The sequence below is a fragment of the Haliotis asinina genome, chromosome 7 (assembly GCF_037392515.1).
Source record: "Haliotis asinina isolate JCU_RB_2024 chromosome 7, JCU_Hal_asi_v2, whole genome shotgun sequence".
Taxonomy (NCBI): domain Eukaryota; kingdom Metazoa; phylum Mollusca; class Gastropoda; order Lepetellida; family Haliotidae; genus Haliotis; species Haliotis asinina.
The window spans coordinates 42,198,884-42,343,062 of NC_090286.1; the positions used below are offsets into that span (position 1 = coordinate 42,198,884).

Sequence of the window (144,179 nt, forward strand, 5' to 3'; positions counted from 1 at the left end):
TTTCTCGTTCGTGACTCAGTCTCCATCACGATCACGAGACGCATAACATCTCCAGTGTCGCTGCCCATGTAGATGTATCGATGCTTATTAAGTGCATGCACTAAGTCACGCATATACTCCGATACACACCACATCTAGACAAAACACTCAGTTTGCCTTGCTATTTAGCTATCTCCTGGACTAACTCGTATTGTTACCAAACGGGTTGGAGTGGTTGAGGTGTCAGGAGGGTGGCGTGAAACAACAAAACAAAACAAGCAGCCATGGTGTCAATCACTGGCATGTCTGGTCCAGACACGATTGTGTAGAGACTGATGTAACATGGCTGAAACATTGCTGAGTGTGGCGTTAAATTATAAAACAATCAACCAGTCATATGGTGTTCATCACTGGCTTGTCTGGTCCAGTCACGATTGTGCAGAGACTGGTGTCACATGGCTGAAACATTAATTGCTGAGTGTGGCGTTAAAGAATAAAACAACCAACCAGTCATATGGTGTCAATCACTGGCTTGTCTGGTCAAGACACCATTGCATGGAGACAGGTGTCACATGACTTGGATATTGCGGAGTGTGGCATTAAAGAATAAAACAACCAACCAGTCATGGTGTCAGTCACTGGGTTGTCTGGTCAAGACACAATCGTGCAGAGACTGGTGTGTTAAACAATAAAACAACCAACCACGATGACACGTAAACACCAGTGTCCTGCACCATAAATATACACACACCTTTCAGTACTGTATATATATTTTCGTGTCAAGGAACGGAAAGCGAGGGGAGACCGAAATATATTGTAATAGTTTCGTGACTTAATTAATTGTGCACGCTCTGCGTGGTGAAAACTAAATCTATTAGCTGAGTCCCCAAATAATTTCTTTTAAAAAGATGCACAGACGTCTGAAAGTGAAGTTAATGAGGACAGTATTAATTGGGCACATTTGCGGATTGTCTAACAATAAATATGAGAATTTACCCGTAGCTAGTACGACCACACATTCTCCTTGCCATATTTCATTACCAAAGATGGCGTTTGAATTCAAATTTTGAAAACACACTGGTTTGTTTCAGTCACAGCAGTTACATACTGCACTTCGCCACTCGTTCCATCGTTGCTCCCTCATTCTCGGAGCATACAGGCCAGCCACGACTTTTCTCGGGGATTCCAAAACGTATCAGCAGTCTGATTGGTTGAGAGCGTCCCGGATATGACGCATCTTTCCAGAATGTTCCAGAAACAACGGGAAACCCCTTCAGCTTGTATTTATACCAGCGAACCGCCATCGTTACAAGTTCGGATCGAAGCGAGTTGGTTGACGGAGGTGTGTCAGTTACCAACAGATTTCTGTGTAACTTCTGTTTGATCGGACACCAGTGTTAACTCTCAAGATGGGTAAAGACTATTACAAAATACTTAACGTCGCCAAAGGAGCGAGCGATGAAGACATCAAAAAGGGTTATCGTAAAATGGCCCTGAAATATCACCCGGACAAGAATAAGTCTCCCGGAGCTGAAGAAAAATTCAAGGAGATCGCCGAGGCATATGAAGTGCTTAGTGACCCCAAGAAGAAGGAAATATATGACAAATATGGCGAAGAAGGGCTGAAGGGTGGTATGAACAGCGGCGGTGCAAACCCAGGCCAGGGAGGCACCTACCACTATTCTTTCCATGGCAACCCACACGAAACTTTCCGAATGTTTTTCGGAGATGAAAATCCATTTGGGAGTTTCTTCAGTTCGGGTTTTGGGGGAAGCAGTATGAGAACGTCCGGCTTTGGTCATCATTTTGGTCCTGGGGGACCAGACGACATGGACGTTGACGACGACCCGTTTGGTCAACAGTTTTCATCATTTGGAGGGCCCGGTGGACATTATCAACAGTTCAGTTCAGGCGGCATGCCAAGACAGCGGAAACAGGACGCTGCCATCGTCAAAGATCTACAGGTGTCACTTGAAGATATATACAAGGGAGGAACTAAACGTATGAAAATCACACGGAAAGTTCTCAACCCAGACGGACAGAGCACAAGATTGGAGGAAAAAATCCTCACTGTGGATATTAAACCTGGCTGGAAAGCAGGAACCAAAATTACCTTCCCGAAAGAGGGGGACCAGAAACCTAATAATATACCAGCCGACATTGTATTTGTGTTGAAAGACAAACCCCACCCTCAGTTTGTTAGGGAAGGAAGTGACATAAGATACAAAGCCAAAGTGTTGCTAAGGGATGCACTTTGTGGTACTACAATTCATGTACCAACTGTTGATGGCAGGAAAATACCTTTGAACATTTCTGATGTTATAAAACCAGGTAGTATTAAAAGAATTCAGGGAGAAGGACTACCTTACCCAAAACAAGCAGGGAAAAGGGGAGACCTCATCATAGAGTTCTCGGTGGCCTTCCCAGATAAACTATCACAAGTTGCTAAGGACAATTTGAAGCAGATGCTACCCCGTACCTAAGTGTGAAGTCAGTGCATTCAGACGGTTGACAGGTGTTTGTTGCAGAATGCCCCCATTCTTACCGAGAGAAGAGCGTACATTGGCGCTTTTGTGGGTTGTACTGTGTAGTCTGCTATTTTTATCTCACAAGTCTGACAGGTGACTCATCTGCACCAGATAAGCATCATGATCTCTTCAGTGGAGGAAATTGCTGCCTAACAGGTCTAACAGTGCTTCATCTCCTCATCAAATGAAACAGAGTTAGTCACTGTAACATTTTGTTGATGCATGATTTCTTGAGGGAAAATCTGGACAGATTGTGTTTGTTTCTTTTATGAGAAGTTGCAGGAAAATTAAGTGGAAATGTTTTTTGTTTCATCATCAATCTCACCTGCTATCATGGTTATTTCTAAGATTCTTTCAGTTTATCTGTATGAATGTCACGTTTTTAACATTCTTACAGGGAATTTAGGCTGATACTAGGGCCCATTGGCAGCCTGACCTTTTGTTCTTTCATGGAAGCATACTGTAAAAATTATGATTTGGATATTTTTATCATGATGAGTGTTTATGATTGTCAGAAAATTGTTTCACAATATTGTTTTCAAAAGGTTACACAAGTTTATTACAGTAGAAGCTGTCTAAACCGGCACTCATTGGGACTAAAGAATTAATCTGGATTAGACAACGTACCAGATTGTAGAGCTAATGATTCATGTAAAGCCAGGGACAGGACTGAGATTTTACACCAGTGCTGACAACTTGCCGAATTGGACGGTTTGGACAGCTTCCACTATAATACAATTTTGTCATTATCCTGGCCTTATGTTAAGTAGAAAACCTTTTATGGGCCCACTCAGTGTTGTTAACAATACATAAACTGTTACTTTAAGTTCTGGGAGTTTATCACTAGATTTTTGTATGTGCTTGAACATGTTAAAATGTAAATAATATGAAGTCTGCATAATGTGTATGAGACTTTACTGTATTTTGTTGTATTTATTACCATGGTTGGGTAAAACTTCATCATGTTCCTTGAACATATCAACCTGTAAATATCCATGTACATTTATTGTATGCAGTATGTACCATATATCTGTACAGGTATGTTAGCTTGTGTACAAATTGTTCATAATTGGATTTCTCTTGGCATATTGTCAAAGAGAAAAAATAAACATCATTAAATCGTTATTTTTTGTTTGTTATGGTTTGTTTATATTTACTTGACTTTTCGTGTTATGTTCCCAATATAGAGTACTTTCGACAGTAAGATGTCTTTTGTTTCATGAAATTCAATGTGGCACATGATTAGCAAAATAGCAGACTGTAAACATGTGTAAATTGTAATCATCATGTCCGCACCCAACATAACAGTAAATGACATGATGTAAACTGTCAACCAGGGCCTCCTTTCACAAAGTACTATGGCGAGTGTAACTATAAGTCCTTAAGGTAACCTTAGTGCAATGCTAAAGAATACTCATTAAGGTTAACCCCAGTAAAAGTTGCTTAGTGAAAGGAGCCCCATGTCACTTAGCCCTAAACAGCAGAGGTGGTTTTGTGAACACAGTGGAAGTGGTTGTAAATAGTTCAGACTGAATCAATATGATCAAGACCAATATTGGACATATTCATTGCTGACCAGTGAAGAATGGTTTCCAGTTACTATAGTTTCCATGCCACAGCATCAAAGACATCGATGGTGTTGATGCTAACACTGTGTACAACACATTTTTCATACACAATGCATTTTTCGGACCTGTGAATTGTCGTAAGAGCTGACTGATAGGATCGGGCTTGCTGATACATATCATTGGTTCCCATTTGTGCAGATGGTGGCTGGTGATGTTGGTGAATCAGACCGCCACCATATAGCTACCTTACTGATGAGTGCAGCATGAAACTAAACTAACTCATGCACATGGGCTGATCAGCTGTAAATACCATTGTTCACAACCATCTACTCAGTAGCTCTCCGTGGAGTAGCCCAATGGTGAAAGCGTTATCCTGTTATGTAGAAGTCCTGGGTTCAATTCCCCACATGAGCACAATGTGTGAAACCCGTTGCCATGATAACAATGGAATACTGCTATAAGCAGCGTAAACTAAGTCACTTGTGACCAGAAATTTGTGTTACACAATACTGTAGTCTATTATAAGTGAATATTTAACAGAAAAGGAGCCAAGACACTCTTTGTTACAATATGGTATATTAAAGCTGATCACATAGAACTGATGAGACTGTATTAAATATATTTGTTTAGATTTGTATGACAGACTACGCTTTCCCCATATTGCAGTGACTATCTGTGTGCTGATACCTGTCTGTATTCATTTTGCTTCACTGAGCTGTGGATTGCTTAATGTTATTTAATGTCGTACACAGCAGTATTCCACTACATGTATATGCAGTCTCAGGGATCACTGTGGGTAAGGATTTGGAAATTTTTACCCACTGAAAGCAAAATATCCCATTAACATTCTAACATGGGTAGAAAATCCCATTACTTATGCATACTTACTTTATGTAATAATATAGAAATATCTGAAAAAACGATTGTTCAGATAATGAAGAAATTTCCCTCATTGACCATTTGCTCCTCTGTGATCCCTGCAGTATGTAAATAATCGTATCTTGACCAGATAGTGCGAAGTGGGGTATATAGTATTAGGCTCCGTCCGCCCATCCGTGTGTAAGAATTGGAATATGTTAAGAACCACGACCTAGGTTCATCACAGTATGAGAATGGTGCAGTCAAGTTTGGTGACCTTCACCTTCATTTCAAGGTCATAAGGGGACTTTAACATTTTACCCTTGTCAGTGAGATATCTCCAGAACCGGTTCTTTGCATTTTCTTCATATTCAACACCAAGGGAAGACACAAGGTGCAGTTGATATTGATGATCTTCTCATAACTTTCAAGGTCACTGCAACATGTTGAACACTTTGGCATGTTCGCCTACACAGTTAGCTTGTCAGCAAGATACCTCAAGAACTGGTGACATAACTTTATTCATATTTGATTCCAAGCTTCATCTAGGGAGGGCGCAAGGTCCATTTGATTTGGGTGACCTTCGTGCAATATTTTTCATGGTCACGATAACATCTTAAATTACGACCTTCACTTCCATTACTTTTTAAGTTTGTTCGGATAATTTGTGGTGGGGGATTATGTCACCTTAATGACAATGTTTGTCTTCTCTTACAACAAGTAAGAGTAACTGAAGACAAGGTCTAACCCGAATCTTCACGGGTCACTGTTCCATAGTGTTTTCCTCACTGAAGTTAGATTGAGAACACACTGAATGCTTTCCCAGCCATAATGTATATTCCAAGATGTGGACTGCATTTCTAAGAATCTCAAACATGATTCACTTTTGAAAACATTTGTATGGTTCTCACATTTATATTTTTGGAAGAGAGGTTTTGGTCACTGTTATACATCATAGATGCTGAAAATTATTTTCCAGGCAGGTTTTCATTTGTAAATGTAAGTGTGTTGTTCCATGAAATATACAAAAAACAAACACAAAGGTGATTTCATATGGGGTTTTTTAATGTGTGAGATTATATATTAATAATCAACAGAAGACAATGACTTAATAAATTGTACAAATTTGGCAGGGACAAGTGATGAGATGCAGGATTTGTGAAAGGGAATCCACTAGGAAAATACTAGTCATGATGGACTAGCTCCTAGCTCTGTATAATTCACCCAAATTTATACACGAGTCACAGCTGATGCAGTGCATACTTCCGATCAAAGGTTTAGACCCTCTTGTGTAAATACAGCCACTTACTTCAGGCAAATGTTCTTGCAATGAATTTTGCAACATATTCAATACTGTACTGCAAAACAAATTCCTAACATTGTAAAGATTACTGGAATTCAATAAATGAGAATAATCAGTTCATATTGGCAAATTTTTAACTAGACTTTACACCAAAACACAGCTGTTCACATACATATCTGCACATGCTTTTGGGCAATGTGATGCACGACCCTCGTGCAGTTCATCAGCATAAGGTTTGCAGTTGGTTCCCCCAAGTAAGCGGAGAAATCAATCTTTGGTGTGACCATATATACATAACATATAGTGAGTGTTTTAAGAGTCTAAACTTTTGATGGGCAGTATAGTTTCATATTAGTCTACCTTGAATCAAAATTTAATTTGGATTTTAATTTCATGTTACGCCACACTCAGCAATATGCCAGCTATATGGTGGTGGTTTGTAAAAAGGTGCAGACAATCTGATGATCAACAACATGAGCATCAATCCACGCAATTGGGACACTATCACATATGTCCAACAAGTCAGCGAACCTGACCACCCAGTCCTGTTAATCACCTCTTATGACAAGCATGGGTTACTGAAGACCATTTCTAGCCCTGATCTTCACAGCAGAACTGACACAAACAGGCTAAGTAGGTGGGATCCTGCTGCACCAGCTCTGGCTGGCACAGGCTGTTGCTGTTTACATTGGACAGGTGAAAACAGTTCAGCCACATCAGTCAATCAAGTCACATGGGCCTCAAGGACATTTCATTTTTAAGGAGATGCTGTGGACAATGGTTGATGCAATGCATGTTACACAGTCTTATAACTGTGTCTTAATGGATGAGCATGAAATAAGGAAGATTTACTAAACATCCTCTATGATTTGATTGTTGATTGTTCAGCCACATCAGTCAATCAAGTCACATGGGCCTCAAGGACATTTCGTTTTCAAGGAGATGCTGTGGACAATGGTTGATGCAATGCATGTTACACAGAGTCATGTAACTGTCTTAATGGACAGGCATGACACAAGGATGATTTACTAAACATTTTCTATGATTTGACTGTTGATTAACACCACACTCAACAACGTTACAGGTATATGACAGTGGTCTGTAAATATTCTAGTCGAGACCAGACAATCCAATGATCAACAGCATAAGCATTGTTCTATGCAGTTAGGATATGGTGACATTTGTCAACCATGTCAGTAAGTGTGACCACCTGATCCCGAAAGTTGCCTCTTACAACAAGCAAGGGTTGCTGAAGACCAATTCTAACTTTCATATTCATGAGATGCATCCTCTCTGAATGTGAGAACTGAAGTGAAATAGGGTTTTAATGTTGCTTTTAATATTGTTGCACTTAAACAGCTGTGTGAGTGTGAGTGTGTGTGTGCATGTGCATGTGTGTGCATGCGCGCATGTGTCCATGTTTTGTGTGTTTTGCAAGCTCACTGAGATACTACACTACTGTTCAACATGGAAACCTCACTCAGACACAGTATACCAACACCAAGCAACCAATCATTGTTTTATCCCATTAATTACATGCACAGCATTAAGCATTATCATACAAATTTTTTTTTCAATGATGTAGTCAGGCAGATGGTCAATCCACTCGGTCATTGTTGTCAGCACTAGTTGGGTAGCCTGTTCCATACATCTCTAGGCTGTAAACGTTCCTAATGATAAACCCAAGTAAATCATACACATTTGATCACTTGATGTTAGACTTGCACATACATGTGTTTATATCTTGATCATCTTGTACATTGCTTCTATGGAAGAGTACAAATGGTTGTTGGAGACATTTCTTAAGTTCCTCAAAACAGCTCCATCAAAACTAGCAGTCCTGCCTTTACCAGTGTCCCCATCCACAAAGCCTTCGTAATGTTACGACCTGTCATAACTCTGTGGTTAATCATAGGGTTGTGAACGGTGTAATGCTATGAGCGTGTTGTGCATCAGGGCCCCATTCCTCAAAGCGATCGTACCACTAAAACATAAGTCTGTGCTGAAGTATGGGAGTTACCATCAACTTAGCGCTACGATCACTTTGAGGAATAGGGCCCTGGACCCAGAAAAGGATCAGCTAAATGTAAATACATTACAGTTAAGTACATGTACAGCACTTGGTAGTGAGTCAATCCATTGCACCATCACAGCTTACAGTACATTCCACAACAGATCCAGCAGTAATGAAATGAGTTCACTTGAAACTCCAGCATCACTGAACATACAGGATATTACATATCCCATGCTACTGTTTTCAAGTCAGTTGATTCAAAATGCCATTCAAGCTTACATTCCATTCCACAACAGGTCCAGTAGTAATGAAATGAGTCTGCTAGAGACTCCATTGTCCCAGCTCTGTATGCAACAGAGCATACTGTATGTTACATATCCTGTGCCACAGTATTTAAGTCTGTCAATCCACTGCACCATCAGGCCTTATGATACATTCCACAACAGACATAACACTAACGTTATGAGTCAATCAATGACAAAAGCTTCCCAGCTCTGTATGCAACAGAGCATACGGTATATGATATATCCTGTGCCACTGCATTTAAGTCAGTCAATCCATTCCACCATCAGGGCTTACGGTACATTCCATAACAAATCCAACAGTACTGAAGTAAGTTTATCATTGACACATTTGCACACTCAGCTCCATGGAAGGCCCTGGACCACTGTCACCAGGACAGGATCAGGATTATTCCATCCGTGACACCATCTGAACTTACAGTACATTCTACAGCACATCTGAGCATACAGCTCAGTAACTGGGCCCACATTGGCGCTGAGCATGAAGCTCAAGGAGTGGAAGATGGTGGAAGGACAGCTGAATATTAGACCGTCTTGCGCTGAGCTTCATGGGAGTAATGGTGGAAAGCGAAGGTGATTGCGGAGTTCCATGCTGCTTTGAGGGCCATGTCTGGCAACCCCTTCTTATCAGCACAGTGGTTCCACTGAGACAGGTCTGAGTTACAGTCCGTGTCTGGGGCAGGGGGCTTCACCTGGATGTTGTTGACACACCGGCGACACTTGAACCTGGAACACAGAGTCAACATAAACATTTGTTTGTGGTTCAACAGCATCAGCAATGTACCAGTTATATGGCAGAGATCTAGGAAATATAAATGAGTCTTTACTACACAAACCAGTGTATGGCGTAACACCAATTCAAACCAAGAATCCCTTTATTGTTCCTGCAAGCTACAATTCATTCAATGACAACGTTTTAAACAGATGTGCAATAAGATTCTCAGTACTTGTTAATTTGCATTAGTTATCTAATTGTATACAACCTTCTTATGGGCTACAGTGTTGGTGTCAAGCATGAGCTACAGGGGAAATGCTTCTGTTAGATGGATATGGATTCCCGTTGCATGTCTCATAACTCCCATACTTTCACATTGGTTTCCGATAGTCATAGCCCTAATAGACACTGTAACTCCCAAACTTTCAAATTATCTTCCGATAGTCATAGCACTTACAGGACCGTAACTCGCAAACTTTCACATTGGCTTCCGATAGTCATAGCCCTAATAGACACTGTAACTCCCAAACTTTCACATTGGCTTCCAATAGTCATAGCACTTACAGGACCGTAACTCCCATACTTTTACATTAGCTTCCGATAGTCTTAGTGCTTACAGGACCGTAACTCCCAAACTTCCACATTGGCTTCTGATAGTCATAGTGCTTACAGGACCGTAACTCGCAAACTTTCACATTGGCTTCCGATAGTCTTAGTGCTTACAGGACCGTAACTCCCAAACTTCCACATTGGCTTCTGATAGTCATAGCACTTACAGGACCGTAACTCCCATACTTTCACATTAGCTTCCGATAGTCTTAGTGCTTACAGGACCGTAACTCCCAAACTTCCACATTGGCTTCTGATAGTCATAGTGCTTACAGGACCGTAACTCCCAAACTTTCACATTGGCTTCCGATAGTCATAGCCCTAACAGACACCATAACTCCCAAACTTCCACATTGGCTTCCGATAGTCATAGTGCTTACAGGACTGTAACTCCCAAACTTCCACATTGGCTTCTGATAGTCATAGTGCTTACAGGACTGTAACTCCCATACTTTCACATTGGCTTCCGATAGTCATAGCCCTAATAGACACTGTAACTTCCATACTTTCACATTGGCTTCTGATAGTCATAGCCCTAATAGACACTGTAACTCCCAAACTTCCACATTGGCTTCCGATAGTCATAGCGCTTATGGGACTGTAACTTTCATACTTTAACACTGGCATAAGATAGTCAAAGCAGTAAAGTGATTGTATGAACTGACAGAACAGTCAGCGGGCCAAGACTGCTTTGTGGAACAGATGGGTAAACTTACTTATCATGAGTATCACTGATGGTAGTCTCGTTGAGCTTGAAGAGATCTTTGAGCTCATCCACACTGAAGTGTCTCTCAACGTCCTCCTCATTGTCCACAACACAGCTGCTAAGGGCTTTCTTGTGAGCCTGGCGCTGGAAGATCTTCTCCTCTATCGTACCAGTCTAAATTACACAGCCACAATCACTCACCCTACTCTTAATGTAACATATACACAGTCTGTAACAAATATTAATGACATAAATCTACATCCTCAAACCACTCACACATCGTACCCTTTCCCCACAGTGACAAAAGCTTAAGTTCTTCTTTCCAAAACTCACAGAATTGCTTCCTGCAGATTCTTGAGCCTGATCACTGACTATTATTAGCAGACCTTAGCAGGCTGAACAGAATTATGCCCGACTTCAATTAGAAGCTGAAGCTGAATTACTGTATAGCTGTTACTTAGTGAGTGAGTGAGTGAGTGAGTGAGTGAGTGAGTGAGTGATTGAGTGAGTTGAGTTTTACGCTGCACTCAGCAATGTTCCAGCTATATGGCGGTGGTCTGTAAATAATCGAGTCATAACCAGACAATCCAGTAGTCAACAGCATGAGCATCGATTGTGCAATTGGGAATCGATGATGTGTTAACCAAGTCAGCAAGCCTGACCACCCAATCCTGTTTGTTGCATCACATGGCAACCATGACTTGTTGAAAGCCTATTCTACTCCAGACCTTCATGGGTAAACAACAAAATAAACATTTATGCTCATGTGAAGATGCTGAGTCATTGCAAATGAATAATGTACCTGCAAAAAAGTCAGGCATTTTGTAAATTTCACCTTGGGAATTTTTACAGATATTTCCTGTAGTGGGTGAAAATCGACCGGAGAGTCAGTCTGGATAGAAAACTGCAGTGACAAATGCACTTGTTGCCCACTTGTGTTACTCTAGTTGTCACCATTTCCATCTAACAAAGACCATAATCAGTAAAACATTAAAAATATTGCTCCAGATTCAACATTACAACTGCCTAAGAAAAATATTCTACCATGAAACTGAGATGAACTTACTGCGATAAATCTGTATATAAAACACTGCTTCTTCTGTCCATCACGCCAGCATCTAGCCATAGCTTGATCATCATTGGCTGGATTCCAGTCAGGGTCAAACATCACCAGCCGATTGGCTCCTATCAGGTTCAGGCCACACCCACCTGCCTTGCTACTGAGCATGAAGATGAACTCTGGACTCTGGAATAAGGAATTATATACAATGGTAAAAAGTAGGTGATATTTTGTTCTGTGGGTGAGTGAGTGAGTTTAGTTTTAGGTTGCACTCAGGAATATTCCAGCTATATGGCGGCGGTCTGGAAATAATTAGATGACAACCAGATAATCAAAGGATCAACAACATGAACAATCTTCACAACTGTAATATGATGACATGACTCAAGCAAGTCAGCGAGCCTGACCACCTGATACCACTAATTAATTGCCTCTTACGACAAGCATTGCTTACTGAAGACCAATAACCTGGGTCTACAGACAGCAGGAAATGATTTGTTGAGTAACTAAACAATGAAACAGCAATATCACCTTTAAGATAAGAGTTTGAATCTGATAACCCAGTGATTGATATTAGAAGCATCAATCCTTGGCATGATATACAGTCAACCAAATTCCTATTACTTATCCTAATGTCACAAATAAATAAAATATATATACAGAAGCCTAAAAAATGAGATGAACAATTTATCCAAAATTATTGTAAGTTGATAAAAATACATTCAAAGAGTGTTCTCAAAATCTAACATAAATAATAAATATATGTTTACATTAATTTTTAGATTAACTCTTTTGCTGTGTGTCAATTGATCATCACTGCAAACTGACTCAATCTGATTCCATTTAAGTAACAATGATCTAATACAGTAGGAACATACAGTAGGATCATTGAATCTTTCCACTATTTTGGCTCTTTTCTTGATGGTCATTGATCCATCCAGTCTGACATGCTGGTAGCTGAAACAAAGGGGAGACAACTCTTTCACAACCAGAAAACCAGCACACAAGAAACATATCTCAAAACCAAGATGTTATGTTTGGTGTTCAGCAAAATTCTAGTTCTAAGACTATGGTCTGCAAATAATCATGGTCTTTATTCTCGAAACGTTCGTAGCCCTAATAATTCTTAACTTTGATCGTAGTCATAGTGTTGATAATGGGCTACAAATGATTCGAGAATAGCTAGCCAAGTCAGGACCAGGCAATTCAGTGACTGACATCATGAACATCGATCCATATGCAACTGGGATATGATGTTTCAACCAACTCTGTGTCAGCTGACATATGCATCAGTGAATATATAGTACTGTTCAATCTTGACATATGGTTTGAAGTGACATATAGTGACTGCCTCTATTTGTCATTTGGAATGCCTCATGAGAACCTTTTCAGAGGTTTAATGATTGGATAACACATACTGACCTTGCTAAGGGCCCTCATACTGACAGGATGAAAGGTGGTACTGACATGCCCAATACTGACATGCCCTTAAATCTTTGTGTTGTGGTAGAACGCACTAAGATAAGATTCTGTTGTGATTGGGTACAGTTAAACAATCATACTGATTCTTGGCCTATAGAAATATTGTGCATTTCCTTTGTGATGGTACATTGTGTGACATGAGGCTAATATTCCTCTTAATTATTCACTAAAGAGTTAAATTGTTTGTACACTGCATTCTAAAGACATTGTTTTAACAATATTCAAAGTCAAACATGTACTATAGGTTTGGCCTCCAGTAAGCGTCTGACAAACAGGATGAATGAATGAAATCAACACAGAAGCACATGGCACCTATTCTGTGTTTGTGTGAATAACACAACCCTAGTCACTCCCCATGCTGCCAGAGTGAGTGAGTGAGTTTAATTTTACGCCGCACTCAGCAATATTCCAGCTATATGGCGGCGGTCTGTAAATAATTGAGTCTGGACCAGACAATCCAGTGATCAACAACATGAGCATCGATCAGCACAATTGGGAACCGATGGCATGTGTCAACCAAGTCAGCGAGCCTGATCACCCGATCCCATTAGTTGCCTCTTATGACAAGCATAGTTGCCTTTCATGGCAAGCATGGGTTGCTGAAGGCCTATTTTACCCCGGCACCTTCACTGATTCTGTGCTGCCAAATCTTCAAAAAAGTGAATGTCTTTGTTTCTAAGCCAGCCCTGTACTCACTTCCTCTGCCTGCAGAGTGTCTCAAACAGATCAAGTGTCTGGGTGTAGTTGGACACCAGGACCACTTTGTCGTTGCTTGTTGACTTTACCACAGCCAACAGGGTGTCCAAGACCACAAACTTTCCTACAAAGGGAGACAACTGTATATCAACACAGGGAATGTTGCACAACATATTTCCCATTTACATTTACATATATAATAAAATATATCTGAAAAATAATGTAGAATGCAAATAACATTGTGTGACAGTGAGTGATTTGGGTTTGAACAGTGCTTTGTGCATATGCAAGTGCATACTTACTATGCAACAATTATCTAATATATAACTTAGAGGTTGCATTTGCCTCGCAGAGTTGCCACCCTTAGGCATATTAGTAATCTGCTAATAGGAGTTTGAATCCCAGATTCAGCTTGATTATGTTACAGGGTTCGTCAGCACAATTTCCCTAAAGTGATAAACAGAACGTTCTTCACCACTTTAGGTATACTTGCCACAAAATGCTGACATGCAGTAATGAGTCAAAATCACTCCACAATCTGGTTTCAGTTGATCACAATACCACATGCTATTAAAACCAACTACGCAGACTTAAGCAGCTATTTTCATTCATAAATCCCTCAACACAAAAAATACTGAAGTCAATTGTTAGAAATAAGTAAGGCAACAACTGTAATTTCACCGATTGCCTACACAATAATTTACACAAGAAGAAGAAACCAGAAGCGTTTATTGCAAATAAGGAACCCAAGTAAAGTCCATCCAAATATCCATCAAGTAAGTAAGGAAACAGCGGTTAAAAAATGGGGATTTCACACTTGCAATAAAAGGATTTCTTGGTCAGTCAGTCTATCAAATGTCATGAAATCCCTTGCAACTAATATATTTCCTCATATCAGAGACTGATTCCATATACAGTCAGACGATCATTCCCACTTGTGTCAACAATCATATATGGGCTAATTGGACTAATTGATATTCATAAAAAAAATGAAACATCAAGTTGAACTTTCGAAAGTACATTTCCTGTTACTTTTGTTAAATGATGACATGAACAACTCATGCAGTTTCTTGACTCCTAAAACTGCAATGCAAACAACAGGAATTATCCTTGATCGTATAATTAATTTGTGTCTGTTTGATTTGCATGTTATGATTGTTCTCTTTGTTACAATTACAAATTGACTACTGACAGATTATCAATCTACATATTGTGAGTGATAACCAGCGCAACCTCCAGTGTCCACTTACCTGACAGTTCTGGCCTGATCTTCTTAAGGTCATGACCTTGAGGGAAATAGTCTAGGCCTCCTTCAAAGCCGTCTTCTCCCTGCACACACTTCTCATACACCAAGTCAGGGTCTGTGGTTTGAATGATATCATCGTCGTTACTGTGACTGATTAATTCAAGCTGGATACAACAGCAGGTACAAGTTTACAACAAAATTTACGCCAAGTAGGAGGATCTTTCACAAATTGGCTTGAAACAAATGCTATTGTACACGTAAATCATGATCTTTCGTGTCGTAAATGCCACTAATGGAACATCCAGTTTCCAGTATAAAATGTGACAGTGTGGAACCATCCATCACATAATCTACACACTTTAGCCCTTTTGCCACAAACCATGGAAGCCATGTTGTCGTTCAAAGAATGTTCACTGACGACAGAAAAAGAAACGGAAAAGATTTGCTACTGTTTGATATGATTTCCTGCATCCTGACATGAACGACTTACGATTGCAGAGTTTTTTCAGCTGGGTGATTGCTGAGAGACTGCTGACAGCCACTTTGCCGTTTGACGTGAGATCACACTCTGACGCCTTGGAGGACACAAACTGCTTGTACAGGGCAGACTGCAGGGGTGTGAGTTTACAGCAGACGACCAGCTCAACTGTATGGATGGAATTAAACACATGCTGAATGGCAAGTCTCAGCTGTCTTTAGGACATACTCATCTCCAAGCTGTACAGGTCCATGTAAAAATACAGTGTTAGACAAATTACTAACAACTGATGTTTACAATGTCTAGAAATATTATGTACAAAACTAAACCTTGGATTTGTAGATGCTGATCTACACATTATTCATTTCGAATGAACCATCTTCTGATATCATAAAATTCTTTCTGGTCTAGTTGGTCAGTTGGTTTGTTGTTTAATGCCGCACACAGCAATGTTCCAGCTATATGTAGGCGGTCTGTAAATAATTGAGTCAATCCAGTGATCAACATCATGAGCATCATTCTTAGCAACTGGTGTACAATGACATGTCTCAACCAAGTCAATGAGTCTGACCATCATACCGTTAGTCACCTTTCACAACAAGCAAGCATTCCTGAAGACCAGTTCCAAGACCTGCATCTTCATGTTGTAAGTTAATGTTAATTACGACACTTACAGTTATCTTAGAGCTAAGGGCGCTTTGAAAATCTTGCCCCAGAGGAATGGTGCTGACAAACCTATGAACACTACTCGGGCAAACTAGGATTCTAAGTCATAGATTTGCAGCGTGACACAGCTCCTGGTGCATGTGGAGAGTCTGCACCTTAGACAATAGGGCCACATTCTGAATTCTAACTCGCATCTAAGTAGTGTGATGGATGAACTCACTTTTAACTGGCAGGTACTTTGTGAGTAGAGCTTGTGTTCTCCTGATAATGCATCTATTCACCACGGCAGCAAGCTGAAACAGAGAAACTTAACACTGACCAACAACTCCAGACATTTTGAAATTTCAGTCCTGTATAAAGTTTCTTTGTCCCTGAATTTGGATGTATTTAAATATTTGAACAATGCATTCACTAACATTTCAATATTTATATGTTGTCTTGTTGTTTAATGCCACAGGCTGCAGTGTTTCAATCAGATGATGGGAGCTTCTGTTGTCTTGTTGTTTACTGCCACAGGCAGCAGTGTTTCAATCAGATGATGGGAGCTTCTGTTGTCTTGTTGTTTAATGCCACAGGCAGCAGTGTTTCAATCAGATGATGGGAGCTTCTGTTGTCTTGTTGTTTAATGCCACAGGCAGCAGTGTTTCAAACAGATGATGGGAGCTTCTGTTGTCTTGTTGTTTAATGCCACAGGCAGCAGTGTTTCAAACAGATGATGGGAGCTTCTGTTGTCTTGTTGTTTAATGCCACAGGCAGCAGTGTTTCAAACAGATGATGGGAGCTTCTGTTGTCTTGTTTAATGCCACAGGCAGCAGTGTTTCAATCAGATGATGGGAGCTTCTGTTGTCTTGTTGTTTAATGCCACAGGCAGCAGTGTTTCAAACAGATGATGGGAGCTTCTGTTGTCTTGTTGTTTAATGCCACAGGCAGCAGTGTTTCAATCAGATGATGGGAGCTTCTGTTGTCTTGTTGTTTACTGCCACAGGCAGCAGTGTTTCAATCAGATGATGGGAGCTTCTGTTGTCTTGTTGTTTAATGCCACAGGCAGCAGCGTTTCAAACAGATGATGGGAGCTTCTGTTGTCTGGACCAGGCAGTTTCAAATACAGGATAATACACAAACAACCAAGTGACTGAGCTCCACACTCGATCCACGTAGCTTTTGACCGTAGAGTGCTGTGGGTGAATTCTAACCAGGAATCCCCTAATGGTTCCAATGTTGATGTGATATTGGTGACAACATGCCTCCTGCATCTTGTCCTGCCCCTTCTTGCACTTGGAGGTCCAATCTACTAACTCAAGACCATCATGGGCTTCTGAGGATCAATTATAACAAGGAATATGCTTTCAATGTTTAAGTGCTACAGGTGACACCGTACCTCCTGCAACTTCTCCTGCCCCTTCTTGTGCTCCTCATCTGTGGAATCAGCATCTCTCCCACGTAGGATAGGGTTCTCGAAGCGACGCCTGAACTCAGAGGCTGTGCCTGCAACACAGGATATTCTCCTTGAGAGAGACTCACAGCAGACCAGTGAAAAACTGAATCTAACACTCTGATCATGCTGCAGTGTGCCAGGACTGACTTTCATGATATTCAGAGCGATGAGGTGTAGGTTAATGTTGCAGCTCATGGGGCTGAGAAGCCAAAGTTATTGTGAGTGAGTGAGAATGGCTTCCCTTATTTTTGGCAACAGTCCAGCTATGTCATGACGAGTGGCACCTGAAATGGGCTTCACACATTGTACCCATATGGGGAATCGAACCCAGGTCTTCAGCGTGATAAGCGAACACTTTAACCACTTGGATACCCCACCACCCCCTGCATTGAAAACTGGAGATCAAAGTCAATGTTGAGAAAGTATTCTTACCTAGAATGCCAGTATTGACAAAGTGGATGAGACTGAAGTACTCAAGAAGGTCGTTCTGTATGGGGGTGCCGGACAGAAGGACTCGTCGCTTTGCGTTCAGCTGACTCAGAGCCTGGTACGTCTGGTTCTCAGAGTTCTTCAGTCGGTGACCCTGTACATAAATACAAACACAAGTCTGATTCACAGCCTCTTACAGAACAGTCAGCTGTATGCAACAAGGTATCACTTTGAAGAACAGGCAGCTGTATGTAAAACAAGGTATCACTTTGAAGAACAGGCAGCTGTATGTAACAAGGTATCACTTTGAAGAACAGGCAGCTGTACGTAAGAAGGTATCACTTTGAAGAACAGGCAGCTGTATGTAACAAGGTATCACTTTGAAGAACAGGCAGCTGTACGTAAGAAGGTATCACTTTGAAGAACAGGCAGCTGTACGTAAGAAGGTATCACTTTGAAGAAGAGGAACACTTTCTATGGATAGGCACCTTTTTCATAGCAGTGGTTGCAATAAAGAAAAGAAGCATCCACTGCAATGATGAAGCATCCACTGCAATGAGGAAGCATCCACTGCAATGAGGAAGCATCCACTGCAATGATGAAGTTGTTCATCCATAAAAGAGTGCTCTCCTTCATCATACCAGCATCTAAATGCCACTTAAGGAAGGTATCACTGTTTCATTTGTTCACCTAAATAGTGAGTGACGGTATTAGTTCGGTTTGACACAGCTTTGAAAGGTTCTTTGGCTGCTGTTTAATGCAGCAGTCAGAATATACCAGCCATAGGGCAAGGGTCTGTAAATATGAAATCTGCACATGACAACCCAGTTATCAACAAAATGTGCTTTAGAAGTATTAGTCAGATCACAGCACGTCTTGTAAAGATAGAAGTGATGCAGCTCTCAAAAGTTATGTTTTGGAGACCCATAATCAAGTATATGGAGCTCATGAAGCATAATCTGGGCAATCCATGATGCAAGCAAACAATCATATTGATGCCACTTTGAACACAAAACTGCAGAGCCTTAGATAACTGGGCTGCGTGTCTCATGCAACGAATGAGGTGTTGAAATCTGTATGTGAGCTCACCTCATCACATATGACCAGCCCCACTGATCCTTTGTGCAGTACATGGGCGTGGAGACGGAAGGTTTCATAGGAGATGATAAGGATAGGGAACATCACTCTGCGTCCTGTCTGTGTCATGTAGTGACCTAAAACAGTGGAGTGTAATAAGGTGAAACAGTGGATTGTGGTGACCTAAAACAGCGGCTTGTAGTGAGTTGAAACAGTGGATTGTGGTGAGGTGAAACAGTGGATTGTAGGGAGTTAAAACTCTGGATTGTAGTGAGGTGAAACAGTGGAATGTAGTGGGGTGAAATAGTGGATTGCTGTGAGGCGAAACAGAGGATTGTAGTGAGGTGAAACAGTGGATTGTAGTGAGGTAAAACAGTGGATTGTAGCGAGGTGAAATAGTGGATTGTACTGCGGTAAAACAGTGGATTGTATTGAAGTGAAACCGTGGAATGTAGTGAAGTGAAACAGAGGATTGTAGTAAGGTGAAACAGTGGATTGCAGTGAGGTGAAACAGTGGAATGCACTGAGGTGAAACAGTGGATTGTAGTGAGGTGAAACAGTGGAATGTAGTGAAGTGAAACAATAGATTGCTGTGAAGTGAAACAATAGATTGCTGTGAGAGGAAACAGGGGATTGTAGTGAAGTGAAATAGTGGATAGATGTGAGGTGAAACAGTGGAATGCAGTGACGTAAAACAGTAGACTGTAGTGAGGTAAAACAGAGGATTGTAGTGAGGTAAAACAGTGGATTGCATTGAAGTAACACAGTGGAATGTAGTGAGGTAAAACTGGATTGTAGTGAGGTGAGACAGTGGAATGTAGTGTGTTGAAACTGGATTGTAGTGAGGTGAAACAGTGGATTGAAGTGAGGTGAAATGGGACTGAAGTGAGGTCAAACAGAGTAATGTGGTGATACATTATCAAATCAAAAACTGGTTTGAGGTTTAAAGTGATACATTGTGCAAGGTGTGTATACTCTTACTCAGGTTTTTGTCTATTTCACTTTTCGTGCCACTGTCAATAGCGAGAGCTTTCACACGTCCACCCAGCCACTTGTTGATTTCATTGTACCAATTCTGAAACATGACACACATAGTACAGACGTCTATTTATGCTCAGTAAATTACTGACTTCATACTGTCTTTGTCTCACCGGCAGCAAACTAGTCACATACAACCATGGTGGCAGTCTTACCTTCACTAAACTACTGGGACAAACAACCATGGCCTTTTCAATCAAAGGGCAGCAGTCTGGACTTTGTTTCTGTCAACATAAGTTACACAGATGTATATTATTAATGTTCAGACACTTGTATCTACACAAAATCATTGTCCACAAAAAAATATGGTCTCAGTGGGGTTAAATTTGCAGTCAGGTACAACCTAGCTGTAAAATCTGAAAAGTGTGAATACTGCTCGGCACTGGGCACTATTCAAATTATATTCCAAAGAACAATAAAACGTAATGACTGGAAAATAAGATTTTAACACTACTATTCATATCCATGTTACACAGTGTCCATTTTCACAATGACCCACCTTACTTGTCTACCCTATTGACAATTGAGAATTTTCATGAAGAAAATCTATAAAATAGGACTATCCTGAACTAGACACTGATTGTTCCTATCTGTTATGAAAGAAGGAATGTTCCATCTTTGACATCTGCAGGTACTTACCAGTGATGTCCACATCAGTGTGATGCACTGCAGTGTCTTCCCCAGACCCTGGAGCAGACAGCAACAATGTACATGGGAACAACAACCAAATGTGAACAAAAAAAGACACAACAGACAGACCAACAGTTGCACTGCAGTGTCTTCCCCAGACCCTGGAGCAGACAGCAACAATGTACATGGGAACAACAACCAAATGTGAACAAAAAAAGACACAACAGACAGACCAACAGTTGCACTGCAGTGTCTTCCCCAGACCCTGGAGCAGACAGCAACAATGTACATGGGAACAACAACCAAATGTGAACAAAAAAAGACACAACAGACAGACCAACAGTTGCACTGCAGTGTCTTCCCCAGACCCTGGAGCAGACAGCAACAATGTACATGGGAACAACAACCAAATGTGAACAAAAAAAGACACAACAGACAGACCAACAGTTGCACTGCAGTGTCTTCCCCAGACCCTGGAGCAGACAGCAACAATGTACATGGGAACAACAACCAAATGTGAACAAAAAAAGACACAACAGACAGACCAACAGTTGCACTGCAGTGTCTTTCCCTAAGCTCTAGAGCAGATGGCAATTACATACATGAGAATAACAACCAAAGCGGGAATGAATGACACAGACACAAATAGATACTGTCTTTCCCAGGCTCTAGAGCAGACGGCAACACTATACATGGGTATAACAACCAACTGGATATAAATAAAGACACAAACACAGACAAACACAGACAGACAGACAGACAGACAGACAGACAGACAGACAGACAGACAGACATATAGATGTACAGCAGTGTCCTTCCCTGGCCTTATAGCAAATGGAAACAATATACATGGGAACAAGTGTTTGCAACTAATATGGAATAAGAATGGAATATTTATAACAAAATTACTTTTTATTTTACGGTCAAATACATGATGCCTGAAATGACTGGTGTCTCCATAATTACCCAATGCAGACTGCCAATGTAACTGAAAACACTGGGTGCAATGTTTCAGGAGATATCGTTTTTACATGTTTGAAAAGTGATTAAAGTGTCATGGTGACTGTGAAGATAAGGCAAAGGTCACCAAAATCCACTAGTGTCTGCATAATTCCCCAATGCAGTCTGGTACCAAATTTGAAGGCATTAGGTATAACAGACCATGAGATATCATGTTAACAAGACTTTGAGAAGTGGTCAAACAATCATTGTGACCTTGAAAATATGGTCAAGGTCACCAACATCGACAGGTGTCTACTTAATCACCCAATGTAGGCTGTCACCAAAGTTGAAGACATTAGATAAGACAGTTCATGAGATATTGCATCAGCAAGAGTTCGAAAAGTGGTTCATGTGTTGCAGTGACCTTGGAAATATGGTCAAGGTCACCAAAATTGCCTGGTGTCTGGGTAATCACCCAATGTGGGATGTCACCAAATATGAAGACACTGGGTACAACAGTTCATGAGATATTGCCTTAACAAGAGTTTGAGAAGAAGAATTGGGATGTGCGGCAAGGGAAGATAACCAAATGGGAATAAACAAAGACACACAGACAGACAGACCAACAGATGCAATACAGTGTCTTAGCCAGGCACTAGAGCACACAACAATAACATAAACTACAGCAGGCGGCAAACAATATACACGAGAATATCAACCACAGGGTATTAAATACAGACACACAGATATAGATACATAGACACACAATCAGATAGTTACTTCTCAAAAGACACTTAGGACATACAAGCAGGTTTCCAGTTGTAGGTGATTACTGAATTTGAGAATATTTATGTTAGAAGCTTTATTTCACAAAATTAGTTTAGTGCAGACAAGACATATTTGATGAGTCAAAAAACTCCTTTGGCTGGTGCACTGAGCAGTATTTGACCAAACACCATGATGCCAACCCTCATCACAAAGATGAAACTGGCTCATCGAAATATTCAACAAATCAAACTCTGCATGGACAAACAGCTATGAGTATGACAGATGCTCCAGGTAAATAGATTATTCCACAATAATGGGCCCTGTGTCCCTGTACTATTATGATATTGATGCCAATACAATACAATATAATACAATACAATACAATACAATACCAATGTGCCTGGCAAACAATATGAATCTTCCAGAATTGTGACTGTACCATTTCATCGGCCATGATGCAGCCATAACTCCCTTCAATCTGACAGCCTGTGATGCAGTCATACATGAACTTGACTCCCTGCGAAGGAAACAGAAGAAGGTAAAACCACAAGCCATTTTTCTGCTCTATAATCTTTTCCAATATCCATTCCATTTGTAAAAACAAAAAACAAATAGATTCAAATATTCAAAAAGAAGTACTTATTCATGAAAAATTCATGACAAAATATATATGTTTGAACTCCGAGGTCATTTTACTTTTTAGTGTACAACCTGTGCAATGCACTTATTACCTCCCTTTGATGAGGCCTCAGCACCTTGGACAGCAGAGGGTCCACTACCACATGTACTGGCTGCTTTTCCCTGGGGGGTACATGAGCATCATATTACTTTCATGTTAACTAACAACACTCATAAATGTCCACAACAAATGCAGCAAAAAGAATACATCAGTGTGAAAATTTAAGTAGAAAAGTTAATGAATAACCATTCGACTCCAATGTATAAAGCATTTGGCAAGAAACACAATAGTACATCCCTGAACCTTAAAACATTTCAAAAATTCTAATTTATCAGCAATTCCCTCCTATACTATTAACATAAAGAAGAATCAAAATACAAATGTAGCCTGACATCAAGAACAGTCAGACAAAACTCAGAGTGCCTAGCTGGGCACACTACCGCTAAACATTTATAGCTTATACAAGAATTAAATATCAGTGGCATGTGTTTCTGCACAATATATTAATAAATAATGTTAATTCATTTAACTAGATTGATTTGCCCAAATTTAACCACAATAGAGTTTAACCCATGAACATCCAGGAAAATTGCTTTATGCAGTGTTAAACAAACAAACAAATCAAATCCTTGTTTCACTGACTGACTGACGAAATGATTAACTCAAGTCCTTCAGCATTTGGAGCAAGGACACTTACCACCTAGCGTGGCAGTTCAGAATGAGGCAACTACAATACATCGGAGTTAGTATACCGTGACAGAGTTGGATAGTAAGTCTGTAAGCTGGAGCAGCCTTAGTGTGGTACCGTGTTCCACGAAGTGGTTGAGCGCCATGATGAGACTTACGACTGACTTAACACTACGTTTGCTTTGAGAAATGAACTGCATCCTTGCTGTACTGGTTTGAACATCTGCCCTTCTGTCTGCCTCGATCTCCAGGCACATCATACAAAAAGGTGTTAAAAAATGGTACTTGCTGGTCCTTGTCTGGCACTCAGCATTAATGGGTGCAACAAGGACGGGTCCACTTGGAGTGAGTATATTGTGTCTGAGTGGGTATTCATGCTGAACTGCGGCATGGCATCTCAGTGAGCTAGGACTATAAAACCAGCTTAAGTCTGGGCTAGTACAAGCAGCCATGCATACACATGAACATTGTTATTTGAGCGAAATATTCTTAAGTGCGACGCTAAACACCTTTTCACCTCACCTAACCTTTGTGAAAATGGGTCTACTGTAAGGAGCATTACTATCATGTCACTTTGACAGTGCAATAACCTTGAACATAACGGTTCACCCTATTTGAATTCTGGAGCTTTTACAATAATGTTCACACTTCATGATACAAACATGTCTTGCAAACCGGCACATATGGCATGACATCCAAGACGTGCATGTCAACCGACTATGCCAGCCTCACAATAACAAGACAATGACTAATCAAACAAAACAAAACCCATGCAGTAGAGCTGTGATGAAATATCGTAGTATAGATAACTATGATATTTTATCAGATGATAAATATATTGATACTCTTTTTTTATCGTGATACATATCCTTGATCTTAAAATTGTTCATTTTCCATTAGAAATTGATGGTTATATCAAAATACACCTTTTTAAAGAAAATAACTAAAGATAGCATATCATGATGTGAATAGTATCGTATTGCATCGTTCCGAGATATCGCGATACACATCATATCGTGAATTTTCTGTATCGTCACACCCCTACCATACAGTGTACTTACAAGTCAGCCTTGAGCTGGTCATGGGCAGACAACTCTGGTGGTGTATACAGAATGAGAGCTCCCTCTTCATAAGGGTCGTGCAGAGGTTGCCTTGTGCCCTGTCTCCGCACGCCAAGGGCTCGGAATGATGAAGCTCCTGTGAGGAAGAAGGAATCTACAATAAGGAATCACCTGATCATTCATTTTATGTCATATCATATGAATACAAACAATGTACTCATATATTTCAAAATGTTGAAAGGTAAATAGTCCATTTACCATGTTATTAATTGTTATCCAACTGGGCAACTTGTCATTTGGAAAGTTGTATGTTTGAGTTTTGAGTCACCCACTCCTAGGATACTGATCACACAATCCAACCGGGTACCCTGATAAATTAAAGAAAATTTAAAGGCTTATGACTTACCTTGATAATTTGGGATTGGGATTTTAAAAGGCTTGGAAAGAAGATTCTTGATGAGAGCTTCCTGAAACATAAAGAATGCGAATGTGTTAGTTGATCTGCTGCATTCTTCACCAGTCAGCGAGTGGCTTAATTCAGTATTGATATATTTTGACTCACAGTTATATCCCTGTCTTGATTAACAATCCAATAATTCTTTCTGAAAGTGTAAGGATATTTTTATTAACTTAATGCTAAATATGAACAAGGCATAACCAGTAAATTAAACAAAAGTCATCGAGAGATAACAAATCCCCATTTCCCACAAATCTGATGAGTGAGATGATCAAGAGATGTATGTCCTACTTCATGAGTATACGTATCCATTCGTACAAAAACAGTTTATTGAGCTATTGACAAATTGGAATTGGGATACAGAATTTTGTTTTTGCATGTAAAATTTTATTGTTCTAAGATGACCAAGTGGTTGTCATCATGTTTAAACATTCGCTGAAAGGGCTCTTTCCATGGAAACAGGAAAACATACATTCTAGAAATTCCTAAATAACAAAATGCAGTAGATGTCAACCTGTTCTTTGAGTGTGCAAAGTTTTGTGGATGAGTTCCTATTTGTCAAAGAGATACGGTCTGAACAAGAATTAAAATACATAAAGATGGACAGACAAGTTAATAAAAATTTCTCCGAGAATTTTCATAATTTTCATTATTGATCTTTATCACAATAATCTTCATAAATGTAAACAGTTGTTGTTTACTGTGGATATATGAAAAAAGAACTATGACATAGTTTAATCGATACTTAAAATCAATAATGATACATCAGTTTTGTATTCACGCATGTGTTGTAATAGTAATCCAGTTTTATAGTCACAGCCCAAAGATTGCGTTAGGAGTACCAACTTCTGTGGTCAGGGATCAAACCTCCAATATTCCCACTCCAGGCAAACACTATCCACCTGACTTAACTCCTCAAGGGAAATAGCAGCAAAACACTTCTGGTGTTCTTTAGCAAGGGGGTATGCACATGAAACAGTGAGAACAAGAAGGGTTGGTCTAAGTTAAAGCTCACCACATACCGCAATGCATTCATTTCACTGTTCCAATTAATGTGCTTACCCCCTTGCAATACAAACCAAAAATAGCAACTTGAATTTATGATCATTCGTTAAATAACTTTTATCTAAGGTGAATAGAATTCTGAGATTTCCATGTTCATTTGGCATGGTCAAACTTATGAGGATTTGCAATCTTAATTCTACTTCATTCAACTTACTTTTTTGTTTACAGTGAAATTGATCGGTTCAGTTTCACTGCATACAGACTATAATAATCACCTCTTGTGACAAGGAACAAGGACTGGGAGGTCTATTCTAAGCTGGTTTTCAGATGACGATATTAAGTTAGCATTTGCGACCAAGCCACAAATATAACTCACACACAACAATAGTTCTACTTGGTTGCAGAACTGAAATAAATCAATGAAATGATCAGTATCTAGATCAATCGTTAGTCCCATAATATTGACAAAAGTAATGAGATCTTTCATGCCTTGCAAATTCATTTTAACACTTGTAAGCTATGATGCATTTTTCCCAAATGAAATTTCTGTGTTTTGGTCATTATCTGTATTGTCCTCAAATCTGCAAAAAAATGTTGTTTATCTCACTTCTTTGCCTATTCTTATGAAAAATCGCTGTTTTACTGTCCAGAGTTACTCGATGGATGATGCACTGTAACAACAGCATCAGCAAGATTCTTCCTGCCGTTTTACCCAGACTGACTATAAAACAAACGGTAGATAGAAAGGGGGTTACTTATATAGATCTCAAGGAAAAGGCATGTGAGGTAGCCCAGTGGTTAAAGGGTTCGCTTGTCATTCCAAAGCCCTGGGTTTGATTCCTCACAGGAGTGCATTGTGTGATACCCATTGCTGGGGTCCTTTCTGGAATATTGCTAAAAGTGGAGTAAAATCAAACTCATTTACTCACTCACTCACTTACTCACTCAAGGAAAACAAATTTGATACTACTCCAGTTTACCTTGTCATATTTTGAACTTTCCTCGATACACAGAACTGATTTTCATTTTAAGTTGAGAACAGTTTCAAACAGAATGTTTCTATCACTGAGTTGTGTTGAATGGCGCTTTGAATCAGTATTCCCATTATATCAACACTCTCTGCTTAATGTAATAGGAAAGTCTAAGTAAAATCAATAAGCATGGGCATGGAGTTGCCACTCACTATCATAGGTTCCTGGTGTGTCCAAGGGACGTAACTGCACAGCCAACTATGATGATGAAACCAGTGGGCTGATTATACGAGATGTTGTTCATACTTATAACAGAAAGTATCTGAGATGGCTAATGTATCCTTTTATTTGTTTGAATGGATGCTTCGGTATTGAGGATAGCGAGTGAGTATGAGAGGCCGTGCATACTTATAACGGAAAGTATGTCATATGGCAAACGCATTCTTCACTGTTTGAATGGATACTTTGATATTGAGTGAGTGAGTGAGTAATTGAGTGAGTGAATGAGTGAGTAATTGAGTGAGTGAGTGAGTGAGTATTTGAGTGAGTGAGTGAGTAATTGAGTGAGTGAGTGAGTGAGTGAGTGAGTCTAGTTTTATGCTGATGTTCAGAATATTCCAGCAATATGCTGACAGGGCACATTCACACACACTGTATCCATGTGGGGAATCAAACCCATATGACAAGTGAATTTTTTAACTCCAAGGCTACCCTCCTGCTCTAATTTTGAGTGTTGAAATAAAAAATGTCACCCCAGTGTCTCCAGATATTATGAGTTGATAAAGTTAGAATTTTATGCTTATCAACGAGTGGGGTTATATTTGATATGAGATGACACAAAGGCAAGATTCTATTTGTCCTAAAAAATCATTAGTTTTCAATGAAAAATGTACAGTCATGCACCTCTCTGTCAAACATGATAACTCGGCTGATAACTCAGTATCTTGGCTGTCTCAATATAAGATCTTGGACCCAGCTTCATCCTTCATAATTTTTCACTATTCAAGCTCATAAACTTGATATGAATGTCTCGATATTTCAGATATCTCGATATAAATATTTGGTCCAAACAAGCAAAATGAAAACACCAAAAGTGGACTTCACACATTTTACCCATGTTGGGATTCAAACCTGTGTCTTTGACGAGATGAGCAAAGGCTTTACCCACTAGACTAATCCACTGGCCCCTATAAGTATAAGAATAGTTGATGCACCTGTTTGTTGTTTAAAATATTTTGTATTTTTTGTAGTAGGAAAAACAGGTAGGTGGGGAAATGTTCATTTGTGACGCTAATGGCCTGTGTTCGATTCCCCACATGGGTACAATGCATGAAACCCATGTCTGATGCCGAACACCATAATATTGCTGGAATATTGCTGGAATATTGCTAAGAGCAGCATTAACACCTCACTCACTCAATCAAATATCTGTATAGAAAGCATAAACACCTATTAGTATCATGATAAATATATAATATGATCCAGTTGTTCTACATACGAAGTAAACACAGAACAAGATGCATCCAACAGCCACAGTATAAGTTTTAAGATCTCCCCACCCCCACCCCCCATAACTTCACCTCTCCTTCCCCCTTCCCACTGTGCATCTGTAATTCGACTAACACTGTCCAACAAGTAATGGTGCTTGTCTTGGCATCCAAACGTAATGACTCACAGAAAATTTGATTCCTTTCGGTTTGACGTCAATGGCTTCTTCTATGTCCTTGACAATATCAGAAAAAGATGTATTGATTGAAATATATATCTCACCTAATTTTCATTCACAGTGGGAAAAAACTAGGTCTGTAAAAGAGATTTGACGCACAACCAAATCACTATTTTGAACCAGAAAATGAATGTCTTGTACGTATGATAACTAATGCCACAGGAAAAGTAGTTCATCTAGATAGGTCAAAAAAAGATATTTTAAAAATGATGCTTTTAACACAGCTATTCAAACACTCTTTGCATAAATACTGAAAACAAAAATCGAAAACTAAAATCTAAAGGTCAGAACAAAATGTGATTCAATGAGAATGAAACTGTGACAAACAAATAAAACATATAATAATTGACTGCATGAGGATGATAATCCAACCTTAAAATCTGTAACATTGTTTCATCCCCTTAATCCCAAGCACCAGGAAGAGTAACATAAAGTACTATTGTTTCATCCCCTTAATCCCCTGCACCAGACAGGGTAACAAGAAGTACCTTTGTTTCATTATCTTAATCCCAAGCACCAATCTGGGTAACAAGAAGTATCTTTGTTTCATCCCCTTAATCCCAAGCACCAGGCTGGGTAACAAGAAGTACCTTTGTTTTATCCCTTAATCCCAAGCACCAGGCTGGGTAACAAGAAGTACCTTTGTTTCATCCCTTAATCCTGAGCACCAGGCTGGGTAACATAAAGTACCAGTGTTTTATCTCCTTAATCCTGAGCACCAGGAAGGGTAGAAACAATTTACATGCTATTTTCGGGCTGAACACTCACAGTGAATATTAGACACTTAGATTTCAAGCCATTTTCAAAATTCTACTGTGAAGGGTGATGTTGTACAATGTCATAAACGATATTTATAATGAAACTCGAGTCTAAACATAATAGTGTTTTTCCAAAATAGCTACTCTTTGAAAAAAACATTATCTAGCTTCATGTAATAATGTCAAGTTTTGACTGGTCCACGTGACTCTGATAAAATACCATGTACATCCATCACGATCCGCGAGGGGAGTATAAAAGTCGTATACTCCCGCTGCGAAAGTCATATCACCCCGCTACGCCTCGGTGACGATGCAAGGTGAGAAGCATCGACAAGCCTTTAGTGACGTACGGTGCATTGAGGTCAAACGATCAGCTGGTGTAAACATGGCAGCAAGTTGATTCGATATGTGTTGTTTGTTTTGATTCAGCGAAAACATTCAGCCAGATAAATGCGTTATCACATCGTGTCTCGGGAAATACGGGGTTTTATCAGATAAAAGCCTGTACTTCCCCGAGACATGATGTGATAACTTATAATGTATACATATGACAAGCAGACAAGAAAAGTCTAGTCATTTGTTGACAGAATGCTTACCTTACAAAGAGATGCATGAACATCATGAAATTTTAAATATATTTTATGGAAAATAACTGACTGCATGATATTAGGCAACTTGCAAAATACATTTCTAATTAACTACAACTGCCAAACTGTTGATTACTAACATAGTTGTGACAATATTACTGGTTCTTTGACTGTCATTTATTATTGGCACTTTTAGTACGTTCCTTATTTACTATTGTCCTTTGGTACTATTGTATTCCTATGTTGCTATGCCACTATTGTCACTGTAACAGTACTATCAACTGACACAGCTACCTTGTATGATATATTGTTTCACTCCTATGCATCAGTAATATGAAATCATTCAAGCCATAATATTTTGTTTTGAGAAGAAAAAAAAATTCATTATGATGACATATGAAACTGAATACAACGTTCAATAGAGCTGCATAGTAAGTATAACTGTAACAGCTGTCAGCTGCAGTAGATTCAGCATGGGGTGCATCACGTTTAGTGGAAATCCATTATCACTTGTTGATGCAGGAGCATTAAGTGTACCCTGCATAAAGCCACTGTAAAGGCCTTAGAAAGCTTTAGCCAGTCCTGGATTGTAGCAATAAACTGTATTTAAAGGATTTTGTGTTGTGTCCACTTAACAGGAAATAGAGTTTGAGTGGCCTTACTTTTACCCCCTCTTTTAGAAATACTCCAGCAATATCAAGTCAGGAAACACCAAAAATGGGCTCCACATACTGCAATCCGGGTCTTCAGCATGACCAGCATGCCTTGCCCACTAGGCTGCCCCAATGCCCACTAAGACCCATGAAGGTCCCGGGGTAGAATAGGCCTTCGGCAACCCATGCTTGCCATAAAAGGCGACTGTGCTTGTCGTAAGAGGCGACTAATGGGATCGGGTGGTCATGCTTGCTGACTTGGTTGACACATGTTATCAGTTACCAGTTGTGCAGATCGATGCTCATGTTGTTGACCCCTGGATTGTTTGGTCCAGATTTGATTATTTACAGACCACAGCCATATAGCTGGAATATTGCTGAATGCGGCGAAAACCTAAACTCACTCACTGCCCACTAAAGATATGAAATAGAAGTCAATGTGACAAACATGTTTGACCTTAAATAAGGCACTGATAGACCAAGACCACTTGGGGCGATTCTTAGACTGCCACTTGCAACCAGTGCATCCTAGCTTAATAAGGGATGCAACTCTGCAAAAACCCACTGTCCAGTTGAGAAACATCATTCTTACCACAGACTGCAGACATTTTTCATATTGTCATTACAGTATTTGCTCAGACTGTATTTGTTCTGAATATTGGTTATCATAATCACTATTACTTTAGCACAGCTATTTTCCAGCCATTTTCAGGACCAGAAAAAAGAAAGAGAATATACTTTATGAGCAAAGTCTAGTTCTGGTTCACCATGTCAGCCAGCGTGACCATCTGTGTCATTGAGTCACCTTGTACAGCTGGCATAGGTTGACGAGTACCTTTGTAACCCAGAAGTGAAACAATGCTGGCAGGCGCAGTAATAGTTAAAGGAAAAGTGACAGAACACAGATTGAATGGTCAATACAACTGCAAAAACATGCTGTGAATAGCTGCAAAATTGCTGACAGTGAACAATTTTCACTCACTCACTCACTCACTTCCACTCACTCAGTACCTGCTTCATGCAGTTTAACTGACATGAGCAGGGCTCCAGATAAGGGCTGTATTGGCATATGTACGGACAAAAAATCTGCATGATATGGTATGAAAAACTCAGAAAACACAGCAGATACGTACCACATGTACGACGCATGGTCTTAGAATCATTTACAGATGTATTTATCTGAAAAAGTATTGCTTTTTCGTTTATCGACCTGTCTATACAAGAGTAGCAATGCTGTGGTGCATATGTGAAACAAAACACAAGATTACTTACATGAGTTTCAGTACAAAGCCAACTTTAATTTGGTTCAGGAATCACCTTAAGACCTACCTGTTCATTAGAATCGGATTGTAAACATGTGATAGTTATGATGTCGGTTAGCACTTTCAGCACAACTTGGTTTGGAATTAAGCATAACAGAAGAGTCCATATTACTATTATTATTATAATAATGTGTGACACATACAAAACATACCTTTAATAAATGCCACCATCAGCCAGTTGATACTTGTATATACCATAAATCATAAAACATGAAATCAGAAACCATGTAAACTATCACATGTATGGTCTCTGAAGAAATCAATGTGAAAAATGCAAAAGTATTTTTATCTTGACATTTTGGAGAATGTCAGGTTTTATCAAGCTCACAATTAACAGTGTCACTAACACTGGATTTAGACAGTGCTTCTCACCAAGAGCAGTCAGTTTGTTCAGCTGATGAAACAGCCATGATGATCCCCAGATATTTAGTATGTCCCTTAGTTTATTTTTTATCACAGGACTCTGTAATGCATGGTCTATAAATAATCAAGTCTGGACCAGACAATCCAGTGATCCGCAGCATGATTGATCTATACAATGGTGATACAATGACATGTCTCAACCATGTCAGTGTCTGACCATCTTATCCCGATAGTCGCCTCCTATGACAGGCATGGTTTGCTGAAGACCAATTGTAACCTCAGATCTTCATGGGGTCATCAGATGTACATGACATCATGTTTGTTTTTAAAACCTTCTCAAATATTGTATTTACAAGCAAAACCCTTTTCACCATCATAGTGAAAAGGTCTCACACCTTGGTTTATACATGACACTACTCACCTCAGTTCTAAGGATTAATTTATGTAACTAGGAATCGAAGCAGTGATTGGTGTTTCATCTGAATATGCCTTATTTGGAATTTCATGATTATGATTTCAATGAAAGTAAAAAGTATACTGGACTGTCATTTTAGAAGATGCTGTCTGATGAACGTAAAGAATTTTCTGGATTTCGAATTGTCTTGTCATAGCATTGTGATGTCATGAGCACAGTCAATGGCTATTAGTTTTAACTATTGAAGGGGCAGGTACATGCCCTGAAACGTCGTATCAAAGAATAAAAAGAAGATGAAATCCAGAAAATTCTTCATGTACAGTTGTTATAGTTCAAAGAATGGCTACCTGCAATAATTTAATGAGAAACTTTAAGGTCAGTTGTTGACACCAGAATAAATCTGATGATGCACAAATATCATGATTTGCAATACAAGTCAACATTAGCTGAAGATAAGATACATTAGATATAAGAAATTACATATTTGACATATTTTGACAGTCAGTTCTGAGTATCATGAAAACACCATCTAGACTAACAGCTAGTCTGTGAAATGAACACATTTTACTGAAAAAATGTCAATAGTGAAAAAAAAATAATATAATGAAATAGAGCCCTGAGACTTTCTTCTGAGAAGAAGCTATGGAAATCTAGACTTGCCACATTTTCTAGACTTGCATGGGCTTTCTTGGATATTCATACTTCAGGTTCTGTACGACAGACTAAATACCATCTAAAAATTGATGAAACGTAACATGTATTATATTTGCCAGGAATTTACTGGATATGAATTTCTGCGTCCTATACCATAAAAATTGACAAAAGGACACAAAGAAATTTATCAGCATGTCCACATGGATGCAGTTCAAATGTGCTTTGTAAAAATTCCAATCAAGTAACAGTAAGTTATCACTGAGTTTGCTGCTAGTATCATTCGCAGTATATTTACTGTAACAAATGATGCAGTGATCATGCTACACAGTACAATAACAATATCAACAATATCAACACTAATATTTAAATGTCTGTGATCCCCATTTGGTTGTCCAGAACCCTTGAAAATTAAGAGTACGAGTCCCAGGGACAGTGAGTGAGTGAGTTTAGCTTTATGCCGCACTCAGCATTATTCCAGCTATATCGTGGCGGTCTCTAAATAATCAAGTCTGGACCAGATAATCCAGTGATCAGCAACATGAGCACTGCTCTGCGCAATTAGGAACTGATGACGTGGGTCAACCAAGTCAGTGAGCCTGACCACCCAATCCTGTTAGTCGCGTCTTACGACAAGCATAGTTGCCTTTTATGGCAAGCATGGGTTGCTGAAGGCCTATTCTACCTCAGGCCTTCACACGTCCACAGGGACCTTCAAATACATGACTCAAACTAAATCCCTGATTTGGGACTACACTTTTCTTGGAAAGGTACAAGTTCTGATACTTTTTGGATGCAGTCACATCTGAGATTAACAGTCACACCCTGAGTCAGTACCTAATCACCTGCACACAAAGTCAGTGATCTAACCCACAACTGGTAGTCCATCCTCGATATCTCCAGGGTATACGTTCCGATGGATCTCCACTATACCCTGGATGCCTGATAAATTTATTATCTCCCTTGGCTGGCTTTTTAACCAAACGTGTCTATGCTGGGAAGTTGAGGGGACCAATCACAACTCAATTTTGCTTTAATTAAATTATCTAGCCGATTAAATTTGGCAATACAAACCAAGCAGAGGTTCCCTGAAAGAGGTAGAAGGGGTTCTTGCATATATTTTTTACAGTTTCTGACCTATCAATTCGTTTCCATCATTTCCCCGAAATCTGAGTTGCACTACGATCAAACCTTCATGGTTGCAATCGTTATCTTTGTTGACACTGACAAATTCGGTTGTAATGGCGGCTTTTCTGATTGGCAATACTGAGAATGCAAAGCCAGCAAAGGGAGATAATAAAATCATTGGGATGACTCGTAAATACATCTGGGGTATGGTGGAGACTTATTTGAACATATATTCTGGAGATATCGAGGATGCTGGAAGTCCAGATTACATCTTTAAGAAGTAGTGTCACAGGAGGATATACATGTTTCTATCAGAAGATGAGCAATATATAATCCAGGCCATAAAATGTAAATTATACATAACGGCTATCTCTTAATGGACAAAAGTCTTCAGCTGTGCATTTAAGTATGATAATTGCTTACTAACATGGATGTAACATTAAATGGATATGATGATTTAGAGCGCTGTATGAATAATCATAATGAATTATTTCTAAGTGGATAGTTATTGGTGTTGCTACCGCTATTGGTATAATAATAGCATGGTAGTATAATGTTGATAAACATTTCACAGAATCTCAGCTAATACTTTCACAGTGAATTAGATTGCAAGTGTTCACATTACATTTACATTACATTTATAAACCATTGTAAGGTACATATGTAGCTGAATGTATTGGGGGCTCTAAAGCATAAAAATCATGGTGTGGTTTATAGAAAGCATATATACGGGTTATAAGAGAACCATGGATTCACTGCACGGATTTCCATAGTGATCACAACATTCATGTGAAACAGAACAGTGAGTGAGTGAGTGAGTGAGTGAGTGAGTTTAGTTTTAAGCCTCACACAGCAATATTCCAGTTATATGGCGGAGATTCTAAATAATCAAGTCTGGACCTGACAATCCAGTGATCAACAGCATGAGCATTGATCTGCGCAACTGGGAACTGATGACATGTGTTGATTACCCGATCCCATTAGTAGGTTCTGACGACAAGCATGGGTTACTGAAGATACATTCTAACCTGGATCTTCATTGGCCAGGTACTAGTACAAATGAAAGACAAATTGATTGTTAGGAGTACCAATCTGGACACAAATAAACCATTGTAGAACTGGACTGCACTGAATCATGGTACCACCCATTTTTTTCAAAAGCGGTATGAATAAAATATACTTTCAGATAGCATTGCTCTTTTTTTTGCACCAACAGACATCGGTCAATCTGATAAGAGAAATTTGATATGATGTCCACAAGTTAGATTGAATAAACAATTACATAGCGCCTCTCAAGAACCTTAATTACACAATACTAAATGTGTTATTAGTTCATCTTCTACTTCTAAAACAATGTAAAAAAAGGAAAGAATAAACCCTAAATCCTACATCCATAGTACCTAAACGAAAAGATTCCATGAAACATAACCATAAATTTCCTTCTTCATATGAAATTGACTCAAGAAAAAGAGTTGGTTTTGATATGAAAATGAGAAGGCACAAGGAAAAGGATAATATTGAGCATAATGAATAAGACCATTAAAATTGATATATTTGAATGTATTGTTCAAGCAGATATCTCTTTGAAGGGCTTTTAGATGTGGAAAACATAAGAAAAGCCAGATTTATGGATGTCAACTTCTTTACTGTGGACAACACATTTCGGGGCGTATGCTTGCTTGTATGCTTGCTCCTTCATCACCTGATGAGCAAGCATATGCTCCGAAACATTGTGTTATCCACAATAAAGAAGTTGATATCCATAAATCTGGCTTTTCTCAAGCAGATACGTTTAGATCTTGTGATGCAGGGGGTAGCCTAGTGGTTAAGGCATTCACTTGTCATGCTAAAGACCCAGGTTCTGTTCCCCACATGGGTACACTGTGTGAAACCTCTTTCAGGTGTCCCTTACCATGATATTGCTGGAATACAGCTGTAAGTGGCGTAAAACTAAACTCACACACTCAGTTATATGTTGTACTTGAGTTTTGACCAATGTGATTATTGGCTGCCTGACAAAAGAAGAGACACCCTATAAGGCATTGTGAAGTTAGATCACAAACAATGAGTAAGACTGTCTAAATATATCATGGTGATTGAATCACACCATAAGGGAATTTCCCAACTGTCACATGACATGAAGCAGATCTGCCTCACCAAATCATGAGGAAATTAACGACTTATTCCCCAGTTTCCTTGATAATCACACTGGCATGACCTCACTACATTAATGGAGGCCAAATACAGTGAATCAGAATGAGTGAGCTTAATTTAATGCTGCTTTTAGCAATATTCCAGCAATATTCCAGCAATATCACAGCGGGGCAAACTAGAATATACTCCATACATTGTACTCATGTTGGGAATCGAACCTGTGTCTTTGGCGTGATGAGTGAACACTTTAACCTCCGCCCCACTGATTCCCAAGATGAAATGGGTTCCATGTTCTCTCTTGCTTGATGTAAAATCCAAGTTAGATTGGGTAGTATTAGCAGTAATCCAGCAATATAACGGACGGGACACCAGAAATGGAATTCACACAATGTGCTCATGTGGAGAACTGAATCCAGGCCCCGATTTCTCGAAACAAACTTAAGTCTGAGTTTTGACTTAACTTCAAGTTTTTGCTCAAATCTGAGAAAACGAAGAACCATGCACTTTACAGAATGAAGAAAATTTGGTATCAAACGCAAACTTAGTAGACAATCTGACTTTGACGGATAGATTTCTTTAGTGGTTTGCACTTTTTTAGTCAAAAACATGCAGGTGAGTTAAAAATTCAGGTGTTTGAAATTGTCAAACTGAGTTTCAGATTTGAGTGAAAACTTAGATTGTTTCAAGAAATCGGGGTCAGGTCTTCGGCATGATGAGCAAATGCTTTAACCACAAAGCTCCCCAATCGTCCCTGAAGATAAGACATTGATAACATAAAAGTCCTTGGATCCCATGCTTGCTGAAGTGAGTGTGGAGTCCTCAGTGGTAGGAATTATGCAGTAAACAACTGCCTCTGTTCACCCAGTACCTAGTTCAACTTGGCCCCTTTCTGCCCCCTAGAATACCAGTAAATAGAAGTCTGATAGTGGTTCCACTGTTTCAGGAACTACACCGTCATGAAAGAAGCATTCCCTTATCCTCAGTTTCAAAAGAGTGATTGAACACCTAGTAACTTAACAACAGGGGATTCCACAGCCAGCAACTATCTGAGGAGGTAAAAGGAAGGGCAGTTACAGTTATTTATTTACTCAGTGTTAAGTACACAAAATGACTCAAAACAGAAAACGCAATTAAATGTTTGAAGACCCATGTGAACAGTGCAGGCTAACAGCACACTGAAAATAATACCCATGTGTTCAGTACTGTTTCTGTAAAAGGTTTACAGCACACTGAAACCAATGGATTATTAGCCATTTTCTGAATTTGGAATGGGACACTACCCTTGTATCAATAGTAAAATTCAAAATTTTAATGGGCCATTTTGAATTCTAATATTCAAAATGGCTCATGGCCCCTGCCTTTCCCAATCCCTGGTGCTGGGGCACAATGAAATACAACAACCAAGTCACAAAGACTTACCACCAAATACACAAGCTGATTGCTATAACCAGCATACACTGAAGGGAACCAGTTTTAACTGAGATCACAACAACTCATATTTTCTAATCACCATATAGCTGGAATATTAATGGGTTTGGTGTAAAACTAAACTCACTCATATTTTGTGTGATCATAAAATGATGGTGTTAACTTACATGTGATGAGCCATCATGGAAAGAGTGACTGTTGGCTATATTAGCTAATGGCTGTCGATATGGGGACTGAAACTGATATCCACTGCTGATCTCAGTGTTTGAAATCTTGTGGCGTTTATCCTGTGAGGAAGAAAATAAGAATTTGGTAGAGACAGAATTGGAAATACATCAATGAAAATTACTTCTAACTGATCTCTAACCTTTTGTTGAATGTTGGATTTCTTTAGGAACTGAATGTATTCTTTAAGCAGTTTTGGAGCCAACTCCTTTCTCTTTTAGGCACATACAGTTCCCATGAATTCATACTGAATCTGGTTATAATGCTATATGTGAAATATATCATACACTGTTCTCAAATATGTCTTAACTGACTCCTGTTTGTCCAAGAAATGTACAATGTGACACATTATGACGCTTTGGAACCATCAAAAGTTTTTTTTGTAAGAGCTGATGAAAAATAAATCTAATAATCATATTTCAATAATCAATACGTCAATAATCAATTTTATTAAATCTGTCAAATGTTATACAAAATAGCCAGACAAATTCAAGTAGAATTGTGTAATTACAATCTACAGAGTTTCATCTATCACTACAGTGACACAATTAATATTCACACCTGAAGTGCAACCTTGATGGAATAATTCCAATTAACCTAATCAGACTAACTGCTTGTTTATTTAACAATCAGTCTGGATTAACAACTGATTAATCAGAAGCCTTCATCTAAATCCAGCTTACTGAAGTTGTTGATTGTATCATACTCATACCTAATAATGCCTTATTGCCATACCTTGACTGTTCGAGGTGATTCCAATTCATCACTTTGCCGCTTTTGTACAATTCCATTCCTTTGGCTTGGTGCTTGACTTCGTCGCTGAAATACAAGATCTTGCTTAAAAAGGAATAATGTATGTTTGGGTACTAAATGATTCAGGAGGAAATAGACAGTATTACATTGTCAGCTTAGTTTAAATAAATGTGACATTAACTTTCAAATCACAAATGTCTCCTGGAATCCAGTCTCATGGAAAACTAATTGTACCTACCAACAATTTCAGGGCTACAATGTCAAGATAGAATTTTATTTTCCAATATTCCATGCTACAGGCCCATACACAATACATAATACTAACATGATAGAAATATACATGACTGGGTGATGACATATGGATATTAAATCAGTGATAAGTGAGTGACTTTTGTGAACTAAAGGTGTGGAAAGTATATTTCGAATTGTGTAACAGTGTATTTACATTTAGAAGACATAAGATGTACAAATTTTCCAAATGATAGATTAGTGTAGAAACATTTATTGTCAAAGAATTTAGACGTAATGCATATGAATTAAACATAAGTAAGAAATGATAATTTTTTTTCGAAAGAAATTAAAACCTTATCTTTGGCATCGTGGACATAATCAATCTAATTTTCTGTATTAGTATAACATCAAGTTTTGATTGTTAATGGCAGCTACAGCAGAATCTTGTTAATGTTTCTTGATAGGTATTCTTAATGGCTTGCTGAAGGCAAGTTCCCATATCTTGTACTGATTTAAAATTTGAATATGTTTTAAGTTTCCATTTTTGAGATATGTTTTCAATCGTCCACTGTTGACCTTAATCCATGACATGTTGTCTAAATTGTGAAATGAATACTTGAGGATTTTTGGCATCCTATATAATCCAGGTGCAGCCAAATCAAATGAAGGGAATGTTCTCTACATATGTTGCCAAAGATATATGACCAGCTTCATCTAATCTATTCATCATTAAATATATTTGCTTACATAGTCAGTCATAGAGATTAATTTTGTCCACTATTTAATACATTTAGTGATATGATAAACATACAGTCACTTTCCCCAGCCTCAGCCAGTATGAATGGTATTTCTAATTCAGTGTACCTCTGTCTATGTAAAACACCTTTGAGCTTGTGTACAAGTCCAGGCATTGTCCCTAAGATCACTGTCAGTGGATTATAGTTTGAATATATGAACTCATAGTACCTGAGCTCACAAAAACTAACAGAATTGCACTATTGACTATTGGATTCAGTCACTGGGTAAGCTACTGTATTTGACAGTATTTCTCAAAAGCAAGAACAGAAAATCATTTTACCTCTTACAACCAATACACACAGCTTAAGTTAAACAACATGTTAATCAGGCCTATCAATATTTTTTATCACTGACCACTACCATTTGTACAAATAAGTGATTGTATCAAAATGTATTAGTCCAAGTGGGTACTTTGGGCCTACATGTTTGTTTGTAGAATGGATGTATGACAAATCAGGATGTTTTCATGTCACCTAATATTCTACATGTGGCTTGATCATGGATCTATCTCATCGCGTGTTCTGGAATTCCACTCTATCTACAAATGGAAATCGCTCGTCACTGATGTAGGAAGTGCGTGGGATGTGTTTTCCATATATATAAGCTCATCAAACCGACCTCTTACGCAATACAACTTTCAACTTCACTCCGGCATAAGCCACCACAATCGCTTTACTACGCTTGGTCAGAAGTAACATGACTTAGGGTGACTGCGCTGACTCAAAAGTTTACTCATCCAGAGACACTAGGAGTCATTTTTATTATCTGGAAATCACGAAATTCTGAAATATAGGGAAACAAGTGATTGACACAAAGTGGGAAGTAATATAAACCTACCATTTTGACACATTTAAATCCTTATTTGACAAGTTTCAAATTTACTCAAAACTTCCTAAGCCGGTACTTTTCTTGGGATATCGTCATTCTTGTCATCAGTGATAGTTTCATCCAAAATTCTATTTTTTGTAAGGGTGTTTCCCCAACTGCTTTCGTAGTGGGCCGCCATTCCAGTGGAGATTTCCTTCGTCGGTTTCACCAACCAATCAAACCGCCTTCGTATAAGATATCAACCAATCAGAAATAAGTACGAAACATAGTGATTGGAACGGCTTTCCTCGAGAGGGACGACGCTGAATGTGGGTCACAGGGTGAAGGGGAGGAAATCACATGGAAATGGTCAAATATTTCATCACCGCTCGGGTATTTGACCATTAGATGGATAGCAAAAGCAAGTCAGAATAAAGAATGACCCAGGAATTGAAGCTGCATAGTCCGGCTGGGGCAGAGCCAGCGGTCTATCAGTGGCCCATCCCTGGATCGGTAAGCAATGTGTGTTGACCGTCGATTCACGATACCCAACGCAAAGTAAATACACTGAGAAATACCCCTTTGATGGGAAATATCTCATGAAATTTGTATTATATGTAAACTATATTATATGTTTTATTTGTTCCAGGACGGACGAGACGGAGCACATGAGATTATTGATACGATAAGGTAAGACATCTCGCTTGTCTGTTATTGCTCTGGGCCGATTTTTTTCTGTGCCAATGACCTGCGACTTACTGACACGCGATGCGAGTGGACACTGGCATCTTTCTTGGTCTGGTTTTATTGTGGAAAGAACGTGCTTTGCCCAGACAATCTTGGCTCCAATAATGACGGTTATGGTCGAAACAAATTACGAACGAACATTCCTCTAAAGAAGTGCATACGTGTTCGTTCCCTTATGGGTATGCAGTGCTTACAAATGCATGCACTTGCTAACAGAACAAGCCTTCTGAGTGGAAGTAATGTATGGGATTTTTAACCTACTTTCCATGTAGTACCCCCGTACAGTTAAGTAAAAAATGTCGGTATCTTGTACCTCAGTTCAATACACTTCGTCACTATAAACCTACGAGTTGTCAGAATGAAAGTGAAATGTAAATTTGTTGAATTTATTTGTGTATTGAACAAAGGATTGCCGCGAATTTGAGGCACAGTGACCCTAACTCCTTATTTGGAAAGTTGATTGACAGATGATAACTTCACGCAGGTCACGGTCGGGTCATCGCACCAGGTGCTTTTCAATGATTGTTTTGTGAATGACAAAGTTTTGACATCGTGTTAGATCATACTTCATGTGTCATTGTTACATTTGAAGTAAATGACGTATATTTTTGCTTTGGCCCAATTTAGCAAAGTTAGTTGAACAGTGACAGGCTTTTCTTTTGGAATGTATTCTTTTTATGAAACTTAAGTTGGAAATACATTGAAAACACATGAAACATCTTGCATGACAGTGCATGACTTGGTATGTACATATAAGTTTGCCTTCAAACCACCAGAAATGAATTTGTTAATATATGATATAAATCTTTGGAAGCATATACTGCTAGACTTCAAAACACTCAATACATTTACTGTTACTTAAAGACTCCATTCTGGCTTGACTTGTAGCTTTTGACATGATAAGTTAGATGTTTATGTTGTGATTAAGTTCATTTCATTACGAATGAATGCTGTTCCTTAAAAAAAAAAGTAACAGGTATGCAGTTAAATATTATATGAAATCCAACTCTATTAAATATGTGGACTGAAAAACATAACATGGTATATATGTTCAATTTTATCAAACTCATTGTTTTCACATTAATATCATCATGATCATGTTTGTTCTTTTGGTCCCCAAATCAAAATATGAGTTGATTCTAATTTCTTTTGGTCTGGTATCATCAGCCGAAGCCAACCATACACTAAGACTAAAATCCATGAAAAAAATAGCAAAATATATGTCCAGGCAAGTTGATGGAAAAGGTCAAGGAAGATACTGTCATGATCATTGTTGATTTTTCTTGGACAAATAATGTGTGAAACATTTTCTTCATAACTGTTCTTGTTAATTGAATATACAAGGTATGACTGACACTGTACAACTACCTCAGAATATACAGTTTGGAACTGAGGACTTATTTCTGTGTTAAATTGTGTTCCCTAACTCACACTGGTTTTCCATTATTAATGTACATTTCAGCAGAAGTTTCTTCTGCATCGTTGGTTTGGATATATGTCCTCAGAGCAAATGGAAACCCATAGACAGATGTAGAAGATTTCTTAATAGATTTTGAATAGGAATTTTGCCTCAGGGAAAAATTAAAACTGCAGTATTTTTGCAAGTTCCCACAGTTGCCCAAATAGCATTAAGTAATCAATAGTTTCCAAATTCAGGATTATTCATGTTTTACTTCATTTAATCAGGCACAAATGATGTCAGTTGTTGTTTAGAGTGGTAATGGCTCTTATAGCAGTGAAACTATTGTATTTAAATCGCCACTAGGCTAGTCAATGGTTGCTAGGCACCCAGTAAACACTTCTGATGGCAGAGATCCTTTGGTTGAAAGAGGTCTTTCAGTACTGGGATGCACAAAGTGCAGTACCTGAATGTCATTTTTCTTACGTTTCTCCTTTTTCTCCCTACAGGAAAGCATGTTGAATGTACTGGTGGAAAGTTATGATTTCGATAAGAATGAATGTTTTCATGGAACACTTAGGGCTTTACTGGGAAGTAGGAAGGATATTTTTAGATATATTTCTAACAGTGAGGTCATCCAGTAAGGTCAAATTCCACATACATGATATGACATGCCCTGAACAAATTTAGTGGTACGTGCGGGAACTGAAATATAGCTCAGTGTAGGAAGTGGAACCACAAACATGGAAAATGGGGCATGTTTGATTTGTATGAATGATATTCATAGTATTTTCTGAAATTTATTTTGCAGTTTCCTCATTTCTAAGAGGAAGCAGGATATTACTGGAACCAAGTAGAGAGGCTGTACTGATGATTAATTTTAAGTGTTGAAACAAAAATGAGGCATGGGCTGGTGATAAATAGAATGTAGATAAGTGGTGGGATGCATTTTCATATATAATTTGCAATTAGTACTTGGAATTCTTTCTATCAGCTGTAATATCAGTTTTCAGTAGTTAAACATACAAGTCTTGGGGTCAAATTGCATGATGGATTGATGACTGTATATATTAGAGCATGTTGAAAAAGGAAAGTTAGGATTGGCAGTATCACTAAACAAATAAGTGATTGATTTTATTAATTATACAAATGTTTTGTATTGATAAAGAATAACCAGGTATGTATGGTATCTTCATATGAGAACTCACTTTCCATTGGTTATTCTCTACTCCTAACGAACATGGGTACAAGAACATGAACACTCAAGTCTCACTACCCCAAGTGAGTATACCTTCAGGGGTACAATAACACAAATACCCAAGCCTCCTTGTTTACATATTCCCAAGTCTCACTGTTGGCTTCAAGTGAACATAACTTCAGGTATATACTAACACAAAGACCCAAGTCTCACTGTTTTCCCAAGTGAGCGTACCTTCAGGGGTACAATAACACATACCCAAGTCTCACTGTTTACCACAAGTGAGCATACTATCAGGGGTACAATAACACAAATACCCAACTCTCACTGTTTACACCAAGTGAGCATAACTTCAGGGGTATAACAACATACCATCAGGGGTACAATAACACAAATACCCAAGTCTCACTGTTTAGACCAAGTGAACATACCTTCAGGGGCACAATAACATACCATCAGTGGTACAGTAACACAAATACCAGTTAGTGACAATTCAAGATACATCTTGTCAAAACACAAAGTGCTTTCAGGTGAAGTTGTCTGAGATAACTTATTTAACAAGGGGAGAATAAGGTCAGTTGGAAATGTCTGTGTTTCATCAACTGTCCCAAATATGATGTTCTTTATCTGTACTCATGAAGGTTATACAAACACTAGGCCATGACATCTTTATAGGTCACAGTATTCAGAACATTGACTTGTCATGTTTATTTTTGAGGTTTTAGTGTTTGATTTTGATGTGAAGAACATTTGAAGGAAATGAACGGAAGTATAGAATTGAAACAAACTGATTAACAAAACCCCAAATTTGATGTCAAAGTTTGCTTTTACAGAAGAATGACTGACATTTCAAGAAAAGGCTAATGCGAATATCATTGTGTTCAGAAATTGATATTATGACAGCTTTGTGGGCTGTGGTTGTTTCTCTAGGTACTCGGCAATGTCCACAATGTTTCTGACAGGCCTTTGCTAGAGATTTTCACCATTCGAAGAGATTGATAGCTTATTTTACGTTGTCAATATAATACATTTGTATTAACACAAATCATCTTTTATTTTCACTGTTTTTTTAAATAGTGGTTCTGTCTAAGGTTGAATCCTTAGACTTTAAACTTTATTGTTTCAATGAGTGGGTGTAAATGAACAGTTTTCATGAAACCTCAAAGATCTTCCAGTAGGAAGATGTGGGTTTGTGGCCAATATCGTCACAGAGATGGGCGTGACTTTTACCATATTAGGTAATAATGACGTACATACCTGAGAGTGATATTGATTGGGCTAGAGAGTCGTCACTGATATGGAGAAGTTTGTTCATACCGAATATAGGTCAGACAGACGAAGACAGTAATTAGGTTAGTTCCAGACAAGCTGCTTACTAGCAAACGTACTACAATACTTCATGCAGTATTATCCAGCCAACAAATCTTTTGATCAATACACGATAGAGAAAAAAAAATGTGGTGGGTCAATAACCTTCTATTTTAAGCATCAGGCCACCAGGTGGCATGTCTGCAGTATGATACAGAAATGCGATGCCGAGATGCGCTGGAAAGGTATCCCTCATCCTCAAGTAGTTGTCTATGATCTACCACCGCTGAGGAGGAACCTGTTACATGTGATAGCATCTTGATGCTATTTTCTGTTGATTTGTGCTTTTGCTGTCGAGTCAGCAGATAGTGCCTGTTTCCTCCATGCTAAGCGTTGGGCGATTTCCACAAATAGATGATGCACAGGCACATGTAAACAGTCAGACTGAAAAGTTGCTTGGTTGCAGGGTTCAGTAAAAAATGAAAATCGTTATAATGTGATGTTCTAATGGAGGGATAATATTTTTCATTGAGGAAGCAAAAATATTCTTTTTTTTTCTTTTCAGGAGGAAACTAATTTTATTCTGAAAACATAAGGGAGATAGAACATAGTCAAAAATAGGAAGATACATTTTGTTATATTATCATGGTTTAGGATGTCAGCTAATCATTTGTGTCTTTTCACATAAATTTGCAAATGGAAGTGCAAAGGCAAAAGAACTAACCCACCAACACCAAATCATAAATATGTCATGATTCATTGTTCATGGACTTTCCATGTGAACTGGTTATGACTACCATTCTAGAAACTATGGTGTTATTGTATTTGATGATATTCTCTATGGGTACATCAGTCAACTGGAATGACATGACAGATATCTGTAGCTCTAAGCAGGCTAAGTAGGCAAGGCTTAGAGACATTTGTTCAACCCCGGGATGTTCAAGTTCAGACATGCCTATGTTATTGCAATGGTGTTACTTGACACTTTTATGTTTCTCAACTCAGTTTAAAAAAAAACCCTTGACTGTGTATTATTGACAATAATATTTGCAGTATCAAATAAAGAGATTCAAATGTTGAAACCTTGACTGGACTTGTAAGTTGTATGCCAGATGAGAATACTATTTCTAAAAATGAGCTTATGGCACTGCTGCATGAATTTCGTGTTTGGCACTAATCTGTACAGAAATCATTATTCTAGTGCAAGTGTCTCTATGCTTGTGTTGTGAACAAGAAGCATAGATGGTTACATTGTGTTATTTCCATCCTTTATTCTGACAGGCCTTATTGATGGTCGTGTATAGTACATGCAGCCTGATCAATACCATTGCCTGAGTTTGGAGTATCTAATGCATAGCAGGAACCTGTCAGGAGGGAGAATTGATCTTGGGGGCTGGTGTACCCTCTCTAACATGAATAATGCTTCCATTTACAGGAATTGTTTTCTGTTAGGGGTTGGTTTGGTTTCAGGAGAAAACAAACATAACAGAAGTGAAAGTGAAAATAGAAGCTGCTTCACCTTATTTACAGGAGAAATTTTATCATTTGTCTGCTTTGTTATTTAGAAAATGGAAGTTGAAATAATTTGGTGGCTGTTGTGAAAAGCAGTAGGAAGCAAATAGTCATTCTGTCTGAGTTGGCATAGTTTTGAGGTTAGATACTGCTGAATAGTCCCTCTAACTGCCATGTTGAAACTGGATAAGTGTTATAATCACTCCCTCCTTAATTATGTTATGAGAAACAGTTTTATTATTTTCAGGAGAATCTTATTTTCTGTTCACCATAACTGCGAGAGAAGCCTGTATTTTGCAGTTTCATTTTTCCTCTGATAACACTGTGTCAACATAACACCACAAATATAACACACTTCATCATGTCTTTTATCAAGTAAACGACTTCACCATGTGTTTTATAGTCCCTCGTTTAAGAGTACAATTTCTCATGATTTAATTGTTTGGTCCATCAACACATCTATTTTTATTTGTGTGAGACATATTTTAATGCTTTGTTTCGTTGCTTTCTTTACAATTTTCTTCATGAACTTACCTGCTACAAGTATGATTTTAATTTTCCCTAAGGATAGATTTGCTATAGACAAACTGAGGGTGCCAGGCTACAACTGTCCCTTTCTATCCCTTTAAGTGTCATATAATCTTTAAGTGATTTCACATAGAAAACATACATCTCATGACTGAATTGATTTTCAGAATGCATGTACAAACACTAGTGTCCTAAGGAGCTTCCTAGGTCACTCTGACCCAGTGAAGGCAGCTGAACGAGATGTGCAATGCTGCATCTGATGCATATACTATAACAGGTTACAGTAGAGCTAAGTCAAACAGATTGTATGCAAGTACTGAACACTGCACTGGGCAACATGGCCTTGTTTTATATCAAGTGCTTACTCATCATGTTTATTTTTGGCCTATTATGGATTGTGAATACATTATGTGCTATGAGATGCACCTCTCGGTATGAGTTGAAAGAAGTGTTGAAATCATTTGTTGCAGGCTCTGTTATGGTCATAGGTCAAGCAGTCTTAATTTTCATTTTGTTAAGTTGTCAAGGGTATAACTTGCATGCTTTTACTGTACAATATAAATATGTATGAAAAGAAATTGTCTTTTCAGTAGACAGAAGGAAATACACTAACAAATGAGAGACCTGTTTTTTACCAATAAATGTTTCAGTAAAATAACAACTGAAGACATTATATTACGATTTGAACTTGATTAAATTTCTCAAACCTGTAGTATCTCAAACTCATTATTTTCTGTTCTGTCTATGTTCAATGGAGATGTGTGGAAAAGACAAGACACCTGCAGAGTTGTGTCCCCTTGGCACTCCAAATAACTGCCGTACCTGGAATTGTGGTTCAGCCCTTTTATCTTTCTAGGTTATAAAGATCTATTTATATTTATTGGTTTCACCAAAGTGGTAAATGTCTGCGACCTGTGTCACTGGGCTTTCTACTTATATTAAAGTGACAATGTCATAGCACTGAGGGATGGTGGGTAGTGACAAGTGTTTGTCACGCCAAAGACCCTGGTTCGATTACCCACATGGGTACAATGTGTGAAGCCCATTTCTGGTGTCCCCCGTCTTGATATTGCAGGAATATTGCTAAAAGCGGTGTACAGCCTCTATCATTCACTTGTAGCTCTGAGCAAACCTATCAGACCAAAACTATTGCCTAGTTTGGTAAGGACACTACGACTAGTGCCAATTTCTGCACATTTTCTTACTATTAAAGTTATTTCTTATGTACAGATTATCCGCTATAAAAGTATAAGAACTGGGTAATTACTTTTACTTTTCTTGAAAAAAGTATAAGAACTAGGGTAATTACTTTTACTTTTCTTGAAATGAAATGATTCTTAATCATGTCCTTAAAATTACTTAGATAATGCTACGTTATTGCATAGCACCCCGTAGATTATTCACATTTTACTTGTACAGTTGATTTTTCTTCATGTCTCATAAGCCCCATTAATCATCACTGATCATGGTAACATGCATTTTGTCTCACCCTTTTTGTCTCTCCTGCTGACAAGATTCCTTTTCCATTTTGACCTAGAACCAGTATGTGTTATGCTTTGTTTTAACGTTTGACTTCTATCTAGAAGGTTGGCAGTATAATTGCTTTCAGTGCTTAGTTTTAAGGCAAGGACATTTCTTTTATAGAACTTGAGGTGGCTTCAGGATACGTAAGTTATTTATGGAGAACAGTTTTTTAGTCGATGCGACTGTTGGCAGTTGATTTTTACTTGTTAGCTTTTCAACTTTGATATCTGTAGTGTCCATTTGCAGTTTTCTTTGTGAAGGATTGTGTGAGTCATAAAAAGCTGTTAACATCAGGGAATTCTGCTTATGAATAAGTTAGATGACAGATTTCATAATTCATAGCAAAGATGTTATCTAACAAGCTAACAATCCCCAAATGTCAAATTCTATTAACTCAACATACTCAAGGGTTTGACAATGGTTCAGCCATTAGGAGCTGCTGATAATATTTGCTTCTGTTAACAGCCAAGGTGATCGTATTTCTAGGAAGACAGTAAAGACATGAAGGGTGTACTTAAAGTTGCTTTTGAAGAAGTAAAATAAATATTTTCTGTTAGTTCTGAAAAACAGAAACCATGGTGACATGTATCCACTAATATTGTAACTTAAATGTAAGCATGTTTTAACATGTTTAAGAGTACCCAAGAGGTATTATAGCTGTATTTTTGTGAGCTTTGAACAACCAAACAAAAAGATTTTATCAAATTTTCAAGAAAGTCAGACTTGGAGGCAAGTTAAAATACTACTATGCGAGAGGGGTATTGCAATACAGCTAATATCTTTTTAATGATTATTTTGATCCAGTGTATTATGTCTTCCCCATTGTGATGAATACCAAGGACTCATGTGCTGCTATTGTTTCATTGAGGAATTGATGAAACCACACTGTCTCTTTTATCAGGGACTGCACACAGAAAATTATTTTAGCTCATGGTTGTAATTTGATTCTTTTGCTTCAAATGTTTTGAATGAGATCTAAGGCCAGTCCATGGTGGCGATGGGTCTAGGGTATTTATTATCATTGAATTGAGATATAATACAGTTGATTAATGAAGATGCTTTCGCACGTTTAGTCATAACTGCCTCCACCAACACTTCTAATCATGTTCTGTTTCAGTGGTGATTCATTTCTGCTTGATGTTATGTTTCAGTCAACTATGGACTCTTTTTGTTATTTCCATGAGTCCTGTTACGATTGCGTGGCTGTGTAACAAATGATCCTTTGTGTTTCAGATGGGTTTGCGAGGACTTTCCAGAGCTGAAGCAGTCGATGGATCCCAAATTGATTCAGGGGACTGACTCCAAGAGGTGAGGATGAAATGCATATTAATAAACATGGATCTGTGACAAATATTCATAGACTTGATTTATTTAATGAAGTATTCTCAAAGAAAACTTTCTCTTTGGCGTTTGGGGCAGGCAATTTGTCGGGTACCTGAAGTGTGTAGTATACCATGAGGTTACTTTCACTTGGGGGATAAGTTGTTCCTCTGATGGTATTAGAGATTATGGCAGAGCTGTGTGAGAAGACCAACTTTTCGCAACAAGCTTTTCCAAACTGTTTTGATAACAAGCTGTCACCATCAGCTATTTGTGCTTCTAACCTCTGTTAAAACATACACTTTTGTAAATTTTTAAAGCTGTTTCTTTGTTATTTTTTTTGGAGACTATTTCTGTCATCAGACCAACATGTGGATGGTATTTGTTACTCTCTCTAACAACCTTAGTTGATCTCAACAGGGGCAGAATATGTTCTCAAACACCTCATCAGGTGTAATGTTTTCTGACAACTGATAGAAAGTGAAAATAAAAATCATTTTCTTGCACAGTTAAGACATGTATTGCAACCAGAATTCAGTATTTTGGTAAAGTTTGATGCAAAAGTATTGCAACATGTCTTGGTGTGGATAATTTAAGATTGGCAGATGTTTCAGGTTTCTCGATGTTCTTCCAACATCATTTAATGCCATTCATGTAAATACCTTTGAACCTTTTTTCAGTGTGGTTTCATGAATAACAGTAATCCACTTAGGCTTTGATCAGAACAATATTTTCATTGAGATTACTCAGCACAACGATTTCATTCTGACCATGACCATCTTTATATAGAAAGTGTGTCATTGAATCCTTCAGATTTTGCATTTAATTAATTCCAATAACCCCTATGTCTGTTGAATTAGAGACCACCTGGAGAAGTTTGAGCTTTTTGTGGTGTGAACACTGGAAATATTGTTTGTTGACAAATTGTTACTGTTTGTCAGTATTCAGTGTTCAGTTGTCCTCTCTGTCTGTGTGAGTTCAGATCAACGTCTGCTGACAGATCTGTTGAATTGTTTGGGTCAGTGCTTGTTTTAGGCAGGTCATTCAAAGGTCCTTCTTCCTTGCTTGACCCCTTGTCATCAAACACTGACCAGTTGCTAAGATGGGACTATTGAGTGAATATTTATGAACTGAACAAAGAAGCCGGAGCAAGACTTGACTAGAGATTAGCTTGCCATGTGAAAACAGTATTTGCATGTACCCTGTGGCAGGCATGGCTTAGCTAAGTAGTTCTTTAACCCTGTGTAGCAAATGGCAGTTATTATGGTGCATGTATAACAATTTCATTATCATTTGCAGTAATTGTATTTGTAGACATTTACAAAAAGGCTTCAAAGCCGCAGGGAGTAGGACGAGCAGCTTGTTCTTAAATGCCTCACTCAGTAATATTTCATCTATATGAGACTGCTTGTAAACAACTGAAAGAAAGCTTTGTGATACATGTCCCAAGGAATTAAGATGTGACAAGAATCGACAAAGTCAGTGAGCATGACAAGCTGATTTAGTTCATTGTCAGATACCTCAAACATGGGTTGCCGAAGACCAATTCTGACTTGTATCTTCACAGCCTAGGACTGATCATTGTCATAAGGATTTCCTTGTTCTCACAACAGTGAATTTAATGTCTGATATGTAGCATAAAAGTCAATATGGTTGACTTATGTCATCATACTAATTATGCAGATCCCTGCTGATGATGTTGATCACTGGATTGTCTGGCCTAGACCTGATTATTGACAAACTGCTTCCTTATAGCTGGAGTAATGCTGAGTGTGGCATAAAACTAAACTCACTCATTCACAATATCACTCAATGGTTGGATAAGTCAAGACACCATTATTTACAGACTGATGTCTGACTGACTTCATAAAATGAAGTTCTCCTGAATGAGGTATTTTACAACATAAAAATAGGCACTAACACAAATATATCAGTTATTTCAAAATTCACAAAATATAATTGCTTAAGAAGAGTTCACTTCATGCACTTCAGTCCAATAATACTGTGTTAAAATGATAAATTGACATGTAATGTTTGACACAGCAGGGGAAATGGCACAGTCTGATACGTAAGCCTGTCTCTTGTGATAGCTGCCTCCTGTGTGTACAGTCTGACACAATGTCCTACTACCACATTCCTCCACTGTCTAATCAGAGACAGTTTCCTATGGTATTTCACCAGGAGTAGGGTGGAGTGATCTCAGTGGTATTTGAACATTAATGTTTTAGGTGAAGTCATTATAACATCCTCATCAGACAGTGAAATATTTACGCCTCTTGATAATGAATTCCTGTGGTAACTTTGTCTGGCTGTGACATTGAAATAAGATAACATTTGCAGTGTTGCGCATTGTCAGCTGTTTGGGTGTGTGTGATTAAAGCCAGTTTCTTCCTCGTAGTTTCCAGCTACTAATTATAGATTTTTATGTTTGGGATTGTATTTTTTTTTTACAGAAAACAGGAAGTGAATTTTAAAAAGATATTTTACAGATATGTAAATATTATTTGAAAAAATTACAGGAATGTATTGTCTCTTCAAGCTTTTGGACTATGTGTAACAATCCTTGTTTTCTCCATCACACACTGAAACAATTACTTCTACTTGTAACAACAAATAGGTATTTTAGCAGACCATCTATATTTAAAGGTTAGAGATACATTTGCCCCTCTCTGACAATAAATAGTGCTATAACGTGACCAGCTTGGTCATGCTGATGAAAAAGCAATAGTCAGAGGCAGCATTTTTGTATTTCTTATATGAATATTTCTCGTGGCAACTGATGTCTTTGATGTTCAGTTTTTGTTGACCAATGTTAAACACCATTTAATATATATTTGTAGCTCGCTAACACTAGTAACAGAACATCAAGTTTGTCAAACTGGTCGTTTTTCAGTAGTGTTGAATGGCATCTTGAAATCTGATCACTTCATATTCAGTCTCTGGAAATGTATGTATGTGGTCAAGTTATCATGGTATGTCATATTGTATGATGACATATTATAATGACATGTTTTGAAAATGCTTGCATTCCTCACATTGTTCAAAAGTTCAGATTTTCCTTTTTATTTCATGACTTGTAAAATTTTCCCAAATAAGATCTAACTTTTTCAGTAAGAGACAATGTTTTATTAGGTGTTAGCATAATTGGCAGATTGATATAATGACATCAGTGTCGTGGTAAACAATTAATTGTAAAATGTGTTGATCTTGCAAAAATGGCACAAACATCTTCAGGGATGTTATGTAGGCTTACCATTATCCCTCCTAGACAAAGTGCAAAACAACATGTTTAGGAAACATAGCTTAGGTTTTCCAAGGTGCCTGTTATCATGCTTTTCTACATGAGAACAGGCTCATGCCCATATAAAACATGATTTAGTTCTGACGTCAGCCCGACAATGGCATGGCTCAATGTTGCTCGCCACCACAAGATTGCGTCAACTTGGACCAAGTGACAGTCGCAGCAGCTGATTAGAGTTACCAATCAATACAGAGCCGATATTGGAGCCTGATCTGGGTTGGCGGCTCCTCGGTCAATGATGGCATCACAGACATGCTCAGTTGCGGGATGTGAGGTCAGCATTGGTCTCGGAGGGACACTCCTGTTGTCACAGTTTCTTGGTGATTGAGGTCAACCCTAGATTATTAATGATAGCTGGTCATTCGTTTAGATTCCGGGCTCTGTCTGATTACCCTGAAACTGTCTCCTAGTGATGACAAACTGAAGTCATGCAGGAGTTCATCAGCTGGGTATTAATTACAGAAATGAGTAATGGATTCCTTTGATTTTTGTCCCGTTATTATTACTATTTTTTTTTTTTCTGAAATGAGAATTTGAATGGAGACCGGTGTTTAGTGAGGTTTTATTTCTCATTAAGCAATATAGCAGACATAACATGGCAGAGGTCACAGTGAAAAGAGAAAGATCTCTAAAGTATCAGTTAATGGAAAAATATCAAGCATGTGAAAATTGAATGACCAGGACTTGAGAATATAAGTATTTATGAGGAAAGATACAAAGAAGATGTGAGATCCAAATATTATAATGACTGTGATTATACTGAGGATTATTACCGTCATGATCTGATCACACCAGCTATGACCTATGTCTTCTGACCACTTGTATTGTTGGGACAGACATTCTCTAGTACCTGGTAGAAGAATTATTCATGCTGAATCACAGCATGCAGTTACATTTGGTTACATCATCTTGTCATGAATCAGTGTTTCATCACTAATACCACACATTACAATGTCCACGAGTTCCCATTGTCCCTGTCATCCAACATTTAGGAATGAGCTTCTGTTTACACACATCATGATGTTGGGTCCAGTGGAAAAGTCTCAGTCCTGAGTTGCTTCATTTCTGCAGAGCATAATCATATTGTCTTGGTAATTCACTTAAAATGGAACACAATAATTTTATGAGCATCATCATGCAGTTTGAAACAGTGAGCTTTTCATTAATATTCTGCTTGCATGTTCTATTTCTGGATGGCAGTTTGTAAATACTGAAACTTGAATTCAGTAGGCTTTCTGACTCTGTAGGCATTCTGTTTCAAAATTAGCCCATCCAAGCTGTAAGCAGGTGATGTAGCTTTCTTCTCAGCAACTGAGGTTCACAGTCTGATGATTCTATTTAAGTTGTGTAATTATATTTGCAAGCTGACAGTTTGTATTGCTCGCAAGAGACATATTTCTCTGTCACTGCCAGCTTTTGACATTTTATGAGACTGGTTTGTGGAACACCAAAGCAGAATGAATGTGTAGAAGATACTCTAATTGTTATTGTCGATCACAAATTTGATATTGTTTTGATGTTTGCTTTAATACAAGGTGGGATCTTTAGTTGGACCTATAGTATGTGGGGACAAATAAGGTATGTTAGAAGTTACAGGCCTTTGAGATGTATATCAAAAAGCATTCATGTGGGTCATTTTGCTTTCAGCTACGAGAGTTTGAAGCGTTTGTGCGACATCTACAACAACAACCTCGATAGTGCGCTTCAGCTGGTGAGTTAGTAATCACTTGTGAAGGAGACGTCAAAATATTTATGTTTGATTGACTATTGTGACTAATGGGTTTGTTTAGTAGTTTTGTTTGAATATTGCAAAGTGTGGCATTGATGGTAAAGTGATTTGTAAATGAGCTTTTGCAAAATTAAATTGACTTCCCACAAAAAGAAGTTTCAAAACCAAATCTCCTCTGTGGTGTAGTGATTAGAACATCTAAATGGAGAGTGGACGCTCCTGGGTTCGATCCCCAGCCGTGTCATACCAAAAGTTGTTAAAATATGGTACTTTTTGGCCCCTGTCTGGCATTAATGGGTACAACAATGATGACTGGTCTGCTCAGAGTCAGTATAATGTGTCTGAGTGGGATACTCATGCTTAACTGTAGCATGGTATCTCATTGAGCGAGCTCTATGGAAAACATCTTAAGTCTGGGCTATTACAAACAGCCACACATGCATACACATGCACATCATCATATGATTGAAGTATTCTTAAGTACAACATTGAACCCATTTTACCTCACGTCATCAAAACTATTGGCTGATTTGAGACATGGTATTCTTTCACCCTGTTTCTTTTTGGAAGAGTCCAGGTTCAAATGAATATCACTTTCAATAGAATATACGATACAGGCCTTGTAGTTTAGCTTCTTGTTTGTATGACCACCTTGGATTCAAGTGGACACTGTTCCCACTGTGGGTATTATGAATGCAGAGTGGCTATTTTATTTTCTGTTAAACACTGCTTTAAAATATGTGGGTATTTCAGTGATTTTAAGTACATATCATTGAGTAAGTGTACTGAGCAGGTATGTACTGCCTTATGGTCGTACCTAAGGAAAACCAACTTCAATATAATAGAAATGGTTTCATAAAAAATCACTCATCCTGTACTTTCAGTACAACACTAGTCCTCCTCTTCTATATCAGAGAGGTACACAAAGTCTGCAGTTTAGACTACTAGTTTTCCAACTTTCATATTTGTGGAAGTCGCGGTGGTTGAGCGGGTTAGGCAGCTGACTTTGTGTGTTGGCGATTAGGTGCCTGACCCTGAGGATGTGGGTTCAAATCCTGGATGGGACTCACCTGAAAAAAGTACTAGAATCTCGTACTTTACTACAAAGTGTATAACACATACATTTGACCACTTTCTAGATGGCATTGTGTAATCATAGTCCAATACTAACAGTACAACTTGATACCAGTCAAAGTCTTTTTCAAGATGCAAGCAATTTATATAAATATATTGTGTGTGCATATGTTTGAAACTTGTGTATCTAACATTTAAAATGTGAACTGACATGCAACACTTACTTTTCAATGCATAATTAGAAATTTTCTATGCATTTTTTACCAAGATATGCTGCTTATCTCGTCTTTGAGCATTTGTTTTGTTCATTATCAGTGGAAAGGAACAGCCCACACATACCAGTTAAACAAGCGTCCCTCCACCACCTTGCTGAAACACATTCTCCAGCAGTGCTACAACCATGCTGTCACAGACCCTGAGAAGCTCAACCAATATGAACCATTCTCACCTGAGGTATTTACAAGTCTACACTCTTTTTTAATACAAATGATGTGTTTTATAGGAATTGAGAATCATTATTTCTTGGCAGATAAACAGTTCTATATGCATCAGACAAACTAAGGGTTGAAAGCATGAGTAACTGGTTTGCAGTAACATTCATCAGGGTGACATACACCAACAGATTGATACCGATTTGAAACAGCTCTTCTGATCAAGGTGTGTTCCTCCTCGATGACTTGAGCCTTGAATGTCCAGAGGGTTTGTCCATGTGAAAATGTAAAACCCACGGTTGCCCACATAATCTCTGTTGAGTTGTACTTGTGATGTGTAACTATGGAAGATCAAGATTCATGCAGATGTCAACCTTCAATCAGACTCATATCCCTTCCAGATGCTGAAACCCTGTAACATGACAAATATGGAAAATCATGATCTGTTTTGACAATATCATATACTTTTGCACATATTTCCTACTTGGGGTAGTATGAATGTTCTAGTTATGATGTATCCAAAGGGCGTGTCCTCTCATTTTGTTGAATATTTTGTCATCAGGTCTATGGTGAAACATCCTTTGAACTTGTGGACCAAATGATTCGCTCCATCAATTTCACAGAAGAGGACAGCTTCATAGACCTTGGCAGTGGTGAGTATTCAGGAAGGTATTCCAAATGTGTACAGCTTTTACATCGAGGTCAGATTGGCAGGTTCTCATGAACGTGAGGTTTTTAGTAGTTTTGCATATTCTGTTGCCCGGTAATGAATGACTGTTCACAATCCTTGAAGAACTGTTGTTTAAAAAACTGCAACCTGATATCAGTTTTTTTGTTCCAAATATTCAATCATTCCTTTGATCATATTATAATTTCTCATCAACAGATTCATCATCCAGTTACAGTCACATTCATTTATGGAATAGGGTTCTTTTATTTCAAATTATTGTTTGAAAAAACACAATCTTTGGCATATACAGGAAGAGGTTTTGGGAATCTAATTATTATTATTAGTGATGATTGATTGGCTGGAACATACATGATTGCGATGTATGATCAATAATGAATGCTGCCCACTTATTAACACTGGCCCAAAACAAACATGTCATTAGTCTAAAATGCTGGATCTTTCATAAACTGAACAGGAAGAGTTCATGACCATTGGAGGGAGTATATTTGTGAAGTTGTGTCTTCACCATGACGGAGGTGTCGTGGGTTAGGATAGAGGTTAAAGCATTTGCTTGTCATTCCAAAGGCCCAGGTTTAAATCATTTGGGTACAATGTGTGAAGCCCATTTCTGGTGCCTCCTGCCTAGATATTGCTGGAATATTGCTAAAAGCTATAAACTTACAAATATCAGTGATCCCTAGTTATTTTCATTCTGTATGTTTCTCAGTATGCATTGTGAGTTAGAAAGATAAGAGGATGATTTAGTTTCTTGCTACGTATGTGTGATGGTATATACACCTATGTTTGGTTGCAGGTGTGGGACAAGTGGTGCTGCAGGTGGCGTCAGCCACCCCCTGCAAGATGTGTTATGGCATGGAGAAGGCGGAGTGGCCAGCCTTTTATCAAGGGGTATGGCATCCAAACTAAAACTTAATGTCACATGGTGTCCACTGAAATTACTGTAGTGTTGTGAATGTAAACATTTGTGTTGTACAACCTTATTTAAAGTATTGGGTATGACTGTCAATTTGCCAGTTTGTTTCAAGTTATACTGCCAAGATAATTGCAATTTTCCAGTAAGCTACAGTTACCACCCTTACACACAGTCTCTTCCATATGATTCCATAATGTGGAATGTTAATATTAATATACGTCGATCAGTTGCTATTTCTTGTAAACCAGTGAAGATACGGGTTAGAATAGTTCTTCAGTAACCCATGCTTGTTGTGAGAGATTGGGATTGGGTGGTCAGGCCCTCTGACTTTGTTGACACGTCGTCATATCCCAATTGCTTTGAGCAATGTTCATGCTTTTGATCACTGGATTGTGTGGTCTAGACTTGATTATTTACAGACCCCAAATATAGCTGGAATATTGCTGGATGAGGTGTAAAACTAAACTCACTCTCGCACTGTTTGAAGTATTTGGTATAATTTGCCAGTTTCAAATTAAGACACTTTGATGTGGGCAGTGGGGTAGCCTAGAGGTTGAAGCGTTCGCTTACCATGCTGAAGACCTGGGTTTTCTTCCCCACATGGTTACAATGTGTGCAGCCCTTTTCTGGTGTCCCCCACTGTGATGTTGCGAAAAACGACATAAGACTATAATTACTCACTGCAGTTGTGCAGGTTGATGCTCATACTGTTGATCCCTGGAATATTGCTCACTCATGTTAATCAGTTGTTACTTCAGGTAAATTTTTGTAAATAAAATATTAATAAGAAACTCCAATACAGAAAGAAGTATACAAGCCAGTAGACTATTTTGATGGTATGTTGTTGAAGGGACTTCATTAGAAATAAAATGTCCTTAAAAGCATGGACTTTTGCATGTGCTTTCTGTAAGTTAAAACTTCTAGAAACACATTTTAGTACTGATAATTGGTGCTAAGTCACATTAACTGTTTTATCTTCAGGCCATGGACAGGGAGTTCCGAAAGTGGACAAGATGGTATGGGAAGAAATACAGTGACTATAAGGTTAGAGTCTTATATTGTGACTCGGTGTGTTCAGTATTTGCTGTCTTGCAGGAGCTTGAAATGCATAATTTCTGTCATTAGCAACTTGTCTGTAGCTTGAATATAGTTTAGTAAGCTATGCTAATAATATAGTTCATATGATGATACTATTTCAAGCCAGGAGACTCAAAAGCATTTGCAAAGACTGAATGCATGTTTCTGGTGAAAGCTTATAGCATTACACTATTCAACAGAATAGTGAATACCCTTGGATTGTTAAATGGACCAAATTAGCAACTTATTTTCCTGTTGGTATAATTAATCTTTTTTGAGTAGCTGTTGTCACAGGAAAAAATCAGATGTTTTTTAACTATATTTTATTATGTTTTCTCTTTACTCTGCCAGTGGTTGATATTAATATGCCGTTTATCCTTGCAGTTGGAAAAGGGAGATTTTCTATGTGAAGAGATGAAAGATAGACTAAACAATGCAACGTAAGTATTCTAATTTCTGTCCCATGTTAATTGACAACATTAATTCTAAGGTTTTTGTGTATTCTGTACAAGGCTTTGTGGTAGCGAAGGATTGATTCTGCAATCTGCAAGTTGTGACAATTTTTGAAGCCCATATCTCGTGGCATCTGTCATGCTATCACTGAAATTTTGTTAAAAGTAGAGTAAAAACTGTGCTCATTATTCTCATTAAAGTGAATGCTAAGTAGACTCTTTTTTTCACTTTTTCAGTGTGATATTTGTTAACAACTTTGCCTTTGGACCTCAGGTAGATCATCAGGTATGTCTTGACTATTTTGGAGAGAGACTCACCAATCAATAAAGATTTTTCTCAAATGTAAAATTATATTTTATCTGAATGTATTTTGACACTCAGATAACTTTTTGTTTGATGTTCCTGGTTCCATTCTTTACACGTGTGAGGAATACTTCTTGTGACACTGCCAGAATGTTGCTGGACTATTGCTGAAAGTTGCAGTGAAAAAATACTTACTCAAACAGAATTACCTATCTCTTTGTTCCTGAAGATATGTTCCGAATTCCTTTATTTGATCATTGCAGTTTTTTTTATGTTTACAGATAAAATTGTGATTTACAGAGCCTAATTCTGATCCTATATTCATGTTGCAGCTGAAACTCAGATTTTCCAACATGAAAGAAGGTGCTAAAATTGTGTCATCCAAAGCATTCTGTCCGCTCAACTTCAGAATCACAGACAGAAATCTCAGTGGTAAGTTTTTTTTGTGATTTACAAATAAGTAAACTTCATGGCTAATTTTAGATCAACTAATTCTGAGTCCTACATTTGAGGACATACATTTTCAAGGTTGTTTTGATTAATCACCCTGTTTCATCAGCGTTTTAACAGCATATTAACTTAATAAATCTGATTTGTCTTAATGAGTACTACTCTCTTAGTTTAATGATCATTTTGTTGTAACCCATTGATTGAACCGCAATATTATGAATACTGTTATTTATTTTATTTGATCTTGTAGACACTTTTTATATGCATGCTGTGTGTGTTTTAGGTTGTCAAAAGCAGTGTTAGTGACCATTTGTTTTGCATGCTTTAGAAATAAATTTGTCTGCATCAGTAGAATGGGAACAAATTCATCTGTAACAATCATTTAACTCATGTAAACAAGTTCCCGAAGTTAAACTATCTGAAGAGCACTTGCTTTATCTAAATTTGTAAATAGATGTACATACAGTTAGTGCTAAGGAGAATTCAGAGTATTTTGTTACATGAAGTTTTATACATTTTAGTTTGATGGGAGATTGTACAGAGAAATATTAAAATTTTGACTATTTCATTCTGTCTGTCACAGAGTACACTTCCATCAAATTCAGACTGAGGTTACTTTTTTGTGCTCAATATTTTAACTTTTGCTGTTAAGTTTGATCCTTGTTGATCTGCATTTTAGGAAGGTGAAAACCTGTCAAGTGGCAGATGTTTTCTGCTTTTAGATCTATATGAAAACTTGTAGATGGAACTTTTCTTTCCACCATCATCATGTCAATTTTGAGGCATCATCATCCATGGAACAAAGATCATTCATCCTCATGTCATTTCTACTTCTCTCTTTAGCCATTGGCCTGTACCTTTTACACATGCCTGTACCTTACAGAATTTACTGTTTTTTTCAGTAGTTTTGATTTTGGATAGAACACCCTTTTCACCCTTAGTACTAAATTTGGTATGTCATGTAAGAACTCAAAGTGCCTCCATGTAAGGAGTACTAATCCTCTTCCATTCTTAGCATGGTCAATTCCCATTATATATTCAGAAAAAAAAAGGAATTATGTAGAGTGTCTTTTTGACACTGAATTGAAAAAAGTTTGTAAAGATCTGATTGTATGCAGAAGTCTTGCATGATTTAAAGCAGAAATTTAGACACTTTCCTCATCTTTGGAGTACAGCACAAAAAGAAAGAAACTTTGTTAAATGCAAGGCAGATGTAGGTCACTTTTGTTTTAATCTTTTGCCTTGATCCATTAACTTTTCCAGATATAGCCTCAATTATGCATGTTACTGTGCTGTCCCCATTACGAGGTGCAGTGTCTTGGACAGGCAAACCAGTCACCTACTATCTACATACTCTAGATAGAAGTCTGGTGAGTTGCCCGGAGTTGCCTGCCCCTCCATAAGCCAGGCATAGTTACCTCCCCTTTGTTTAGGGAGCCATGTTGTGGAGTGTGTGAGTGGTGTTTTCTTGGCTAACCTTCTATTTGTCCCAGTTCATCAGCCCTGCATGCCAGCTGCATGTCATCATCACCAGTCTAGGCACTTTAAGGTTGGTGCTGCCTTGAAGGTCTCCATATACATTTGGCTTATGATTTCACAGCTGATTTCCAATATGTTTCATCCATGTATTTCCTGTAGATGATTAACATAAAAATTGATCAAATTATGTCAGCCTGTCCGATTGTCGTCTGTTTATGTTAGATTTGTTTCCTTCATCTCATTTTACACATAAAGTAGATGCCATTGAGACAGTGTTGAATTATGTCTGTTAAGTCTTCAAATTTGACATCTTCAGAAAAGGAATTATAGTTTTGAAATAAACAGGATGTGTATTGGAGAAGGCTGTGAAAATGTTTTAGCTATGTGTTCCAAGAGACCAGAACAGGCGGTTGCCATTGTAGGTGGGGAGGGTAGGACCATGATGTTAAATTGCTTTCTGCCATTGCAGATATTGGGACAATCATGCATGTAACGGAGCTGTCCCCACTATGTGGTGCCGTATCCTGGACCGGCAAACCATTTACCTACTATGTTCACACAATAGATAGAACGTTGGTGAGTAACTCGGCCGCTACTGACATTGTAGGTCATGCAGGCTGGGACAATGCTCATAGGCATCTAGGTGTTATGTATAGCATTGGTGTCGGCACTCTCTCCCATGTTTCAGTTTGTCAGTGGAAGGGGTGTCATTTACCATAGAGAAATCACAAAATATTACATGGACATTCCTGTCAATGTGTATGTATGTATGTATGTTACCTTGATATCAATGCTGTTCATTGGCAAGGGATGGATTTTATACAATTTACATCTTGCACCAAGCAAATTACATCTGAGGCTGAACCAATCTCCATCTGAATTAAATTTGTACAGGTGGGCCCTGGGATCCATTCAATATTTAACATTCAAGTTCCTTCTGGACAAGTTGGCCCACGTTCACAAGGATATCTCCAGAGTTATCACTATCCTAGCTTGTCACTTTCAAGGCTTAACTACTATTCCTGCTTGACCTGCAGATATGTTTGCACTGAGGAATCTATTTATCAGGGATGGCAATTTTCCACAAATCTGAAAAGCTGCTGATTAAATGCAAATGAATCGATTCTGGAACCTGTTGGTAGCCTGTGATTTTCAGCTAAAATCACTTTCACTTGTTGCCATCCCTGAATTATGTTATACAGTAAGTTTCTCTTCTTTCCCAACATTGTAGCGCTGATAGTGAATTGCCTGGGTTCCCCTTATTACTGTATGGAGGGGTGGAGGAAGATGCTGTGCGTGAAACAGTAGACTTGGTGTATCAATGTCTATGTACACTTTCACTGAACTATGTATACAGATATATACATCAGTGTTTGTAGTCCTGTCTCTCTGTCATAATGTGTACACTGTTGAACAAATGTCACCAGTTGCAGAAAAAAAGGGTCTTTGTTAGTTTTGTTGTTCTGTAAAATTTGAAAAGCAAAGCCATTGTATAAACTAACATCGTTCTGTTTAGTTTTACTTGTGTTGAAAGATGTACATGTTCGAACTGTTGTTCCTATAAGTTGCGTTTTATTTAATTGCAATAAACTGACTTTGGTTTACATTCTACCATGGTCGGCTGGGATACCCACAATAAGACAGTATGTCAGTTGTGGATGATGAAACACTTTTCCTCATTTTTTGTTTACCTTACACCTTGCTTAATATATTTATACTGAATTTCCTTGATTCTTTGAAATGATATTTATTAGCTTCTATGCCATGGGTCAAGAGTGACACGTTTTTTTTTATTTTACAATATACCATACTGAAACTGTTTTGATCTCATAATGTTCAAACTTATCCTGTACTTAGATTTAAGCTTTTTTTATGGCTGTTTAAAGGTTTTGTGTTATGTAACTTTTATCTACTGATACAACCACTGATTGTTTTTTGTTTCTTTTCTTTCAGTTAGAGAAATATTTCCTCAGGTTGAAAAATCCTAAAATGAAGGTAAGAAAACAGGCATAGACATAAGGCAAATGTCACATTAACTGTATGTTAAGCGATAGTGAGGTACTGTATGTAATGTGACCATGTGTGTTACGTTGTACACATGGGAAGACTTGTTGCTAAGGTTCTGCTGTTGCCGCAGGACTACTAAAAGAGGGCACCACCCTGTCACTGAATGATAATCATTTTGCTTTGTGTTTCAAATGTTTTCTGTTACAAATATTGAACCTTGTGACCATCAAAGTAAGTAGGGAGGTGACCTTCCTTACTAATCATAATAGTACAGTGGTCCATAGTGGGTTGTCTCTGTAAATTAGTATTTATCCTGAAAGACACAAAATTTAGTTTAATTTATTTCCATTAACACAGCATAATGGGTTATTTTTATTATTTTTTTTCTTGTCAGGAAAATGCAGAAATCAGAAAGGATAGACGTGGAAGACCTATTACCTTTAAAGATAAAGTCAATCTAGTTGAAAATGTAAGGATGTTACTGTCTTAAGACTTGTGTAAAAAGCAAACATATTTACCAGTAATCTGGCATGTAAAATGTAAAGCCTCGACATTTTTTTTCAGGCATCTTATATTTCTTTTCGTTATCTTCTAGCATATTTTGTATGATCATGAACTTACATTTAAGAATTGGTATGATGGGTCAGGTACTAAATATTTGAGAATTCGATCCACAGAAATAGAAGGAGATATGTATGTTTGTTATAATAATTCTAATTCTCTCGCAGGAGGATCAGAGGAACAAGAAGCGGCGTCGAGAACATGATGATCATAACTATCAAGCTGCTAAGATCATCGACTTTGACTCCGCCAGCAACACCAGCAATGCCACTACCGACGACAGTAGTCTGTATGGTCCCACAACACGTCGGGGCTGGGCTGAGTGGGTTGCTGCTAGACCCAAATCTCCAACATCCAGTATTGAACAGGATAATGATGAGGTTAGCTATTTGTATTCCTTAAGGGTTATGTATGTAGATCAGGGCCGAGTCATTTTGTATTTGCAGTTGTGGACATGTACAATCCTCACCATGAATAACTGCAATATTGTTGGTGCTTAAAACAATATTCACTCACTCAATTTTGATAGATCTAAAGGCAGCTTTGGGTTAGGGTTAGGGTTAGGGGCAGTAGCAGACTGGTATGAATGAGGTATTCCCATGTTTTAGCTGAACATGGAGCTAAGGGAAGAGGTGGATAAGGAGAAGAGGAAGAAGCAGGTGAAGCACTTGAAGAATGGAGCTCTGCAGAAGAAGAAGAGACGAGACCGGAAAGGTAGGTGTATCTTGTATCTAGCATCTAGCTCTACACCTGATGTTGTGAACTGTGTAGATGACATGCCACACCCTACACAGTCTCACTTGCTATCTTTCTTTAGTTACTCTCATCTTTGGAGGGGACAGAGGGATGGGCTCAAAGGAGAATCACTGGGAAGCCTGCCATATAGAGTGTGTAGGGGCTCATTTGGTATATTCATGTGTCATTGTAAGAGGGTCTTGATGGAAGGTGTTACAAGTCATTAGTAAGTATAATTTTGGTCCTTTACTCAATAGCCAATATTTTTTGCAGGGTGGTGTAGTTTAAAAAAACCAACATGAATTAAACACAGGACAAGCTGTCAAGTTGATTCTGTGATGTGAAATATCTCTATACAGTGTAAATATTTCCTCTGGGCAAACATTGTAACAGCTGGTTCCGCTTTCTCTCATTTTTGCATTTGGTGGTTTGCCAGGACCAAATTTAGTTGTGTTTAGTCATGTATGAGATTTGTGAAAATTTACAGGACAAGGTAAAGTATCAATATTTTATTGACATTTTGAAATTAGACTCTTACAGCATTTACGATAAGTTTTTCAGTTGTTTTATGCTCAACAGTATGCCCCATCAGGACCCTCCTGAATTGAAGCTTTCAGAATTCGTGTGGTTTCAGAATTCGTGTGGTTTTGAAATTTCAGTGTGTCTATTTCTCTTTCGATCTTAATACTGGGAAATCATTCAGGACTGTTTTTTGAGAAATCTGTTTTATATATACCTATGTATAATGTGATCAGTCATGAAAAAATAAATGCCATTTGCTGTGTTATTCGGGAATAATATTTAAAAATTCCCATTGAAAAGATACTAACACTGACACAGTGTTTGTCCTGCAATATTAGTGCAATTGAAAATGTTTCTCTGTTTTAATAAATAAACTGCTATAACAACCCATGAGTCCCTAAATAATTTAAAATTGAATTACCCAAAGAACCCCTTTCAATCTTCCACAACATTTGGTGACAGCATCCCAGTGCCAGTGTGCCATGTTTAGACCTGTAGTCAAGATGGTAATGGCTGTCATTTCCCTTGTTTCAGCTCGAAGGAAAATAGTTAGCCCCACAACTAAAGCATCTAAACTTCGCAACAAAAATAAAGCTTTGGCTCTGGATGGACTCAGCCTCTTGCATACACACACTCTACTGTCAACATCGGGAAAAGGTAGATGGAAGCAGTATATCTCACCTGTCGTTGTTGTAGTAGCTGTTGTAAGGGTGCACTGTAACCATCAGAGTTTGGCTCACACCTATATGCTTCTGGTTTTGTGGGGGTGTCATATGGTGTCTGATGAAGTCCTGTGTGTGTTGTTGGTGTGCAGTAGTTTGTGCATCTCAGGATAGTTTTTGTAGATGAAAAAGGACAAGGAAGAGAAGATACTCCATTGCAGTGGTATTTCCGTGTTTCACTGGTTCAGTTATCAGAAGGGATAAATGTCTGTAGATGGAGGTGCAGCATGCTGGCTTGGTTGTATTCAATTTGATAAACATTCCAGGTGCAGGTTAAGCTGCAAGCTTTGAGGGTTGATTATTTTGCATCAATCTGTGATGGGAAAACTAATAAAGTCCTTTGTCCATTGTTTTGATGGCCATGCACGATATCCGCAGTATTCAGTTTTCAGTACATTGTGGAATCATGCAGTTTCATGAAATATTTGATTGCTTAAATTGTAAGTATTCATGATAAAATTACTCGACAATTTTTTGAAGAGAGCATGTTAACTAGAAAATGGTGACAGTGTCAAAGTCACACAAAATGAGAGTTTGAGTGAGGATCGTATTGAGTTGAATTCAGTATATCTCAGGACTGTAGTTATATTATTGCACAATGTTTAACATGAATTAAATCCTGAATTATGTGTGTATGTATGTATGTATGTAATTTATATGGATATATATGTAATTTAAGTTTCAGTAGCATTGAGATATGACATCCTACTCACATCCTTCATCACAAATGTCGGTGTATTTCTGCATGGTACTGGTATGGTAAAGGGGACTTTAAGCATGCTAGTTATGGTATTCTGTCAGGTGTCTTGGGTGATGTTTGCTGTGAGTCATTAGTCTAGTTACAGCTGTATGTGTCACAAATCTAATCTATTTTCTCTCTGTTTAGGTACGGACGATGTGACCTACAATGACCGCAGCATGACAGACCATTCCAGCTCTGTTTTCAAGCTTACTACTCAGAACCAGACTGTTTCATCTCTAGAAACACCACCTGCTCTGCAGCAGTTATTAGGTGAGAGTTCATCCAGCGACAAGGCATGTAATGGTGGTGGGATGGGTCTGAGTTTGATAAGTTCACAGAAATTACATGCCCTGAGCTTATTTCTCTAGCCATTGCTTATGTTAAAGGTATTGTGAAGCATTCAAGAGATATAAGTGATTGGTGATTGGTTTGTTGTTTCAGAAATCTTCCGGCAGCAATATATGGCATACTTGGCGTATATGCAGAGTCCACAGTATAAGCAGCATGTTCAGATGGAGATTGACAAAGAAAATGTGAGTGAAATATGCTTTTCTTCACAGAGATGACTTTACAGTGTGAGATATCTATCTAATGATCACATTTTATGTTTTTTAGCATTATGGATTTGATTTCTATGATCATGGTATCCATTGTGTTCCTCCTTAGATTTTGATAGAAAAAAACCCAAATGTACCATACTGCACATAACATAGATTATATCCAGAGACAGCTTGAAAGATATATTTTACAGCAGACTTTGACTATAAAACCATTTGGACCAATCTAAGCAAGCTGATTACCAAATTACTGATTTATTTGATGAATTCCTTCAGCTGTTTATGTACTGCAGTGTGATATATGCTTGAAGATGACTGGAGCTATATGGTGTTGTTTCAGTTGAGGAAGCAGGATCTGCAGAACAAGATGTTCCAGCTTGAGAAGCAAATTACCAACCTGCAGAAGGACAGTGTGGGTGTGCTCAAGGCCAGGCTGAATGAGGTAGATATATATTGTCAAAACACAACTACACGGGGAGAGAGAGTGAGTGAATCTTAACTTTATACCACAAATGGGCTTCACACGAATGGGATACCCGTGTAGGGGAATTGAACACAGGTCTTCTTCATGACAACCAAATGCTTTAACCACTATTCTATGCAACTGGCCCAAACGAGAATGAAGCTAGATAGTTATCACATATACTACAGGATGAGTCATTTGGATTGTGTGGAAAAATATTAGAAGAAATGATAAGTTATGTCTGTTGTTTTAGCCCCTGGAGTCATACAAATTCCCATTTGTTATAAAATTTCTTAAAGATAGGAATTAAATTGATATTCTGTATATTTGACTTGGCATTGCATCAACTGAACGAACTACTTCTCTTCTAATTCTGATGAAAGCCATGCATGTATTCAACAAAATATTTGTACTTGCTTAGCTAGAGATTGCATGTGAAAATTCGCATCCAGTCAAATCATGGAACTTAAAGATGTAAATTGTCCTTTATTGGACCCAGCTCAAGGATAGGGTCTGATTTTGAGTACTTTCCCTGTCTGTTGATGACACCTTTATTTCATGACAGTAATCAGTATGGTTGGATTTTTCAGCTGGGAATTGATGCAAGCAACCCTGACGACTTCCTGTCGCAGGCGAAGACAATCGTCCATGAGCACAAAGAGCTGGAGAAGCAGGCTAGTACATTGTCCACACAGATCAGAAACCTCGAGACAGAGCAACAGAAGTTGGTGAGGGATCTCTGCCGTTACTCGGCACCCTGCTCCTCTGTACTCAAGGGTTCATCATGTCATTGTCGCCCACCCGCCACAGCCGCTAGCTGTTGCCGCTGCTGTCTTTGTTTGCATGGTCTGCTGTTGCTACCGAAGTTGTTGCAGTTGTGCTGTGGTTGTGTTGGTGCTGCAGCAGCAGCAACATTGATCCTTCACATGGTGTTTTAACTTTAATAAATTGGCTTCTGTTAAATGCCCAGTTTAACAAGACAGTTTGAGAAAAATATGCTGTGAAAAGCATGTCTTTAGCTTGCACTGGTCTGTACAGGTTTGATAATGTTGATTTTGCAAAAGAGATCATATTTTGAAAATTCTCCAAACAATTAAATCATTTGAGAAGTGATTTGTAGGTCTAACTATAACTAAATATTGAAGTCTAAATCGAGGGCCTAGTTATTTGGTATTTGATGTATTCTTTTGTAAGTACAACTATCAATGTGGATTATATCTTCCTGGTTCTATGTGCATGAATTTAATGCAGGAATTGGACTGAGGAACATGATCTTTGGAGTAGTTTGAACCGTGTAACATGCCTTTTTGAAGAATCAGTGTTTGTCTCATAGAGCCAATAGTGGACTGAAGTAGTTGTGATCCTTCTGGACTAGATAGTAGATGGACTCCTTTGGCCAATCTTAGGTATGCAGGGAGAGGAATGGGAAGCTTTTGTGTGGGAGGAGGGAATGGTTGGATCATGTGCAACTGCTAAAGTCAGATTAGGTTTAGTGTTATAACCTATTCCTTGATTTGTAATGATGGAAAATTGTTTTCCAACTACACATAAAATGTACACACTTGTTGGTTTTATGAAAATCAAAAATCAAAGGTATGTCTTCTATTAATACTTCAACAAAATTCCCACAAATGTTTCAGTCAAATCAAGATCACAGTTGTGATACGCAATTTCGAGCAGCACAAGAGCATGTTGATAAATGTTTGGGATAAGTGCACCAATTTCATCTTTTATGTTCATCTAATTCATGACTAACTGCTGGATCAAGACTTAGGTACCATGTTGAAAACTGCATGTCGTGAAATTGTCTTAGAAGAATGCATTTCATTCATGTTTCATTAATCATTACTCAGAGGTTCTTTGCCAGTAGATACCTGTTTTAACAAAAGTGCATGTAAATTAACATAAGACATGAAAATTAGTTAACAGTTATGTGTTCAGTCTAATCTTTAACTTTCATTTGCTTTAGCAGATTGTTGTATTGACATGCACATTTAGAGCCAAACAGTGTTAAAAAGAAGAGCTTTGCATTACTTTGGTTCAGGGAGGGTTTGTTTAGAGAGTCCAATATAGATTGTTGGTATAGCCATGCACATGTTTGGTTTACTGTGAATCTGTGCTCGTTGGTTTCATTGTCTCTGCATGAAATACAGAGGAGTTTACTGTCTTATATGTGTTGTACTTCATCATTCATGTCAGTGGTTCTGGTTTCATCAAGCATGACTGAGAATGTGTATCATGGACACAAGAACCTTGAAAACACAACTTAGTTGTTGCAGAATTGCCTGTGTTATGTTTTGCAGAACACAGCCAATATGTCTGTACAGATTTCTGATGTGTTGTGAATTCCATACCTTGTGATTATTGATATTACTCATCATTGTTGATCATTAAATAACACATGTTTAACAATTGTATTGATTAATTTCTAAATTATGTTATTAAGCCAAAGTAATTTTAGCACAGGTCATTGGTCAGTTTGTAACTTGTAATTCCTTATTAATTCATACAACAAAAGGCTATTTTTGAAAAATGTGAGACTAAGCAGTAATGAGCTTTAAATAATGTCCACAGATGAATGCACAGACACTAGCAGAAAAGAATGGTATTGGCCATGACAATACAAGAAAGGTAGGTATAGTATGAACTTAACTGTGCTTCTAATTCTACAGGGGCGGTGGGGTAAACCATTCACCTGTCGTGCCGAAGACCTGGGTTCAATTCCCCATGTGGGTACAATGTGTGAAGCCCACAACTGGTGTCCCCTGCCTTGATATTGCTGGAATATTGATAGTTAAGGGAATAATTTGTATGCTATATGTGTCCAAATATCATCATGCAAAATTATTAATTCTAAACTGCTTTGCTAGGCCAGGTTCTGCTAATCAAATTCCAGATTTCCACCAGGAGTCTTTTTCCTTTGGGTGAATACCTATTGATTATTCACTGAAATGCTTAGTATGTGAGAGATCAGTGTCTTATATCTGAAAGAAAATAAATCAAAATAATTTTCAAAGTATTGTTAATCCTACACAGTCACTTATGACTATGAGGTATATACTATTGATTCTGTTGTTTTTCACAGAATGGTTTCCTCCAACCCGTGTACACCCAGGACTATTTGTGGAAGGAAGTTACAGCATTCTATTCCCGCAAGAGACAACTGGTCAGTCAAGTGATGAAGTTGGAAGAAGAGGTGAAGAAGCTGGAGGCGATGAATGCCTTTGCTGACAACAAGTCCTTTCTCCCAGATACTCCAGCACCAACACCTAAAGCTCTGTCACCGAAACACTGTAGCAAGAGGAAGTCTTCGGCCTCCAGTAGCCCTGCACAAGTGACCTGCAAGACTGAGGGCAAGCCTCATGAGCTTGTCACTGGTGATGTCAACAGCATGATTTCCAAATTGAAGAATGATGTGACATCTGCCCTTATTGGAAATCTTGGAAGAAATGGGATTGTTGGAGATGTGAAAAGTGGTGATGAAAATTGTGAACGTTCATTTAAGCACCCTGATTTGTCGATTAAAGGTTTGCTGGAGTGTACCAAACCAGTTAAGATGGATGGGAAAGGGGATGCTGGAATAGTCAGTTCAAATGTTGAACATTCATACGCCTCATCAGATGTGGTCAAGAATTTAAAACTTAGTAAGCCCACAGTGTTGAATGGTGTCAGGGCACCCAATGGTGTGATAACTGTGTCATCACTACATGTACCAAACAAACCATTAGTAAACTCGCCTACATCTCCTGCCACTAATGTGAAGAACATTCCCACTAACAAACAAACTGATCTCAAAACCATGACGGACGAAAACAAACTTCGTTTGTCTTTAGCAAATGACTTGATTAACTTCCGTGAAAGTTTTGATGGACGAGCAAATGGAGCCAATACGAACAAGCTGTCAGAAGTGACTTACTCGCCAATAAGCCGGCCTAGCAGTCGTAGTAGCACAGAATCCACTCCTTCTGGAATGGAAGTGACTGCTAGTCCAGATATTCTTTTGCCCGGAGGGACAGCACCTAGAGTCGTGAAAACCACGGTGGCTGCACAACCTCTGAAAGTGGCATCATCTCACACCCTGACCACATCTGTGCGCTCCCACAGTCTGACGACTCAATCGGCGTATCATTCCGCGGGAGCTACTGTCAGTATCTTGTCTCCAGGGACATACCTCTCCTCATTGCCAAATCAAAAACATGTTAACAAGATCTCAAAGGCTGTGACTACACCTGTGAAGACATCGAAGCAAGTGACTGCGGTGTCCAACCCACAACACCCCATCCAACAATTACCTCCCAAACCCAAAGATGCTCCCAGAGTGATTCCTCATGTTGCACAAGCAGTACGCCCAGCACCTCTGCCTGTACAGACTCAGATGGTTCAAGATAGACCAGGAATGTTGCAGAACGTCCAGGCAGCAACAGTTCAAGGTGAGATGTCTATCTTTGTTACAATGTCACTCTGATGTTCATAAACTTTGCTCTTCTTGCATTTATGTAAAGTATTAATTTTACTAAAACAGCACTGGAATCTGAAGTTTTGCGATATTATATGATGGAAATACATTTCTGAGCAAACTTTCTGGACTACGAGGCTGTGTCTTATGTGCCTTTTATTGATTGCACATGATTCTTATTTAGGGCAATGGGACAGATATAGGAAGTAGGTAACCACTGGTAATATAAAAACTGACGGGATATTGAAACTTAATTAGAACCTTTCATGTTTGATCAATGTTTCATATGTTTGTTTTTTAATTACTTCCAGAAAATAACATCTGTTTTGATGCTGCATCATAGATAAGATTCATGTGCAAATGGAAGAATCTTAAGTCTATTGTCTCCGATATGTCTTTGTCAATAGCACATTCTAATTCTAAGCAACATTCTGCTGTTCATAATGTGTTTCAAAATTTGTTGTCACATTGATATTAACTGAAAAGCCTCCTTATTCTTAGGTACAGTAGTACAGCTATATTATAATTTCACTTTTGATTCTTGAATACTGCATGGAAGGTTGTGTTGTTATTTTATGTTGCTAAGTTGATGACAAGTTTTGACAAGAACCTTTGCACAGGCAAGGAAGAGGTCTGAAGTTGTGTATGTTAGCATAGTTATTGGTTGTACCAAGTTGATTCCATTCCATTATGAGATTGAACAGTTACTTTTCCTTGGCAATGCTCTCTGTTTGTGAAAAACTCACTCTTCAAATGGCCCGAAATTTACTCATAACAACTTCAAAAATTATTCACATTTTTGTCAGTATCACTTTGGGAATACATGGAAACAAATGTACCATGTAATAAGTGATGGCCCAATTTATGTCAAAGATCATTTAAATATTTCTGGTGATTTTCTGAAAAATTATGTTGACTAACAACAGTGAAACAGTTTCACCCTTTGTTGTGATGTTTTGAATTGTGCTGGTTCTTGTAGTGCTGATGATGAAAAATAGCCTTAATTACTTCATTTCATTTAAAATTCTTAAATAGATATTGACCGTTTCCTTGTTACATCAGTCACTTTATTTGTGCAGTGGTAGTTTTCCCTTGTCTAATGTGTTAAATTAATCAGCGATGATTTCCCTAGTGGAATAACAAGACCTGTACCTGCTTGTGCAAAGTTGATTGAAATGGTGTAGATATTTTCGACTTGTCTGTTTTGATACAAAGTTGGTCCCCAGGTTGACACGGGGAAAACTGCTGAATCAGCTGCTCTACTGCACTGCCTTCTTGTTGCCATAGCAATTGCTATGTCATTGTTGTCACTAGCAACGCTTAGTTCAGTTGCTCCACATTGAGTGTCAGTGGGTGTGGCTTATGTGGTGTGGGTGATGTGGTTGTGGCTTCATGTCGGGATGGTTGTGTGGTGGGTGGGTGGCATGGAGGTTGAGGGTGGGTGGAAGAGCAGGGCACTTGCAGGAAGGAAAGTGTGGACAATGTGGGATGAGTGATTGAAAGCATATTGGCACTGTTTGACAGAGAAGTTGAATGAACCACTTGCATGATATGTAGTGTAGTATTTGAGCTTCATACTGTGGTATTGGTGTAATTTTCCTCAGTATATATCATTAGTATTTGAATACTTATATTCCTTGTTTCTTACTGTTTCTCTTAGATGTGTTGGTTTTTTTTTTTGAAAGTTTGTTTAATGTTGATGTTGTACAGTTGCCTTGCATGTAGCCTGCTCATGTTAAGACTAGTACAATCAGTCAAAATTTTCATAGTATGGTGAGAAACATTTTGAGATATTATGTACTTTCAGTCTAGGAATAACTGTTTTACATTATTATCTTTCTTCACAGTGACTATTTTTCTGATAATAAACTAACATAATTTATATTGTGGTTTGGTAAAACCTTGTCAAATTTGATTTTAGAAAAATCAGTAGCAAAGTAGTTTATCTAGACCTGCTTGTTTTTTCCCCCAAGTATGTAGAAAGTGATATTAAAGTTCCCAATTGTAATTTTGTAATATATTTATAATATAATTTTATGGCTTTGAAGAAGTAACATGTGTTTCACTTTATAACAGTTGAAAAAGATAGATATATTATTGTCTAGTGTTGTATTTTGTTAGTGAATGCAGGCTCATAGCACAAAGTTTAAACCTATAATTTAGTATAAATCCCTGTACCAATTTTCATACTTTTAGTGTTTGGTACGCATTCAGGGTAGGAGAATTGACAGAAATATGTTTATGATCAGAATGAGAATGGAGAAGTATAGAAAAGGGTGAAAATATAAACAACCTCACCAACACATTTTCTTGCCTATAAGTTAATGCAAAACAAATATGCTGCTTTTACAAACTCTAACTTCTGTGCAAGAAGATTACTGCTTAACTTTGCTTCGTAACTGTTGAATTAGCAAATCCATTTCTAACAGTTGGAAAAATATGGTGACCGTTTTTCAACAGACTTAAAATATTCCTAACTATATGTTTAATGATCTGTTATGATAGATTTGAATTTAGAAAAGATGATTTCTTAATTGCCATGCTTTTTTTTGACTGCTTGTCAGTGTAAGAAGGACCATGTTAATTGGCAACTGACTTCAAAACATTTATTGCTTAATGAAAAGACAGTTAACACATGCCTTGAGACTTGAGAAATTTGACTCTGTTTTTTTCCCTTATTTCTACAGTATTGATCATAAGCTTCTAATCAATGTGAAAAATACATTTTATCAGATTTATTAACTAGAATATGTCAATGATACTCTCTAATTTTATCGTTGAAGCTCTTAATAAAGTGATGTCAACATGGCTTACTAAACTACATCTTTCTTAATGTAATCTATTTGACAGGATAACATAGGAAAATATCAGTCCTGCGACTAAAAGTACAGGAGACCAATGCATTGAGTTTTGAAAGAGTTTCTTCAGTCTAAAATGATCATTAGATAATTGACATCAATTCATTAAAAAGAATATGTATGATCTGGTTTGGACTCGGTAAGGATATGGGCTTAGATTTTCAAATCTCTCTTAACGCTAGTATAGTCGTAAGTGCTATACAGTAACAGTAACTTATAGCTATCTTAGTGCTAAGAGAGTTTCGAAAATCAGGGCTGTGAATTTTAGTGAGGTGGGTCGGTTAGGCTGTGTGAGTCTTAAAAAAGAACAAATAGCTCTGACCAATGTCTTCAGATAGGAGTATGTTGCTAAGTGTTGTTTTGGAATTTATTTTCTCCACTACAGCAGCCTAGGGCTAATATGACTTGACATATTTGATGAACATTTGATATGAACAGACTGGTGGTATTTCCACTTACAAAATGTCTGATATTTTATGATAAAGCTTCTGAGAAACATTTTTACATTCAACTACAAAAACGTTTGAGGGAAAGTTGGCTGCAAGCAATGGGACAAACCAGTCTGGACACATCAAGTTATTGACATTACTTGTTCAGTCGGGGTAGTAGCCTAGTGGTTAAAACGTTTGCTCGTCATGGTCCCGAGGTCCCGGGTTCGATTCAACAATGCATGAAGCCCATTTATAGTGTCTAACGCCATGATGTTGCTGCATTATTGCTAAAAGCGGCGTAAAAATAACATTCACTCACTATCTGCTCAGTTTTGTTTGGAAGCCATAACAATCTGAAAATGAACTTTTCAACTGAAACTTCTGAAATTTAAGGGTATAAGGGTCTCATTACATCATAATATAGTGAACCTAATTCTAAATTCTAATTTGACGTTATGGAACTAGTGATAAAAGTTAAGGCAAATAGCGTTATTTTGTTTTGTGTATGGACGTTATAGTGTTTTGATTGTTTCTGTTGTATTTTTTTTATTGTGCCATGCTTTTTGCACTGCTGTGTGGTGTGTAAATTGGAGTGTTTTTTCTTCCTGCTTCTCTGCACATTGCTTCCTATAAACATTCCATCTTGTTCCTACTTGTGTGAAAACTAATCCGTGAAATAGCTGTAGAATTATTTATGCTGAGGTACTAATTAGATGTTAAAGTAATGGAGGCAATATGATTACGTTTAATTCAAATAAGAGTTAAGTATCTTGTAGTACTTAATCAAGCTCAATTAGGGATAAAGCTCAACTGCAATCCTTATGTATTGCAGGTTCTAAGGTGCAGAAGGCTGAGAGTGGATCTCCCACCACCAAAAACTGGCAGGCTCAGATTAACAGTGGCTTCGATGCACTTGTAGCATTTGCTTCATCAGAGTTAGATCGCAATCGAGAGTTAAAAAGGAAGAATTTGAGTGAGGATCCTACACGATCTGTTAGCAAGACTTATGGAACACCACCACTTAGTAAATATGCCAAATCTACAAAATGTATGCGAGGAATGGATGGGAAAGGCATGTTTTCTGGGGTGAAAAAGCCGATGGGTTCATTTGGGAGTTCAGCTTTAGCTAAGTGTGCCAAACTACAAGGTGTTTCTTCCACCACTAGTCGCTCCCCAGGGTCATCGTCTACAGGACCCAGAACCCCGCCAGGTTCACCTCCTGCTGAAAGAAAGGGGCCATGTACACCCCCCGGCTCCCCAAAGGACCATGGTAGGAAAAGTAGGAGTCGTAGTGAGAGTATGGGCCGGAGTCGCTCTCGCTCACATAGCTACTCTTCTCGGAGCAGAAGTCGGTCAAGTAGTGGCAGTCGTAGTAGGAGTTCATCACGCAGCCGTTCACGGCGCAGTAGTAGTCTGAGTAGTTTGTCAAGTGACAGTAGTGACGATGAACGCAAGAAGGCAAAGAATGGCAGTGCAGTGCAGCTCAGCAAGACCAACTTATCTGCCAAAAACTCACCTTCAAACAAGCAGCAGACTAATCATTTCTATTCGAGAGACATCAATTGGAATAAATCCAGTGATACCAACAGGCTAACCAATAATAATGTTAATGCCTTTGCAGGGAGTCCAATACAAACTAACAGTTCCGCTACATGTGCCAATATACATGTTGTTAACAACAATAGCTTCAGTGGAGGAGGTGTGATGATGATGAATACTCCACCACCAACTTCCAGTGTAAACATTGGGCCTCCTTCAGGATTAACTGGTTCACCATTCAACAACTACTCATTCCCTCCCCGTAAAGACGTTGTGCCCCCAGCCCCACCTACTCTTCCATCTGGTCCCAAACCGTCTGACCCTGTTCCACTCCCTGGTATGCAGCTACAACATCTACCGCAGGGGTTCCAGAACAGCACCTATAATGAAATGCCCCAGATGCCCAATTTGAATCAGCCCCCTCCAAACAGATCATCATTCAACAATAATGTCAACCCTGGAACACCAATTAACCAGCCTCGACAAACAGCACCATTTCCAACATTACCTGATTTGAGTCGTCCACCACCCAACACTATTTTCCAAAGGCCTCTTCTTTGTAATAACAATTCACCCATCTCTAATTCCATGCCTGTGGGACCACATCAAAATACTAATGCCCCTCCTCCACGTCCACCAATGCCTAGTTCTGGAATGGGGGTTTCACAGAGACCAAATTCGGTGGGTCCAGCGTTTAATGTCAATTCACGTCCATGCGTACAAGGTCCTTCAATGAACTCTCCCTTGCGTCACCAAGGGGACATGCCACGTTCCCAATTCCCTGACATGCAGCGGTCAATACCACCTGGGTGTGGAAACCCTCAAGACTTTGTACCCCCACAGCTGAACTACCCACCTCCTCCATTATCCGCCCCTCCCCAGAGAATGAACCAAGCTCCGTCACTACCAAACCCAACCAATCCAGTATCACGTATGCCCCCTTCTATGTCCACCCCACCTAATGGGGCCGCCCGTATGCCTGCCTACACATCCAACAACATACCTATAGGCCCTCGTAGTGACTTCTCGGCCAGCAGGATGTCCTTCCCTCCAATGAATGCACCACCTTTAAACTTTTCCATGAACCAGGGTGGACTACGGCCACAATATGGCCAACAGATGCCACCACTGAGTAACTCTGGTTGGCAACAGTATCCGATGGGAGGCAGGTGATACAGTGCCGTATCGTCAAGACTTTGCTGATCCACCTGCTGCTTCTCAAGTCTAGGCTGTGCTCGTGTTTATGTGCATTGTCATCCAACCTGCTCATGGGTGGGCATCATATTGTAACATATTGAAAAGAACTCTTAATTTATGGACTGTGTGTCACATGACTATAATCTGTTGTTGTTATCAGAAGAGTTTCTGTGAATGTGATGTATGTCAATGTTTGTTGAGAACGGTAACAACAAAAATCCCATTTTCCCCTCAGGTGTTACATGGATCTTCTTACTTCCGGAGAACAAGCAGCCATAGCAGAAATACTACTCCCCAAGAACTCAAACAATACAAATGGCTCATTGTGCCATCAAACCAAGCACAATGTTGTATAATAGATTGTTATACTTACATCCTTTATTCAGATCCTTGACTGATGAATGGCAAATTTTGGAAATGACTGTTAACACTTATATTTTCAAATCACGCGGGCACTAAAGTTATTGCATTAATGAACTGTGATCAGACATAGGGCCATTACAGGATTTGACAAGTGTGTGAAGATCATTATTACAAATTGCTCAGAATGAATTCACAGTTTTATGACAACCTAAGGCATTGTCCCTACAGCTTGTGTGCATGGGATAGGTTTTGATGGAACAACAGCAGTAACAGTTTGATACTGAGAATCGAGTACCGGTAATACTGCACAATTCCAGGGATCACCAAAGGCAGCAACTATTTGGTTACTATATTGCAGACATCAACCCTTGGCAGCTAGCAGGGGGAACTGGATTACACGGACTTTGGTCATGTTAGTCTGTGATGAAGCTTGTTGTTACCATCACCATTACTGTTATCAAGTGTTCGCAAGAAACTTTGAAGCATTGGAGAGGTGTGTTTTATCAAATGCTGTGTATATTCACTTCCAACTCTGACAATTTGTCTGGCCTTCTGTATGGTCTGTCGTCACGTCTGACCTTCAAGAGGTGATGATGAAATTACACTTTTTCACTTTTTATGTAGCTCTTTCACAAGACTACCGCACATCATGATGTATATAATTTTATGATACGTGGTTAAAATATTTAATTGATTCTAAAAATTTCTCTGACAAAATCTCAGGTGGTTGAAAAGTTTTTTGAGAACACTTGTACATTGATGTCCAAACTATATGGATGTTTGTCCCTACCAGTGCAGAAGTGGAGAAATGCTTTTTAAATACATACACTTTCACGAGTATTTGAAACTAATTCAAATGTAAGATCAGATCCATGGCTGACCCAATACAGTACACTTCTTACCCTTTAAAAGTAATTTTTGCTATTGATTCATATAGAGGCACTTCGAAGAGTGATGTGAAGAGGTGTTTCTTTCTGGAATAAGACCATTTGGGTAATGTTTATCATATCTTGAGGTTTTCTCTTATGCTTCTCACTTGTTTTTCTCACTTAATTTTCTACTGAAAGCTTGTGCTCAGTTTTTATTTGTATTTGTGGTGCTGTGGTACTACATTTAATTCATATAAATAGTCCTTAAATAGTGCTTATAGTTCTCACAGGTTTTGTAATTTATTAAATCATTAAGAACGGATGTATTTGAGTGTAGTTTTATTGGGTCAGACATGTTTATTTCCTCTTTGTATTGTTACTGATAATTTATATAACATTATTTCATTTCACTTTGCCTCCATAAACTGTCCTTAACAAAATCTTATCAAGCTAACACATTACCCTTACAAAAAGCTTGTTTAGTGTATATTGTTAGGGTACTGTGAATAGCTTCCTTAACGATCTTCCTATTCACTGACCAATATGATTGGCAGCAATATCCAGATGCAAGAGTACTTTCAACCAACTTTCGTTGTGTCTAAGTGTATTAAGATAATACAGTATGTACATTATGAATGTTAGTTTTATTATTTAAAACCTCGGGTTCTATTGTACACGTATTGAAAATGTCTGCTGTTGTGTAGTAAAACTTACAGCCCTGTAACCTGTTGACAGGATATGGGTTATATGGATATATACATGTATTTGTAATGGTTACTGAGCCTGATAAGGGCTTATTTGAATTTGAAAAGTTATATACTCACAATGTAACAGCATATACAATCAGAAGGCTGTGTTTTAGCTATGGTTGTTTAATAAATTTGGTGTTCTGTGACTTCTCTTAAGTGATCCATTATTATGAGGAAGAGGGATTAAAATACAAGTAATTTTGTTTTAAGAATGGTAATTGAGAAACTGAGTTTCCTCCATTGAGACAATGAGATTTAAATGTTTGTTGCATGTTCATTGCTTGTGGAAACTGAGTTAAAATCAATACCATAGATTCAAGCATGAGTAAAAAAGGTTCAGTTGAAAAAATGTCGGTGATGATTTTCCTACATGTACGATGGAACCTCCGGGAGTATGTTACTATGTTATGTGAAGCGTGCGAACAATACTCGACTGTTGTATCTACCTCCATGTTTTATTCCCAATCCTGCATGTACCATGTCTGTACATATTGACAATAATTTAATCAATTTGTGTTATTCCCAAAAGTATTTGAAAGTGTTTACTCTCAAAACAACATGTCCCAAGAACTGAAACAGTGGTAAACAATGAAATTTTAGAACTGTACACCAGTAGATGAAATTTTGTGGAAACAAGAATGGCTACAGGAGACATCTTTTTACAATGCTCAGATGGTAGGGGTTAAAGGCGTGAAGACAATGAATGTTGGGACTCGTCCATCTTTTCCACATTCCGTATCACGATAAAATATTGCAGGATTTGATTTCCCTACAAAATGTTGAAATGTTTGTCTTTTCACTGATTTGGGCCTAGAAAAAGTGTTTTGTATCTCACATCTGCTTATTTCATTAACCTTTTTAGATGTCATATTTTTCTTTTGATATGAGGGTAGAGAGTAGGAAGCTCAAATTATTATTGCAAATAGTATGTTCAAAAGTGAGCTTACTTTGTGGGTCCTGATAAACAGAGGCCTCATCATGCTTTTTGTGCTCCAATGAGTAATGGTAGCTGTGAATATTTGCAATAGCAAATGCTGCTTAAAGCAATACTTCCTTCAAATATTTGGAAATAAAGTCTTTTAGGAGGGGGATAAGATAATATCAGGACTTAGATCGGAATTGGGCCAGTGCTAAGTAGTATTTATAGGTTTATTTGACAGATTAACATTTTGAGTCATTTTGATTTGCACACTGTTTTTGCAATAAGCCACTATGACCTGATCTGTGTGAGATCCAGCATATTTTCGACTGGGGTATACCATCACCTACCTCAACAACATCTTGAAGTCGACCAAATGGCGACTGTTTTCTAACCAATAAGCTTATCCTGCACAATCACCATTTACAGATGTTGTTACAGTTTAGTCGACTCATGAGTGATCGTGATGAATCTAAGGTTATTGGCATATTCAAATTTCAAACTTGCCATGAACCAAACTGCGCGCATTCTGAATTTGGAAGTCTGAATGTGCATTGGTATAGGTCATCCTGATGTCACCAGAAAACTGTATTACACCGATCTCCATCTATGCATTGTTTACATATCCCACAATCCCCTGCTGCTGTGCTGCAGGGTGAAGGTCATTTGATACCACTATATGTTGATGAACCATTCCAGGCTCAACCACTGCCATGTGTAAACAGAGATGGAGTCATAGAAACTGATATTTGTCGACTTTTATTATTGTTATTCCGTTTTCTTTTTTATTTCTATGGAATATTTTATTATGAAGCATCATCAATCTGAAGATCATTTGTACATTCAGGGAATAAGGTTAGAAAGACTGACGCTATGGTACACAATCTTCTAAAGCCAGCATACTTTGAAACTGATATGTTTTCAATTCATTTATTCAAATATATGTAGCTCATTGGTAGTCATGTTACATAGAAATTATTGCTCCGATTCTGTAGTGTATGTTACTCCTGGAGACAGTTACTCATATGTTACTCATGTGATCTTAATATTGTATTTGATTAGAACTTTCTATAGAAGTATTGATAAGGTATTGATTATTATCCCAAAATGAATTCCTCCCACTGTAGACATAGCATGTTGTGCTACTCGCCCATATAAACAGATAAGTCATTCTAACCTTTAGAGTATGAAAGGAAGTAGGATATGGTTTCCTTACCAGTTCATTTGTTGTGGAGTGGTTGATTCATGTGTGCAATATTTTATTATTGTCTATAACCTGTTATACACCCACCCCAGGATCATCATCCCAAGTGACATGTTTCCACACATCCTACATGTTCCAGTCATGGAGAAGTTCCCTAAATGTTGTTTCCCATATGGTTCTGAGTTCTTTTTGAGAAGTTTTTTTTTTTTTTATTTTCTATGTGAACGTTGTGATTCACCATATGTTTGATAAATTATGTTCTTTGTTTAAACACTTCAGATATTAGCATTATTTCATCATGCCTATATTCTCCTTTTTTTCCAAGCACCATTTAGTAATAACACCATGTCATGTTCAGATCATTAGTCACTTTAGTGTGGTTGTTCACAGTCCAAGGATGCATGTCGCTGTGTTTGTCCCCATTCTGTTCAGAACATTCAGATCAGATCTATTCATCTGAAAGCCAAGTCTATGTTTATAGTAATTCGAGTGTTCGGATTAATGATTAAACTTAAGGCCACACCTTGATTATCTAGTGTATTAGATCTCCATTCTATTATGACATATCACAGTAAAATGGTGATGTTATACGTGATAGTGGAGGGTGGAGCTTGTTGGATGTTTCTTGGCACAGATGTGAATGTTATTTCAGCTCAACTTGATTAATTCTAACCCATCTGGAAAACTAAAATTAGGGAACTCCCCTATGGCTATTTACCATACATTGTCTTTTCACCATAGTCACTCAACTTGCAGAGATGTTATTTTTCTAGGAATGCAATTGTACCTTTCTAACACATGCTAATGCTTTCACATCTGCACATTTTTTTATTATGTAATGAAATGTTTGCATACATAAAATCATGGCCTGTTGTCATACCGATGTCATGGCTAAGCATTACATGACTGTGGAATGCCATTGTCCTGAAAGACAGCGCTCATCCACTGTGACAGCAACGACCACAACTTCAAATATTGCTTGTAATTAATTTGTTCTCTCTTGAATTGCTTGAACCAATTGTTATTTTATCCACATAACAAATGAATTTTATCTCCACTTTTGACCATCATTGTCGTGTAACAGTTCCTTCTTATATTCTTGACAGAAAGTTTCTGAGATAAATAAATGTCATATTCATACATTTCATCATTTACTTCATTGTTCACATCAAGTGTGCTAAAAATGTTGCCATATAAGCTTGTAGGTGATGTGCCTAATTTATTGGGATACTGTACATTTCGTGTAAACTGTTGGTTGTATTTTGGTTGTTTAATATTTTTGCTAAAGTTTATGAGTATACATGTATATATGAGTATGTTTCAGTAACCTTGGTAAGCATCAGTAGCATAGTCAAATGTATATGTTTTAGTCAAAGTTACAGGCCTCATGAGGAGCAAGGCTGTTAACACCGCTACTTTGTGGTACAATGGGAAATGAAGTATTCATATGAATTGTCCTACTGAATCTCTTAAGTAACATGCATGTTTGTAAATTTTTAAAAATCTTGAAAATTTAATGTTGTACAGTAAAAGCATGAGACTATGGAGAAGACACCCAAAGATTTGTTAAAGTTTGAGATTGATTGGAGACAGTTTGTTTATATCGTAATGTGTTGGTATACAAAGATTTAGTATTTTGGCTTTAAAAACAGAATTACATGTACATAATTATTTGAGTTGTAGTTTTGTGGATTGTAAAGATGGATTGGTGTGTTAATGCTTGTCAACTCTGATTAAAACCATACTGCTATGTGCGTCTTCTGTCTTATCTTAATGGATAATCACTCAGTGGTTACAGTATATGTGAAATACCTGGAGACCACAGAGAGATCGTCACCAGTGTTTCTCAGTCATCCATATATACTTACAGTCAAGATGCAACATAAAAGTGATCAATGAAAAGAGGTGTGAACTTCATGAATGCCAACAAAGCCAAGACCCTCCCTACTGTACTAGATACTATAGCATTGTGTTTGCTCTGGTTCGTAAATATAGATATCACTGCAGACTGATCACTGACTGCACCTATTGAAAATGCAGTAGGGTAACTTAGAGGTTAAAGTGTTTGCACATCACGCCGGAGACCTGGGTTAGATTACCCATAAGGGTACAGTGTGTGAAGCCCATTTTTGGTGCAGTGATGTTGCTTGAAAATTGCTAAAAGGGGCATAAAATCATACTCATTGTAACTTGGAGGACACTGATCCTTCATCACACTATTGGCAATTGTTTAGCCCAGTTTTGACTTGAATATTTTGGAAGCACTGTGATTCAGAAAATCATTCTTATCTGAAAAGTACCTGGATCATGTTCTAAGGTTTGCTCCATGTTATTGTTTAGGAAAACCACATCTGCATTACTTCAAACTTTCCTCTGACATCTGACATTGTGTGTAACTGACAAACAACACCTGGAAAGTACGTGAGTCTTTTTTCTTTGTGCATTCAGTTAATTCTGTGTAAATAGCATTACAACAATGATCAAAACTATAAATAAACCAGTATGAAATTGAGTCCAGGAACACGGATGCCCCGACTGCTGTAGGAAGCATTCCCTATAATGAATGTGCTAAATTTCTACTTTACAAAGTTCAATAAACATCTATATAAACAACTATGAGATGCACACCTTTCTAGTCCCAATGAAGCACGTGTATAAGCTTAATCAAGTCTGTTGAGCAGTCTTTGTGGAGAAGTGGATAGACTTCATCCCCTATTTTAACTATCAGAAAGAAATTCAACAAAATATATTGAAGTTCAAATGTCTCTAAACATAAAAAAAACCCTATAAAATACAAAAAAAAATATGCGATGCACACCTTTAGAGTCTCTTTAAAAGACATGTAAATTATATGAGACTGCAGTGTTTTTTTGAGAAGTGGATAAAGTACATCTGCAGTTGTATCAGACAAACAGGATGAATAGAACAAATTGGGTCCAGATTGAATATCAATCACACAGTCATTGTAAGGAAAAATGCGGCCACTGGTTACGTCAAGTATCGTCCATGATCAGGATGACCGAGGAAGACCATTACCCATGATGACTGTGCCCTAGTTCACTTAGTGAGACGCAGGCCCATGACCAATGCCAAAAATCTCAGAGAACAATGGAGAGTGGGTGTTCGTCTCTCAACCAGCACCATCAGAAGGAGGCTTAAGTCCGCTGGACTCCATGCATGTCGTCCAATCAGACGTCCCTTACTCACTGATAGACACAAGGTTCAACGTTTGGTGTGGTGTAATAAATGGCAAAACCATAATCTGAGGATGTGGCGCAGAATCTATTGGTCCGATGAAAGCCATTTTCTTCTTCATGTTACTGATGGCTGTTGGTGAGTTTGGAGGAGTGATGAGGCTTATCAACATCGGATGATCCATGCAGCTGAACCCTTTGGTGGTGCTTCTGTAATGGTGTGGGGGTGTATCTCCTATGACTGTCAGCTGAATCTCATCACCACTCAAGGGACACTCAATGGTCAGAGATACCAACAGGAAGTACTCTTTCCGCATTTTGTTATTCACCCCCTTGCCAGTCGGCCAGTATTTATGGCCCCATCGTTCCAGAGCTGTTATTGTAAACTTGCAAAACGACGCAGCTGACACATTACCTTGGCCAGCGAGAAGCCCTGATCTCAACCCAAATGAGCATTTATGGGACAATCTGGGGTGTCAAGTTCAAGTAAGGGATCCATCTGTTCAAAATCTACAGGAATTAACCAAGGCTCTTCTTGACGAATGGCAGAGGATTCCAATAATGCGCATTCCGCATTTGATTCCCAGCATGAGGAGGAGGGTTACAGCAGTGTGCAGATTACCCTGGCCTGCGAGAAGTCCTGATCTCAACCCGATCTCAACCCATTTTTGGGACCATCTGAGGCGTCAAGTTCAAGTATTAGAGGCATGGAATTATGATGTATTATAATAATAGCGAATCATGGCTGAGGAATTATTATTGTGGTTATAATATTTAGATCTAGGGATGATGTTCTTAATAGTAAGTGATCAAGGTGTCCTAATAGTATGTTTAGAATGGGAAATAATAAATAAAGGCCTGTGAGGTAGAAAACATATACAATGTAGGAGAGGTAGGTAATCGGCTGCTGAGGAAATAAGCATGAAAGTAGGTCGTCAGAACTTAGTGGGGGCAAGTTGAGATGATTCATAGATTAGGTAAAGTGATAGTAACGGTACTATCAAGATGGAGCAACTTGTCCGGGGACCTTGGCAGCAGTTCGTAGTATTCCATGGGACATATATGGTTAGGAGGTAGAAACTTTGAGTTTCTTGGAATCCACCTCACAGCTTTACAAATATGGTATTGGGGGTAAGGAATAAGGATGGGGGAGTGAAAAAGTATGCAGGGTTAGGGTTTTTTGACCAATGGGCAAAAAAGAAGAGGGTGTTGGCTGTGACGTAGGGACCCAGCTTTAAGCGGTAGCAAAGCCCAGGGTCGGGAGTCTGGTGCGCTCCCACTCTTGGTGTTTGGTCACAAGGAATTGTCGGAAAACTATCTTAAAAGGCACCAGCATTTGGCTTAAGACTGAAGTCTTGCGGCCGAAGTCCTATAGAGTTACCATAGAGTGGGTTGTCCAGCAACACAGTTTCAAATAAACTATTGAACGAAGATCATCGTCTTGTGGTTGCTGGAGGAACTACGGTAAAACTCCAAGGGCACCCGGGTACTGACATTGTACCTCTCGCACATCCCCTATCGTCAGGACCGAAGTATGGGGGTATAACCGTAGTTCGGGTAAGGACCCGCCCATCGCAGGTACAGGGTTCGGCCAGGTAAACATCATCTACCTGGCAGCTAATGGAGCTGATACCACACCTTGGAGACAAGTACAGGATCCACCAGGCTCGTCATGAGGAATGGCAGAGGATTCCAATGATGCGAATTTGGCATTTGACTTCCAGCATGAGGAGGAGGCTTGCAGCTGTTATTTGTGCGAGGGGAGGATACACCAAATACTGATGTCACCATTACTGTTGGCATAGGATCGAACAGTGAACGTTTTTTGAGAACTTTGTGTATGTTTGGACCACACACATTGTCTATGTGACCATAGTTTTGGACACAGTTATCAATGTTTTTAGTGCCCCTGTCAATATGACTGTCAATAAATTACAGCCGAAAGTAGCAGCAGAGTTGGTGGTTGATGGATTGTCATTTTAGATGGTTCAGCTAACAAAACCATGTGTTTGGTTTCCATATTACAAATGACCACTATATTGTGTTAAACACAATCTATATAGCATGATAATGGGTGGGGCTTATTTAATGCTCATGTGTATATAAAGTGTACAAAGAGTTTGCAAGTCATGTGAAAACCTGAGTTGGATTTCTCACCATTGCAATGTTTCACATGTTGTTTTATTCCTGAGCATGGCATAAACCATGATCATTTCCTCACTAAAAAAGTCACCATTTCCCTGCTCCCCTCCCCCTTGGAGGATCCTGGTTTTAATTGATCCTTAGCAAACTAATACTGGATTTAAGGGGCAACTAAATAAATAGATAGTCAGACCATGACTTGGTTAGTATGTCATCATACCAGCAAAATGCTGTTGTCCTTCACACTGAATAAATATCCTGTACTTAAACAGCAACCACAAACGTTGCATGAAATATGATAAGATGAATTTCTTTCAGAAGTAGTTCTCTTTGAGGTACATATGAGTATTTTCATGTCCATAAAAAATCTTACAACAGTTGTAACTATATGTTTTGATAAAATATTTACAAAACAAAAAATTCATTTTTGTCTGTGAGACCACCCCTACAAGGCCCCTCACTGTCCCATACAGCTAAGAGCAGGTAACTCTAGCCATCAATATCACACCTCACTTTGATGCTGGTGCTCATTAAGAAAGACATGCGTGTGTTCCGTTGACAAAGTTTGAGCTTCTACCTACTGAAAGTGAGAAAATGAGTGAGAAAAGTCACCTGCTGTATGTATGGTTCCTTTCAAAGAATTCATATCTTTGAGAGGATTGTATAAATTTATTCATCTCCTCAGTCGGAGGAAGAAAGCATGTTTACATTCCCGACTGTCAATGGGATAATACTTGTCGTAGAAATCTAGGATGAACTCTTCTGTCTTGAAGCCAAACTTCTGGTACAGCATCATGGCCGTGTTTGTGGCCGACACATGGAGCGTGACATCCTTCCCCATACAGGTCTGCAACATCAACAACATGGAATTCTCAAACAAGACATTAATAGGGACAACTCTCCATTGATTCTTTATACAGACAGGCTATCTTATGGAGTCAGTACTTCCTAAATGTCTTCTAAAACCCACTTGTATTATATGCTGAGTGAAAATACTTGTTCACCTCACTTAACACTAATGAATGGACACTTACACCCAAAACAGATAATGGGTCTGAGAAGAGCTTTGTACAGTTTTACGCCAACCATTTGAGTGCTGTTTGACATACCACAAATCTTACAAAAATAAAATGAAAATAAAAAAAAAGACAGAGCAATATTGTTCACCTGTACATGTTACCAAGTTTCTAATGCCATCAAATACAAATACATAATGATGTGGTATGATGAAATGTTATCGGTAAGGTGGCCTGAACCTGAAACACCTGATCAATCACCTGTAGTCTGAAAGGGACCAGCTTACCCTAAATCCTCACTCCTGCCTGACAAGCTTCGACTGAACGCTGTAATCAGATTAAAGATGTGAAGGTTTACACACCTGAATGAGATGGTAGAGCATGAAGCTCGCTATGCCTGCTCCCCGCCACTCCGGATGGACGAAGATGAAGGAAATGTATGCTTCATTGTACTTCACATCCGGAACCATGAACGCAAAGCCAATGATCACTTTCCTGAAAGGAAAAGGAGTGTGGATGGGTGCTGTCATAATCGAATTTGTAGATGTCAGATACCTTGTGTTGGCGAGACTGGAAAACTAAGATATCAATATTGTTTTTAGCACTGCGAATCCTGACCTAGCTGGGCCTAGATTTTCGAAGCTCTTTTAGTGCTAAGGTAGTCGTAAGTTACTATTAATGTATGGCACTTACATCTATCTTAGTGCCAAGACAGCTTTGAAAATCTAGGCCCTGTAAGATAACACGAAACTTTACCTGTACAGAACAACACAGCTGAAGTCCGGATACTGCAGACACTCCGACACTGAAACAGTTTATCACAGCAAACCAGCATTAAGTTGGATTAAAGGTTCATTTTTTGCAGATCTTAGGGACTGAGAGCGCTTTGTTTTGCTTCACTTTTAGTTATATTCTAGCAATATCTTGAGAGATACCAGAGTATTAAACCAGAACTTGTCTGTCAGTAAGGCAGGGTATCTTAGTAGGCTTGGACTAAAAAAACGGTATTAGGCCTGACTAGTAGTAGTAGAAACGCCCATGCTGTATAAGTGCAATAAATCTTGGAATATAATGTGGGTGAAATTGGGACATCAAATATATTCATGAAAGAGTGAGTATGGATTCATACTGCTTTTAGCATTATTCCAGCAATATCACGGTGGGGGACATGATTGACTTGTACCCATGTTGGAAACAGAATTGGGGTCTTAACCATGCGACTACCCCACCACCCCAGATCTTAGAGAAGTACTACAAACACAAGAATGGTAGTGAGGAAGCAAACATTATCACTTTCATTCGGACCACAAGTTTCTGGAACTCTGCACAGAATTGTCATGCTCTCTATGTGTGGGTCCCCTGTGAGCTCCCTGTGACCCCCTGTAAACATTTAGGGAAGAGACCAGAGATTTGGGTGAATCCTGATTCACATAATACAATAATAAAAATATTTTCATCCCCATCACATATAACCCACCTCATGAAATACTGCTGTGCAGAAAGTACCTTCAGACGAAGGAAATTGTTTTCTTGTCTTCTTCCTTTGCATTATAAAATTCTACACACATGAAGTCAACCAAACATTTATCCCTCCAAATTTGTTATCACGCCCAAATGCTGTTGATTTACACGAATATCTCTGAAAAATATATACCTCTAGCTCAATTTAAGCACAGATTTGAACGAAAATTGAAAAATTCAACATGATTATACTATAAATTTCATTTAATGAAAGTGATATAAGAGTGTAATACGTAGTGTTATAGTGAGATTATTCTTTGGCACTTACAGTCAATGCCAGGCCAAAAGAACTCTCGGCACAGTATGTTGACCGATGGGATATGTTGAGGTCTTACGTAGCAGTAGTCGATGGGGGGAGAAGGAGGTGGTTGCCATGACGAATCGGCACTGAAGATAAAGTAGACAGTGTGGAACAGTGAGTGCAAACAATTGTATGTTAAGAGGCAGTGTATGAAACATTGTACATAATGTATATCTTACTCATATATCTTAAGTAGGTTAACACTGTGCATAACATCATTGACAATGTACACATATGTTAAGTGAGTACCATGTGTAACATTGCAAAAGACCATGTTGTAACAATTGTCACTGGAGTTGGCAATTCGTCTCACTTGTGTGGGTAACATGTCTCACTGGTGTGGATAACAAGAACAAGTCTTGTCTGTAATATGTAATATGTCTCACCTGTGCAGTTATCATGTCCCTCCTGTGCAGTTAACATGTTTTGCCTGTGTGGGTAACATGTATCGCCTGTGTGATTATCATGTCTTGCCTGTGTGGGTAACATGTTTCAACTGTGCAGTTAACATGTTTTGCCTGTGTGGGTAACATGTATCGTCTGTGTGGTTATCATGTCTTGCCTGTGTGGGTCACATGTTTCAACTGTGCAGTTAACATGTCTCACCTGTGTGGGTAACGTCTTACGAATGTGGGAAGCATGCCTCAACAGTGCCAGTAACATGTCTCATTTGTGTGGTAATATGTCTCACCAGTACTGGTAACATATCTTGCTTGTTCAGTCTCTATTGTGTGGTTAACATGTCTCGCTTGTGTGGGCAGCATGCCTTACCTATGTGGGAAACATGAGCTGCCACATGTCAACAGTGCTGGTAACATGTCTAGCCTGTGTGGGTTATATGTCTCACCAGTACTGGTAACATGTCTTGCTTGTTCAGTCTCTATTGTGTGGTTAACATGTCTCGCTTGTGTGGGCAGCATGCCTTACCTATGTGGGAAACATGTGCTGCCACATGTTAACAGTGCTGGTAATATGTCTCGCCTGTGTGGTTAACATGTACCACCTGTGTGGTTAACATCAGGTAACACCTTTCACCTGTGTGGGTAACATGTCTCATCTGTGAAGGAAAGATGTCCTGCCTGTGTGGTTAACATATCTCACTTGTGCAAGTAACATGTCTTGCTTGTGTGAAAAAACATGTCTTACCTCTGCGGGTAACATGCTTCACTTGTGTGACTAACAAGTCTCACCTGTGTGGGTAACATGTCTCAAACATTTGGGAAACATATCTCGCGTGTGTGGGTAACAAGTCTCGCTTGTGTGGGTAACATGTTTCATCTGTGTGGGTAACATGTCTCACCGGTGTGGATAACATGTCTCAAACATTTGGGAAACATATCTCGCGTGTGTGGGTAACAAGTCTCTCTTGTGTGGGTGACATCTTTCACCTGTGTGGGTAACATGTCTCACCGGTGTGGGTAACAAGTGTTATATGTACAGGTAACATGTCTCACCTGTGAGGGTATGCTACAATCTCCTCCAGAAGCCTCATCTTCAGGGGTTTGGTTTCATGATCGCGACGAATGAAGGGCTTGAGCACTCTGCCAACACAGAGATTTGTACAGTTTTACGCCAACCATTCTTGTCTTCATGACAACATCTATTCCAATTCAAACATTTATTGTGAACAGAAAAAAACCCATAAACTGAAAGTGCAGGAACCTCAAGTAAACTTCAAGTTACTGATTAAATACATGTGAATATAACAACACTAGTGCTGTTGACTCGCCCAGAATACACACAGTGAGGTACCGGAGCCCAGCCGTTTCAGTATTAAGGAACGTGCAGGTTTTGTATGACAAATGATTAAGTTACCTTGTTGTGTATGGGCTTGTGATACACGGAAGTTGATCATCATCTGTTCCAACCAATCGGTTCATGAATGATGAGAAATGCTGTGAAGAAGCCTTGGATCTCACTGGATGGCACTTTGAACACAAATTTTAACATTAAATTTGCAGCATTTCCAGCACATGAAGCACTGTTTACACCAATTTTAGCAATATTCCAGCAATATCATGGCAGGTGACACCAGAAAAGTTTGTTCCAGTGTTGGGAATTGAATCCAGGTCATCGGTGTGACAAGTGAACACCTTAACCACTTGGCCACACCCTTGCCAAGAAGCAGAGTGAGTGAGTGAGTGAGTTTAGTTTCACGCCGCACCCAGCAATATTCCAGCTATATGGCGGTGGTTTGTAAATAATCGAGTCTGGACCAGACAATCCAGTGACCAACAACATGATCTGTGCAATTGGGAACCGATGACATGTGGGTCAACCAAGTCAGCGAGCCTGACCACCCGATCCCGTTAGTCGCCTCTTACGACAAGCATAGTTGCCTTTTATGGCAAGCATGGGTTGCTGAAGGCCTATTCTACCCCGGACCTTCAAGGGGTGCCAAGAAGCAGAGAGTAACCATGATAAAGATTTGATGTTAAGTACCAGTCTGTATGGTTTTGAGCCACTTCAAGCAATATTACACCAACATCACAGCTGGAGGACACCGAGAACAGCTTCAAACATTGTGGAACTAACACTTTAACTACTGGGCTACACCACAACCCATGAACGGTGGAGTCATTACCTGAAACCTGTCCAGAATGCGAAGATCAGCACCGCCAGATCTCATAAGTGACCTCATTTGTGACCTTTGATCAATTCCGTCCTGCAATTTGTGCTTAAAAGGTTATTAAAAAAACCCATTTAAAATATTGGTTACAATATCACTGTCAAAGCATGTCTCTGATTCATCCAAATTTTCCTTACTTTTATTTATTTTGGGGCATAATCAAACATGTATGGGGATGTGGTGGGTAGATGTTTTCAAGTCATTGTTTGTGTGATGTCATGTGGTGGAAAATCATATCATGTAGTCATGATCATGTACGTCTGGATAAGTGTGGATCATGTCACAGAAGTGGCAAGTGGATCATCTTACACAGTGTTGGCGACTGGATCGGCAGCTTGTGGTGGCAAGTGGATCATGTTACATAGTGCTGGCAAGTGAATCATGTCAAACTGTGGTGGCAAGTGGATCATGACAGACTGGTGGCAAGTGGATCATGATTGAATGTGGAGGAAAGTGGATCATGTTACATGGTGTTGGCAAGTGGATCATGGCAGACTGTGTTGGCAAGTGGATCATGACAGACTGTGGTGACAAGTGGATCATGGCAGACTATGGTGGCAAGTAGATCATGGCAGACTGTGGTGGTAAATGATTCATGGCAGACTGTGTTGGCAAGTGGATCGTGACAGACTGTGGTGACAAGTGGATCATGGCAGACTGTGATGGCAAGTGGATCATGGCAGACTGTGGTGGCAAGTGGATCATGGCAGACTGTGGTGGCAAGTGGATCATGGCAGACTGTGGTGGCAAGTGGATCATGGCAGACTGTGGTGACAAGTGGATCATGGCAGACTGTGGTGGCAAGTGGATCATGTTACATGGTGTTGGCAAGTGGATCATGACAGACTGGTAGCAAGTGAAAAATGCTAGATTGTGGTGGCAAGTGGATCATGTCAGACTGTGGTGACAGGGGGATCATTACAGACTGTGGTGGCAAGTGGATCATGACACACTGTGGAGGCAAGTGGATCATTACAGACTGTGGTGGCAAGTGGATCATGACAGACTGTGGAGGCAAGTGGATTGTGTCACATGGTATTGGCATTTGGATCACGTCCGATGACCAGTGGAGCGTGTAACATGTTGTTGGTATGTAGATCATGACCAGATGCTGGTGGTCAAGACTCTCCTATCAACAGTGATCATCACAGACTTACATCCATGTCTTGCATGTGTCGGAAGTCCTTCTGTGTGATCTTTTTCATTTCAAGGTCAATGTCAAACACAGGCATGCCTCTCTCCCTCTTCAGCTGTTGAAAAAGTTGAAATAGTGGTAGTCATTGTTAGATAAACCAACTCACCTTGTAACAATGTTTCAGTTTTTTTTTACTTTCATCATGGTTACTGAAACCAAGTCTGGAGGATAAAGAAAAGGATTCTAGCACCTGTCTGATGACCAGTTTCCTGCGGAATCGGTTCAGTTGGGGTTCCAATGTCATCTTCTCTGCCACAATGTTTAGTTTCTTCAGGAGCTGGATCTCATCATACAGGCTCATCGGGGAGAAACTGTCATGGTGAGAGTAGGATACATCATTACATGGTACACGATGTATTATTGCTGTAAGAATACAAAGGCTATTCATAATCATTCTAGCAGGTTAGCTTATCATTGCCCTTGAAAAGAGATTGAACATCTTGATTGGACTGCTGAAAACTGACTAAAGCACAAAACAACATCAGCATTTAAAGCATGGTAAGCAATTTTGATATCCACTTATGTATGCCCCTTTCTCCCCAATACTAAAGTAATACCAACGCAATACCAAAATAATCTCCAGAATTTCTCAAGTCAAGATTTATCAATCCAATTGTCTCTCCAGGTGCTGAAATAGTAGACTCAAAAGCTAACAAGCCAGAGTTTTTCTTAAGTACCCAATCTGTACTCACTTCCCTGTTCTCCACACTATTGATACTTTAGAGCAGTCCCGATGTAAAAATGTACCAAATATTCTTTTCAAAGTAGACTTACAAAACTTAAACTTTGTTACCCTTACTTCCATTGGTATTCCTGCAATCAATGGAAGATGAAAACAACCTTAGAATATGTTCTTCGCTTTCAAAATACCCTAGGGATGAAAGACTGCTTCCAGTCTACATTTACCCACAAACAGTAAACCTATCCTTACTTTGGTGGAGGAGCTTCCTCGGGCTTCTCGCCTTCTGGTCCATCCAGTCTCCGCTTTTTGTGAACTGAAGAATCATCTTGGTCAGACGCTTCGTCTGCCTCTGACTCTTCTGCCTCCAGCTCAGCTTCATTATCAGACTTGGCTGGTGCTTCGGATTCTGATTTGATACTTATAACTGCTTGCTTGCATACTGGTTGGTTTGCTGTGGAGTCTCCGGATTGTCGTGAATTGTCTGAAATAATCAGATTTGAACAGATCCAGTAAAAAGGCTCCTGATGGGTGATGACTTGAAGATCAGATCTTGCTCATAGGTGAGTGAGTGAGTGAGCGAGCGAGCAAGCGAGGGAGAGAGTAGGTGGGTGGGTTATGGGCGTTTACTCTACTTTTAGCAACATTCCAGCAATACCATTAATGAAAGACAGGTTATCTTGTACAGAGAGCGGTGCTCTAACATTTTCACATAACTAACCATCAATGGAAGATAGAATATCTTGTACAGATGGAGAGGCTCTAAAACTGGTGGACCACATCTCACTCGGAGGTGACATTGTTCCTGGATCGATCTCAAGGTCACTGTCAGAGTCGTCATTCAGAAACAGCTCTGGCATAGTGTCTGAAATATAGAACATGTGAAAGAGAAATAAGACTGAAGTTAGCAAAATGTGTTCAGCAAAATGGAGCGAGTGAGTGAGTTTAGTTTCACATCACTTTTAGCAATGTTCCAGCAATATCACGGCAGGGGACACCAGAAAGTGTGGGGAATCAAATGCAGGTCTTCAGTATGACGCTTTAACCACTAGGCAACCCCAAAGTTCCTGTTCAGCAAAAGAGCTAAGTGCACACACATATGGCACCTACTACATATATGCATGTGTGCCTGCTGTACCATCTGTGTTTACTTTGGTTCACATGGCAATAGAAAAGATGTAGCAATATGCATAACATATTCGTAAAATTTCAACAGGTTTCTGATGTTAGTTTGATGCCTATGCTTCTAAAAACAGAAGTGTAAATGATAAAGAGGATTCACCACAAGTGCTGGAAATATCAACCTCATACCAAAGACTTTGCAAATACAGATTATCTTATGCTGAATCCTCTCTATATATTAACCTGGAGCTTTGGTATCCTTATCTGTGAACCACATGTGACTGCTGGAGCGAGAAAACTGGCTGTCCTCATCTGGCTCAGCCTTCATGGACCAGCTGAAAGCAGACTGGAAAGAAGCAGACGCCATGCTGCTCTCAGAATCTGGAGGCTCTTCCTTCACAGTAACCATGGAAACATTCTCGGTGCTTGTGTAACTGGTGTCCGCAGGTTCTTGCTTAACTAGACAGTCTGATGACTTTTTGGATCGTCTTAATCCAAGATCGGATGCTGTTGTGTTTTTCACTATGTCACACATTTTAGTCTTTTGAGCATCGTCATGTTGGAAGAGTCCGAAGGTCTCCACGTCTGGTAGAGGAGGTGTAGCAGCTGGTGAGATGGATGTCTGATGTGAGGTAGAAGAGGATGAGCCTGATGAAGATGGATTGGGTGGTGTTGACTCAAGTGTCTTGTAACTGGCTTTGGCTTTACGGATTTCTTTGGCTTCCTGTTTGGAAAAGGTGGGTTTGATAGATCTGATTTTCAGCAAGCAAATCTGAATGACTTCTAAAGGTGGTTAACATAAACTTTCAGTTGTTTTTCCGCACATTCTACGAACCACAACGACAATGGTTTTCATGGAAGCTTATGATCTCATAATTTTAATGATGGTGCTTCAATTATGAGGCCATTCTAGCATAAACAATTGACCACTGATACACAAACTCTACTGGTGTTCACAAACATGTATTGAAATGGTCTGTTGTGTTTGTAAGATTTGGAACTAAATGTTTGAGAGATAACCTTCATGGGCATCTAAAACTATACGTCTGCAAGGCTGATAAAGAGACTTTCTTCTCCATCTTTCATACTGGAGGTAAACCTACTGTCAAGGTTGACCTCTTGACCTTGAGTTCCATTGCTGCCTGAATGGAGGACTTGCCATGCCTTGACCGCAGACCCTCGACCTTGATTACTGTAGCAGGGTCAACAGTTGATGTCTGATCATGCTTCTTACGAGCTGGACGAAGACCCGAGTCTGGAGATAAGACATCACTGAAAAATTAGTCTATTATTCACCAAAAGTAGGAAGACCTTCATTGCGACCTTTTCCTAACCATGCTCACTATTCAAAGTATTAGTTTAAAGTGTGTGAGTTTGACTTAACATGACTTAAACAGTAGAGCATGTCCGCTAAACATGGGAGGGAAGTCTAAATAAAGCAGGTCATCAAAAAAGAGAGTGCTAGCAAACCTTGGAACAAAATCAGGGTGAAATTGGGACATCAAATACATGAATGAGGGAGTGAGTGAGCATGATTTTATGCCGTTTTTTGCAACATTACAGCAATATCATGGCAGGTGACACCAAAATATGGGCTTAACACATTGTATCCATGTGGGGAGCGGAACCCAGGCTTTCAGTACGACAAACTAACGTTTCAACCACTTGTCTTCCCCACTGCCCCAAAAATACATGAACATGCCTATGGATACAACTCTGCATAGTGAATACTGTGCCTTGGAGGACAGGATCCCTCAGTGGTTTACTAATTCAGACAAAGACTTAAAACGAAGTCACAAATAATTTTGCTAACATGCCCAAACCAAACTAAGAGACAAAAATGTTACAAACAGAGCACAAAATTTGCTTTCATCAACATAGGCCTAAATAAACCACACTGGTCTGTTCACCATGATCAGTGACGCCACAGCTACAGCATTACTGTATTGAAAATCGTAAAAGTATAAAAGATGAAGTCAAGGGCATTACTCTGCCAACATGATGAAACTTAAGTCCATTAAGAAAGACCAAACAAGAACACTGTGCTGTTAAGGACAGCAACAGAAATGTCAAAGACTCTCTAATAGACCAAACATGACTGACCGACTTTAAGCATGGGAGGTTTCATGTCTGTCAGCTTCCACCATCCTGCCTCCCCCAGGACGTTGGCCCCCGAAGTGAAGTAGCCCGGACACCCTGTGGACAGTGTGCCGGCCACCGTCCCATGCCACAGTGACGTCTTCTTCCTGCCACGAGAGTTGGCATTATGACAGGTAACTCTTTGTTGTTGTTTAACACTGCATGCAGCAATATTCCAGCTATACGGCAGCAGTCTATGAAATAACCATGTCTGGACCAGACAATCTAGTGATAAACATCATGAGCATTAATCTGGGCAACTGGGGTACAATAACATTTGTCAACCATGTCAACAGCCCTGACAACCCAATCCAGTCAATCGCCTTTCATAGCAAGCTTGGGTCACTGTAAACCAATTCTATCTTGAATCTTGAATTGTTTAAACAGGTAACTGAATCATGGAACTTGATACATGCTTACATTTAGCCTGAACACACACTCTACTCACACAAGCCATAAACACTTGTGTTTCATGCAATGTTTACCCTTAACAAATGGAGATCTAAAAGTAGGTCAATAAGTTCCAATCCTCATTTCTCAAATACACTGGGAACGGGAAAAAATGTCAGATTGTACAGAGTGTTGGATAATTCAGTGTCTCCTTGCTAAAATACTTTTACCATACATTGTAGCTGGCTTATATCATGAGACTAATGCTTCATAGTTATGATCTTGGTAGATAAAGGGAAAAGACATAAATTCTGTATTTATATGTACATGTATACCATTGGATTTATTATCTTCAGTTTAAAATATTTTTACATTGTACATGTAGTGCTATCACAATAATATTCACACTTTCTTGAAAAAGTCCTCCATTGTAGATTGGCGTTTCTTCATTCTCACATGGGCTTGTAAAAACAGCTTGTAAAAACAAAGGCCCATGCATTCTCACACTGTTAATTAACTCTCAGTTAGCAAGTGTTATTGTCAAAGAGATTACCAGTAACAGGGTGTTAGTTGTCAACTTGCCACTGACAAGTTGACTGGCTTTATTTTTAGCTCTATGGAGTGATGTTGTCGGATTGTCAAGATTGCTAGTGTCCTTGAGACCAGAAAACCGTGTGGGAATTCAAAATGTACAGATGTTGGATAAGTTAATGTTTAAATGGTGATAGTATAGAAGAAAGCTGCTGAAACCCCCAAAATATGTCAGAATTCACAAACTGTCAGATAATTCAGATGTTGGATTGTACAGAGTCCACACTATTTCCATATTTCACCTGCAGGGTTTAAACACTTTAGGCCCTTAAGAAATACAGACCTGTCAGCAGGTTAACAATTTCCGAATAATTTCTCTTTGACGTTTCTCAGTAATATTTCAGCTACATGGCATGGCCTTTAAATAATTGTGTATTAGCCAGACAACCAGTGACTGATATCATGAGCAATACATACAAAACATATCAGCCAAGCAACTGGGTGTGGGTTTGGACCCTGGATGGTACCAAAGAAGTACCAGACTTTGTACTTTGCTAAGAAAGTGTAATCCCAAATATGATATATGTTACATTTGAATACTTTCTAAATGGCATTGTGTAATCACTGATACATTTTGTCACCTCTTCCAACAAGCATTGCCTGCATTAAACCAATTCTAATGCAGAATCTCTACTCAGGAGGTGAAAAGGTTATTATTTTTCATCACTTTTCATTCAATGTCTGAAGGAATTACAACTGAGCTGTTTATTAAAAAAAACCCCTCAAACTCAGGGAAAACCAGAAATCGACACTTTTATCATGAAGGGAGAGATCCAACTTTAGAAAGCTCTGCCTTTCATTATTTCAGTTTACTGACTAAGGTGGCCCAGGGCCCAGGTTGGTTCTGATTACAATGGGACAACGTGAACAAGAGACACAACAATCTTCATCTTACCTGTGTGAGGCAAACAGCAGGGACCAGTGCTTGTCTATGAATGCACATATATGTTCCTTCCAGCGAAAATACCCACATTTACCGTTCCCACTGAGTTGTAGATTGTAGAGAGTCAGCATGACTACCTGCAGCCTATAAATAAATATTACTTTCATCAAGGACCTTCTGAGCAAAGATCTCTGTTATCACACTGTGTTCAACAATATATCCCTCCAAATTCTCAAAAGGTGAAGCAAGAATTGGGCTTTGCACATTTAAATAGGCCCACAAGCAGGAGAACTGGAAACATTCCTTTTGAATAACTGAACATTTTCCCTACTAGACTTCCCTACTGCACCTTTAACCATCCTTGAAACACCTTAAACAAACTATTCAGTATAGCCACTATGTAGACCATATGTTTAAAAGAGCGCTCCTTAAAACTACACTTTTAACGTGCGCTTTGAACATGCAATGAGCGTAGAGTACATAAATGCACTATTATTATATATGCAATAATTGAGCATACCCCTATAAAACATTTAATGATTAGGAGGGTATAATAGAGCATGTAATAAACAGTCTTTTCATAATTGAGTTTGAAATGTTAAATTTGGGGGCTACATTTTCTAGTGGTCTATACAATATACAAATATGGAGTTATCTCCATTTGTATTACACATGTTATTACTTCAAGACGTGTTCAGAACCACGAATGCCTGTGTGATTGCCTCCTGCGAGCACTCGCAATAGTCCTGAATGGATGCCATTGCTTGGTTACATTAAACCATTTATGACCAACTTGTGTTATTTCTGACAAGTGGAATAGCTTTTTGTCTTGTTGTTGGAGGTTACGGAAAGGGGTGAGTGGTGATGAATGACATTAAACATGAATAAAACAAAATGGATGTCAACTTCTTCTTTTTTTACACAACATTCCTCGGTGCTTTCTTACCCTTAATGATGATGATTTGAACGTTTTTCACATTTTTTTCATTAAACACGGTTGCCATCTTTGTTCACTTGGCAAGGTAGCTGTGAGGATGGTTCACGGGCGCTCGTGGGCGCTTGTCCGAGCACAGGCATTCAGGACCGAGTGCTCACTGGCATTTGTGGATGCTCATGATTCTCAACATGCCTCAGATTTTTAATGATGCACAATGTTCTTTGAATTCCTTCCATTCTGTAGGTGCATCCATATATTGTAAGTGCTTGTGATTCAAATATGTGAGACTTGTCTCAGTTTTTCTGAAAGGGTGCAAGAAGGACAGTGTGTTTTCTCAGGCTAAACTTTTTGTGTATGTATCTCAATCTGTTGATATCTTGATTGCAAAATGAAGCAGAATAAGTGCACAAACTTTTGAATTCTGTGGTCCTAGAAAGATATCAATCACATGGGTGAATATTATCTGTTGGAGCTAAATTACAAAGGAGCACTGATGTGTCTGCTAAGAATTTTTATCTCAGCAGATGAAGCGTGTATGTTTAATACCAATAGCCATTAGGTTTCTGATCAGCAAGATAAAATTGCATCATCATATATTCATCTGGTTGAAAATGCACAGACAAAGCTGGACTTTGATCTACTATACGGAGTGAGTGGGTTGGATTTTACACTGCTGTTAGTAATATTCCATTATTGTTCCAGTAATATCCCCGTAATATCACATTCTACTATATGGACTGCATCAGTCTAATACCATTGCATCTTCATCCTTTCAAATTCTTCCTTCCCCTCATCTCCACAACACCGACACTTGAAGTGATAGAATATATCGCCATCTAGTGGTGAAAGTTTGCCCGTTTCTAAACATGCTGAAACAGGATAAATTCCTTTTATTGCTTGGACAATGTAGATTTGTGTACCTTGGTTTGAGTGAAAATTGTGAGAAACATTAATTTTCATGATGAACAGTAGAAGATATATAATGTCAGTGTTGACTGTTAAGTACTGCTTGACACGTATTAGATGAGCCTGCACAGTAGATGGTGACAAGTAGGCGGGGCATGGAATGTAGACAAATACACTCGGTTGCTACAGGTACATGAGGTATATCGGAGATTAAGCATGTGCAATACACACTGACTGTGGCGTGAACTCAATGCCACTTCTGTTTAACATTTGTCCCATAGTGTGATATAACAATCAAAACACGATTTGCAAGAGGAAACTGAACTTTTCAATATTTAGGCAACAATCTGTTTCAAATGGAATCTTCTGGAGGGCGTTCCTGTATATGCAAACTGAGGTCACTTGTAAGATAGTGGCTCATCTAATATTTGTCAAGCAGTAGTAATACTATCGCTTTCAATAAAGCATAAATAATCATGATGACAAGTTTGTTTGTTTGTCTATTATATATTGCACTGTATCTTGAGTGAGGATGATGGGTGGTTAATATCACTATGATTAGCAAGACACTGAGCCTCATGACATGATCCATTTAACCACCTTTTTCTGTTACAACCACATCAGACTATAGGACGTGTTCACAACAAAAATTCTTGCAGGTTAATTGATGATGTTGATGATGCAATGACTTCATCATTGATGCATCTACGGCTCTGCCCGATAAATTTATTACCTCCCTAGACTGGCTTTTTATCCAATCAGGTGTATACGCTGGGAAGTTGAGTGAACCAATCACATCTCACTTTCGCTTTCTAAATTATCTAACCAATTAAAAGTGGCAAAATGAGCCATGCACAGATTCTCTGAAGGAGGCGGGAGTTCTTGCATGTATTTTATTCCTGTTTTCCGACCTGTCAATGTGTCTATATGATTTACCCCAAATCTGAGTCGCACTGAGAACAAACCTTCGCAGCTGTGCGACCATTATCTTTGTTGACACTGGCATGTTCAGTTGTAACGGCGGCTAAGCTGATTGGCTACTGTGAGAATGCGGAGCCAGCAACGGGGGGTAATAAAATTCTCTGGCTGAGCCGTAGATGCAGCCAGGGTATAGTGGAGACTTATCGGAACGTAATACCCAGGGGCCCGTTTCACAAAACTCTCGTAGCCTAAGATCTCGTAAGTTTTCTCGTAGCCATTGTACCTCCTATACTGTAACATAGGAGCTACGGATGCTACGAGAAAAGTTACGAGATCTTAGGCTACGAGAGTTTTGTGAAACGGGGCCCTGGACATATCGAGGATGAATGTGACGAGACTGTACAACATACCTGCATGGAAGTGTTTTTTACATTCACCACATATGAGCATGTAGGGTTTCTGGCTAACCTCCACCTTTTCACAATAACACTCTTTCTCCATCTCCTCTTGAACAAAAAAGTACTTCATTGTTAATAATCAACATCAGTCATCATGGGAACATTTGGACTGCAGGCTGTTGTGGCAACTGTAGTATCAATTAAAACATTTTTTTAAATGTTGCTTAACATGTTTGCAAGAAATATAGGAGAGGCCACGGTGACGTCAGTGTTTTGATCACGTGACGCGCCCGAGTACTTCCGGTAGGCAGAAGTTAAACATAAACACGAGAGAACCACCCAAGCTGCATACATTTGATCGTTGACTTGTCATGCGTAACAACTCCTCCCGATCTGGTTTTCTTTTTTCTTTTGGTGTGTTGTATAATGAGACAGGTACACAACCTTTATTTTTCTAAAACATTTGTGGAAAGTATCTAATTGACAATATCCAGATTTCATACTTCACTCTGGTCCAATACTGCAAGTCTTCGTTTTTTAAAGCAAGAATGTAATGCAAAAACCCCCAAGTGTTTGTCTCGCATTTCTTTCAAACAATACAAATTTTAAACAAATAATCCCTCACATACTGTTTCTTTGCTTACATATTGTCAATGACATAATCAGGAAAGGTGAGTAATCTGCCTCACCTGCCAGTCATACATGTTACATAAACACCACCCCAAACCTTCCTTGTCAACTATAACAACACATGCATCTAAATGGCATTGAGTTACCATTTTATCACAGTTTTTCCTTCTTATGAAAACAGATAAAGAAGTAGCATTGATTTAAGCTAAATCTTTAAATGGCATTGAGTTACCATGTCATCACATTAATTCCTACTTATAAAAAACACATACAAAGGCAGCCTTGATCTAGGCTAATCTCACCAACAGGGTGGTTTAAAAACTTTCCAGACACACTTGTAGTAGGCATCAGCAATATATTCTTTATTCCTAACAATTCAATATGTAAGTTAAACAGTCATCTCACAAACATAATTTTCTCGTAGCAGATATCCAGCAAGCACAGGGGTGTTTTGTCATCGACATTGTGGTACTGTGTCAGAAAAAGGTGTCCACTTTCCACATATTCATATGCTTTCAGTTACTTGAAGGGTCTCACAGATTCGAGGGTGAACTGACCTGGGGTGTCTATCAAATAGAAATAAAATGTTAAGTACATAATCCGACCATTGTTTGCCTTTCACGCTACACCGGTTCCCATCGTTATCATCAACCATTGTGGCTTTCTGCCTACCCATGTCTGAGTGAGCGTGGTTTGTGACGTCACTTCCGTAAACATATGGACACCGCTATAGGTGAAACAGTGCCTTGTGATGTCAGCCTATCAAAAGGCATCTTTGGGACAGTGAGTGAACATTAACAATTCACAGTAACCTGGTTTAGTGAGTAAGATCACCAATATTTTCAGTTTTTAATAAAGACACGCCAAATGTAGTGTTTCTTTTACTTTGCATTTTCCATTACAATCCTGTAAAAATGTTTGGCATAATTTGGTTTTAATCATGTTTAATTGAAACTGAGTGTGTTTTAATTTCTTAGATTTCTTTCTTTACTTGTCTAACAGATATGTGGCATAAAAAAGAAGACTGAAGTTGCTTCAACAAATTTGGCTATTGCCACACAAACATTTATTTTCTTGACACACGGTTGGTGTTAAAATCATGCAGTTTGCAATGGTCTGAAACGGTGACAGATTTCCATGTCAGGACAATAGTCTTGCATTATCTCATTTATATGGGTAAATCGTACCACAGCCCCAAAATGTCCATAACCGTCGTACCGCGTCGTGCAGTACCTGTTATCCTGTTCCCTATCTAAACCCAATTTCTGATGGATATTTCTAATTCTATAAAATTATATAGCCAGAACTTGTTACGTCTGTTCTTCGATGGTATATGAAAAAGTGAAATACTTTTTTAATGTGTGATACCTTTTTACTATATTTGAATTTGCCACCAAGGTACAAAGGCTATCCAATTGCTCCTGACTAGCAGCTCAATGCATGTTGATGTTTGGAGACAAACACGTGGTAAATTGGAGTAACCTCCCCTTTCTATGAAATGTTGGAATACTTCTTTTACGAACTAAGATATTTCCTATAATCCTTTTCGGGTCTCTTTCCCTAGTCTCAAATTTAGAGTCGAGGACATATATTTGCTTATATCAGTGTGTATAACAAGCCATCTTAGACTGTTGGTAACAAAATGGCATTCTAAAATACTTAAGTTTACATCGAAAGAGATGACTAACGGGATTGGGTGGTCAGACACAGCGGCCTGGTTGACATTTCATCGCATCCCAATGACGAAGATATAATAAATACCGCAAAGACTACAATGCTGTTCCACATGTAATGTTTCGTGAACCATAGTGTGGGTGCATGGCTATAAAAATAGTATTGATTGTTTTGCATGTGTAGTACACAGAACAGATATCAGCTAACAGCACAGTCAAAGACAACCGAGCATTGTGTTGAGCGATGAAGTCACAGCGTGTGGGCGTGGTTGACTTCGACTACGCGGTGCACGATTTATTCTCCACGACATAGTGTAAAGGGAACGATGAACTTAATACCATATAAGGATTATGGTAGCTAACTCCTCCCTTGCATGGGAAGATATCACCGTTACAGTATGGGACCGTTCACATTGGATGGCTAGGGGTGTGATGACGATTTTACGGGAGGACACACATTTTGTTCTGGTGAGGTAGCGGGGTCATCAGTTTTGTACACATGGACTAGGAGTCTACTAGGTGATTATTTGTGTTGTACATGACATGCAGGGGAAGAGAGGAGGACACTTACATTGTTTAATTTTTAGATGGGGACAATCACACTGTACACGATTCTCTATAAAATCAACATTACGAGTTATGAAAAATATAAAATAATAATATATGGCCATTTATACTTTTTCTGTGACCAGTTTTACTTTTTCTGTGGCCATTTTGGCTTTTGGTATGGCCATTTTGATTAGGTGTTGTGGCCTTTTTTTGAGTGTGGTCATCTTGATCTGTTCCCGAGAGAACTCGATCATGTGCTACAATGAAGATGGAAACGATGGGTGTGATGATGAAATTTCAGAAATGACACTGTGAAACGATATCGAAAAGTATCAGTTTGGGTTGTCGCCAAAAGTACCAAAGGACAAGGGGGTCAAAATTGACAAAAGCCCAAACGGGGCAAAGAAGAGCCATTTATCCCTTTTATCTCAAGTCATCATTTTGGTGACGTTTTAATCCGTTTGATAACGTGTCCGTTATTGCATATACGTACCTTGAGCTCACACACAGTAAATATACCAAAATTCGTGTTTATGAGAAATTCGACGACAGTTTTGTTTTGTGATGTGGATGTGTGCGTATTCTTGCATCTGTTTGTAAGTGATAAATTGTATTTCGTTTGCAAATCCCTATTTTCAATTGAGCCAAGTAGCGAGAACAAAACAAGCTGAATATTTTCTCATGTTGATATACTCCGGCAATATATTGATCCACGGTGTTTGGAAATAGGGAAATTAACTGGAAAGATAGATCTTCGACTCCTCATTGGAATGTATTGGGCGATTCTTTGGTGTGGAACGTAAGGTACGATTTGGCGGTAGGTCGCTCGAGCCGCAACAAGACTCAAGAGTCTGGCTTTGATAGTCAGTTTCTGTCATTTCATTGTATGCCTTCACACAACTCTTCTAGATTTTCACACAATGCCTTTACTGCTAAAGAAATCATGAGAAACTGATAGTAAACTCTGAACTGTTTTGAGAGTGCACGGATTAACATACAATGCTAGATCACTAGATGAATCGTAGTCAACTTTCAAGGGAGATAATAAGGCAATTTCTGTTTACACTGCCGCACATCCTCGTGTAAAGGATTGTTTCATCTCGGCCAGTTAGCAGGGCCTTACTGACCTACAGTCTTAGTTATGTTATTTATAAATGATGTTGAGTCTTTTTTCGATGAATTATATACTTTATGATAACCATAATCATACAGTTTATGCACCATATTATTACATGCAAGTTGGAATTTAAATCACATCAAGGAAATCTGCCAAGAATTGTCACATTATTTTGCACCTGCAAGTTAGAATGACTACACAACATTCAGGGTTTTCCTGGGTTCAGTGTTAAACATTCCATGTGTATTATTTCACTTCCAGAATAAGTGTGGGAACTGTTCTGTACTGACAACTGTATCAACTTGACAACGTGGGTTAAAATAGTAATTATTTGAAATACCTCTTAAGTTACAGTCTAAGGAAGATGTGAATTCAAGAGAAGAAGTGATTTTGGATGAAAGTGTGACCTACCATGTTTTCTAAACGTCGCCCAGTGACAAGTCCTGAAGGATTCCAGTTGTCCGCACTCAAGAACAGTGGGAAGTTCTAGAATAACATATATTCAAGAAGATATTGACATTGGTCCTGGCCCTGTGGAGTGTAATTATTCTTTGATACCTAAATAGTTTCTGTGTACAACTTCAGTGTATGCTGATACCACTTGAAATCCAAATGACATACCTGACAACAACCTCTGAACAAGTCAATGAACTTGTCACCATAGGAATGACTGTAGAGTCTGCAGAAGAAAATTCAACATCTAAAGACATCCTTGAATGTTTCCCTCATGGGAATGGTGTCCCCAAAGACAAAAACTTTAAAAAACGCCCCAAAATGCCTGCAAAAACGCCATGGACATGTGGAATCTGTGAAATGGAGTTTTGTGCTGCTAGTCCACTCCAAGACCACATGCACAGTCATACGGGACAGAGACCACATGTCTGTCAGCTCTGTGGGAGCTCTTTTGCCAAGGTTGGTAATCTGAAACGTCATGAGAAAATCCATTCAGGGGAGAAGCCATTTAAGTGTGAGTTGTGTGACAAAGCATTTCCTTATGCCGTGGAACTGAGGCGCCATGTAAGGACTCACACAAAAGAACGCCCTTACAAGTGTGTAATCTGTGAGAAGAGTTTTTCTGAGTCTTGTCATGTACAGCGACATATGGTCACACATACAGGGTATAAGCCATTCCAGTGTGACATCTGTGATAGGACCTTTGCCCAGTTCGACAATCTTAAGCAGCATATGAGCACCCACACTGGCACCAAGCCTCACAAATGCAGCCTTTGTGAGAAGTCTTTTGCTCGAATGGGTGATGTGAAAAAACATATGCGAGTACATACTGGTGAACGTCCCTTCAAGTGTAACACCTGTGGCAAGAGCTTCTCTGTTAGCAGTTCGCTTCATAAACATGTCAGGGTGCACTCTGGGGAAAGACCTTATCAGTGTGAGATGTGTGAGAAGACCTTTGCCCTCAATTGTAACCTGAAGAAACACATACGAACTCATCTGAAGGAGAAACCGTTCAAATGTGGGATATGTCAAGCTGATTTCCTCAAGGCAGGGGAACTTGAGGTTCACATGTTTTCCCATAAACCAGAAGCAGAGTAAGTTGTTGGTAACAATGACTGCAATTTATTGTAACCTGCCTAGAGAATTGTTTTCAACGCTGCCATAGATGTCTCTTAACAAAATTAATGTACACTGGTCTATATATATCTAGTGTTATGGCTTTGTTGAAGTGTATTTTTCACCACCAGAACAATATCTTAATACAGACGAAAACGTCTCATGCTTAGTTTATCAATGTTTCATTGGATAATAGTGACAGTCAATAAAAATGATGCTGAATAATAACAAGCTAATCTAATTTTCCTGCCAATTTTGTACAAAAGAACTTTTCTTCTGTGTTTGTCTTCAAATGGCTTTCTCTTTTGATCCCTGACTAAATCCATGAACCATGGTGAAATGACATTTGAATGTCTTCTTTTTAGATACTACACCAGACCAATGAATGTATTAACTCAGGAAATCGAATCATTTCATGCAACACTTCCCTGGGTAATGTGACCTAGTTGCAATGATTTTAAGGATAGACATGCTGCACGGTCTTGTTCCAAGGTTAGCCAGTATCAAATATTAGTATGATTAGTGTCTTAAGTGAACACAGAGACTGTGTTTCAGTGAAATTGGGTAAATATAATCTTGAAATACTTTAAACATTTTAAACAAATAGATGAGGCAGTGTTGTAATGGCTTGAGTGAAAATTTGCTGGCCTGCTAATTTACTCGAGCTTAGTCTTTATTTAGATTAAGATGACTTCCATTCTGGCTGAGAGCATTGAGATAAGCATGATCATTGCATCAAATTCTCCTTGCTAACAGAAAAGTGCCAGAGACTTGCAGGACAAACTTTGGTTTGAACTGATAAAAATGTTTTGCTGGCAGGCCAGTTATTCTGTAACATGCCTTGATACAACTAGGCTGAAGGACAGGTCCAAGGTGGGTGGGGGGACTCCAGGACTTAGACACCATTTCCAAAGTCTGAGTCTGTTCACATCTTTTTAGTTTAGGTTAGAGGGATGGTGGGGTGGTCTAGTGGTTAAAGCATTCGCTTCTCTTAATGAAGAGCTTGGTTTGATTTCCAACATCAGTACCATGTATGAAGCCATTTCTGGTGTCCCTGCCGTGACATTGCTGGACTGTTGCTAAAAGTGGCATAAAACCAAACTCTTTTACCCCATAATATAGGTGTGCATTGTCACAAATCATGTTCATGCAAGTCTTATATTAATGGTGAATAAAACTGAATATGTCTGGAGACATTTGTCAAGAAAGTCAGCTGTTTGGCACAGATATGGATGGGTGTGGTTGACATTCATAGAGTAAGTGAGGTTTCTGTTGCATTAATATGTATTGCAGCAATAGCAGGGACAGTGTGACTAACACATTGACTGAATTGTGCTGTATCGTATATCTGGGGAATCTGTCTTAAATTGTCATCATCTTACTCTATATTCATAAGATACTGCAAATGACATTGACTGACAGATGGAACCTGATTGGATTTCAAAATATTTTTTAAATATGAAATATGTTTTTATAGGCCTTATGGTTGTCCTTTTATCACAATCAAAGATGTGAAAAACAACACAGAATGAAATCAGGGTGAATGAAATATAAAATTTGATCATTATGAATAATATTCAAATGCACAAACTTTTCATTACTTCTACTTTCTGCCAACCATATGGTTGAGTTCTCACAGACACATGACTCCACCCAGTGAATAATGACATCATTCATTGTATAATGACATCATCCACTGTCTCTGTTAGGCATTCCAGAGATATATCACAGTGTTATACACAAAATTGTTGATGACTGTATTTTACAGTGGGGATAAACGTTTACAGATTTTCAGGTTCATGTGTTTCAGTCTATCAAATGTTGTGAATGCAGTTTCGGGGAACTGGACACCCAGTAGCCCCAGGTAACTGAAACCAGGGAGACTCTAACAGGTTGTAGACCATTCCTGCTGAAACATATGGAACATGTCTCATGTGTTCATGAAGATTGATTTTGTGTATTATTACCCATGATGAACATTATAAATAGTGATAATAAAGATATTCAAATACTTTTTAAAGTTTTTTTTTGTTGTTGTAAGGCTCTTTAATTTCATTTAATTCAGATGTTGTTTGAATACAGACAAGCCTTGTAATGCAAAAATACCAAACAAAAGACAACAACAAAAATTACAAGCTAGAAAAACAGCATCAAGGCATATATTGTCACTGACCAGGCCTTAACACTAAAGGGGCGGTGGGTAGCCCAGTGGTCAACAGCATTTGCTCCTGATGTGGAAAACATGGGTTCGATTTCCCACATGTGTGTGTGAAGCCCATTTCAGGTGTCCCTTGCTATGACTTAGCTGGAACACTGCTCAGAGCATAGTCCAAACCCAACTCATTTAACACTATATAAAAGGATACCACGATACCAGTTTTGTGGGTAACAAGCCCTTGTGATACAGACTAGATTGACTCAGGTCTGTAATTCATTGTGTATTTGTTTTAATCAGGGAAAGTGTACATGTAGTTGCATATATGTCAAGTATGTACAGTTGCTTTTTGTGGTGGGTATACTTGAGTAGGACATCGGGGACGAATATGCTACGTATGTCTTTAAGATACTTTGAGTAGTATACAAACACGTGCACGGTCGACTGATATTGTTATGAAACATGGAACGTGAGTGAGTTTAGTTTAATGCTGCACTCAACAATAGACCAGCTATATGGCGGCGGTCTGTAAATCCAGTCTGGACAAAACAATCCAGGGATCAAAGGCATGAGTATCGATGTGCCCAAGTGGGAGCCAATGTGTCAGCCAAGTCAGTGAGTCTGACCATCCGATGCGGTTAGTCGCCTCTTAAGACAGGCATGGGTTACAGAAGATCAGTTCTAACCGGGATCTTCAAGGGTCCGATTGTGAAGAGACCGCAGGCATGTAATGTTACGTTAAAGGACAGCAGAACCACGTATATGTAGTGTGACACAAGTGTGCAAGACTTCGGACTATGTGGTTCTAGATGGCTTTACATTTTCTGCTTTTTCGAGTATTATACGCGAAACATCCAGAAAAGATACGGCAATTTTATCTTGTTTTATCTCGGTAAGAGCAACAATGACCACTAGATGTTTGAAAGATGGTTTCCGTTATCCATACTAGAAACATCTTTCTGTCAGATCGTGGCAAGACAGTGACATATCACAGCTAAAGCCATGCCCTTAAGAACAGATGTTTTGTATAATTCTTTAATGGCCATTTATTTAAGATAGAAAAAGCCATAAACAAACAAAAACAAACTAAATTCAAACAAACAAACAAAAACAAAACAAAAACCGACCACCAACAACGAAAGAACAACAAGCGAAACACCAGCAATCAAACAGAAATGGGGTTATGCCTGTAGGCGCTCGCAGTTTTGCACGACAACCATCTGCCCCGCGCTTTTGTCACGTGACGTGAACATTTCAGTGGCGAGACATCCAACCATCAGAGTGAGGTGAGTCGGACGGATCGTCTTGCATAGATGATTATTTTGTCATAAAACCATAACTATATGTCACAGATTGCACTGTTGCAGCAAATATGACAGCTGTTGGATTCTATGTCCATGTTTGTGTAACATATGCGTATGTGACGGCATCTCTGAAACATGGGCCACATACTGATAGTTGTTCGTCAAGGAAGAACAGAGTGAAGCTTCTAAATCATAGGCGGATCCAGAAGTTGGTGTGGTGGTGGTGGTGGTGGTGGTGACGTGTCTGTCCTGGAATGTTGTTAACTGACCAGTGAAACTCGGGCGAAAATAAAGTTTGCACCGCTCCCCGCCCACCCATCTTTCTCTCAATGGTGTGCACCTCCCTTTCTGAAAAATCCGTATCCGCCACTGACATTGACAATTTTCGGTGTTAAATCACAGTGTCATACATGCAAAACAGCTGGGACTCACATTAGTTGATTGAAGTTATTTTTTGTGAAACCGTTGAGATATATCTATAACTTTTTCTGTGTCAACATCTTACTTTCCATTATTGGATAACACGTGGACACCAACAAGGCTATATTCATTTCTGGTAAAGGATAGCGAATATGTGATTCTGTAATTTGGGGAATCTTGACCAATGTAATTTGTACCATCTTGACCTGTGTGTGCAGTTGAGATGACACATACACACGTATCGTGTCCCCCTCGAACCGCGGAAGTAGCCAGCGTATGCAAAGGGAGACAACCGTCAAACTAGTCTGTCTCCGTCACTGAACCACATTGTTTCCCCTCGTGCCTTGCCTCTCTGCAACGCAAATTAAAGCTCTAAACGAAGCACGTCTAGAATTTCCCCACGTTCAAGTTTCTGAATCTCTGGTGTCCCTGGGGATCATTTTCAATTTTGATGGGTTTATTTGTTGCTGCCAAAATTATGTATGTTCAGGGTCTAACCGTCAGTCTATAGCAAACCTTGAAATAACTATGAGGATTTTATTCACATTGAAACTTCATGTATGATAATCCGATCTTAATTGTCATAAGAAAAGAAATATGCCATCTTGGTACGGTGTCTATGGAGGTGGGGATGGGGTAACCCTTTTGTCCTTGTGCCATAGGGAATGTCATCAATTCTATATACATGTACTAGGGGATGCCCCTGATGTTGTACATGACATGCGGGGGTGGGCTGTCTCTTATTTTTACAATAAGTTTAAGGGGGTGGGGTACATTCACATTGCACAAGCGTTTGCTGGTCACGCTTAATTTGTAACAAGTTATGGCCCTTGTGTATTCTCGGTGTGCATAACGGGGAAGAGTTCCCCAAAATCAGTTATCGATAGGGAAGCCAGTTGTGGTATATATATTATCACGACACAAATGCCTTGATAGATTTCGAAAACGGAAAACGCGTTACGATTCTTTATATAGTTATGGCCCTTGTAATGTATTTCTTGACTTAGTGCACGGTATCCCCAGTGGGGACAGATTTTGGCCGGGAAACCGAATGTGATGTGTTGTCAAGACATACACATCGCGATGAAGTCAAAATACAGGAACCAAGTAGGAACATACCACTGTAGCGGGTGATATTGAGGATCGTGGATTTTTCTTGTTTTCGTAAGGTATTGGCGAGCTAGCCAGCTAGGGATGAGGGCATAGAGTTTCGAAGCTCATTTGCGCTAAGATGGTCGTAAGTGCCATACATTGACGTTAACTTACGACTATCTTATATCTAGGCCCTGGTTGATTATGTAGTTATCGAATGGTTGTGCTTGACTGCGCTGCTCATAGCTTCACTGATTTATCCGACTTCTTAATTAAGAAAACATCAGAATCGGGGGTTCAAACTCCCGATCAACGGTGAGTCCGGTCATCTTAGATTATACTTCGACCCGTAGGTGCTTTTCATTTCATGGTTTTTGGGGCATAAGACTCCCAAGAATTTGGACTAGTAAATCTTGGCATTTTGGCGTTCACTCCGATATAGGTCCACACTTCCGTTCTGTACCATGGATCACAGGCAAATTGTAGCGCAAAAAGAACTGCGCAGCGTAGAAAATATGACCATTCTTCTTATGTGCGAGCGGAGCGTGCAAAGGTTGGCAACGCACTTCCCTCGCTTCGGTTCGAAAAATATTTTTCATGTCAAATTAAAATGTCGCCACAGTCAAAGGTACACTCCCATTTCATCACCTGGGTGTACTCTCATATTTCCAACCCCATATTAAATGATGTTTCACGTGAAATATATTATATTCAACATTTTAAGTGCCACTCGTGGTTTTCAGATCTTTCTTCGCCTCCATTACCCCCGCCAGCTTCCGGCTCAACGGAGTGAAGGAGCAAGAATAAGCAGAAATTGAAAAGAAATACCATATTGCCTAATTTTACCATGAACCTGTTGGAGTGTATTTTTTCTTATCTGTCGTCGTTTTTGTTAGGGTTTTCGTAACATTTATTCAACATACAAAAACAAAAAATGGCGAATACAGCGGGTAAGGTAACTCCAGAAATATTCCATAAGGCGGACACGTAATTCAACAATTACAATACCCTCCTGTTCCTTCATTCCGTTGAACCGGAAGGTGGCTGGGGAATGGCGGCGAACCTTTGATGGTCGCGATATTTTTACTTCACGTGAAAAATATTTTTTGAACCGACGCGAGGGAAGTAAGTTGCCAACCCTTCCTCGCTTCGCTACGTTCATGGAGACTGGTCAGTTTCATTCTGCTGCACAACCCCATTTGCGCTGCAGTTTGCCTGTGAATGGATGGATATGCTTATGACCCTTCCGATCATGCAGATATTCACCTCATATCTAAGAATTGTACAACATGAATTTGTGAACATGACCAACACATTTGCCTTGAACGTACTGTGTTGGCTAGGTGAAACAGACACTCAAAAGAGCATTCGTAACTACTCGTGTCATTCCGCACAGGCAAACTGTAGCGCAAGTGGGGTTGCGCAGCGTAGAGAATATGATCAGTATTCATATATGCGAGCGAAGCGAGCAAAGGTTGGCAACGCACTTCCCTCGTTTCGGTTCAAAAAATATTTTCATGTCAAAATAAAATCTCGCCACCATCAAAGGCACGCTCCCATTTCCTCAATAGGTTGTGCTCTCAGATTTCCAACGCCGTATTTAATAGTTACTCACGTGAAACATGTTTTACTCAACATTTTATGCGCAACTCTTGGTACATCAAACCGTTCTTCGCCTCTACTACCCCTGCCAGCTTCCGGTTCAAAGCAGTGAAGGAACAGGTTATTATTCCGTGTGGAATACATAAAGAGTTACCTCCCATGCTTCATACCCATACTACGTCAGAAGTTTGTTTATTGTAGAATAAATGTTACAAAAGATCTGACAATGACGCCGACACTCAAGACAAATACAACCCAATAGGTTCATGATAAAATTAGGCAATATGATATTTCTTTATAATTTCTGCTTATTCTTGTTCTTTCTCTCCGTTGAGCCGGAAGCTGACAGGGGTAATGGAGGCGAAGAACGAACTGAATACCACGAGTGGTGCTTAAAATGTTGAATAAAACATATTTCACGTGTGTAATTATTAAATAGGGGTTTGGAAATGGGAGTGTACGTTTGATTGTGGCGAGATTGTATTTTGACATGAAAAACACTCTTTAAACCGGAGCGAGGGAAGTACGTTGCCAACCTTTGCTCGCTTCGCTCGCATTTATGAAAACTGGTCATTTTCTCTACGCTGCGCAACCCCATTTGCGCTACAATTTGCCTGCGCATTCCGGCAAGCCGACCTTCTTGTATATCACGGAAAGAGACGAGTTGTTACGAATGACAAAAGAGTTCTTTGTTTGAATTGTGAATACAAGAAGGACGCATTTTTTTATTCCTGCCTCTTAATGTCGTTCCAACAGAAAACAATCCTGAACACTATGGCAGCTGTGGAAGTAAGTGGAGACAACTCCGGATTTGTTGACGACTGGCAAAGTGGGAAGACTTTGTCGGAGTGTAACCTCCACATGTTGACCTCTGAGGAGTCTTGTGACGTCAGCTTCCGGGTTGGAAAAGAAGAGACGCTAGTCCGAGCTCACCGATATGTTCTGATGAGTCGGAGCTGTGTGTTCTACGCCATGTTGTGTGGCCCCCTGGCGGAGAAAGATGACATCAAGATCACAGACATGGAGGTGGAGATATTTTCCGAAATGTTAAGGTAAATATCTTTTAACTGTCATCGTCATATAAAATGGCCTAGCTGGTTAAAGTCTGTGAAAAGCGTATTTTTAAAATTGTAAGAACCGTCTCTAATATAACACAAGGTCACCATAACTTTAACTCATGGCACTGTCAATTTATCACAGGACATTACTGTACATATAACAATAAGCTAATGTGTGAAAATTGAAGCTTGGCTCACAAAAGGAGGACTGAATTTTGAATACGCGAGGCCAAGCTTCTTTTTTCTTCAAGGCAACCGCAGGTCCGACATAAGGGCCTGTTATGTTACTACCGTATGCGCTTCATAGTTGCATATATTGTCTCGTATTAGTACCTGGGACCGAAACGTTCCATGAAGAACATAAACACAACAATACATTGATTTCATGTTTCTAAAACCCACCCAAGTTTCACAACATCCTTTCAATAAAATAATGATTGTTTTTAAAAGGATGAGACTTTTAGTTCTCAGTAAAGAATATTGTGTATTAAACCAAGATGAGTTCAAGTTCATGTGAAAAAAATGTGAACAAAAACTTGTCATACGTCAGTTTTACCTTTATGTCGAACCCGGAATCGAACCCGGGTCGTGGGCATGACGAGCGAACGCTTTAACCACAAGCGTACCCCACCGTCCCTGTGCTATCGATAAAACACCTGAGCAATGCCATGAAGTTCTGTAACTAATTTGAGGCACTTATGAAGACATTTTTAGATTTATGAAGGCAGACGCCTAGTGAGCCATTCGTTTCGTGTAAGCCCGATAGGCTGCAAGGCTTTGTACTTACATAATATATTATGGGCTTGCTCAACTAATAAAAAATCATGAGTAAGTCCGGTCTTCTTTCATAACCACGCTACGCCCCTAGAAGTGCGGAAAGGAAAGATAGACGTTGACTTAACCTGTAAATGGGCTGACTGTATCACCCGACGACAATTGTTCAAATATTCTAATGCTAATAGTACGTTACATTTAGATTCCTTCCGGGACACATTTTAAATGCTGATCACTTTGTTCACTGTAACATCAAAGTATTCAGACTGGATGCAGTATCTACTCAAATACAACTTTCATCAACCATTAACAAGGTAAAATTTGTCATGAATACATAATTATCATTTCCAGGTACCTCTATACAGACACGACAACGCTGACTGCTGAGAATGTGACGGGTCTGTTCTACCTGGCCAAGAAATACGCCGTGGGGGGTCTAGAGCGTCTGTGTCTGACTTATTTGGAGTCCTCCCTGACGCCAGAGAACGCCTGTGTTATCCTGGAACAAGCCCACATCTTTGATGAAGAGAAGCTATTTGACAGGGCTTTGAAGGTTGTTGTCAAACATTGTGGTACCGTTGTTCGTAGCCCTGGCTTCAAATCTCTTTGTGCATTGTGTTTTCATAAAGTTGTAAGTTCAGATAATTTTTTAACAATTGATGAAACAAGTTTCCGTGCTGCCCTCTTATGGGCTGAGACAGAGTGTAAACGCCAAGGAAGGGAGATAACTCCGCAAAACAAACGTCTTGTTCTGGGAGAAACGGTGTATGAGCTTGATTTGACCGCAATGGGAATGATGGTTTTCGCAAAAGTCGTTGTACCGTCAGGAATATTATCGGGCGACGAATGTACCAAGTTGTTGTGTCACATGATTTTACCTGGTTCCGACGTGGCACCTTTCAAGATGAAGTCTGAACTTGACTCGTGGATCACTCTGTATGCAGACCGAATTCGTAGGTATCTAAGTATGAAAGACTCTAACCAAATCATCATCGCATGCAGTGAAGACGTGCGTCTACTTGGTCTCTTGGCATATGGTGATGACAGCTGCCAATACAGTCTTAGTCTGTATCAAGAACAGGAGAAACAGCATGGGTATTATAATACTGTTAAAACATGGGTTAAAACAAAGGCAACTTTATCATTTGTGCTGGTCAGAAGCTTCCCCAACGAAGTCCAGCTGAAGCTGACAGAGCCATTGATTCTAGAAAGGTTATACAGATATAAATTTGAAATGACAAGGGAGTCAAATAGAAGTGCAATTTTAGGTTTCTCCGTATTCAGTAATATTTCACTTGGTAAATGTCAGATATCAGTTACAGAAGAACGTGGCCCGGGTATTATTTCCAGGCTTATTATGGAGGAGAAGTGAGACAACACACTGACATACAAAGTGCTCCTGTAACTGTAGAATTCATGTGTACATACTGTGCACTCCTTCGTGTAAAACAGTGAAGGGTGATGGTAGTATTTCGCTCTACGTTCATTATGTATTATTTCTATGTTCTTAATACCCGGAAGTGGCAAATACTGTGGATTTTGTATTTTTGAAGTTAGGAAAAGTAAAATTTGAACAATATGTGGATTTTGTATATTTAGAAAACATTATGTTGTGTTTATGTTGGTCAAATAATCAGATGTTCAATAAGTTCAGTACTCATCGCAGTTTGTTAACTTTGTATATTTCGAAGATGGAAATGTTATCTAAATAATTCCATTCAAACTGTTAATTCACTGTTGATAGTAATATATCTCTAGTACTTACCCTTAGTGATAGTATGCTTAGGGTCTTTGTTGGGAACTTGATATGGGCTCAGTATGTCAAGGGTTATCAGCTGGTAGAAGTTGTGTAGTTAAATAAAACTTACAAACATACCCATTGTGCCTTTTGTTATAATTTTATAGAATTGCATTACACAATGTTAACAGATCAGGTTGGTTTTCAGTGAGTGAGTGATTACTGTTTTTATGCCTCTTTTAGCAATATTCCAGCAATATCATGGCGGGGCACATTGGCAATGACTTTCACACATTGCATCTGTGTGGGGAATTCAAACTTGGGTCATGAGCAGACACTTTAATAATCAGATTACCCTACCTGCCCCACGTTATCAGTCCCGTGGTCAGAAACTAACATTTGGTGAATTTCATAGACTGCACAGACCGCCTGTGTTTGGGCGATTAAATCAAACATGGTGCTGGTGCGATTCCGCACTTGTGGGTTGTTTGTCGCTGGTTTTAAAATTCTTTCATTTCAATCAAACGGAACGAATACTGAATCAGTTACCTCGCTGCATGTTCTATGTCTCGTTAAAGTGTCTGTTAAGCTCACAAAAAGTTGTTACGTTATGCTATGCATGGGCTCCTTAATTTAAAAAAAATATTAAACAAAAGTTGGAAAAAGCGTCATATCTTTAAGCACCCGCAGTTTCGTAGGAAAACCACAGTTTGTTACACCCCGCTGTGATGTCACGTGACTCGTTCATATTTCGGTAGTGAGACATCCAAGTAGCCGAGGAAGGTGAGTAGTGAGGATCGACTTCGACAGATGTTTTCTTTGTCATGAAACCATAACTATGTATCATACATTGGTGGAAACATGACAGCAGCTAGATTCCATGTCAGGGTTGTGGAACATATGCGAATGTCACGATTACTTGTTTGATTCTGAAGTTAAATCATATCTTTGGGACACACTTGAAATACCGCACTTTCGGTTTCGATATAGGCAAGACGATTCCAAAGAAAATTGCTTTCATTTCTAATAAAGGAAAATGGCAGAGACTGTTTCGTCATTTCGATTATCTCGACCTATGAAAGTCTAAATGTACACGTCAGTTATTTTATCCTCCCTTCTTATGCGAGACTAGGACGTATATTGTATTCAAGGGAGATAATTGGTACACTTTGTGACAAATATGAGGATATTGTCCACATTAAAACTTAAATAAATACCGTTTTCTGAATATGTGTGCTATATTTAGATCTGAATTTTCACTAAATGCAATATGTTATCTTTTTATATTGTATCTGATGTTGATATATGTACTTGAAATGTCTATTTCTTTATTTTCTGCATCGAGATCACTTCCTACTCGAAAACCTCAGTTTTGTTTTGGTTTATAAATTACAGCTAAGATTATGAGATGGTTTCAATAGGTGAACGAATATGTAACATTTGATCGCCGTATGACATATACGATACATCCCAGAGTACAGTCTAAGTAATCTTATCCTCAGTACTTTTCGTTACACTCCACCACTGAGTCAAACAAAACCTAGTAGAAGGTCGCGTCAGGTAACCTTTGAGATTGACCAATCAGAACACAGCTTACCAAATCGCGAAAGTGCACATTCACACATCCGTTATGAACTTTTCATCTCGAAAAGGTTCGTACCCGAACGATTCCGAATGCTATTTAGCGTACGATCGCTTCCGGGTGATGCACACGGCGTACGTACAGCCACAGGCGCAAATGGGGTTGCGCAGAAAATGACCAGTCTTCATATGTGCCAGCGAAGCGAGCAATGGTTGGCAACACACTTCCCTCGCTTCGGTTCAAAAAGTATTTTTCGTGTCAAAATAAAATATCGCCACCATCAGAGGTACACTCCCATTTCCTCACTATAGGTTGTGCTCTCCTATTCCAACCCCATATTTAATAATTACTCACGTGACATATGTTTTATTCAACATTTTAAGCGCCACTCGTGGTATTCAGTTCGTTCCTCGCCTCCATTACCCCTGCCAGCTTCCGGCACAACGGAGTAAAGGAACAAGAATAAGCAGAAATTATAGATTACCATATTGTCTAATTCTATCACGATTCTGTTGGAATGTATTTGTCTTGAGTGTCGGTGTTGTTGTTAGATCTTTTGTAACATTTATTCTACAATAAACACACTTCTGGCGTAGTAGGCGTATGAAGCATGGGAGGTAACTCTTTATGTATTCCATACGGAATAATAACTTGTTCCTTCACTGCTTTGAACCGGAAGCTGGCAGGGGTAATGGAGGCGAAGAACGGTTTGATGTATCCCGAGGTGCGCTTAAAATGTTGAATAAAACATATTTCACGTGAGTAACTGTTAAATATGAAACAATATGAAAATCTGAGATCACAACCTAGTCAGGAATTTGGAGTGTACCTTTGATGGTGGATTTTGACACGAATTAATACTTTTTGAACCGAAGCGAGGGAAGTGTGTTGCCAACTTTGCTCGCTTCGCTCGCATATATGAAGACTGGTCATATTCTCTACGCTGCGCAACCCACTTGCGCTACAGTTTGCCAGTGGTACAGCCATGACAACGGTGAGTAAACAGTCTCTGAAAATGGTGTTTTTGACAATATTCAAAGGATGTTATCTTGCGGAAATATTAGCTAATGGTAACCATGTCATCAGAACCCCAAAGCGTATATACGGCAGGTCAAATGACTGTGTTATATGCTGAATTTTGTTTGTGGAGAGATCTGTGTCAGTTACCTGAATATTTTGAAAGTCCCTCCGATCCCTAAAATTGGCTAAATGGTAGCCGTTGTCTGATTGATTAAATCTATTTAACCGTCTCGCATTTGACTGGATTGTCATTGGCTGCTCGTTACCTGGCGCGATCTTCTACTAGGTTTTCTTAGACTTAGTGGTGGAGTGTACAGAAATACACTGAGACGAAGTTTACTTAGACTGCCCAGAGCAGAAAGTAGATACTATTCTCGGGTAGTCAACCGGGTACACGTGTTTAAATCGCCTGATTAAATGTCATGCTTGATCCGGCCATGATGACACCTGAACGTCTTCCAGCTGAATTCGATTTCGGATATGGAATTTAGACTAGTCTACTTTCTTTTCCCATACAGTGACTGATTACGTCATTACCATTATCGTGACCTCTGCCAGTCTTTACGGCGAGGGACCTGGAATATTGCTGAGTGCAGTGTGACACTAAATTCACTGTCACATATGAAACGCACACACAACCGGCAAATGCGGTCTGTAGGGCATAAATTTTGTGGAACAATTCTCAGTTTTTAGTCGAAAAGAACGAAAAGTCGAATTTACCTTGGACATAAAGCCTGTTTATATCCTAATAGCAATGTGACACACGCACTCGACAAGCAAGTGCGGCTTTTAGGGCATAAATTCTGTGGAACAATTCACAGATTATTTTCGAGAAGGACGAAATGTTTTGACTGTGGTAAAACTCATATCGTTCCAACAGACATCATTCAGGAGCACTATGGCCGCTGTGGAAGTAAGTGGAGACAACTCTGGGTTTGTTAACAACTGGCAAAATGGGAAGACCTTGGCGGAGTGTAACCTCCATATGTTGACCTCTGAGGAGTCTTGTGACGTCAGCTTCCGGGTTGGGAAAGAAGTGACGCTAGTCCGAGCTCATCGATATGTTCTGATGAGTCGTAGCTGTGTGTTTTACGCCATGTTGTGCGGCCCCCTGGCAGAGAAAGAGGACATCGAAATCCCAGATGTGGAGAAGGAAATATTTTCTGAAATGTTGAGGTATACATACCCGTGGCAGTTAGGTATTAGTTACAGTTTTGGTTGTGGCCATATCTGCAGGAGATTGTTTACCATCAGAATCACTCAATCAATCAATCTTTATTTCCGTACTTAAAAGGCCTGTAGTACATTTAGAGTTTACATGTGTAGACAGAAGTCATTTATAAGTTCGTCTCTGTAACAATACTTTTTCTTAGTCTCATAGGGAAGTAGATGTGCATTACCAGATTCTGTAATAGTGATGTGGTAGTAATGTTCTTACACTTCGGTGCTTATAAAAGTAGTGTTTAAGTAGCTTGTTCGTAGAGTCGTATAAGCAGGACAGATTAGAAGGAAATGTAGTTCATCATCAACAGCATTCATATTACATAACTGACATACTCTCTTTTCCCTTTGTATACCTGTATACCCGCAATTTCAATAAATAGTTCATGGGAAGAGCATCGTTTCGAAAGAGGGCTATAAGAAACATTTTTACGTCGATATTTGCTAAATAGTCTTCTAAACGTATGTCCAATATCCATTGACTATTGTATAAGCATTTTGTGGATAGAAGTAACCAAGATGGGAAATACACATATTTCATTCTTTGTGTGTGTGTGTGTGTGTGTGTGTGTGTGTGTGTGTGTGTGTGTGTGTGTGTGTGTGTGTGTGTGTGTGTGTGTGTGTGTGTGTGTGTGTGTGTGTGTGTGTGTGTGTGTGTGTGTGTGTGTGTGTGTGTATTACACCACACATAACCATAGCCAGTTTTGTACAGCAGCTCTCTAATATCGGTCACCCAATTTCTTTTCCCATTTTCGTCATACGATTTCATCATATTTTTGTGGAAAACTATGGCATGGCATATGCAATCAGAGTCACATATAAACGCGCTGCATAATAGTTATGCAATGTAATGTTTTTTATTATGAGCCAACATTTCTCTATCTTTTTGAAAATATTTTATTCAAAATTAAAACTTGCTCTTTCCTGGTCTCACCTAACATTCAGAGTGATTTTAGAAAATTAACAATAGTTACTAAATGTGAATAAAAAATAAATGTTGTGACGAGGGTATTTTTACAACAATAAACGCCATCTGTAACATAATGCAAGAAAGCTTTAGCTAATGAGATTACAAAATCATCGCAGGACATTGAAATATGAATGATACTCAGTGTTTATTGTTCAATACAAACACACATGTATATGTATGTGCGTATACATACACATATATGTGTGTATATATGTGCGTGTGTATGTGTGTATGTACTACATATATACAGACATATATATGCATATATATGTGTGTGTAGTACACAGACACGGATGTGAGTGTGTGTGTGTGTGTGTGTGTGTGTGTGTGTGTGTGTGTGTGTGTGTGTGTATTAACTCATGTCAAGAACTAAAACTTCTACAATCATACACACATCTATATTTATCAAACGTATATGTTCTAGTTTTCAGTGAACAGTTAAGGTCCGGGGGAAGAATCGACCTTCAGCAACCCATACTTACCTTAAAAGGCGACTATGCTTGTCGTATGAGGCGACTAACGGGATCGGAAGGTCAGGCTCGTTGATTTGGTTTACACATGCCATCGATTCCCAGGCGCGATTATAAATTTACAGACCGCCGCCATATAGCTGGAATATTGCTGTGTGCGGTGTAAAACTAAACCCACTCATTCTAGTTTTCAGTAACCATTGCTTATATTCCTTGTCACCTTCTTGGATAGATTGTATGTTCTACATTCCATTTTATCACGCACCACTGTAGGTGTATTTACTAGAAGATAACGTTATCAAGCACCGTTATCAACCACAAAATGATAACGGTGTTAGAATCTATATCGAAATGTCGCATCCACTGCAAGAAAGAAGTTGTCTGTTTATAAAAGTCTTCATCCTCATCATATCAACTTCTAAAATGCCTTCTTAAAGAAGTGCATTAATTTGAACCAGTGATATTTCATCCGTAAGTATACTGTCATCATAGTCAGGGTGATGAAAGTCAATATATTGCTATCATCAGCAATAATTGATTCTTTTACATGCTTGAAATAATCATGGAAATCCTCCTGTGACACAGGATAGTCCATATTGTTTAATCCACTATTCAGCTCCCAACGTCGATGTTGTACAGTTTTCCGTCTTAAATAGGCATTATCTTTCTTAATGTATTTATTCACTCTCCTGTACTCCTTACTTGCTTTATGCAGGAGATATTTATTCTATTTACTCTTCATCTTCCATCTTGTTTTTGTCTGGCAAAAACCCTGTTTTCTTTTCTTTTTACATTCTTATCTAAACCAAGGTTTTATACATTACAGGAAGGTTTAGTTTTACGTTTCGCATATGTAGCAGGGTTAGACTTATATAAGCACGTGCGTCATGTCTGTAAGCTCATTCACTACTTCGACAGGGTTACCTTGACCTTCTCTTAGTGACCTTGCTTTCTGGGTCAAAATATTAACAAGATCAACTGGAATGTTTTCTTTGGATTGATCAGCTTTACTCTCATCAAATTTACCTCGTTTAGAGTACAATACCAGTGTGTTACTACAAATATAGTATTTATTTAGCTCTAGACCTGTAACATTCAAATTGGAAAAGATAATGTTGAATGAGATTGGCTTGTGTACCTCAAACAACACAGGGCAGAAATCATCAGTTCAGAAATTGTAAATAAGGGATAATACCGTTATTGTTTGTATTACACAATGAACTACAGCCTGTTAGCAGACTATAAGTTTACAAAGTCATGAAGGTATGGAATACATCAGTATACCAATACAATTATATTATATTTCCTCTGACATCCCCAACACACACACACACACACACACACACACACACACACACACACACACACACACACACACACACACACACACACACACACACACACACACACACACACACACACACACACACACACACACACACACACACACACACAAAATGTGTACTTTGTACAAATGTACTTTGTTAATGCCAAAACTCAGAGTACAATGGATTGTGACTTAGTCTGGTTTTACTCAGCTTTAAGCAATATTCAAGCAATATCACGGCGGGTGACACCAGAAATGAGCTTCACACGTACCCATACGGGAAATCGCACCCGAACCTTCGGCGTTACGAGCTTTAATCACTAGATTACCCAATGACCCCTGAGCAGTATCATTAAATTCAGTAACGAATTTGAGGCAGTTACGACGGTTTTATTAAATTTATTAAAATAACAACGCAAAAAGGATAAGCGTTTACATAATCTGTAAGTACTACTGAATAGATCTAATGTATTAGCTGACGTCAAACATAATGCCAATAAATATAGAACATTTTGATTCCAGTTCATGCATGATAAAATGTTGAACTTGCTCAAGTAGCATCAAAGTATTCGAACTGGATACAATTTATATTCAAACTCATGAACAAGTTGTAATAGTTATGTTAGTCACGATATGGCTGAGCTGTTGCCTATGTGACTTAAAGTCTTAATCCATTCACCTTCATTGTCCTGAATACATATCATTTCCAGGTACCTGTACACAGACACGACAACGCTGACTGCTGAGAATGTGACAGGTCTGTTGTACCTGGCCAAGAAATACGCCGTAGGGGGTCTAGAGCGTCTGTGCGTTGCTTACCTGGAATCCTCCCTGACGGCAGAGAACACATGTGTCATCCTGGAACAAGCCCACATCTTTGATGAAAAGAAGCTCTTTGACACGGCTCTGAAGCTTGTACTCAAACATTGTGGTACCGTTATTCGTAGCCCTGGCTTCAAATCTCTTTGTGCATCGTGTTTTCATAAAGTTGTAAGTTCAGATACATTTTTAATAATTGATGAAACAGGTTTCCGTGCTGCCCTCTTGTGGGCTGAGACAGAGTGTAAACGCCAAGGAAGGGAGATAACTCCGCAAAACAAACGTCTTGTTCTGGGAGAAACGGTGTACGAGCTTGATTTGACTGCAATGGGAATGAAGGTTTTCGCAGAAGTAGTTGTACCGTCAGGAATATTATCAGGCGATGAATGTACCAAGTTGTTGTGTCGCATGATTCTACCTGGTTCCGACGTCGCACCTTTCAAAATGAAGTCTGAACTTGACTCGTGGATCACTCTGTATGAAGATCCAATCCATAGTTCAAATAAAAAAGCCTCTAACCAAATCATCATCACATGCAGTGAAGACGTGCGTCTACTTGGTCTCTTGGCATATGGTGATGACAGCTGCAAATACAGTCTTTGTCTGTATCAAGAACAGGAGAAACATCATTATATTGGGTATTATAACACTGTTAAAACGTGGGTAAAGGCAACTGTATCATTTGTGCTGGTCAGAAGCTTCCCCAACGAAGTCCAGCTGAAGCTGACAGAGCCATTGATTCTAGAAAAGTCATGCAGATATAAACTTGAAATGACAAGAGAAGAATGTAGATTTGGATTTCCATTTGGATTCTCAGGCTCCTCCATATTCAGTAATATTTCACTTGGTAAATGTCAGATATCAGTTACAGAAGAATGTGGCCCGGGTATTATTTCCAGGCTTGTTATGGAGGAAAAGTGAGACAACACACTAGCATGCATAAGCTCCTATATATATGTGTACATACTGTGCACTTCCTCGTGTGAAACCATGACGGATGATGGTAGTACAGTGTACTTTAAAGAGGCACAGCCTAGGAGATATGAATCTGATAACGTCGCAGAGGATAACGACGGTGGTGAAGAGGATGACATGGGGGAGAAAGTTTGAGGACATAAATACTGATCATTAGTATATCGGTCTAACAGTCAGAAGAGAATGCCGAGACATCGATGACCGTCTAGTATGATTCATATTTTGAAAACACCTCTTAAATTGAGGCGTTTGAACGATGATAGACGCCGAATTTCCCTCTCTGTCAGATGAGTTGTGAAACTCGGACCCCCTGGACGGAAATCGTTAAAGTCAATGGATAAATCATAGACTATAGATAACCATTCAACCTCATGACAGCAGAGGGAAGGTGATCTGAATATTCAACACTATGAAACGTGTTGCACAACATGGACTTGCTGTTTAAACACTCACGCTTTGAAGCAGCAGCCTGTGTATACAGATCGACTGTACTGTTGCCTTTCATGTTCCAGAGTGAACCCTACTGTCCATTCGTATATCACAGCTTTGTATTAAAACGATTGACTTCAATCAATAAATGATGTGAATGAATTGCTTGTTTTGTCAGATTTTGCATAGTATATAACCTTCATATACCTCGATGATAATATGTGTCGTCGACACATTCCTCACAGATCTACGAACTCCTGTAACAGGATATTTTATATACGGCTGTTCAGATAATTCAACCCTGACAACTCTGTAGTTTTGAAACTGATATAAGCAAATTACTGGTAGTGAACCATCTGTAAAGTTGAAGCCAAAATGTATAATTTCCCGTAAAGGCAAAAGTAGTTTGTCTGAAAATCACTGTACTTTCTGCCTGGCTTTTTTTGGCAATGCTAAAAGTCCTAAATGATTTTCTCTGAGTTTTAAGTTCCGAATTTTCCATCTCACACCTGGGTTTCGTTTGAAAAGGAATTGTTTATTTCTATCATACTTATATATAGGGTACGCTTCTGAAATTATGCAGTTTCTCAACTATCGCATCCAGGAACCCCAATAGTATAAAGCAGCAACAATACAGCCCCAGACTGGCGAACAGTGCAACTATTCACCCCATTTCCAAGACCTTTACAACGTGAATTTCGGAACATGAACCATTCATTTATTTTAAACATGAGGTATTTTTAACCACTAGAGAATCTTCACATATGAAACGCACACTGAACCGACAAATGCGGTTGACAACTAGCAAAGTGGGAAGACTTATGTGGAGTGTAACCTCCATATGTGGAACTCTGAGGAGTCTTGTGACGTCAGCTTCCGGGTTGGGAAAGAAGGGACGCTAGTCCGCGCTCACCGATATGTTCTGATGAGTCGGAGTTGTGTGTTCTACGCCATGTTGTGTGGCCACCTGGCAGAGAAAGACATCAAGATCCTAGATGTGGAAAAGAACATATTTTCTGAAATGCTGAGGTATATACATCTGTGGCGGTTTGTTATTAGTTACATCACTGGACCTGATCATAGCTGCAAAATACTATTAACTATCATTCTCACAGATAAAAACCTAGCTAGTTTACGATTGAAACATGTCATTTAATTATGATTCAACATTTCTCAATCATTCAAATATAAAACAATAGATCTGAGCTTCCCTGGTCTCACTTATCATCCATGGGGATTTTAAAGATCGAATTATGAATTAAGTGTGAAACAGTTTGTGCCAAGTATATTTTTACAACAATAAGCACCATCTCTTATACAACTTCATGAGAAGTGAAGGTGTAATAACTAATATATGCTTATAGTTAAAAACCGATGTGTTTCGCAAGGTGAGGACTAAATTCTGAATACATGAGGCCAAGGCTTTACTTCGTGGCAACAGCCAGTCTGACACAACACTGTTACTGTATTGTTAACAAACAGGGGTCACATGCCAGGTATCAATACACTGAGTCAAAATTAAATCTTCACAATTCCTATTTGCGAATTAAAGTACGGGTGGCCATTAATACCACAGACCTTTAGAAACAGATTTAGTTTCTAGTGGCTTTACACTTTCTTTACGCCTTTTATTGATAAATTCCGTAACCACATGGAACCGAGTTTTGGCATTGTGATTATTCTCAGTTTATCCTATCGACCTTAAAAATATATGATAATCTTTATACCACATTCTTGATTCCTTCCTTTTACATATTATTTCATTTATGAGTTTCTGGTTTGACTAAGTATATAATGTCTCGAATACTTTTTAAGTCTTTAGTTTGAATAAATTGTATAGTTTTAAAAAATGTGAGGCTGAAATTTGGTCTCTGAGTAAGAAATGTTGTAAACTAAATCAAAATCAAGTCTATTTCATGGGCACTTACAAAGCAGAGAATTGGAGTGTCCTGTTTTTTATATCATCTCAGCCAAACAGATTACCAACAGATTACCAAATAAACTTGTGAAGCACAACATCTTGGGAGAAATCTGAAGTTGGACTCGATTTTTAACATCTGACGACTCAGTGAAAATAACTATTTTAAAAATGACTTTTTAAAATGAAACTAGATGGGGAAATGTGGGTTACAGAATAGTGGAACGACAAGAACAAAGTAAACGGAAATAAGTACCAAAGTTTCCGTGCTGCCCTCTTATGGGCTGAAACAGAGTGTAAACGTCAAGGAAGGGAGATAACTAGATAAAACCGGAAAACAAACGTCTTGTTCTGGGAGAAACGGTGTACGAGCTTGATTTGACCTCAATGGGAATGAATGCCTTCGCAAAAGTAGTTGTACCGTCAGGAATACTATCGGGTTACGAATGTACCAAGTTGTTGTTTCACATGATTTCACCTGGTTCTGATGTGGCACCTTTCAAGGTGAAGACTGAACTTGACACGTGGCTCACTCCGTATGCAGATCGAATTAACAAGGGGCAAAATCAGAAGGACTCTGACATACTAATCATCAAATGCAATAAAAACATGCGTCTGCTTGGTCTCTTGGCATTTGGTGATGACAGTTGCAAATATAGCATTTCCCAGCATGAACAATATTTGCTATGGTCGCCCTTTCCAACTGTGCCTGGAAAAGAATTGCTCAAAAGAGAATTATGTTTTGTTAAGCTTTCCCAACGAAGTCCAGCTGAAGCTGACAGAGCCATTGATTCTAGAAAGGTTATACAGGTATAAAATTGAAATGACTAGAGAGTCAAACAGAAGTGGATTATTGGGTTCCTCCGTATTCAGAAATATTTCACTTGGTAAATGTCTGATATCAGTTACAGAAGAACGTGGCCCGGGTATTATTTCCAGGCTTATTATGGAGGAGAAGTGAGACAACCCACTGACACAGATGGTGCTCCTGTAACTGCAGAATACATGTGTACGTACTGTGCACTGCATCATGTAAAACAGTGAAGGGTGATGGTAGTATTTCGCTCTGCTCTCATTATGAGGGTTTTTTTTTTATTTCCATATTGTTAATACCTAGAAGTGGCAAATACTGTGGAGTTTGTATTTTTGAAGTGAGAAAAGTAATATGATCATGTGTTCCATAATTTGAACAATTTGTGGATTTTTTATATTTAGAAAACATTATGTTGTGTTTATGTTGATCAAATAATCAGATTTGCCATAAGTTCAGTGCTTATAACAGTCTGTTGACTTTGTATATTTCGAAGATGGAAATGTTATCCAGATAATTCCATTCAAACAGTCAATTCACTGTTGATAGTATTATCTCTCTAGACTTTACCCTAGGTGATAGCATGCCGAGGGTCTTTGTTGTGAACTTGATATAGGCTCAGTATGTCAAAGGTTATCATCTGGTAGAAGTTGTGTATTTAAATAAAGCTTGTCAAACGCATACGATTTCTGCTTTGTTATGATTTTATAGAATTGCATTTCACAATCTTCACGGGTCCGGTTGGTTTTTAGTGATTGATTGATTATTGTTTTTACGCCTCATTTAGCAATATTCCAGCAATATCACGTCAGGGGACACTGGCAATGGGTTACATACATTGAACCTGTGTGGGGATTTCAACCTGGGTCTTCAGCAGACACTTTAATAATCAGACCAACCTATCTGTCCTACGTTATCAGCCCCGTGATCAGAATAAACGCTGGAGAGTATCATACACTGCATATTGTAGGTCTACAACTTGCAGATCTGTTCAGTCTGATATTTTAACTGCTAGCTACGTCTCTGAAATGATTCTCTGTTAGGAATATATGAATACTTGTTGGAACTATATTACATATTGTCACAACCCTTGCCACATATCCATTAATAATCCCCACACACAGCAGCACCATGTTTGGTTTACACGCACTAACACTGCACTGGCAGTTGTGAATCGGTTCCGAAGGGCTTGGCGCACAACACCTCGGTCATGTGCCCTTGATGTTTTTCTGGGTCTTCCAGAGCGAGGTCCTTCCTGTACTGAACCTCTACCCTGGAACCTGTCCCTCAACCTGCGAGTGACAAGGAAGGACACAAGAAAATGGTGAGCAACACTTTGTATGGATTCACCATCCTTTACGTATGCAGTGGCACTACTTCTGTCGTAGGCGTTTAACGGTCTGTGTTGTGGCATGGCTGAAGATTTTGTGAGGTTTGAACACCTTCTGTAGCTTCTGTTTAAAGAGAGCTTGCCACAAGCTGCATGGGAAGTCTGTCTACAACATGCATTAAGCTGTTGTGTTTGGGCGTTTGAATCAAACATGGTGCTCGTGTATGTCAGTACTCGCTGTTTTTTGACATTGTTTCATTTCACTCAAAGAATATTGAATCAGTTGGCTCACTGCATGTTCCAACATGTCGTTAAAGTGTCCATTAAGCTCACAAAAAGTTGTTATGTTATGCTATGTATGAGTTCTTTTATTCAAAACAAAAATATGAAACAAACTGGGAAATAGCGTCATGCCTTTAAGCACCCGCAGTTTCGTACGAAAACCACCGATTGTTACGTCCCGTTGTGATGTCACGTGACACGTTCATATTTCAGTAGCGAGACATCCAACCAGCCGAGGAAGGTGAGTAGTGAAGATTGACTTTGACAGATATTTTCTTTGTCATGAAACCTTAACTATATATCATTCATTAGTGGAAACATGACAGCAACTAGATTCCATGTCAGGGTTGTGCAACATATGCGAATGGGACGATCAGTGAAGTTATAACATATCTTCGTGACACATTTGAAATACCGTACTTTCGGTTTCTCAATAGGCAAAAGCGATTAAAAGATTGCTTTCATTTCTAATAATGGCAGAGACTGTTTCGTCATTTCGATTATCTCGACCTATGTAAATGTCCTCCCTCTTATTTGAGACGCGAAAGTATATTGTATTCAAGGGAGATAATTGGTATACTTTGTGACAAATATGTGGATATTGTCCACATTAGTAGAACTGCATGTTCCAATATGTCGTTAAAGTGCCCATTAATCTCACAAAACGTTGTCATGTTGTGTATGGGCTCTTTTTATCCAAAACAAAAATATGATACAAAATGGGAAATAGCGTCATGCAAACCGCCGATTGTTATAGTCCGCTATGATGTCACGTGACACATTTATATTTCTGTAGCGAGACAATCATCAGCCGAGGAAGGTGAGTAGTGATGATCGACATCGACAGATGTTTACTTTGTCATGAAACCATAACTATATATCATACATGAGTGCAAACATGACAGCAGCTTGATTCCATGTCATGGTTGTGTAACATATGAGAATGTGACGATTAGTTGTTTGATTCTGAAGTTAGAATTAGTCATATCTTTGGGACACACGTGAAATACCTTCTTTCGGGTTTCGATATAGGCAAGACGCTTTAAAAGGCAAAATGACAGAGACTGTTTCGTCGTTTCGATTATCTCGACCTATGTAAGTCTAAATGTACAGTTATTTTATCCTCCTTTCTTATGCGAGACGCGGAAGTATATTGTATTCAAGGGAGATAATTGGTATACTTTGTGATATGAGGATATTGTCCACATTATAACCTAACTGAATACCGTTTACGGAATATGTGTGTTGTATTTAGATCTCAATTTTCGCTAAATGCAATGTGCTATCTTGTTAAATTGTATCTGGAGTTGACACGTACTTGAAATGCCTATTTCTTCATTCTCTGCATCGAGATCACTTCTCAACCTCAGTGGCAACCTTCACTTTTGTTTTGACACGTGGTTTATTAGTTACAGCTAAGATTATGGGATGGTTTTAAAAGGTGAACGAATATGTAACATTTGGTTACCGTATGACATGTAAGATACATCTCACAGTAGGAAGTAGATACTATACTTTCTCGGGTAGTCAACCGGGTACACGTGTTTAAATCGCCTGATTGAATGTCATGCTTGTTCACGCCATGGTGACACCTGAACATGTTCCAGCTGAATGCGATTTCGAAAATTGAATTTAGACTAGACTACTTTCTTTTCCCATACAGCGACTGATTACGTCATTACCATTATCGTGACCTCCGTGTGTCTTTATGGCGAGGGGCCGCCATATAACTGGAACATTGCCGAGTGCAGCGTAACACTAAATTCACTGTCACATATGAAACACACACTCAACCGACAAATGTCGAAAAGTACATATTTACCTTGGATATGAAGCGTTTTTATACCTTAATAGCTATGTGAAACGCACTCAACAAGCAAGTGCGGCTTTTGGGGCATAACTTTTGTGGAACAATTCTCAGGTTATTTTCGAGAAGAACGAAATGTTTTGACAGTGGTAAAATTCTGCTTCCTAATATCGTTCCAACAGATAGTGACCAGGAACACTATGGCCGCTGTGGAAGTAAGTGGAGACAACTCTGGAGTTGTTGACGACTGGCAAAGTTGCAAGACTTTGGCGGAGTGTAACCTCCACATGTTGACCTCTGAGGAGTCTTGTGACGTCAGCTTCCGGGTTGGGAAAGAAGAGACGCTAGTCCGAGCTCACCGATATGTTCTGATGAGTCGGAGCTGTGTGTTCCGCGTTATGTTGTGTGGCCCCCTGGCGGAGAAAGAGGACATCAAAATGCCGGATGTGGAGAAGGAAATATTTTCTGAAATGTTAAGGTATATATACCCGTGACAGTTAGGTATTAGTTACAGTTTTGGGTCATGGCCATAGCTGCAAGAGATTGTTTACTATCAATGTCATATATAAACTCATTGCTGATTAACAACTGGAATAGTTATACAATGTAATTCTTTTATTATGAGCCAACATTTTCTCTTTTGAACAAATATTTTATTCAAAATTAAAACGTGCTCTTTCCTGGTGTCACCTAACATTCAGAGTGATTTTAGAAAGTTAATAATGATGATTAATTATGGATAATGTGTCAAACAATTTTGTGGCGCGGGTATTTTTACAAATGCAAGAAAGCTTTAGCTGATGAGATTACAAATCATTGCAGGACATTGAAATATCAATGATACTCAGTGTTTGTTGCTCAAAATAAAACCAATTCTAGTGGTTCGTGACATACAAACTATTCAAGAAGGTGACAAGGAATATACGCAATGATTACTGAAAACTAGAATGAGTGAATGGGTGAGTGAGTTTAGTTTTACGCCGCAAGCAGCAATATTTCATCTATATGGCGGCGGTCTGTAAATATGTAATCAAGCCTGGACCAGAGAATCCAGTGATCAACAGCATGACCATTAATTGGGAACCGATGGCATGTGTCAACCAAGTAAGTGAGCCTGACGTGCATACGCACACACATATATGCATATAGATCTATGCATAGATATATATATACACACATATATGCATATATATGTGTGTACACACACACACACACATACACACACACACAACCCATATACACATATATATGTACATACATAAAGAAAGTTACAAGCTCTTTCTTCTCTTGCGGTGTTCTCTTTTTGGTTAGATGTATTTTCTGATAGCAGAAGTATTTGTCAAAAGAAGGCGACTTTTTATAATTCTTGAAATATTGTCCTTTGGATGAATTATTCATTTCACTGGTCCATGGTTGTAAAAACTGTTTTTTTTTTCAAGAATAATTCAGATTTTGATAGGATCCAGGATTCAGCATAATGATGCATAATAATACATCCGGCAAGCCGCATTTACAAAATATATGTATCACATGAGTTAGCCAGGGATCATCATCCATGATATAATCCAAAATGAAAGCAGCTACTTTGTTGTTTGAATGCGAAAAGTTCAGTTTGCACCAGTAAGTGATTTGTCGTTTAGAGATTTGGAGCTGGATAGGCTGTCTTCCAAGTTCTCCATAAACCATATAGTTCGGGCTGTCATATCTGAGACCGGTAGCTAATTCAAGGAACTGAAGAAGAACACTCTCAATGACATCGCAATTTTCGAATCCCCATATTTCACATCCATACACTAAGACTAGCAAAATCGATGTATTAAATGCAGAGAGTAAGGTATCTAACAGTAACTGTATATTTCTTGTTCGTTTTAACAATGAGAAAGATATTTTTATGTTGAGTTCTGCAACGTGTTTAATGACAAAGTTCAAAACGCCCATTTTTATACAATAATATTCCTAAGTATTGTCTATCGGCAATCTCTGTTGTCTCATTGTTGAGATAAAAGCGTTTGACATGTTACTTGTATACATATAAATTCTGAATCACGATTAGTAGTTTCCCCTTCACACCAATATGTCATAATTTATTCCAAAGACCAACTCTCCATACTTTATATGAAGCTTTCGTTAGGTCTACAAAAGTGCGAAATAGTGACTTGTTAGTCTCTTCCTAGACTAACAGCTAGTCTCTGAAATGAACATATTTTACTGAAAAAACGTCCACAGTGAACAAAAAATAATATAATGAAATGGAGCCCTGAGACTTTCTTCATTTTCAGAAGCTATGGAAATCTAGACTTGCCACATTTTCTAGACTTGCATGGGCTTTCTGGGATATTTATACTTCAGGGTCTGTACGACAGACTAGTCTCTTCCGTTTTATAAAAAAAATTCTGGATGATGACAACATTATCCGTCGTGGAAAAGCTGTCTTTTCTAAAATCCTGTTAAGCATGAGAAATTATCTCGTTATAGTCACAAAATCTGTCGAGCCTGTCGTTTATGATACTGAATGTTATGTATAGAATACGGATGGATGGATTTATGGATGCGGCGTTTCGGTGTAGATTCTAACACCGTTGTCATCTTTTGTTTGTATTCTCTTTCTTACTATATTTATTCACTCTCTTGTACGTCTCACTTACAGGGGAGATTTACTCTTCTTTTTGTTACATCTTCTTTTTTCTTCTGACAAAGCCCCGTATTTTCTTTTAAACCGAGGTTTAATACATTACAGGAAGTTTTTACCTTTGTAGCACATGTAGCAGGATTAGCCTTATATCAGCATGTTCGTAATGTCAACAAGCCCATTCAAAACTTGGACAGGTTGCCTTGAGCTTCTCTAAGTCACCTTTCTTTCGGGGACAAAATATTAACATCAACTGGAATGTTATCATTGAATTGTTCAGCTTTACACTCACCAAATTTACCTCGTGTAGGGTAGAATAAGCGTGTGTTCCTGCAAGTGTAGCTCTTCTGTTGTTCTTCACTTGTAACATTCAAAGTCGGGAAAATAATGTTGAATCGGATTGGCTTGTGTACATCAGACAACACAGGACAGAAATCATCATTTTGGAAATTGTAAATAAGGGGTAATACCGTTGGTATTGATATTACACAATCAACTATACCGACATCTTTGCATGTGGTTTTACCCGTGTTTCTAGCCATGCCAAGTCTTCCTTTACATGTTAATAATTGATAACGTTTACAGAGATCAATTAAATTGAAAGCATAGTTATTTGGTTTACCAGTGTCCTGAGTCAAAACTGATGCGCCGAGGTTGACGCGAGATTTAAAAATGACGACTCAATTGTTAATACGCGGGGCCAAGCTACCGTATGTCGCAAAAGACGGCGTTATACTTTACTGTTAAGGGTTACTTATATTGTCTTGAATATTATACGTTTACAAACTCAGGAAGGTATGGAATGTACACGCCATAGTACAAACACTATATTGGTTTCATATGCGTTAAACCTCCTTTATAGGCGTTATATCTTCAAAACGTTATATATTTTATTATTAAGGTGAACTCTTGATAATTTCTAGAGTGAGTGAGTGAGTGAGTGAGTTTTAGTTTTACGCCACACTCAGCAATATTCCAGCTATATGGCGGCGGTCTGTAAATAATCGAGTCTGGACCAGACAATCCAGTGATCAACAACATGAGCATCGATCTGCGTACTTGGGAACCGATGACATGTGTCAACCAAGTCAGCTAGCCTGACCACCCGATCCCGTTAGTCGCCTCTTACGACAAGCTGAGTCGCCTTTAATAGCAAGCATGGGTTGCTGAAGGCCTATTCTACCCCGGAACCTTCACGGGTCGATAATTTCTGGAGACGTTTAACTCTCAGTAAAGAATGTTGTCAATTACACCAAAATAGCTCAAGTTCTTATAGTCATGTTAGTCACGATATGACTGAACTGTTGCCTGTGTGACTTTAAATCTTAATTCACTCACCCTCATTGTCATGAATACATATCATTTCCAGGTACCTGTACACAGACACGACAACCCTAACTGCTGAGAATGTGACAGGTATGTTGTATCTGGCCAAGAAATACGCCGTGGGAGGCCTAGAGCGTCTGTGTCTGAGTTACCTGGAGTCCTGCCTGACGCCAGAGAACGCATGCGTCATCCTGGAACAAGCCCACATGTTTGATGAAGAGAGGCTCTTTGACAGGGCTCTGGAGCTTGTTGTCGAACATTGTGGTACCGTTGTACGTAGCCCAGGCTTCAAATTTCTTTGTGCATCGTGTTTTCATAAAGTTGTAAGTTCAGATAGGTTTTTAACAATTGATGAAACAGGTTTTCGTGCTGCCCTCTTATGGGCTGAAACAGAGTGTAAACGCCAAGGGAGGGAGATAACTCCGGAGAACAAACGTCTTGTTCTGGGAGAAACGGTGTATGAGCTTGATTGGACCGCAATGGGAAGGAAGGTTTTCGCAAGAGTAGTTGTACCGTCAGGAATATTATCAGGCGACGAATGTACCAAGTTGTTGTGTCACATGATTTCGCCTGGTTCCGATGTGGCACCTTTCAAGATGAAGTCTGAACTTGACTCGTGGATTACTCTGTATGAAGATCCAATTCATAGTTCAAATAAAAAAGCCTCTAACCTAATCATCATCACATGCAGTGAAAAACTGCGTGTACCTGGTCTCTTGGCATATGGTGATGACAGCTGCAAATACAAACTTTGTCTGTATCGAGAACAGGAGAGAGAGGAGAGACATTATGGTACTATTAAAACCTGGGTTAGAAAAAGGGCAATTGTATCATTTGTGTTAGTCAGGAAATTTCCCAACGAAGTCCAACTCAAGCTGTCAGAGGCACTGATTCTAAAAAAGTCATCCAGATATAAAATTGAAATGACAAGAACGTCAAATAGAAATGGAGTTCTTGGTTCCTCCGTATTCAGTAATATTTCACTGGGTGAATGTCAGATATCAGTTACAGAAGAACGTGGCCCGGGTATTATTTCCAGGCTCATTATGGAGGAGACGTGAGACAACACACCGACACACATAGTGCTCCTGTAACTGTAGAATACATGTGTACATACTTTGCACTTCCTCGTGTAAAGCAGTGAAGGATGTGACCTGTCAACAATTAGGTTGACTCGGAAATAAGGAAACAGTGTGAACAGAATTTCAGTATGTCTTTACTACATAACAAATGCAAATTTGAACTGACAGGTTGTGTGAGAATACACACTAGCATACGTGCCTTTAACAGTGGAAAATACAATTCACTTGTCTGATATATTAAAGACCGAAAAATATATAACACGAAAATAAATTTCATTTAGCATGGCGTCATAAGACAGCTTCGCTGGCATTTTCAACGCTGAGGTCCCACCTTAAACGTCCTTTGTTTTGTGATTCTATGATGATTCTAAGCTATGATTCTACTATAATTCTTCTACTCTAATTCTATAAATCCACGTCACCAACTATAATTTGTCAATAGCTTTACTATAATTCTGTTTCTCTATTCCAACTCTTCAGTAATTCTGCTATAATTCTACTATACTTCAACTATACCTCTAGTATATTTTTTCATTAATTCTTAGATGTAGTGTGTGAACCCATTTCTGGTGTTCCACTGGTAGACGTTGTGCATTTAAATAGAGGTTGTCAAACATACCCTTTCTCTCTTTTTTCGCTATGATTTATATAGGATAGTATTTGATTATTCTGGCTTTCAGGGGAACGGATGGGTTTTATACGTATTCAGTGACTGAGTCTATACTTAGTGAGTATGGTTTTAAGCCTCTTTTAGCTATATTCCAGCAATATGACTGCAGGGGGCATCATTGTACCCAAGACGGGATTCAAACTTGGGCCTCTCATCAGGTTATCCCATCGCCCCTTATCCGGTACTTGCTTTGTGGTCTGGTACACAGTCTGGCGAGTTTTCGTGCACTGCATATTATTGTATGTATACAACTTGCAGATCAATGCAGTCGGAAGTGCTGCAAAAGTCTCCGAATGATTGTCGTGCCAAATAAAGTCTCCAAAACGGTTGTCTTTGTGGAATTTATCAACTGTTTCGAACTATATTAAACATTCTGACAGCCCTTGCCATATAGCCATTAAACAACTCGCATTAAACATTCCATAATGGGATGTAACACTTCAGTATTCCGTGACAGGATGTAATCATCACTCGGTATGTATTTAAACATTACCTTTCTTTCATATTTCAAGGAAGGATGACAAACAGACACGAACTGAACTATTCACAGGCGGATATAGTTCGGTTAATGTTGTCACAAAATATGTCAAAATGTAAATTCGTACATCCCAGAAAGTTCAATATCGGCGAGAACCTTACAGTCTGATGATAAGCACATTGAATATTCTAATCGCAAATCCGCCAGGTTCATAGTTACAGTCACGTGACACTCAGTCAAAGTTCAACGTTACGCTCAATACCGCAGGTAAGACGGTTTGTCATGTTACTTGTTGGAATTTAGGTGAACACCGTCAGGTCTTCCATTACACATATGTGGTGGGTTGTGAATAAGTACTTACGCATCTCTCCACCATCCCCCAATCTTCTCCGTAAAGACACTGTTGCCAGTGAACACACGACAGTGACCATGTCTCCCCTTGCACTGCGACACGTGGGGGGAACCACGAACACACTGACACGTGTTATTCAGTGTCGAATACGTGGTCATATCAGTAACTGACAGTTATCTGAATGCGACAACTATTTCTCATTATAAAATACAAGAGCAAGTTTGCATTCTGTCGGGTTTGTAATATCAATGTTATGCGAGTTATCATGGATATGCCGCGAATACATGAAGACATGAAGTACATGATATAGGTCTCCATACACATGTAAGTACAGATATACAACCAAAGAAGACACATTTGTTTAAAAAATATCGATAATAACAATCAAAATAGACGATATGTATCGCTTGTTTCGCTACGACGCGGAAGTAAACAATGTATAGGGGAGATAACTCGTGCTGATGTAGCTGGGTATTTTATACAGCTTCTGTCGACAGTGCTTTCGTTGATACATGTATATCAATCAGAACGCGTTAGGCTTTACTGAATCCATAGTGTACCACAGACAGTGGCTCTTTTCAAATTAGTTTTAAACACCACGGTGTCGAAGATGAAGGGAGTGAGTTTAGTTTTATGCTGCTTTTAGCAACACTCCAGCAATATCCCGTCGGAGGACACCCAAAATTGAGCTTCACACATTGCACCCACGTGAGGGAATCGAGCCCGAAGCGTCGGCCTGACGAGCGAACGTTTTAACCACTAGGCTATCTCACATGAAGGGAAGCGAAGAAAAGTACGATGTACTTTACAGAGATAATGTAATCGATAAATGTTAGATGAATGTTCCAGTGAGGTATCAGTAAGCATGTAAGACGATTAAACTAGCAACTGCGTGTAACGTTATCGGTAAACAAAATGGCTACGTATTATATTTGTTTTTGTTAAATGGTGAATTTTATAACATACCTATACACCCAACATAGATTATCTTTCACATGGCTCAAATATGCGTCACTAAATTAGATTGAGATGCCCATGCATGGCAGATGGAAAGTGCAATGTCGAGAGCTAGTCAAGTATATTTAAGATTATAAGAGTACACAAATATCTCCATACAAGCACATGAGTTGGTATTGGTCATTGGAAATTTCCTAATGTTCGTTTTGTTGTTTTTATTGTCCCCACGAATCTAAATTTTATGAGTTTCATCGAAACTATAAATATCACGATTCCATTTTTCACAGATCGCTCATTTTCATTTTACGAACTGGGGCTTTAAGCAACGTTCGTGCAGTCGGTTCAGGTGACGGCAACAAAATCTTCTAAAGGGTGCCGTTCCTTCAGACATCAACTCAAAACAGCAATGGCCTCAATGGAAGTAAGAGAAGACAACTCTGTGTTGGACGACAACTGGCAAAGTGGGAAGTCCCTTGCAGAATGTAACCTCTACATGTTGACCTCTGAGGATTCTTGTGACGTCAGCTTCCGGGTTGGGAATAATGAGAGGATAGTCAGAGCGCACCGATATGTCCTGATGAGTCGGAGTAGCGTGCTCCACGCCATGTTGTGCGGCCCCCTGGCGGAGAAAGAGGAGATTAGGATACCTGATGTGGAGGAAGAAATATTTAATGACATGTTGAGGTTGGTGATGGTCAGATGGTCTAGTTGACGGTGTCTAAACGTCCCTCGACCCGTGAAGATCCGGTTTAGAACTGGTCTTCAGCAACCCATGCTTGTCGTAAGAGGCTACTAACGGAATCGGGTGGTAAGGCTTGCTGTCTTGGCTGATACATGTCATCGCATCCCCACTCCATAGATCAGTGCTTATGATGTTGATCACTGGGTTGTCTGGTCAAACCTCGATTATTTACAGACGGCAGCCATGTAGCTGGAATATTGCCGAGTATTAATAAGAAACACCAATGCAGAAAGACGTATACCAGCCTGGTTCCCTGGGCCTGATGCGCCTGCGCCTAGCTCCGACACTGACCCAGGCTACCACAGTCTAAGTAAACTTAGTCTCAGTGTATTTCGTTACACTCCACCACTGAGTCTAACAATATCTAGTATAATGTCGCGTCAGGTAACCTTTGAGCGACCAATGACCGTCCAATCAAACGCGAGACGGTTAAATAGATATAACCAATCAGACAACGGCTACTGTTTAGGGATTGGAGGGACTTTCAAAATATTCAGATCACTGACACAGATCTCTCCACAAATAAAGGTCCGCATATAATACAGTTACTTGACTTGCAGTATCTATGCATTGGGGTTTCTGTTGACATGGTTACCATTAGCTGATTGGTCAATCTCA

General features: G+C 38.9%; 9 protein-coding genes and 1 pseudogene across 20 annotated transcripts in view; 8 read left to right on the forward strand and 2 right to left on the reverse strand.

Moving 5' to 3' along the window:
* The first annotated feature begins 1,223 nt into the window (after positions 1-1,223).
* Positions 1,224-3,632, forward strand: LOC137290737 (dnaJ homolog subfamily B member 4-like). The gene has a single exon (XM_067821853.1). The coding sequence runs from the start codon at positions 1,389-1,391 to the stop codon at positions 2,460-2,462; it is 1,074 nt and encodes a 357-aa protein (XP_067677954.1). The 5' UTR covers positions 1,224-1,388; the 3' UTR covers positions 2,463-3,632.
* Positions 3,633-7,742: 4,110 nt separating this feature from the next.
* Positions 7,743-41,614, reverse strand: LOC137290383 (DNA repair and recombination protein RAD54-like). Its single transcript, XM_067821283.1, has 21 exons — positions 41,419-41,614; positions 39,535-39,618; positions 38,742-38,861; positions 25,363-25,423; positions 24,957-25,092; positions 23,261-23,330; positions 22,969-23,046; positions 20,829-20,876; positions 20,345-20,413; positions 20,133-20,226; positions 19,164-19,288; positions 18,078-18,228; positions 17,589-17,695; positions 16,431-16,503; positions 15,557-15,712; positions 15,071-15,181; positions 13,821-13,944; positions 12,521-12,599; positions 11,649-11,828; positions 10,593-10,756; positions 7,743-9,278 (listed from the first exon to the last, which is right to left on the reverse strand). Exons 1-21 carry the CDS (start codon positions 41,419-41,421, stop codon positions 9,077-9,079), a joined length of 2,235 nt encoding a protein of 744 aa, XP_067677384.1. The 5' UTR covers positions 41,422-41,614; the 3' UTR covers positions 7,743-9,076.
* A 63-nt stretch (positions 41,615-41,677) lies between these two features.
* Positions 41,678-79,680, forward strand: LOC137290211 (histone-lysine N-methyltransferase, H3 lysine-79 specific-like). 10 transcript variants are annotated; one of them, XM_067820942.1, is made up of 24 exons: positions 41,680-41,901; positions 42,038-42,078; positions 50,838-50,912; positions 55,873-55,936; positions 57,344-57,481; positions 58,022-58,112; positions 58,944-59,038; positions 60,045-60,107; positions 60,525-60,580; positions 60,830-60,878; positions 61,229-61,328; positions 62,610-62,716; positions 64,779-64,820; positions 65,227-65,301; positions 65,561-65,773; positions 66,002-66,107; positions 67,185-67,307; positions 68,259-68,384; positions 68,556-68,647; positions 69,012-69,113; positions 69,725-69,862; positions 71,709-71,765; positions 72,220-73,564; positions 77,712-79,680. In XM_067820942.1, exons 1-24 carry the CDS (start codon positions 41,827-41,829, stop codon positions 79,589-79,591), a joined length of 5,253 nt encoding a protein of 1,750 aa, XP_067677043.1. In that variant the 5' UTR covers positions 41,680-41,826; the 3' UTR covers positions 79,592-79,680. The 10 variants fall into 10 exon arrangements, with proteins under 10 accessions (XP_067677050.1, XP_067677043.1, XP_067677042.1 ...); XM_067820941.1 differs by lacking the exon at positions 62,610-62,716 and adding an exon at positions 63,295-63,401; XM_067820950.1 differs by lacking the exon at positions 62,610-62,716 and adding an exon at positions 63,295-63,401 and having other exon boundaries at positions 78,501-79,680.
* A 9,988-nt stretch (positions 79,681-89,668) lies between these two features.
* LOC137290315 (cysteine-rich protein 2-binding protein-like) lies at positions 89,669-106,808 on the reverse strand. 2 transcript variants are annotated; one of them, XM_067821137.1, is made up of 18 exons: positions 106,682-106,808; positions 104,696-104,791; positions 103,213-103,327; positions 101,534-101,665; positions 99,622-99,764; positions 98,622-98,773; positions 97,762-98,242; positions 97,118-97,261; positions 96,649-96,880; positions 95,908-96,028; positions 95,680-95,772; positions 94,478-94,558; positions 93,709-93,821; positions 93,348-93,434; positions 91,861-91,979; positions 90,828-90,876; positions 90,434-90,566; positions 89,669-89,902 (listed from the first exon to the last, which is right to left on the reverse strand). In XM_067821137.1, the coding sequence occupies exons 2-18, from the start codon at positions 104,784-104,786 to the stop codon at positions 89,729-89,731; spliced, it is 2,460 nt and encodes an 819-aa protein (XP_067677238.1). In that variant the 5' UTR covers positions 104,787-104,791; positions 106,682-106,808; the 3' UTR covers positions 89,669-89,728. The 2 variants fall into 2 exon arrangements, with proteins under 2 accessions (XP_067677238.1, XP_067677239.1); XM_067821138.1 differs by having other exon boundaries at positions 104,696-104,807; positions 106,682-106,792.
* Positions 106,809-108,172: 1,364 nt separating this feature from the next.
* On the forward strand, positions 108,173-112,241 carry LOC137290700 (zinc finger protein 596-like). 2 transcript variants are annotated; one of them, XM_067821782.1, is made up of 2 exons: positions 108,173-108,339; positions 109,001-112,241. In XM_067821782.1, the coding sequence occupies exon 2, from the start codon at positions 109,241-109,243 to the stop codon at positions 110,201-110,203; it is 963 nt and encodes a 320-aa protein (XP_067677883.1). In that variant the 5' UTR covers positions 108,173-108,339; positions 109,001-109,240; the 3' UTR covers positions 110,204-112,241. The 2 variants fall into 2 exon arrangements, with proteins under 2 accessions (XP_067677883.1, XP_067677884.1); XM_067821783.1 differs by lacking the exon at positions 108,173-108,339 and adding an exon at positions 108,344-108,398.
* Positions 112,242-113,620: 1,379 nt separating this feature from the next.
* On the forward strand, positions 113,621-120,505 carry LOC137290875 (BTB/POZ domain-containing protein 6-like). Its single transcript, XM_067822041.1, has 3 exons — positions 113,621-113,662; positions 117,551-117,846; positions 118,978-120,505. The coding sequence occupies exons 2-3, from the start codon at positions 117,569-117,571 to the stop codon at positions 119,996-119,998; spliced, it is 1,299 nt and encodes a 432-aa protein (XP_067678142.1). The 5' UTR covers positions 113,621-113,662; positions 117,551-117,568; the 3' UTR covers positions 119,999-120,505.
* Positions 120,506-121,081: 576 nt separating this feature from the next.
* LOC137290796 (BTB/POZ domain-containing protein 6-like) lies at positions 121,082-129,339 on the forward strand. The gene is made up of 3 exons (XM_067821926.1): positions 121,082-121,147; positions 123,847-124,142; positions 127,665-129,339. Exons 2-3 carry the CDS (start codon positions 123,865-123,867, stop codon positions 128,692-128,694), a joined length of 1,308 nt encoding a protein of 435 aa, XP_067678027.1. The 5' UTR covers positions 121,082-121,147; positions 123,847-123,864; the 3' UTR covers positions 128,695-129,339.
* Positions 128,764-132,056, forward strand: LOC137292006 (uncharacterized; annotated as a pseudogene).
* A 972-nt stretch (positions 132,057-133,028) lies between these two features.
* On the forward strand, positions 133,029-141,360 carry LOC137290797 (BTB/POZ domain-containing protein 6-like). The gene is made up of 4 exons (XM_067821927.1): positions 133,029-133,230; positions 133,732-133,759; positions 135,508-135,803; positions 139,324-141,360. The coding sequence occupies exons 3-4, from the start codon at positions 135,526-135,528 to the stop codon at positions 140,339-140,341; spliced, it is 1,296 nt and encodes a 431-aa protein (XP_067678028.1). The 5' UTR covers positions 133,029-133,230; positions 133,732-133,759; positions 135,508-135,525; the 3' UTR covers positions 140,342-141,360.
* Positions 141,361-141,740: 380 nt separating this feature from the next.
* LOC137291350 (BTB/POZ domain-containing protein 6-like) overlaps positions 141,741-144,179 on the forward strand; it is an 8,545-nt gene continuing 6,106 nt past the window's right edge. The window contains exons 1-2 of the mRNA XM_067822662.1: positions 141,741-141,777; positions 143,107-143,503. Coding sequence (XP_067678763.1) covers positions 143,226-143,503 — 278 coding nt within the window. The 5' untranslated portion in view covers positions 141,741-141,777; positions 143,107-143,225. The remainder of the gene's footprint in view (positions 141,778-143,106; positions 143,504-144,179) is intronic.

What these genes read in the sequence shown, in the direction of transcription:
- LOC137290315 (XM_067821137.1), bottom strand. Translation starts at nt 104,786, where the DNA reads ATGGAGAAAGAGTGTTATTGTGAAAAGGTGGAGGTTAGCCAGAAACCC. An exon ending in TAAGGATACCAAAGCTCCAG is followed by an intron (nt 97,262 to 97,761) that starts GTTAATATATAG and finishes TCTATATTTCAG; the next exon opens with ACACTATGCCAGAGCTGTTT. An exon ending in GAGGAAGCTCCTCCACCAAA is followed by an intron (nt 96,029 to 96,648) that starts GTAAGGATAGGT and finishes TCACCATGACAG; the next exon opens with TTTCTCCCCGATGAGCCTGT.
- LOC137290737 (XM_067821853.1), top strand. Translation starts at nt 1,389, where the DNA reads ATGGGTAAAGACTATTACAAAATACTTAACGTCGCCAAAGGAGCGAGC.
- LOC137290211 (XM_067820942.1), top strand. Translation starts at nt 41,827, where the DNA reads ATGACCCAGGAATTGAAGCTGCATAGTCCGGCTGGGGCAGAGCCAGCG. An exon ending in TCAAGGCCAGGCTGAATGAG is followed by an intron (nt 69,114 to 69,724) that starts GTAGATATATAT and finishes TGGATTTTTCAG; the next exon opens with CTGGGAATTGATGCAAGCAA. An exon ending in AGACAGAGCAACAGAAGTTG is followed by an intron (nt 69,863 to 71,708) that starts GTGAGGGATCTC and finishes TAATGTCCACAG; the next exon opens with ATGAATGCACAGACACTAGC.
- LOC137290875 (XM_067822041.1), top strand. Translation starts at nt 117,569, where the DNA reads ATGGCAGCTGTGGAAGTAAGTGGAGACAACTCCGGATTTGTTGACGAC. An exon ending in ATATTTTCCGAAATGTTAAG is followed by an intron (nt 117,847 to 118,977) that starts GTAAATATCTTT and finishes TATCATTTCCAG; the next exon opens with GTACCTCTATACAGACACGA.
- LOC137290383 (XM_067821283.1), bottom strand. An exon ending in TGAGGCCTCATCAAAGGGAG is followed by an intron (nt 23,047 to 23,260) that starts GTAATAAGTGCA and finishes TTTCCTTCGCAG; the next exon opens with GGAGTCAAGTTCATGTATGA. An exon ending in ACACTCTGCAGGCAGAGGAA is followed by an intron (nt 12,600 to 13,820) that starts GTGAGTACAGGG and finishes CCTTTGTTTCAG; the next exon opens with CTACCAGCATGTCAGACTGG.
- LOC137290796 (XM_067821926.1), top strand. Translation starts at nt 123,865, where the DNA reads ATGGCCGCTGTGGAAGTAAGTGGAGACAACTCTGGGTTTGTTAACAAC. An exon ending in ATATTTTCTGAAATGTTGAG is followed by an intron (nt 124,143 to 127,664) that starts GTATACATACCC and finishes TATCATTTCCAG; the next exon opens with GTACCTGTACACAGACACGA.
- LOC137290700 (XM_067821782.1), top strand. Translation starts at nt 109,241, where the DNA reads ATGCTGATACCACTTGAAATCCAAATGACATACCTGACAACAACCTCT.
- LOC137290797 (XM_067821927.1), top strand. Translation starts at nt 135,526, where the DNA reads ATGGCCGCTGTGGAAGTAAGTGGAGACAACTCTGGAGTTGTTGACGAC. An exon ending in ATATTTTCTGAAATGTTAAG is followed by an intron (nt 135,804 to 139,323) that starts GTATATATACCC and finishes TATCATTTCCAG; the next exon opens with GTACCTGTACACAGACACGA.